Consider the following 144,179-nt stretch of genomic DNA (forward strand, 5'->3'; position numbering starts at 1 on the left):
GCGAAGTTGAATTTTATCCAAAGCCTTTTCTGCATCTATTGAGATAACCATGTGGTTTTTATCTTTAATTCTGTTTATATGATGAATCACATTTATAGATTTGCATATGTCGAATCAACCTTGCATCCTGGGGATGAAGCCTATTTGATTGTGGTGGATAAGCTTTTTGATGTGCTACTGGATTGGATTTGCTAGTATTTTACTGAGGACTTTTGCATCCATGTTCATCATGGATATTGGCCTGAAGTTTTCTTTTTTTGGTTCTATCTCTGCCAGGTTTTGGTCTCAGGATGATGCTGGCATCATAGAATGAGTTAGGAAGGAGTCCCCCTCCTCAATATTTTTTAGTAGAGATGGTACCAGCTCTTCTTTGTACATCTGGTAGAATTTGACTGTGAATCCTTCTGGTCCTGGGTCTTTTATTGTTTGTAGGCTATTTATTACTTACTCAGTTCTGAAACTCTTTATTGCTATGTTCAAGGATTCAGTTTCTTCCTGGCCCAGTCTTGGGAGGGCGTATGTGTCCAAGAGTTTATCTATTTCTTCTAGATTTTCTAGTTTATGTGCATAGAGGTGTTCATTATATTCTCTGATAGTTATTTGTATTTATGTTGGGTCAGTGATAATATCTCCTTTGTCATTTCTGATTGTATTTATTTTTATCTTCTTTTTTCTTCTTTATTATTCTAGCTAGTGGTGTATGTGCTTTTTTTTTTTTTTTAAACTATGGATTTGTTTTTTTTGAATTGGCTTTTGTGTTTCAGCACCCTTCAGCTCAGCTCTGATTTTGGTTATTTCTTGTCTTCTGCTAGCTTTGAGGTTGGTTTTCTTTGCTTCTCTCATTCTTTTAGTTGTGATGTTAGGTTATTAAATTGTGATCTGCTTAACTTTTTAATATGGTGCTATAAAATTCCCTCTTAACACTGCCTTAGCTCTGTCCCAGAGAGTCTGGTAAATGCCCCAGTTAAATGGCATTTTATCTTTGTTCTCATTTGTTCTAAAGAATTTCTTGATTTCTGCCTTAATTTCATTATTTACTCAAAAGTCAATCAGGTGAAGCTTATTTGATTTCCATGTAGTTGTGTGGTTTTGAGCAAATTTTCTAGTCTAAATGTGTAATTTGATTGTACAGTGGTTCAAGAGTGGATGTTTTCAGTTATTTTGCCTATGCTGAGGAGTGTTTTATTTCTGATTATGTAATCAATTTTAGATTATGTGCCATGCAGCAATGAGAAGAATGTATATTTTGTTGTTTGGGGGTGGAGAGTTCTGTAGATGTCTATCAGATCCATCTGATTCAGGGCTGAGTTCAGGTCCTGAATATCTTTGTTGATTTTCTGCCTTGGTGATCTGCCTAATACTGTCACTGGGGTGTTGAAGTCTCCCGCTATTATTGCATGGGAGTCTACATCTCTTTGAAGGTCTCTAAGAACTTGCTTTATAAATCTGGATATTCTTGTGTTGGGTGCATACATACTTACGCTAAGTCTTGACTTGAACCCTTTACAATTATGTAATGCCCTTGTCTTTTTTAATCTTTGTTGGCTTAAACTCTTTTTTCTGAAATTAGGATTACAAACCCTGCTTCTTTCTGTTTTCCTTTTGCTTCACAGATTTTTTTCCATCCCTTTATTTTGAACCTATGGGTGTCATTGCCTTTGAGATGGGTTCTTGAAGACACCATACCAATGGGTCTTGGTTGTTTTTCCAGGTTGCCACTCTTTGCCATTTAATTGGGGCATTTAGCCAATTTACATACAAGGTTAGTATTTATATGTGTGAATTTGATCCTGTCACAATGATATTAGCTGGCTACTATGCAGACTTGTTTATGTGGTTGCTTTACAGTCACTGGTCTCTGTACTTCAGTGTGTTTTTCTAGTGGCTGGTAATGGTTTTTCCTTTCCATATTTAGTGCTTCCTTCAGGAGCTCTTGCAAGGCAAGCCTGGTGGTGACATATTCCCTTAGCATTTTCTTGTCTGAAAAGGATCTGGTGTCTCCATTGCTTATGAAGCTTAGTTTGGCCAGATATGAAATTCTGGGTTAGAGATTCTTTTCTTTAGGAATGTGGAATGTGAAACATTGGCTCCCAATATTTTCTCGCTTGTAGGGTCTCTGCTGAGAGGTCCACTGTTAGTATGATGGGCTTTCATTTGTAGGAGACCTGGTCTTTATATCTGGCTGCTCTTAACATTTTTTCTTTCATTTTGACCTTGGAGAATTTGATTATGTGCTTTGGGGTTGATCTTCTCACTAAGTATCTTACTGGGATTCTCTGCATTTCCTGAATTTGAATGTTAGCCTGTCTTGCTAGGTTGGGGAAGTTCTCCTGGATCGCATCCTGAAGTATGTTTTCCATCTTGGTTCCATTCTCCCCATCTCTTTCAGGTAACTTAATCAGTTACAGGTTCAGTCTCTTTACATAAATCCCATATTTCTTGGAGGTACCTCAATCAGTCATAGGTTTAGTCTCTTTATATAAATCCCATATTTCTTGGAGGTTTTGCTCATTCCTTTTCATTCTTTTTTCTCTATTCTTATATGTTTTATTTCAGAAAAATAGTCTTCAAGCTCTGAGATTCTTTCCTCCACTTGGTCTATTCTGTACTGATACTTATAATCACATGGTGAATTTCTTGTGTTGCATTTTTCAGCTCCATCAGATCGGTTATGTTTCTCTCCTTTAGAAACATAACTGGCCATTCTGGTTATCATCTCCTATATTGTCTTATCATGATTCCTAGCTTCTTTGCATTGGGTTATAACATGCTGTTTTAGTTCTGTGAAGTTCATTATTACCCACCTTTTAAAGTCTACTCTATCAATTCAGCCATCTCAGCCTCAGCCCAGTTCTGTGCCCTTGCTGGATAGGTATTGTGGTCATTTGGAGTAGAACATGCATTCTGACTTTTTGAGTTTTCAGTGTTTTTGTGTTGATTTTTTTCTCATCTTTGTGGGGTTATCTACCTTCAATCTTTGAGGTTGCTGCCTTTTTTTTTTTTTTTTTTTGAGACAGAGTCTTGCTCTGTCACCCAGGCTGGAGTGCAGTGGCGTGATCTCAGCTCACTGCAAGCTCTGCCTCTTGGGTTCAAGCCATTCTCCTGCCTCAGCCTCCCAAGTAGCTGGACTATAGGTGCCCGCCATCATGCCCAGCTAATTTTTGTGTGTGTGTGTGTGTGTTTTTAGTAGAGATGGGGCTTCACCATGTTAGCCAGGATGGTCTTGATCTCCTGACCTCGTGATCTGTTTGCCTTGGCCTCCCAAAGTGCTGGGATTACAGGCGTGAGCCACCACGCCCAGCCAAGTTTGCTTTTATGAGATCTTTATGGATGTTGTTATTTTCTGTTTAACAGTTAGGCCACTCTTCAGTAAGGCTGTTTTGGTTTGCTGGGGGTCCACTCCAGACTCTTGTTGCCTCGGCTTTTCCCATACCTGGAGGTATCACCAGTGATTCGTGCAAAAGAGCCAAGAGGGAAGCCTGCTCCTTCCTCTGGAAGCTCCAACTCAGGGGCAACTGACCTGTTGCCAGCCTGAATGTGGCTACAGGAGGTGGCTGAAGACCCCTGCTAGGAGGTCTCACCCAGTGAGGAAGAACAGGATCAGGGACCTACCTAAAGAAGCAGTCTGAATGCCATTTGGTAGAGCAGGTAAGCTGAGTTGGGGAGGACCATTCCTCATCTGGACCATTTGTATTCTCCAAAGCCAGCAGGCTGGAACAGCTGAGTCTACCAAACTGCAGAGATGGTCCCTACCCCTCCCCCTGGAGTTTTGTCCCAGGGAGAGATCAGAGCTCTGTCTGTAGAACGCTTGCTGGAGTGGCTGAAGCCCCTGCAGGGAGATCTCACCCAGCAAGAAGAAATGGATCAGCGTCCTTCTTAAAAAAGCAGCCTGGCCACAATCTGGCAAGGCAGCTGTGCTGTCCTGTGGGGAACCCCTCCTTATTCAGACTGCCTGTATTTTTCAAAGCCGGCAGGCTGAAACAACTGAGTCTACCAAACCACAGAGATGGCAGCCATACCTATCACTGGGAACTTGGTCCCGACTCAGGCAGACTCCAGCCTACTGCTGCCGGCTGGCTGGAATTCCAAGCCACTGGGTCTCAACCTGTGAGATGTCATGGAAGTGGGGCCTGCAGAATGATGCCACTTGGCTCCCCAGACTCAGCCCCCTTCCTAGGGACATGCACAGATGAATCTCCTGCCTTGCCACAGATCCTGGGGCTGGAGTATGCAAAACTCCTGGGTCTCTGTGTGTGCCTAAGTGGCCACTCTGTCATGACTCCACACAGGCTCATATATTGAGCCCAAGGCCCTGGTGCTGTGGGCTCATGAGGGGATCTCTTGATCCATAGGTTGCAAAGATCCATGGGATGAGCGTGGTTTCTGAAGAAGGGTTACACATTCACTCACCACTTCCCTTGGCTGGGGGTGGGGGTTTCCATGGCTCTGTGCTGCTCCCAAGTGGGTCATCACCCTACCCTGCTTCTTTTCATTCTCTGTGGGTCAAGCTATTTGCTTAGTCAGTCCCAATGTGAGAACCCAAATATCTCAGTTGAAGGTGCTGAATTCACTTGCTCTTTTCATTCCTCTATGTGAGTGCCACAGACTGCGGCTGCTTCCTATCAGCCATCCTGGCCCTTCAACAACCAAATGTGATCAATTCTTAGTATACCATACATACAGGTGCTGAAATACCAAAAAGAATTTTTGAAAAGAAAGCAAAATATTACAGAAATAAGTGCAATTACTATTTTAGCACAAGATTTTTGATAAGAGAGGGAAAGATTAGATTTTGTTAATTTGGGCTCAAATCCAATGCATTTTCCCCTCTACCTAATGAAATATTACTGAATCATATGGTTTAGAGACTCCATATGTAGGGTTCACTTATACCCCCACATTTCAACACCTCTGAATCATGATGCATCTTATAATCAATGAAATACCATAGTCTGGGAAGTTTTTTAAATCTTTGTGGTACACAAAATAATGGCATATCTCACAATTCACTACAAGTTTGATTTGATAAAATATGGTACAAGACCCTCATAAATAGGTTTCCCTTCTAAATTGTTGGTTTAAAAAATAAAAGTAAGCTACTATGAGAGTAGGGACTCAGAATCATACCCTATCATATTCCTATTCCTTTCCAGTGTATTTGAATTTTTATTCTGCTACCTGAATTAATTTAAATTATGCAAAAAATTATAAACACTATACTGAAGAATCTTAAAGCTTGTAAGTTTTTCTTTTTAGTTTGGTATCTGATAATATCAATTTATTAGAATACATTTACATGCATTCCAAATTTTCCAAATTTATAGAATAATTCGGTATGTACTCAGGATGAATTTAGTGATCTACAAAGTTTCTTTTCCAGATGATTTTCCCAAACTGGCTTTTCACCTGTATGAGTTCTCACATGCTATTTATCCTTGTGCATGAGTTTTTACATGTTAAGTAATTCATGAACTCTTATACATACTGATGAATGTAATAAATTGACAATGTTTTCTCCAGTGTAAATTATTTTATCTCTAAATGAGGTCTTTACAGCTAAAGGCTCTGTGACATAATCATGAGGTTTCTCTTCAATGTGTATTCTCTGTGGTTAATGAGGTATCTAAAGAATTTAATACATTGACTATATTAATGAGATTTAGGAGTATCAGGAGTTTTTACATAAGTAAAAGAGAAGTTATTTTGAAAAGTTTTTCCACACTAATTACAGTTTGTACTGTATTCTCTCCAGTATGAATTCTCCAATACTAATGAAGGATGATTTATAGTTGAAGAACTGCCCACATTGCTAGCATTCAAAGGACTTCTTACTATTGTTATACAGAAACTGAGCTCCAGGTACAAGGTTTCTCACATTTACTACATTCATGGGGTTTGTAGTGGGTTGAATAGTGTCCACCTCCCCCTCAAAATTCACATCCACCCAGAATCTTGGAAGGTAACCTTATTTGGAAATAGGGTCTTTGCAGATGTAATTACTGAAGATAAGGTCATACTGAAATTAGGAAATGCCTAAACATGATGACTGGTTTCCTTACAAGAAGAGTAGAAGAGACAGAGACACACACAGAGAAGAAAGCCATGTGAGGATGAATACTGGCGTGATATAGCTATACATCAAGCAATGCCAAAAATTACTGGCAACCAGCAGAATCTAGGAGAAGGGCATAGAACAGTTTCTTCTTGAGAGCCTCCAGAAGGAACACATTTCCCAAATCTCTTTATTTCTGACTTCTGGCCTCCTAAGCTGTGAGAGAATAAAATTCTGTTGTTTTAAGCCACCCAATTTGTGGTAATCTGTTTTGGCAGCTAGAGGAATCTAATTTCCCCTCCTGTATGATTCTTCTGATATACAATAAAGTATGATCCACTGAAGAAAGCTTTGCCATATTTGTTATATTGATCAGGATTATCATCTCTACAAATTTTGGGAGGCTAAAGAATTTTAACTCCTGGTACTGTGGCTTTTCACTTTAATTAAAATCATAGAAATTCTCTCCAGTATGACTTCTCTATGCACAATGAAGTGGAATTTTCTAGTGAAGGCCTTCCTACATTTATTACACTTACAGGAGCCTCTACACTATGAACCTCTTGATGTCTTATGAAGTTTGTTATAACTGAAAGTTTTACCATGTGATTATATTTTTAAAAGTTTTACACATGCATAGGTTGAGCTAATAATTTCCCACATTTATTATGTTTATAATATTTCTTGCTAGCACAATTTCTCTCAACTGTATCAAAATTACATTTGACATGCCCTCAAATAACTATGAGATGCTTTCCTTAGAGGAATTAGCTTTGAGCTCAGATAAAAACTGGCTTCCAATTTTACTATATTCATTTCTTTTCTCCACAGTCAATGCTTTATTGAAGATGAATGTACCTGGCTTCAAGTCTCCCTCCCTTCCTTTTGAAATAAATTGTACAGAGAGCTTTTCCTTGTGAATATTCTTTCAATCAACTTAGGAATAACCTTGTTCAGAATTGTCCTATTGTATGTTTCATGTCTCACCTTCTAGAACTATTGAGAGCTCAATTGCAAATGTCCTCTTCCCTAGCTGAAAAAGTACTCCTTGTAAGGCAAGTGGTGCAGAAATAAACAATTCAGGGAAGATAACATTTGAATAATTTCAAATATGATCTTGCATTATGCAGAAAGCCAATAAAATAAACAGAAGGAAGATGAAAAGATGAAAGAGAAAGTATACAGAACAGAGAGTAAGCACAAAGAGGACTGGACAGGAAATGGAGTTACTAGAAATAACAGCTAGAGTGATGTCAGAAGGAAATGGCAGAATAAGGACCTCCAAAACTCCCCCACTCCATAAAAGCAATGGGAACACAGTCAACAATTACTGAAATCAAGTCTTTCAAAACTCTAGAAATTAGCCAAAATCTTATAACAATCCAGAGAGCATTTATTCAAGAAAATGGCTGAATATTGGTAAGGACAGCACTTCTTTTGGCATATAAATTGCTCTATTCTTACTCCCTTTACCCCACCTGCACAGTACATTTGAAAATCAAAAATCAGTAATCACAGTTAAAATCTGCAACCTAGCAGCTACTGGAAAGGAAGAACAGGTTGAAACACATCCAGCACCCCAATCCTAGAGAACTGTCATTATTTAATCTGTCTGGAGCTTCCTAAGAAGGCTCCACTCAAAGGTCTTCTCTTTATTTTACCTCACTCAGATTTCCTGCAGTGTGAAAGGCCTTTTTTCTCCAGAGGCATTCATCAAAAATCATCAATAGCAATTGTTTAATACTGCAGCTGCCTGAGGTAGTGGTAAGAGTGGATCAAATAACAAGTTAACCAAAAACCTTTTAAAAAGTAAAATCCCGGGAACAAAGTGTCCATGGGGGGCTTTAAACATGAATAGGAATAGCATGCATACTCAGGACTATAAATATGCTAGGAAAGACATGACAGGGCCCTTAGCTCTCACCTGAGGTTGTCCACGAAGCTCTGCATGAGCCAGAAGTAAAATCTAAGACAGCGTCATGAACTGCCTCTCCAAGTGTTGAGAGCATGCCTACACACACACACACACACACACACACACACACACACACACAGTGCCCCCAGCAGTCCAAGAGTCTTAGTTCTATACTTTAAAAAAATATATCTCCAATTCACAGCTGATTTGTATGGTAGCAGAACAGAGAGTTCAGTGGCCACAAATGAGAACAATATACAGACTTTCCTGAATGAGCCTGATCCCATATCTCAGAGCCACCAGTGTTAAAACCCTGGATGGGTATCCTTTCATCTCATTCTCTTTAGTTATAAAAAAAGTATCTATCTATGGTTGTTGCCTCCACTTCCTCAACTCCTATTCTCCCAGAACGTATCCAACTGGCTTCTGTTTCCTGCATCTGAAGGACAGGACACTGGTTCCACTGAGAGCCTCAAGTAACCTTCATGGTGCCAAATCTAATAGCTCCCTCTTAGTCACTCTCCTGCTCACTTTCTTAGTAGTCTTCAGTGCAAGGTGGCCCCACCTTTCTTCTTGAAATAATCTCTTCTCAGATATCCATGTCATTACATTTACCTCGTTTTCCATCTACCTAACTGGATGTTTTTTTCTGTCTCCTTCATAGACTTCTCCTCTGCTCCATCTCTAAATATTGATGTGCCCCAGGACTCACAGAAAGGCTCTCCATGCTTCTCTATCTGCACCCTCTTCCTGGCATTCAATATTGTCCACATGCCTATGCCTTCCAAATGTAGATCTACTTCCCCGTCTTCTCCTGTGGCTTACAGACCTCTCCACATGAATACCTACTAGGCAATTCAAACTTAACAATGGAAAAATAGAACTCCTCCCACCAAAACAAACAAACAAACAAACAAAAACAACAATACTTTTCCTGCTCCAAGTCTCTTTTCCTCTCTGTCAAGAATCCAGTGTTACAAACCCCCATGTTGCACGTGCCAAAACTCAGGAATCAGATTTAGTTTCTTTTGTCCCTTACCCCCCATGTCTATCCATCAGTAAGCCCTGCCTACTCTACAGCCAAAATAATGTATATCCAAAATTCAGCCACTTTGATTCTACTGCCTACTCATGCCATGATACGCATGACTATTGTGGCAAGATTGCTTGATGCTCACAAATTTTCCCCACAAAAGAATACTACATTTCCCAGTCTCCTTTGCAGTTACTTTAAGACCATGTTACTGAGTCCTGGCTGTTGGAATATGTAACATTTAGTATATGCTACCTGTAGCTGAGCCCCTAAAATGTCCCACTCAATCTTCCTGTCATAGGTTAGAAGGAAGGGATGAGCATTACTTTGAGCCTAGACCCTGAGACAACTTCTGGAACAGTTGCCCAGAGTCACCTCCCGACCACATCCCACTGTGTGTTGAGCAAGAAATAAACTTTTTTGTGTTAAGCAACTGAGATTTGGAAGTTTTTCTGGCACTGCAGCTAGCATGTAAACTAACAGACACATAAACCACATACAGAGATTGATCCACTTAGAACAGCAGATACCTCTGTGAGGGCTGAATTTCAGCCTAATCTGCAATATTTTTATTTTTCACAAGGATAAGGAATACATGTAGTTCAGGTGCAGATAACAAATTTAAAAGACAACTCCTGCATTCCCCTCCTCTTGCAGCTGGAATACCCTGTCTATACACCCCTAGAGTTCCTTCATCTCCATGGCTTTGGTTCAAGGCTAGGACAGGAAGGCAATTATGAGACACAGTCAGTAAATCAATCAACAGTTACTTACCGGCACCCAACAGTCAGGCCCTGGGCATGGTGCAAGCCAGGCACCAAGAAGTGAATGAATCATGCTGTCTGGCCTTGAGCAGCTCCACAGTCCGGCAATTTCTTCACAGAGTGACCGCTCTTTACAAGAAACTACTGTGTTAACAAGCTCACATGCTGAAGATGGACTTACCTGAGATCCAAGGTCATCCACTCTCTAGATTTGTTTCTTCACCTTTGTCCAAAACTAGCAGAAGCAGCAGAACAGAAAAGATAATTGCATTACGGCTAGGATAGGGGAGTGTACTCAGATGGAGGAAGAGGAGGGATATAAAAGGAGAAGTTATCAAATGAGATAGACTTGACGACTTACTTAAGTGGGGTCTTAATGACTGAGTAGGAGTTCACGAAGAGCACCCAGAGTAAGGGAAGGTGCATGCAAGCCAGAGGGACCCATATATGCAAGGGCACAGAGGGGTGAAATGATCTTTTGCTTTCAAAACAGTGATGGCTTCAGTTTGGTAGAAACACAGGGTGTGGGAATGGGAGAGGCAGTCAGGGTAGGCTCCTCTGTATGAACTTGGACTTGATCCACAGGGTTGTCACAACCCTGTGCAGACTGTGCCTTAGGGTGCCTGGTCAAACGGGCAAGTGGGACTGCAATCCAGTAAGGCTCAACTCACCAAGTCATGTACCCTGTCAGGGGTTTGGATCCACCAGGAGAAAGGGGTGCAATTTCCACAGTGCCCGAAGGTGCTGTGTGGTCTAACAGGAGCCCTGTTTATCCTGTCCCTGGCATTACAGCTTTCAAACCCTTTTTACACACAAGATCTCACTGTGTTCTCACAACTCCATGAAGAAGGGATTGTGAGCACCATTTTATAGACGAAGAAACTGAGGCTGAGATGTGAAAAGACAAAACCTACAGGAGACATTCCTAGAGAGGTCCCTTCAGGTTCCAGTGATTCCCCTTTGGCTAGAAGATCCTGGGAAAACCAGCAAAGCTCTTGGCCACTGTCCTCTAGCAATCTTTTTGTCATGTGGAAAAACACAGGTTTGATGTATGCAACTGACTCATGGTGTACACTACATTACATGGTCACAAATACAAATTTTAAAAGGTGAGGTGAAATACTAACTGCTTCTATCGTTCTAAGATTTTCCCCACCCCAATAGATTGTCTTTGTAGGAAACTCATCTATAAAGGACGCCAGCAGAGACCAGGTCACATCTCTGTTTTAATTTTGGATGAAATTCTATTTTGTGGCCCCTCCTCAGGTGGGAAGGTGCCTGCAATCTCACACATTTCAAATAAATTTTGCTGAAAAACCAGGGCAGGTAATATCTGATTTTTACCTAATACTAGCTTGGAGAGAAAATGGGACTTTGGGGAAAATTTCCCCAAATGTTTGGTTTACAAAAATCATTCTTGGCTTAAAAAATCAGAGCCCAACCAAGAGAAGGGAATTTCCCCTACCTTGGCCAAGTTCCCTAAAGCATCCCAGCAACAACACTGTAAGAAGAGATTGTGAGTGAATTAGGACCCTTGATGAGCTTCTGAGTAAAATGGGCTGGCTTGCTCTCTGAGATGATGGTACTGAAACCCTTGGGGCAGTTTCATAATACTACCCTTTTTATATCTAGAAAATTTATGCAATACATAAAATTCATTGAGAATTATACTAAAAAATATATGGGCTGTCTACAAAACAAATGCTAAGGGGCTTTCTAAAAGTTGCAATCATCAAGCCAGTTAACAGGCCTGTACTCGGTGGCCATTAGAGAAAGCCTTCAGTACAGTACTGGCGCCATCTCGTGTCTAACACTGAGCCCGGCACTTAGAAAACACACAGCATAGGAATGTACTGGGAGGAGTGAGTGGCCAGGTGTTCCTGAAAATTTACAGAAGGGATGGGGAGATGCAACTGGAAAAGTAGACTAGGGCCCGCTTCTGACGGTCTTTATTGCACAGGCACTGGCAACTAAGCCACATGATCAGGTCTGTGTCTTAGAGTAATTCAGCAGTAGGCACACAGGCACGGTGAGTGACAACGGATCACACACCTAAGGGCTCAATGCTTCATGAAGTCTTGTGCCAAACCACTGGATCAGCAGCTCCTACTAGAATGTATGCAGGTATTACTGGTTGATTTGTTCACGTCTATATCCCCGCTGCCTAGAACAGTGCCTGGTACCTAAATGTTTTTATTTTAAAATAAAATGACATTTTTTCCAAATACGACTACATGATAACACTGTCAAAATACAGAGCCCCCACCCCATCCAGCTTCACAGCAGCCTGAGAGGAAGGCATCGCTTTCCTCATCTTACAAACAGTGGGGCTCAGTGAGGTTGCCCTGGTAAGGGCAGAGGCGCAGCCCCCCGTGTATAATTCTTTCACTGCCAGGCTGCACGGACCCCCGGCCTGTTGCAGGTAAACGAGCTGGACTTCGGAATCCAGACCAGGCTTCCCCAGCGTCCGCTGTGTCACGCACTGACCCTCTCTGGACCTTAAGTTGCAGCATCTACCCAGGAGGCGCCAGGACCGTTCCCCAAAAGCAAAGTCTTTAAAGTGACATTCCCCAGAACCCCCACCCGCTCCCAGGTGAACTGGACCCGAGGGACTTCAGCGGAAGACATCACATCCGATCCTACCCGAATATACGAAAAGTGGACCCGAGCGGCAGGCCTAAGGCTCCCCACACCCGTCTTCGGCCGCCCTCCCACGCTCTCATTTTATAAATGCTGACGCTGAGGCCGCCGGTGAAAAAGATTCTCGTCGGTGGTTACAACTCGGGCCGGGGGAATCCAGGAACCCTAGTTTTCCGTTGGGAGGGAAACGGCGGAATCCAAAAGCGACAGTATGACAGGATTTCCAGACATGACAGACCTCAACAACTCCCACCGCTTCAAACCGGCCCGACCCGCTCGGCCTCCGGCTTCTCACCCGCTCGGCTCCGCTCGGCTCTACCCGGCCCCGCTCGGCTCCACTCATTTCCGCTTGGCTCCACCCGACCCTCGCCTCGTCTCTGTTCGGCTCCACTCGGCTACTTTCGGCTGCGCCCCACTCCCTCGGCTAGTCCACTCGGCCCCATCCGCTCCGCTTGGCCCAGACCCTCGCTCGGCTCCGATCGGCCCACGCGCTCGCCCTCTTTCGCAGGTGGAACAACGCGGGATCTCCTGTTCCACCTGCCGGGCTCGGGTGGAGTCCTTTGCTCTATCTGGCTTAGCCCCCATTTCGGCCCACAGCGGATTGCATCGGGTACAGGTCGGCTTCATCGGGCCTGCTTCACTCCCCTTCTTCGGTCACCGACGAGGTCCACTCGTGCACCTGTCTCCCCCTCACCTACCCGACAGCTCTGGGGCAGCTCGGTTCGAAATGACCCAGAAGGGGTCTTGCAAAGTCTTCCATCATCGTAGGCACCGCGCGGGCTGAGGAACGAACTGAGCTCCGGGATATTTTGACTTGGCGACGCTTCTGGGGACCCCCACATCACAACTAGATGCCCTGAGGCATCTCTCACATCTAAGACTCAGTCTCCCATCTGCAAAATGCAGTTGTTGCTAATTCTGCTCTCTCGGGCCCGGTGGGGGGATTAGGGGCCAGTGAGCACGTGTTGAGCGCCCTCTGTGTGTAAGGCGGAGTGTAGTGAGCCGACAGCGAGGTCAGGGCCCCGTGTATGGAGGCGCACACAGAGGATTAAACAAGCATGTTTGCAGAAACCCCTGGCCCTCTGCTTTTTCCGCTGGCTGTGTGGGGTTGAGCACGTGGTCTAGCCTCTCCAGCCGTTTCCCCTCCCTAAGATGGGCAGAGCTCCTTGGCAAGCAAGAATTGTCCATGTGTGCCTTGCCCTCCAGCCCCAGACATCTCACAGAGGCAGCACAGGTGTCTGTCTCCTGCCCCAGCCTTCAGAAGGTTGGGTCACAGGAAGGATGGCCTTTTATAATGACCCTCTGCATGACTACAATTCATCTCACAAACTTCTGAGGGCCTGGAACTCAATGTTGGGGAGACAGGGCAACAGTTGGGTACTTAAGTTGCAAGCTGCAGAAACTGACTTGGCCACTTTAAATAAAAACAATTTGTTGGAAGGATACTGGGGAGGTGGTGGAATAAGGGAAGCCTGAAGACAAAGTTCAATAAAGCAGGAGTTGGGCTTTGCCAGGTAGTCTTGGTGCCAAAGACCTCTGAACAGTCACCCCTGGACACTGCTGCTATGTGAATGCATGTTAACCCTTTCTGCCATCCTGGTTAAGTCTCCAGAGAAAGGGTCAGATTGGCTAGATGTAGGTGTCAGGAACTTCTTCGCGTTGAACTATGTCTTGAAGAATGAGTAGAAATTTGCTAAAGGGAGAAGGAAAGGACATTCCAGGTAGAAGGACCAGCATGTACAGGGCATGTACATCACTGGAAAGAAATCTCGGGGCCATCTTGGACTTGTGCTTGCCACAGTGTGCCAGATGCTTTCCTGGTCATGTCATTCAGTGCTCAAGAGAACCCTATAAAATGGATATGAATAATTTTTTGGAAAAAAATTATTGTATTGTCTTTATTAAAATGATAAGTGCTTTTATAAACCCTTTAAACTATATAGCAAAATGTTGCCAAAATGGAGAGAGGAGGGCAATCACTACAAACCCTACTGCCCCAAACCCCAGAATTAATATTAGGCAACATCATTCCAGATGTTTTTCTAGGCATATATTTGGAAGGAGGGGTGGGAGTGGAAGAAAGGAAGGGAGATGTAAGAGAGGGAGGATGGGTAGCAGGAAGGAAAGAAGAGAGGCAGGGTGCAAGGAAGGAAGGAAAGGAATTTTATTAAAATGAGATTATACTGTATATGCCAATTTAAAAAATAAAGTATATGAAGCGTATTTCCATATGAATTTAACAAAAGGAAATTTGAGCGAAATAAAAGCAGTTGTTTACATCTTTGATTTGTTACCAAAATGAATATTTTTTACAAGATCCCCCGAGGTTTGTGGAGAACATTAAGAGATTAGGGGCCATCTTCCCACTAAATTATATGTTTAAATCCTAGCATTTATTTTTCCCTGTTATGAAGAATGAGAAAATTAAGTCCTTCACACTTTCTATCACGCTCACACCTAACACACTGCTGCTGGGCTATTGATTTTATTTATTTATTTATTTATTTATTTATTGGAGACAGAGTCTCGCTCTGTCTCCCAGACTGGAATGCAGTGGCACGATCTCAGTTCACTGCAACCTTCGCCTCCCAGGTTCAAGTGATTCTCCTGCCTCAGCCTTCCGAGTAGCTGGGATTACAGGAGCCCACCACAATGCCCAGCTAATTTTTGTATATTTTTTCAGTACAGATGGGATTTCACCATGTTGGTCAGGCTGGTCTTGAACTCCTGACCTCAAGTGATCCTCCTGCCTCACCCTTCCAAAGTGCTGGGATTACAGGCATGAGCCACTGCTGCGCCCAGCAGCACTGTTGATTTTATAATGCCAAGGTCTGTAATATTCACAGACCTTGTAATATTCTGCCACCTCCCTGCCCTTGAATATTTAATCCTAGTTCTGGGTTGATTTGTTAGCATTGCTCACCTCTAGTCATACCTTGACTTTTCCCTTTCTTAGTTTCTTTTTTTTTTTTTTTTTTTTTTTTTTTGAGACAGACTCTCACCCAGGCTGGAGTGGAGTGCCAGTGGCATGATCTCAGCTCACTGCAACCTCTGCCTCCTGGATTCAAGTGATTCTCGTGCCACAGCTGCCTGAGTAACTGGGATTACAGGCATGCACCACCACACCTGGTTAATTTTTTTGTTTTTTGTTTTTGTAGAGATGGGATTTCACCATGTTGGCCAGGCTGGTCTTGAACTCCTGTCCTCAAGTGATCTGCCCTCCTTGGCCTTCCAGAGTGCTGGGATTATAGGCAAGAGCCACTGCATCCCTTTCTGACTGTCTTATTTAGATTTATCTCTTGATTGCCATAGACCCACCTTATGGATAGGAACATTAAAGCTTGTTCAAAGTCACATTGCCCATGGCAAATCAGTGCAGAGCCAAGATTCTGGCAAATATTTGCCTGATTCCAGAGGGAGAGCTCAGGAGACCCATGGCAGCTGTGAGATTTTGGACTTGGGTGTTGGCATCTAGGGAAGGAGGGAGTCACTCTCTCTTCTTGAACTTTCTGGGGCTGCCAGAGGAGGCTGGACAGGACTCAGGGCTAACTCTGCCTCAAGGGGTCAGATTAAGGGTTAGACAGGTTTCCTGTAGTGCCTGTAACCCAGCCCTAGAGCTTTAAGGAAGGAATTAGTGATTTAGGTGACTGGTTCTCTTGGCCTAGATTTTTCTGGACACTGAGGACTGAGAACAGAAGGTAGGACAATGAGGAGGCCTGATGCATCTGATTTTCTTCCACTAGAAACAAAAATCCCCCAACCCAGAGGCCTAAACATTTACAGATTTTTCTGTCACTTGAAAAAAAAAAAGCCCAGAGGCAGGCTGTGGGGATGCTATGGCAGCTCAACCATGCCATGGTTCCCAGGTTCCTTCTGGTTTTCCATTCGGCCATCCTCCTCAAGATGGCTGCCAGAGGAAGGGGAAACTCAAGGAACTGAAAGCCCGGGGGCTTCCACCCACATCTCTTTCAACAGAACAAAGTCATGGCTGCCCCTAGCTGCAAAGGATGCTGGGAGATGTAGTTTCTAAAGTCAGTTACAAGACAGAAAGAAGTTTATCCCCAGGATAACTGAGATTTTTCACTACTTTTTAGTCTAAGATAATGAAAACAACTACACTTAGTAATTTACAGATACTCATTTGAAGTGCCATCTAGGGACCAGGCACAGAGCCAGCTGACTTGTGTAAACTGGCGAATGAAGGGCTTGTCCTCTCCTCATCTGACTTACATAGGGAATAGTCACTGTGTGCAAAGTGCCTAATATCTATTACTTCATTTAATGTTCGTAACAGTACTAGGAAGTAATTACTATTAACCCCATCCTACACACAAGTAAACAGAAGCTCTGAGAGGCTAATAAATGTACTCAAGGCTCCATAATTATATAACAGAGCCAGAATTCAAATCCATGTTGGTCTAGTCCAGAGCTTCAGCCATTAACTATTCCATACTAGTGGGTTCTGTCCCTGGCTGTGTCTTAGAACCTCCCTGAAAGCTTTTTATATGTTCCACAGAGATTCTGATTTAAGTGGTTGGAGGTGGGATTCAAGCATCAGTGTGTTTGTAATTATCTTATTTAATCCACACAACAACTGGAGATGGAGGTATGTATCTTTCTGTTTAAAATCAGAGAAACTAAGACCCAGAGATGTGGACTCACTTGCCTAAAGTCACACAGCAATTCCATTGTGAAACTGGGATATATGTTCAGGTCTATCTTCTCCAAAGAGCCATCCTTAGCTCCACAAAAAAGCAGCCTCTGAAAAGCTGGGGGATATACTGGCCAACTCCTCTGCTCCAGCCCCAGAAGCCTCCCAGGGAATGTGTGTGCATGAAGGGCAGAGTGCCAGGTGGCAACTGAGTGATAAACAGGCCAGGACATGCCAGGATGTGTGCCGGAAGCCCAGCCCGCTGAAGGCAGAGGTGTGGCTGGGCTGGGGTGGGGGCCGGACGTGGGGATGCACTTTTTCCCCAGCACAACAAGCTGTGGGCTTCCTCCCTCCCAGCTGAGCCCTGCCTGATATGGCAGGCCCAGAATGGGTTGCTAGCTAGAGACTGGAGGGCTGGCAGGAGGGCAGGGGCCCAGGGCCAGTCCCCAGAGGAAGTCACATGGCTGGGGGCACAGGCATGACCCAGGAATGGTGAGGGGAGGGAGATATTTCAGGCCCGAGAGGAAGGGCCCAGCCCATGAGATGAATCACCCAGGCCAGAGATTATCCTGAGGAAGACCTTGGGGGTGGAATGGTGATAAGTGCTCTCCTCCCGAGGTGACCAGGAGCCCACGGGCAGCTAGCCAGTGGCCGGTGAGGCAAAGTGTGGCTGGGAGCACACAGATGAGTCTGAGAGTGCCCACCAGCTCCAGGTGCTTTCCAGAAGGGACTTCTCAGTGACCCTACAACACAAGGGGAAGCCCTGCAGACCAGTCTCTTGCACAAGGTCACAGGGCCAGAGATGGGACTTGGAGTGGGAGTGTGCCTTTCTGTTTCTGAAGCTTGTCTCCCCAAAGCAGGGAGCTAAGACTGCCACTGCCCTCTTGCTCCAGGGGCTTCCTGGGTGGACATGAAACTTCACAGATAAAACACCACGCTTTAGACTCCAAATGGCAAACCAAGTGTCAGAGCTTATGCTTGCTCCTGGATGAGGCACTAGACTTGTCCCAGCTTCTTACTGCAGAAATGGGAAGTAGGGAGTCCAGAGGCTTACCCAGAACAAGGGGCTTACCCAGGACTCCAGAGCAGGCTGGACAGAGGCCAGTGGACCTGAGTCCTGCCTCCCAGCCCACAGGTGATGATCTTCTGGATCTCTAAGCATGACCATCAGCATCACCTGGGAACTTGTTAGAAATGCACATTTTAGGGTGCATTAAATTCAGCCCCAGATGGACTGAATGTGAACCTGGGCAGTGGGCATCCCTCTGAGTGTTAACAAGCCCTCCTGTAGGGGATTCTGGTGCCAGCAAAACCCAAAGTCCAAACACACACACACACATTCACAGGCTGGTATGTGGTATAAAATGACCCCACAATGGTCTTTACCTCAAATTCAATTAAAACAATCCCATCCACCTGATGATCCATCCATGGGCTCACAAACCATGAGAGTGCAGAGGTCCTTCAAAATCAACAGGGATTTGTTTCTCAAGCTTGAGCGATATGTGGGTTCCTTGAAAGGGGAAGCTGCTTGTACACTACCCCCCGCCAGCCAGTAAACACACACAATGGTGGTTTAATTTTTATTATGCCATTGCTTAGATATGTACTATCATAAAACTAAGTGTAGGCTCTTATGCTATTAAAATCTGCAAGTTCCAGGTGAAATATAAACTAACACAAACACGACAAAACCTTACTTTTAAATGAATGATAATTGACGTATGCCAGAGAATGTTACTTTGCTGAAGCTGAGTGGCAGCTTGTAGGCTGACCATGGTGTCAACTGCCACCATGTGGGGCCCATTAAATTTGGCACCATGTATCACCCTCTGTCATGAGATGAATCAAACCTCCTAACCCCTTTCCTCTAGCCCACCTCCTCCTAACCCTTTCTTCACACAGGGCAGGGGCTTCAATGCATTACTGCGTACTTCTCCTGTGCTCCAAATCACAAAAGTGGCTTTCCTGGGAACATTATGAACATAAGCAAAAATGCAAACTTAAACAGGAAAGTTAATTAGAGGACAGTTCTCAGTTATAATGAGGTCATCCTAATAGTTTGAAATATGAGGATATTAGATTCATGTTAAAATGGGGGAAAAAAAAGACCATTTTGAAATTCTCACTCTTGGAGCCCTGAGTATGCCTAATAGTTTGAAATATGAGGATATTAGATTCATGTTAAAATGGGGGAAAAAAAAGACCATTTTGAAATTCTCACTCTTGGAGCCCTGAGTATGCCTCTCTGGAAACCTGGAAGTCCATAGACCCCTTTTGAAGAGACAGAGACTTAGAGCTGGCATGCCTTACTCCATTTCTGAGCTGGAGAAATCAAGGCCCACAGAACAGTGGGGACCCACTGTTCCCTTCTCTGATCCCTCTAACCTCTAACAGCTGATTTCTCACTGGCATAAGGAAGAAGTGTCCCAGTCACCATTGTACCCAAATGCAAGGGGCTCCCCTGGGATGAGTGAGCTGCTCTCCCTGAAAGAGGTTTGAGCACAGTTGGCCACAACTCAGTAGAGATGGGATAGACTTCCCTCTGCCTCTGCCAGGAAGTCCAACTTGGGAGGTCCTGAGGGGGACCTGGGCATCTGTTTCACACCCAACTAATTTGGATGCACATAGAAGTTTGAGAAACAGTGGCCCTGATGCTCTTTAAGATTCCTTCTGATCCTAGAGGGCTGGATTCCAATACACATCATTATTGCTGTAATCATCATCATCAAATAACTGTCATGTGTTGAGTGCATGCTGTGTGCCAGGTGCTCTGCTAAATGTGTTATATATACGATTGCTGTAACCTATAAGATGGCATTATTATTATTATCATCTCCACACAGATAAGGAAATAGGCTAAGGGAGGTTTATCATTTTCCTAAGGTCACACAGCAAGAGGCTGAGCCGAGACTCAAAGCTGGGCGTGTTACCCCAGTGCCCTAGCAGTATTTCATATCCAACTCTGCCCCTAGCTGGCCATGTGCCTTTGAAGCCTCTCGGGCCTGTAGTGGGGCTCAGTCTCCCCACCTGTGGGATGGATTGTCTCTTTGCAGCCTCTTCCACAATCTTGGCTCCCAGATTCACAAACGGGTTGATGGTTCAGCAGGGGAGTCAATAGGACTTTGGCAGCAGGAGGAGGGAGATGTCAATTTTCCAGCCCCGAGGCCCATGTTCCAGCTCCTCCCAGTCAGGATGCTCTGGCCCTAACCATTCTGCCCCCACCTCCCGCCCCCTTGATAAACGCTGAATCACTGGCCTGGGTGAGGCCCACCTCATGGATAGCAGTGGGCATTAGGAATGCTGGGGTGGAGATGAAATCTATGTAGGTGAAATCAGTGTAGAGGAGCCTATTCTTGGCAGGAGGAGATGTGGAAGAAGACAAAAAGGGAATGGCGATGTGTTAACATAAGAGCCAGACACTCAGCTAGACTCTCAGCTAGATGCTGGGTAAGCAACTTAACACCTCAACATCTCAATTTTCTCTTCTGGAAAATGAAGTTGTTATGAGGAGTGCATGAGAATCATCCAATTATTCATGTGTCTAACAATTATTCAACAAGGGCCGCCCATGTGCCAGGCATCGTTCTAGGAAATGCAGCTATTAAGTAACAAATATTCATGCTTGCGGGGCTGACAGTGCAATGAGGAAGACAGACAAACATAAGTCAACAAATAAACAATGTAAAGTTGGGGGGTGCTGATACATTCTAGGCATATAAATAAAGCCTGAGTAAGAGGTGGTCTAGAGAGTGCCATGAAAGGGCAGGGTACTCAGGGGTCACCCCTGTGGGGCAGCAATGTGGGAGGTGATATTCTGCTTGAATGAAGTAATGGGTAAACCATACAGCCATCTGAGAAAAGTGCTGCCAGCAGCAAAGAAATATAAGGCATCCATCAGATAGCCTGGCACATACTAGGCCCACAGTAAATCGTGCATGCTCTCACAGTGCAAAGACAGAGGCTGTTTCCTTATTTGAGCAGATGGATGGTCTCTGTGTTCCTGCTGCTCCCCAGCTGTAGGAATGTAGTCTTCAGGCCCCAGCTTTTTGCCATGCCTGCTCTAATCCTGGGAGAGAGGACCTGGGGACCAACAGCTCCAAGGCAGAAGGAGGAAGAAGAGATTCCATCAGAGGCAGCACAACCTCCTACCAGCCTGGCGCACAGAGGGGGGCTCCCCAAGCAGACACCATGGTGCCAGTCACAGGGGTTGAATGCTGGATAGCCACAAAATAATAAAGGCTGATCTCACTGGTGAAAACCCACATGGAACTGGATCATAGCCCACCCACAATGTGGGTGCCTTTCCATCTACAGGTTGAAGGCTACAGGCCTTTACAATTGACACCCTAATGGCTTCTGCCACCTGCTTCCCACCTCTCCTTCTTTCCAACTCCTCCACTCTCCCCGGGCTGATTACCTGGGCTCCGGTGACCATCAGTGGGTGCGCAGCTCTGGGTCCCCTCTGGAGGTGCCCATGTCAGGGGATGGGGGGCAGACAAACACACAGGTGAGGCTGAGCTGGCATAGTGGCTGCTTAGACAGGGGCCAGCACAGGGGCTGTGAAGGTCAATATCCTGTTGGGGGAGTTGGCCAGGGATGGCTTCTGGAGGAGGCAAAATGCAGCTTCAAGGGTGTTTTTCATTGTTCAGTTCTCAGCTCTTCAGAGAGCCTTCGCTGGTCACACTACCTGAGGTTCTCCACTGAGCTGCAGTGTGTCACAGCTCTGAATTTCATTTTCTTCTGAGCGCTATCCCACATGAGAGTATTTCTTTCCTTCATCTATTCATTCAACAGAAATGATGCTCCTAGTACAGGGCTCCCAGCAGGTCCAAACACTGTAGCACCAAATGTTTTGGCTCTGGTTTGTGCTGCTGAAGTTTTCTTCTAAGCACAAATGAAGAAAATGGAGGGACCAAACGCAGGTGGAAAGTCATTGGACACCCGCCATTCGAGACTGCCTTAAACACAAACACCCTTTCTTGATCCGTGGCAGCACCAATTTTATTTACAAGCATGTACACGGCACTGGCTATGTTCCTGGCAATGTGCTAAGCACTTTACGTCTAGTATCTCAAACCTCAAAACTACCCAAGGAGGTAGAAACCATTACTGCTTTCAGTTTACAGATAAACTGAGGCAAGGAGGGATTTAAGTAACTTTTCCAAGGTCACAGAGATAATAAACGGTGGAGCCAGGATGTGAACCCCTCTAGGGTCCTCATTGACAGCAGTGTCTGGTATACAGCAGGACTCCATACCTTAGTGATAGCTGCGGGTAAGAGCTAAGCTGATCTCCTTCTGTATCCAGCAGGGGGCGACAAAGCACCTGGCTGACTGTGCACCTGCCCCAGGTATGTATAGTTGATTTGGCTTAAAGACGAACAGTACCTGCTGAAGAGGTATCCTTCTCACTTCCTAATCCAGGCAGAGGGAGCTAAATGGGGAGAAAAATTCTGGGCTAGCACGACTCTGCCAAGGAAGAACTTTATGCAATGGGTCCCATTGAAACAGTCATGAAACCATTATTCACACTAGGTTCCAGGTTTTGGAATGAATCCTTGGAGAAGCTCCCAGTCAGGTGAAGGATTAAATGACCTGAACATTATCAGGCTCACAGAAATCTGTACAAGTGAAAAATAAGCTGTTCTGGATCACGAAGCTAGTAAGTAGCAGATTTGGGATTCAAACTCAGACTTATTTGACCCAAAAGTCTAAATTCTTTTTACCAAACTATAGTCCTCACGTTGATGAAAGCCCTGTCCTGGGTGCTGGAGACAGAGATGAAGGATACAGCATCTTTCCCACAAGGAGATTATGTTCTGATGAAGGAGGGAGGGGAGTGAGCCCATACAACATTTGGGGTGGGAAGGGCTCTGCCAAGATCAACACAAGAAGGGTGGGAGCACAGAGGAAGAGATGCATTAAAAGGTGGTCCCTTCGAAGATCATGTCTATTGTGTTCACTGCTGTACCCTAGCAGTGAACCCAGCCCAGGGACTGGCACAGTTTAATCCTCAACGAATGTTTGATGACTGACTGAATGAGGAAGAGACCAAGTGCCTAGGATAGGAGTAATGTAGATCAAGGAAGGCTTTTCAGATGAGTTGACATTTGGGTGGGATTTGGAGGATAAGTTAGGAGTTTACCAGGTAGAAAAGACAGCTAAAGGCATTCTAGACATATGCAAAGAAATGACAGGCTGCAGTAGTAGTCTCTCAACTTTTAAAAAAATCACAATCCACAAAGTATACACATACACATCCAATACACACACACACACACACACACACACACACACAGTTGGAACCTTATGCATAATGTCCTGTTATTTTCTGATCTATTTCTTTTCATAAATGCTAGTGGCAACCCACCAATTTGTTGTGATATGGGCACAAGTGTTTGGGGAAAGTGGAGGCTGTAAAGGTAATTTTGAGCTAGACCATAAAGATCTCTGGACGCTAGGCTGATAAGATGGAACCCTTTTTAGTTCTGCCTCTCCTTCCTTCCCTGTGAAGCCAGACACTATAAATTCCTTTTCCTTCTCTCACTCTCTGATGAACTCCCTGCCTCTCAGGCTTGTCTTTGTTACCTTTTGTCACTCCATTTCCCCAGCTGGTTCTTTAAATCATGCTGAATTCCTGGGCCTCTGCACTGGGCCTTCCCCACTCATCCTTCTTAGTCTCCCAGGGTGTCCTCTCCTTGCCTTGATTTGAATGTCTGCCCACTTCTAGCTGGGGATATCCAACCTAGAAGTAACAGCCCAAAGCCTCTCCCCAAGCACCAGTCACCCTTCAGTGACCTACAGATACTTCAGACTCAGTATGTCCAAAACCAAGGTTCAGCCCCTGAGACCTCCTGCTCTCTGGGTCACCATTCTGTATTTTTCTCACCAGCCACACACTCTCACAGGACAGGACACTGTCCTGGAGGCCTTCCCCATCTTGTCTATCCTGCCTTCAAACTCGCTCTCAAATCCACCCCCTTCTCTCCCCGCCGTCTGCCACCGTTTTGTCCAGGGTAAGCCTTCTCTCCCACAGGTAATATTGAGACCTCCTGACTTGCCCTCCTCTCTTGCCTCTTCCTTTGGCTCCCACAACAGCCACCATGAAACTTGTGGAACATAAACCTGATCATGTAACACCCCTGCCCCTCTTAATATGCCCTGTGTCCCTAAACTCCCTATGGGGCCTCTTCCCTGCATATCTTCTTCCACCCTTATTCCCTCTAACACCCCAATATCCAGGCACCTTGAACCTCTGTGGCCCTGTTTCCTCTGGTTTCAAAAACTCTACTTGCTTAATACCAGTTCATTCTTTTAGGATCCCACTTTAGGAACACTTCCTCCAGGAAGCCTTCCCTGATCCCCTGAGACTGGATGAGGAGCTCCTCTGTGTTCCAACAGCCCTCTGCGCACCACACATCTTGGTGCCTAACACCTTGTTTCCTACTGGAGTGTCCCAAGTCTTTCGCCCTCCTCCATTAGATACGCAGCCGAATGGGGCTGGGGGGTAGATTAAGAGCAGATGCTGAAATCAGTATTCTCTAGGTTTGAAGCCCAGCTCGGCCATGGACTGGCTGTGGGAATTTTGTACTTTATTCAATCCCTCCCTGATTCACTTTCCTCATACTATCAAATAATGATGGCTGTGATAATGATATCAACAAGTGGAGCACCTGCCTCTTGGCATTTTCAGGTGATTCAGTGAGTTGATACGCTGAGGCTGTAAATGACAGTGCCTGGCATGTAATAGTGCTACCTATATGTTTGATCATGAAATCGGTCCTCAGATGGGTTGCTCCAGGAGGGGCAGAGACTGGGTTTATTTGATCTACTGATCTGTCTTGGCCATATTCTTCCCTCCTGTATTCCTCCTCTTCTTCCTCCTCCTCCCTCACCTTCCAATGCACCCAGCACCTGTACTGAGCTGTTGGTATGTGCCTAGCACCTGGCCTGACATTGGGTCACAAGTACATCCCAGCATTCACGACATGAGTGAAACTTTGGTCTAGGAATGATGGTGAATGCGGAAAATAAAGGTCATATTTGAGACATTCTTTGGAGGTAGACTGCTCAGGGCTTGTGCTGACTGCATCTGTGGGTGGAAGAGGAGGAAGAGGAGGAGGAAGAATGCCAGAAGGAAGAACATGGCCAGGACAGACCTTGTGATTTACTTTACCAAACCCTTAGCTTCTCCAACCATCTCCAGATCATTACAAGGCACCTCCATTCACCCAAATGCTCCAGCCAACATCGGGGTCACCTATCATTCCTCTTTCTCTTTCTGTACCCCTCCACCCTCTCCCCTGAATCCTTTTAAGTCCTGTCTGTGCAAGACACAGGCCCCACCCCATATCCTGGGTCCTTTTCTCCTCTCTGCACCCCACTTCCACCCTTATTGTCCTAGTTACAACTGCTGTGTAATAAGCACCGCCTCCAAACTTAGTGGTGTAAAACAATCATATTCACAAGTTATAGGGCTCAGGAAGTTGGGCAGGGTACACTGGGTGTACTACACAGCCACCGTCCACCATGCCTTAGCTTGGCAGACACAAAGCCAGCATGACACGATGGTGGGGGTACCTTCACCCACATTTCTGGCACCTGAGCAAGGTGACTCCAGTGCTAAACTCACCTGGGACTATGGGCTGGAGCAAGCACAGGTGTCCTCTGCCTATGCCTGGGCTTCCTCACAGCCTGGTGGCCTCTAGGCCTCTACCATGGTGGCTCAGGGCCCCAGCACTGGTGCTCCAGCCAACAAAACAAAGACTGCATTGTCTTTTATCATGAAGACTTGTAATTTTGAGCATCACTTCTACTACATCTTATCGGTGGAAGCCGTCACAAGCTCACCCAGATTCACGCAGGGAGAGCACAGAGAACCCACTTCTTCATGGGAGGAGTGTCAAATAATTTTGTGGTCATGTTCTAAGAGCACCACCCTAACCCAAAACCACCAATGTCTCACCTGAATCCCCACTGTCATCTCCTCTCTGGTCTGCTTGACGGTGCACTTTACTCACCTGTTCCCATTCCCGCAGTGTGTTCCCACAGGACAGCTACAGGGAGCTTTTGAACACATAAATCAGATCAGTCACCCTCTTCTTCATCCTTCCAATGTCCCCAACTGAACACACCACTGAAATCCAAGCTCCTTGACGTGCCCACACAGCCTTGTGGATCTGCGTAGCCCATCTCCCTTCAAGCTCAGGCCTTCTCTCTCTCTCTATCATAGCCCACCATCTCCTCTCTGGGGCTTATGCCCACCCCTGAGCTTTTGCACCTGCTGGTACCCTTCTTGCAGTGCTGGACCCCTGATGCTGTGTCCTTCAGGCCTCAGCTCAAATGCCACCTCCTCAGATCTAAAATTAACCCTCCAACACCCAGTATTCCCTCTCCCATCACCCTGCTTAATGGTCTACTATCTGTAACTCCTGTTCTTGTTCACTTATGATCTGCCTCCTTCCTGGCCCCAAGAGGAAAGACTCTAGCCTTTCTTTTTCCTTATGTCCACGGTGCCCACCATCGTGGTTGGCACAGAATATGGAATGTGAATGAATGCCTGAATGGTGGCGCGTGTGTGTGTGTGTATGTGTAATTTAGAAAGGCAATCTTGAAGGATAGGCAAGCCTGGGTGCAGGAGATTACTACAGTTGGGCATACTTTGTTTCCCATATGGTTCTGCTACTCACTAGCTGTTGACTCTGGGCAAACACCTTCACCCTCTTGAGCCTCGGTGTCTTCAGCTGAAACCTGAGTTCAGATTTGCCAGACCCGGGCATAGGGACAGCAGGTCCAGCAGGAACACCAAGCCAGGATCACAGCCGCTCCCAGGGAGCTCAGTGCCTGGAGCCCGAGAGGAACTCTCTCAGGAGGCGCAGGCACAGCCGCTCCTAGAGACTGGACATCCCCCAGGTGGCAGGCGGGACCGGTCCGTGCAAACAGGGAACAGGTACCCGGGGGAAGGACATTCGCTGGCAAAAACATAAACTGCCGCTCGGAGTCTTGGCACCACCCAATTTCCAGGGACACTTAGACTCCCCCTGCTCACTGAATGGGGTGTACACCAAAGTAGGGGGTCAGCCCCCTGGGATAGGCCAGGGCACTTAAAGCTTTCTGTTCCCGGGAGGGAGGCCAAGGTGCACCACCCGCCGCGTCCGCCTGGTGTCGCCGCGAGCGTGCTCTGAGCGGCCAGCTGCGCCCCTCACACTCCTGCGGCTCAGGCGCCCCACTGCTGTTCCGCGCGGGGCTCCTGGGCCTCAGCCCGACTCCGTCTGTCGGCTAACAGCAGGATCCCAGAGAGGGCTGCCCAAGTATCTTCTGCCACCCCCTGCCACACCCTCGAATAGGTGGGGGCAGGGAAGAAATACGCTGAGCCAGTCCGCCCGTCGCTCCGCGAAAGGGGGCTCCCTCCCCTGAAGCTGGGGTTGGGGAACTGGGGTGTGCTCTGTCAGCCCCATTTCCTTGTTCCGGGCTTGAGCGAGCGGGGCAGCAGACCAAGGCACTAGGGCTCTCGGCCGAGTCTGGTCCACTCCACTCGAGGGCAGCCTCTCAACGCCCACTCGCCCTGCAACCTGCAAGTTAGTGACGGGTGAGAGACGAGCGGGTTCCTCCTGCCTCCAAACAGGCTGTGCTCGCTAGCCTCCCACCTGCACCCCAGAGCAGGGAGGGGGCCCCCGGGAGCGCGCATGGAAAGGCACGAGCGCGCGCCTGGTGCAGGCGGCCCTGTCCCGCGGGCGCAGGGGCGCGGGGCGGGCGCTCCGGGGAGGCGGGCGGGGGAGGGGGTGGGGGAGGGACGGGGGAAAGGAGGGAGGGGCGGGGGCGGGAGGCAGCAGCGCCCCCGCACTCCCCGCGTCTCGCACACTTGCACCGGTCGCTCGCGCGCAGCCCGGCGTCGCCCCACGCCGCGCTCGCTCCTCCCTCCCTCCTCCCGCTCCGTGGCTCCCGCGCTCCTGGCGAGGCTCAGGCGCCGAGCGCGCAGACGGGCGCACGGACAGACGGCCCCGGGGACGCCTCGGCCCGCGCCTCCCGGGCGGGCTATGTTGATTGCCCCGCCGGGGCCGGCCCGCGGGATCAGCACAGCCCGGCCCGCGGCCCCGGCGGCCAACCGGGACTATGAACCGGAAAGCGCGGCGCTGCCTGGGCCACCTCTTTCTCAGCCTGGGCATGGTCTACCTCCGGATCGGGTAAGGGCTGCCTGCGCCCTTTCCGCGCGTGTCTTGGCAAAGTTGGCACGGCCCGGGGAGGGAGGTGTGCCGCCTGAGAGCCTCTGCCGGCCACCAACTTCCACAGCTTCTCTGAGAGGCCGGGTGGGTGCGGTGTGGGAGCGGTGGACGCACAAAGGCCCCCCGCAGGCGGACGCCCCAGGAGATATAGGCAGGGGGACTGGCCATCCTGAGGACTTCTGAGTCTGGAATCTCCCAGGACCAGAGACAGCCGGTAGGGACGCTCCAGCCTGAGGGACTCTGGGGGAGGGCTAGCTGCTGCAAAGGTTCAGCCCATCCCGGGGACCCTTCGGACACCGGCATAGGGACAGCAGGTCTAGCAGGAACATCAAGCCAGGTCCACAGCCGCTCTCGGTGAGCTCAGTCCCCGGAGCCCGAGAGGAACTCTCTCAGGAGGCGCGGCACAGCCGCTCCTACAGACTGGGCAGTCCCCAGGTGGCTGGCGGGGCCGGTCCGTGCAAACAGGGAACAGGTACCCAGGGGGAAGGACTTTCGCTGGCAAAAACATAAACCGCCGCTCGGAACCTTGGCACCACTCGATTTCCAGGGACCCTTAGACTCCCAGAGCCCCTTCCCGGGCCAAGGGGACAGCACGTCCCGCCCCCAACAAACACACACAAAGGTGGGACTAGAGGCGGCCCGAGACACCAAGGGAGACAAGCGCTAGAGAGAGGCGGGACACCCCGCCCCCTTGAACTGGGCAGCAGAGGCTGCCGGGCGCGCGAGCAGCCCTCTGGCTTCACCCAACGTTTCTGAGGAGGTGGTGCTCGGGGGCGCTCTGGCTGGAAGGTGGGAGGGGGCAGCTTGGGACGCGTCCTGGAGCTGCTTGTGCAAAGCCGGTCACCCTTTGTACTTAAGACATAACGCGTGTGAAGCTCGGAGCAGTGGGCGGCGGGGGGGCGGGGGGAGTCTAGGCATGGATAGAGGTTCTGGCGCTGAAGGGCCCGCTTGGTAGGTCTCGAACACCCTGCCCCTCCACCCCCCATCAGTGAACCCCCTACCGCCCCTTTTGAGGAGCGGTGGACCGCAGGGGCTGCGGCTAGGGGGTGTGTGTGAGGATCCTTTGTGTTTTGTCACTGCTACCCCCCTACCCCGTCACTTCCCCAGTCCACGTCTCTGGAGCGGGGATTTCGCAAGTTGTCGGGCCGCTGCCGCGAGCAGGTGCGTGCAGAGCAGACCAGGGGCCGCCAGCCCGACCAGCGGCGGAGAGGCGGCTACGGGGCTCGCGCCAGTACCGCCAGCCTGCCGGTGTGTTTTAAGTGTTATTGATTCGCCCGCGTCTGGGTGGCTTTTCTTTTTTCCCCTGCTTTAATCTTCATCTTGGCCCGCGCCCCGCCGCCCCGCGCACATCCAGCATCCAGGAAGCCGGTCAGGCCGATTGGCTGGGACCGCGTGTGGCTTTATCTCCTTTTTAATTAGAAACGGGGAGGAGGGACCCGGGTGGCGGGGGAAAGAGAAAGGGAAAACAGCAGAAAATAACCTCTCCTGGACGCCCCGCCCGCCCGTGGGCCGCCCTCCCGCCAGCGCCGCGGCCTACCCGGATTGGCCCTGCGGGGGCCCAGCTGCCCGGGAGGGAGGGAGGGAGTCCTGCAGGGCGCTGCCCTTCCGCCCCAAGCTGCCCTCTGGGGTGGGGAGAGGTCCAGGTCGGGGAGGTGGGAGTTGCAGGTGACTTCAGGCCAGGCGCTGCTGCTCCCTGTGCCTCGGGCTACTCATCTATATAGTGGGCATGAGGGGTGAAGTCCCAACGTCCCTAGGTTTTTCCATTTCCCCACATGTGACTGGGCTCTACCCGCTTCTGGTTGATGGTGGGGCATCTGTGGTATTCTTATTTCACTCGGATAGTTCTATTACTCGCACTAGCCTATTGCCACAATCAGATCCAATAAGAATGGTGATAATTACAACACCGCCGCCACATTTACGGGCACTCACTATGTGCCTGGCACCTTCTAAGCACTTTCCATGTTCTAGCAAATGCGGTTTTCATAGCAGCCAATTAGGTGGAGACTAGTTATCAATACCCTAATTTAGCCATGGAGAAACTGAAGTGCAGAAGGAAGGAAACTTGCCTAAGATCGCACAACTAATAAGTGAGGAAAGCTGAGATGGGAACCTAGGCCAGACCCTTAGGGGCTAGTCTATTGTACCTATGAGTTTTTGGCCCCAGTATGCCAATCCATCCACTCTCTGCTGGTGTAGAAATTTCCTGGTGGCCAGCTAGGTGCTCAGAGGGTCCTCCTGGCAAATGATGCCAAAGCATCTCCACTTAATCTTCTCATGCTGCTGCTTCCTCAGACATTCCCAGCATCCTAGTGTGTGTTAGACTCTGGTTTAGGGCTGAGATGCAGATGCAAAGCCAGGCTGTCCCACCTCCAACACCTGCTAGCTGAGAACCTTCCTCTGGGTCCCAACCTCTGTGAGCCTCAATTTTCAGATATTTGAAATTTATATGATGATTCTTGCCCCACAGGGCTGTGTGGAAAGGTCACATGAGCTGCTGTTTGTGGCAGCACCCACCATACTGCCTTGGCACATAGTAGGGACACTGCCCAAGTTTACTGATGCATTTGATGCATATTTGGGGGCACCTGCCATGTAATAGGTACTCACCCGGAGCCACATCTTTGAAGTGCCACAATCCATTTATTTGGTAGACATTTAGTGAACCAGCAGACAGCCTCCCTGCCCGCAGGGAGCTCATCCTCTCAGGAAGAAGACAAGTGATCAAGTGAGCATGCAAATTAAAAACACATACATGAAAACATGTCAGTAGAACATGAGTAATCAAGAATATCCAGTAAACAAAACAGAGATTGTGATGGAAATTTATTAGGGGAAGGGAAGGGAGGGAGGCTCCCTTAGCTGGGCTGGTCAGGGAGGTGACCCTTGAGGTCATGTGAATAATGACAAGAAACCAAGCTTGTGAAGATCAGGGGTGAGAGCACTTCCAGGGAGAGAGGCCAGCAAGGACAGAGTGCCTGCTGCAGGGAGAAGGCTGGCACGTGGCAGGAGCCTAGGGAAGTGGCAGGAGTGATCAGTTGTGCTCTTGGAGGGCATGGGTCCACGTCACCTCCTCGAGTTATTGGTACAGGAGAACCTCGCTCTAACAAATCGCAACTCCAGAACAACTGCCCATAGCTGAGCCCCAGGATGAGGCACTTGCCCAGTGGCTCTACCTGCAGCCCTACCACTGCCACCAGCCAAGCCACCACCAACCCTAACTTGCCCGGTCCCTCTGCTCCTGCTCTGGCACCCCGCAGGTCTTTCCTCCATGGAGCGGGGACCACCAGGTCATGTCAAGGTCCTGCTTACACCCTTCAGTGCTTCCTGGTGCTGCCTAATGCACCTGAGAAAATGCCAGCCCTCAGCCATCTCCTCTCCCCAGGATCTTCCTGCATCTCAAGCCCTGGTTTTGTAGCAGTTTCCATGGGTTCTTTCTATTCCTTGAAGACCTCGAGCTTGTCTCCTAGAACTTTGCATTTTCTGTTCCCTCTGCACAGAATACCCTTCTCCAGATTTTCCCACAGATGCCTCCTGGCAATTCAGATCTCTGTTCTGTTCTGATGTCACCCCCTCAAGGAAGTCCTCCTTGATCACCTCAACTAAAGTGGCCCTCACTTTCCTCACCACCTGCACACCCTGGTTGCCATCCCAGCATCTTCCTTTACTTTCTTCATAGTACATATCATTGTCAGAGATGGCCTGTTTTATTCATTTGTGACACCTGTGTTGTCACCCTCCCTAGTTCCTTGAGGGCAGGGCCTTGCCTGTCAGGTGCACAGCTGTCTCCTAGCATGGTACCTGGCACATGATGGGTATCTGATACATGTCAGTGAATAGTTGAAGAAGATAGGAATTGCCCTCATAATAGTCACACACATCCTCTAAGCCAGTCATGCCCGGAGTGGGATACGTGTACTCCATTGACAGCAGGAAGAAAATGCCAGGACTTCTACTTAAAACTACTTTTTAAGGTTTTTTTCAATAATAAAACATATACATACATGAGAGTATATGTTACATATACATTAAAAAACAGATTTTTTTAAAGTGAATATCTGCACACCCATCACTCCTTCAGAGGCACCTGCTGCATGAGACTTTGAAGTCATCATTTCCTTGCTTGCCTTTACAATTTTACCAAAGAGATGATTCCCTAGCAACATAGGGTTTCTTTTGCATGCTTTTGAACTTCATCTCAATTGCATCCTACCATAAACTCAAAGGCAACTTGCCTTTTTCACTCAATGTCATATTTGTGACATACATCATCTTTTCTTGTTTCTAAAACAAAAATCAAGTGTGTGTGTTTCACTGATATTGAGTATACGCATTGATACAAGAGCCTATGTAGAAATTATAGGGTTTCTATTCGAATGGACATGAGTTAGGGGTGCAGGATCAAAAAAGTTGAGAGACCACTGCTGGGGGCAGTGGGGTGGCCAGTGCTGGACACCTAGGAAGGGTTCCTAGTCCATGCCCCCTTGCTGGCCTAATGCTCCATCTCTCTGTGTCTCTCCCTCCAGTGGCTTCTCCACAGTGGTAGCTCTGGGCGCAAGCATCATCTGTAACAAGATCCCAGGCCTAGCTCCTAGACAGCGGGCGATCTGCCAGAGCCGGCCCGATGCCATCATCGTCATAGGAGAAGGCTCGCAAATGGGCCTGGACGAGTGTCAGTTTCAGTTCCGCAATGGCCGCTGGAACTGCTCTGCACTGGGAGAGCGCACCGTCTTCGGGAAGGAGCTGAAAGTGGGTATGTGCTCACCCAAACACCCCAGCAGAGTCTTACAGGTTATAGAGACATCAGGCTATAGGGACACCAGAATACCCTCAGGTGCCCTGTGGAACTCCGTTGCCTGCCCCTACTAGAATGTCCCTCAGTGTGGGGTCCTGCATGTGCATTGACTTGCATTCAGGACTCCCATTGAGGGTCAGGTCTCTGGTTGAATCCATACCCCCTCAATCGTTTATTGACAGAGGTGCAAACCAGCAACCAGTGACCCAAATGCTAACCTCTGATACAGTGCTGATGCTGTGTTTTGAATTGAAGCCCAGATTTTAAAACTTGTTTCACCTAAAATATAGGAATTTCCGGTTTCTTTTGAAAAGTTGGCAGATCTACTCATAATTTACATGTGTGCCCACATGGTTGCAAAGACCTGAAACTGAGAACACAGCTCCCTTTAGTTGTAGCAGTGAATGGGCAACCCATTCACTGCCACAGTCCCCACCACTCCCTACTGCTGCCCAGCCTGTGCAATCCTGTGACATGATCCGCTTGATCCCTGTGGGCTTTTGACTTTGAAACTGTTTTATGGGAATGGTGCGTGCAGACACATACATACACGTAGAGTTTTGAGCCACACATTTAACTTCTGAAGCAATTATAACAAAAGTCTGGTGGAAAAGGGTCAGAGAGAGCAATGCTGGTCTCCAGGAGGCCCTGGTCAGTGGTAGGAGGCCATGCTGTGTGTCTTCTGGCTTGTGTGCATGTGCATTAGGGACCAGAAATTGCCACACGCTGGCTTCTGCACTGTGAACTTCCCTGAAAGTCAGGTCAGCCTCGGATATCTTTGGGCATCCCTGCCACCTCCTGCTTAGGTCACACTGCTGTCACATCTGGGTTCCCAGGTTGTCAATTGCTCCCCCATCGCATTTCCCTGTTGCTCCTGGCCATCCTGCAGTCCCTTCTGCACCCAGCAGGCAGGATCATCCTTTTACATGTAAATCAGATCATGTCACTGTGCTGCTTAAACCCCTCTGGAGGCTTTCTTGCATCAGAATGAAATCCCCACTGCTCATCTAGCTGCTGCTGACCTCTGCTTCCATCTTCCCTCTTCACCTGCTCACTCAGCCTTGTTCTTTTTCCCAAACATGCTGGACACCAGCTATTTCTTCTGCCTTAGCTCCTTTCCTCAGCCCCGTGCCCCTGACCCTGTCCAGGTCTTCTCGACCTTTGCAACCTTGTCAAAAGTCCCCTCTCACCTCAAAGTTCCATCCCATCAGCCAAGCACTTCACACTGTCTGAAACCATTCTGAACTGGTTTGCAATGTCAGCTTCATGAGGGCAGGGGCTTCACTCCCACGCTTGCCACTGAACACTTTCTTCCCATTGCCTTTTGGAAGGCCTTACCCATCCCTGCAGCAGGCCTGGTTTTGTCACCATATTCTGTGAGTGCCTTCTTATTTGCACCTTACAGAACTGCAGACAGGATCTCAGTATGGGGTCCTGCAGGTGCATCGACTTGCATTCAGGACTCCCAGTGAGGGCCAGGTCTCTGGTTGAATCCATACCACCCCAATAGTTTATTGACAGAGGTGCAAACCAGCAACCAGTTTTTTGGGCCACTGGTGAAGTTGGCAGAGACCTTTCCGGAGGTAAGCCTTTTCCAGGATCTTTGTTGTGTAGACTTTTGCCTTGCACCATCTGCCCTGCTTCTCCCTCTTCCCAATTCCAGGGCTCACTTTTTAGGTGGAAACAGAGGCCCAGAGAGAGAATGGGACTGTCCCAGGTCACATAGTGAGTGGCATCAACACTGAGACTCCAGTTAAGGTTGCCTAATCTGTCTTGTGAGCCTCCCCTTGCTTGTCACTTGTGGTTTTTGGTTTTTGTGCTTTCTTCTACTCAGATATCTCTCTCTCTCTCTCACACACACACACACACACACACACACACACACACACACACCATTCCTGGGACCCAGGCATGGGTTCCAGCATTGTTTTAAATTTGTGACTTCTGATATGTAAGATGTTATAGATGAGGAGACTGAGGCTCAAAAGGGACTTGCTCAAAGTCAACAAAAGTGAGTGGCAGGGCCTCTCAGGACTGGGTTCATTCCAGCATAACTTTCAGTCTCAGAACAGTCAGTATATCGGCTGGCATTGGAATAGTCCCCACAGAGGTCTGGGGCGCAGCAGGAGGGCTACAGTGCAGGGCAGTGCCTGGACAAGGATCCCCTCCTGTTGAGCAGCCCCCAGCTGGCCATGGTTGTAGAAGTGAGGCTGAGGAGGAATACTGCCAGTGCACACCAGGGAGGAGCAGAGGCCAGTGGCAAGAGGCATTCTAGTGGGCTTGGCAGGCAGAGGTGGCTGGTGGAATTCCAGCAAAGAGAGGTGCCCAAGAAAATCCTTGGGATAGCGATGCAGGGCAGTTGGTCCGGGGAGCCTGGAAGGAAGTAGGAGCTGGAGCCAGGAGGTATGTAGGGTCAATTTAACAAGTTTGAATTTCTGAGCGGGAGCCGTTGGAGGATTTTGAGTGTGGGAGTGACTGCCAGAGGATAGGTTAAACTTATGAAATTGCCACTGTGAAATGATTTTTGGCCCACAAAAGTGGCAACATAATATATGTTGATATGCATATATTATGCATTGACTTGCATTCAGGACTCCCAATGAGGGTCATGTCTCTGGTTGAATCCATACCCCCCAATAGGAATAGGAATCCATTCAACCTTATAGGAATTTTAGAAGATTCATGAAAGAGGGGGTATAAGGTCATTCATTCATTTTAATACTTGTTGATTTATTCATGCATTCACCAAGTTATTGGGTGTCCATTGTGGCTGGAGGCTCCTGTTCCAGTGTGTGTGGCCAGGGAAGGGCGCTGGATTTGTGAGGGAGGTGAGCTATGGGCATGTCTGGGGGAAGAGCATGTCAGGCAAAGGGAACAGTAGGTGCAAAGGCCCTGAGGTGGAACGTGCTTGGGGGTGGCTTGAGGAACAGCGAGGGGCCTGGGGTGGCTGGAGTAGAGTGAGGAAGGCTGAAGGGGAAGGCTCAGGGAGCCAGGAGCTGGATGGTGCAGTATCCCTCAGGCCAGGGCAGGGGATCTGGATTTCCCTTCATGGGAATAGAGACCTTCTGAAGGGGAGACAATAAGGGAGGGACAGCATCCGACTTCGGGTTTAGCATCATCACTCTGGCTGCTGGGAAAAGCATGAACTGCAGGGTAGGATGGCAGTGGGAGTCAGGAGTCTGGTTGAGTCTTCCAGGAAGGAGGTGATGGTGGCTCAGCCTCAGTGATGGCCATGGAGACCTGCTTTGAAAGCCACCAGCCAGGAAGGAGGGAGAGTGACAAACTAAGGGCCAGCTAGGAGGGAGGGAGGGTGACAACCTAAAGGCCTGCTAAGGAAGGAGGGAGTCACTCTGGTCTGGACTTCTAGGGTAGTCGCAGTGGGAAGAGGAAGATGAATCAAGATGAGAGCCCCGACAGTCTGAAACTGCCCTGAGCTTAGGTTTCCTCATATGTAGAAAGGTGTCCTGCTCCAGGACATCAGGAAGCAAGCATCACATTTAGGGTCACTGGGCTCCTCCTCAGTGCTCTCACCCCCATGGGGTTGCCACTTTCTGGGAATGACCAGCTAACAAGGGCTGTCTTGCAGGGGTGAGGATCTGGCCTTTGGAGCTGTGGTCATCAAGTCCTGACTTTGAACACCAGGACCCATTGTCTGCCTTTAAAGAGAAACTTCTCAAAGCTCCACCCCATACTTCTGCTTACATATCATTGGCCAGAACTTAGTCACATGGTCACATCTAGCTGCAAGAGAAGCTGGGAAGTGTAATCTTGTATTCAGAGTGGACATGAGACCAGCTGGAGCTCTGTGACTGAAGAGGAAGAGTTATTTATCCCATGCTTGGCTCCCTTCTGAGTGTTCAGGTTTCCTGCATAGAGCTGAGGGGCAGCAATGGGCATGTACCAGGTAAAGTCCCGTTGCATGTTAGAAATTGAACCCCAATTCAAGCCACCTCTGGTTAAAAGGGGACTTATGTATGCTTAAGGAACTGGAGAGCCAGGGCGTAGTGCTGACTTTCGAAATGGACAGGAGCAGAGGTAGCATTGGCATCCATCAACCCCAGGACCAGCAGGATGGCCTTTGCACCTACAGTGACACAACTTCCAGGTTCAAGTACCCCCAGAAAGAGCCTTGGCCTTTCTCTAGCAGCACTTGCAGAAGTTCTAAGATTCACTCAGATTGGACCAACTAATGGGGCTTTACTTTTGGTTGTGTGCCCATCCCAAACTAATCACAGTGGCCAAGGGCAACAGTGCTTTTTCTGGCCCAGCCAGGTAGCCCCACCCAGACCATCTCTCAGGGAAGAGGAACTGCTCACGAGTGTACTAGTCTACTAGGGCTGCCAGAACAAATCTCCACAGACCAGGTAGCTTAAACAGCAGAAATGTACTGTCCAGTTTCAGAAGCCGGACGTCTGCCATCCAGGTGTCAGCAGGGCTGCTTTCTCAGAGGCCTCTCTATTGGGCTTGTCACCTTCTCCCTGGGTTCTCACACGGCCTTTCCCCTTGTATATGTGCCCCAGGGATCTCCTGTGTCCTGGTCTCCTTTTTTATAAGGACACGAGTCATATAGGACTAGGGCCCACACTAACAGTCTCATTTTAACTTAATTATAATACTTCTTTAAATTTCCTGTCTCCAAATGCAGTCACACTCTGAGGTATTGACTCAGTCCACAGCAGTGAGTGACCGGAGTGCAGCATGGTTCAGGCTTTAGGGAGAGGCATAGGGGGTGTGGTGGGCTCTCAGAAGTGAGACCTCGGGATGGAAGGTGGGATCTGGACAGTGGAGATGGCCCTTCATCTGGGACTTGGAGGGTGGGGAGAAATTTACCGGTGAGTGGGATCCTAGGCAGAGGAAACAACAGAGCAAAGACATGGTCATGTGAGAGCTATGGAGGGAGTCAACAGGGGCCTGCAGCCTCAGGAGACAATGGCTCAGGGAGTCCCCTGTGAGATGGCAGGCTAGCTGTCAAGACCCTTGAATGCCAGGGATTATTTGAGTGGGATGTGTGGCCCCACATCGGTTTGACCAACTGCTACCAAGGCACAGTGTGACCCTTGCGGTGGGATATAAGAAGGCCTTCACTTCCCTCTAGACTCCTTTCTTTCTTTCTTTTCTTTCTTTCTTTCTTTCTTTCTTTCTTTCTTTCTTTCTTTCTTTCTTTCTTTCTTCCTTTCTTCCTTTCTTCCTTTCTTCCTTTCTTTCTTTCTTTCTTTCTTTTTCTTTCTTTCTTTCTTTTCTTTCTTTCTTTCCTTCCTTCCTTCCTTTTTTTCTTTCTTTCTCTCCTCTTTCTCTCTCTCTCTTCCTCCCTTCCTCCCTCCCTCCCCCTTCCCTCTCTTTTTCTTTCTCTTTCTTTCTTTCTTTCTTTCTTCTTTTCTTTCTGTCTCTTTCTTTCCTTTCTTTCTCTTTCTTTCTTTCTTTCTCTCTCTCTTTCTCCCCTCCTTCCTTCCTTTCTCTCCTTTCCTTCCTTCTTTTCTTTCTTTTTTCTTTCTTTCTCTCCTTCTCTCTCTCCCTTCCTCCCCCCTCCCTCCCTCCCCCTCCTTCCTTTCTTTCTTTCTTTCTTTTCTTTCTTCCTTTCTTTGTTTCTTTCTTTCCTTTCTTTCTCTTTCTTTCTTTCTCTCTCTTTCTCCCTTCCTTCCTTTCTCTCACTCTTTTCCTTCTTCCTTCCTTCCTTCCTCTCTCCCTCCCTCCCTCTCTCTCTTTCCCTCTTCCTCTCTCTCTTTCTTTCTTTTCTTTGTCCCTCTTTCTTTTCTTCCTCTTTCTTTCTCCCTTCCTTTCTTTATTCCTTCCCTTCTCTCTCTGTTTTCCTTCCTTCCTTCCTTCCTTTCTTCCTTCCTTCCTTCCTCCCCTTCTCTCTCTTTCCCTCTTTCTTTCTCTCTTTCTCTCTCACTTTCTCTCTCTCTCCCTTTCTCTCTCTCTCACGTTCTCTTTCTCACTTTCTCTCTCCCTCTTTGTCTCTTTCTTTCTTTTTCTTTCTTTCTTCCTTCCTTCCTTCTTTCCTCCCCCTCTCTCTTTCCCTCTTTCTCTTTCTCTCTTTCTCTCTCACTTTCTCTCTCTCTCCTTTTCTCTCTCTCTCACGTTCTCTCTCTCACTTTCTCTCTCCCTCTTTGTCCCTCCCTCCCTCCCTTCCTTCCTTCCTTCCTTCCTTCCTTCCTTCCTTCCTTCCTTCCTTCCTTCCTTTCCTTTCCTTTTCTGTCAGGGTCTCGCTCTGTCACCCAGGCTGTAGTGCAGTGGTGCAAATATAGCTCACTGCAGCCTCCACCTCCTGGGCTCAAGCAATCCTTCCACTGGGATTACAGGCACACGCCACCTCACCTGGCTAATTCTTTTCTGTTGTTTTGTAGAGACAGGGGCCTCACTGTGTTGCCCAGGTTGGTCTCAAATTCCCAGCTTCAAGCAATCCTGCCTTGGCCTCCCAAAGCAATGGGATTACAGGTGTGAGCCACTGCACCCGGCCATTTGCTTTTCTTAAATAATACTGTGACGTCCCTCGAATTCACCCCCAACACAACTTGTCATCCACCTCTGTGAGCCTCCCTCATGTCTCCCCTGCCTCTCCCTCCCTGGCTACGCTTTCCCTATCTTGAATCTTGAGTTTCCCATTCCCTAGTTTATTTATGTTTAATATATCATATGGAGATCTTCCCCCAAAGTAAATGACTTCATTTTGGTTGGATTGAATTGCTATTGTGCCAAGCTCCTCCCCTAGTGGCGGTGCAGCTCCAACCCTGGGACTGGCCAGCTGCATGTCTGCCCAGTGAGTGGGTGAGAAAGACAATCTCAACAGCATCCTGATCTGCACTTCCCTGAGAAGTGATGAGGTTGAAATCTCCTCCTGTATTTACTGGCTGTGCATGTTCGCTCTTCCATGAGTTACCTCTTCATGCTTTGTCCCCATTTTTCTGTTGGGTTGTGGGTTCTCCCATTGGATTTGGCCAGTGTGGTTGTAGTCACAGTGCAGGGAAACCAGGGTTAGACCAGGCAATGCCTCGGGGTGAGTGGGTTCCTCAGGATGAGTGGGCTGTGGGGGGCTTCACTCTATCTTGTGTCTTTTCACTGAGGATCAGTGTGGACCAGGAGCCAAGACTGCCCTTTCTCATCCGTCACTTCATTGGGTCCTTGGCACCCCTGAAAGAAAGTGTGTCCACCTCCATCTTGTTCCTGGGAGACAGGCTATGAGCCAGGCAGAGAGTGTCCAAGATCATGTGGCTGTTTCGTGGCAGAGCTGAAATCGGTCGTGAGTCCCCCCTCGCTGGAGGGATTCTTCTGTTTGTGCGATCCTGCCACGGGTGAGATTCTCAAGTCTGCTATGTATTTGAGAACCCCTTGTCTTGTTGCAGGTGTGGGGCTGCCAAGTGAGTACTGAAATCAGAGTCACATGGCCAGGTTTGCATCCCAGCCCCACCCTTACCTTGCAGATGACTTTAAGTGAGTACTTCACCTTTCTGACAGTCTGCAGAATGGGGGAGCCAAGCACCCACCTTACTGGGTGGTAGTGGCATTACATGATACGGGGTGTAAGAGCCTGGCACATTGTTATCCGTTGGTAACATCCCCTCCCCGCTTCCAGGAGGCCTGTGTGCCGTGTCATATGCACACAAGCTCGAGGAACCCGGGACCCACGCTCTAGATTTTCTTGGTGATTACTAGTCTAAGCTGACCGTTTTGACTCTACCTCCAAACTATATACCCCAATCTGTCCAGTTTTCACCACCTTCACCACCACCTCCCGATTCAAACCGCCATCTTCAGATACTTGCTGCCTGAACAATGACATCAACCTCCAAATGCACCCCACCTCCTCCCTTTCATCCTGCAACCTATGCAGCCATCCAGCATGACATCTTCTCCGTGTTGCTCTGAGTGTGGCATCCTGCCGTGTAAAACCCTCCCGCGGTTTCCTGTTGTTCTGAGAATAAAATGCACACCCATTCCCTGCTCCTTTATGGACCTATGCCAAAGTCCCTCCCACCTCAGGGCCTTTCCCTCACTGTTCCCTCTGCTTGGATGCTCTTTGCCAGCTTGACTCACTCCCTCTGTCTTTCTATCCTCTGCTCACCTGTCAGGCCTCGGAGAAGCTTCATTACCCCCTCTCCAGTGTACACCGCCTCTCCTTGTCCACTCTCACTGTGTAGCATTTTTCTTTATGTCACTTTTTTACTTCAGGATGTATTCTCTAACTTGCTCATCTGTGCAGCGATGTGTAGTGGTTCAGCCCTGACGCTTCCTGCTTGGTCATTTACCAACAGTGGGCCTTGACCAAACGGGAGTGATAATGGCACCATTCTTACAGGTGGTGGGAGGATGAGGTTGCTTACTGCACTCAGAACAGTGCCTGGCACACAGGAAGTGCCCATACATCGTAGCTGTGTTGTTATTATTGTCTGTCTCTCTGGCCAGAAGGCAGCTCTGTGAGGGATCAGGGGCCTCTGATCCAGTGCCTGGGACATGGAGGATACAGTCCCTGTTGGGGTGCTCAGTGGATCTAGGGACACCACGAGTACCAGAGCAGCCCCTTGTCCCAACTCTTCTCTGCAGCAGAAGATGGCACAGAGGGTACTTGGGAGAAGCCACTGAGTGATGGTGGGCAACCTGTCCTCTCCTGCATATGCAGGTCTCCACTCAAAGGCCACCTCCTCCAGGAGGTCTTCCTGGACCATCCTGCCCAAGACAGCATCCTCCACCCTTCCCCGACAGGGCACCCTGCACGGTTGTCTTTAAAGCACTCACCACTTTTGGAAGTGACTTTGTTTACTTTTGTAAGAACCCATCTGACATTAGTCTTCTCTGCCATCATGAGGCTCCATGGGGCCCAGATCTGCTGATCCTCTTCTCCCCATACCTCCAGCATCTGTCCTGGGGCCTGGCACACAGTAGGTCCTCATGGAACACGTGAAGAAGTGCATAGCCCCCAGGCAGGCCAGCTCCTTTCTACCTTGTGTGGCCCCAGTTGCTCTGAGTCCTTGAAGACAGGCCTTGCTTTGTTTATCTTCTGAATCCCGGGTCTGGGAGCGCCTCATGCACAGTAGGTGCTCCATTTTCTCTGTCGTGTGAGTGACTGCTGTTCATTTCTCACCCCAAATACAAAACTGCATGTTCATTTCTGCACATTTTCTTTGAGATCCATCCTAGCTGGGCAGTCTCACTCATCAAGATCTTTTTAATGTCAATTTGATCAACCATTCTGTTAGCTCTCCTGCCCATCTCTGCATTGGCTTAAAATGGGATAAAAATGTTGACTAGGTCTAGTGCCTAGGAAAGACCGTTATGGCATGATTCAAGAGGAGCTGTGCCCAGGGTCTGCTCAGCAGATCACCAGTTCCCAGGCTCCACCCACTGCCTACTGCCAGCTGCCCTGGGGAGAAAAGGACATTCCCATGGGTGTCTTTTTAAAATGGGGGAACTCAGCATGTTATACTGCCTGCTCCTGGAGAGTCAGGATGCCTGCCAGCATATTAAAGGTGCTGAAACGTCCTGCGGACAAGACAGCAGCTTGAGCTGACTCAATCTGGAGGGTCCACTCATTTCCATCCTTGGACTCACTGACTGTCTAGTGGAGCTGCTCTTCAGGGGCACACACACTGGGGAATATCACCCTGGAGACCCTCACAGATTGACCATACTCAGAATGTGGTTTATACATCAACTTGGAATCTACCAAAAAGTATATCCACCTATCACCAATTTCCATATCTTTCCCCAAGGGTACAGAAGAGGCACATCCTCACTTCTGACATTGCCATGGGCAGTGAAATCCATTCTAATCCACATTACCATTGAAAATCCCTTCAATCATGCATAAAATTCAGAATACCTGTGTTTCCATACAAGTACAGAAAAGCATGCACATACATGTAAAATGTATATATGGCAATGTGTGTATATATATGTGTGTGTATATATATATGCAGTGTATAGAATGAAGTGTATATATCCACAATATAAGTATATAATATTTTATTTTTTTCTGGTACATTTCGTTCAATTTATGCAAGTTAAACATTCATGGGATAAGACTCCTCCACTTGTATGTCCACTCATTTATTCACGTCTTCATCCTACAGATATTTACTAGAATCTCTGCAGTAAATGCTGGGGTGCAGGCTCTGTCCAGGGCACTTGCTGTCCGGCGGGGACACACTAGGAAGACGAGGCTGAAAAGTGCTCTGAGGATCTAGTGGAAGAGAAATAGGCACTGGGAGATGAGCACAGAAGCTGCCTGTACGGGTCACCTGAAGTAGGGGCCATCCACAACCCAGGAGGGGAAGGGGAGTGGCAGCAGGAAGGGCTTGGCTGGGTGACCCAAACAGGAGCTCTGGGATCCAGAGTGGCTTGGCACGAGGGACTGCAGGGCGTAGGGTAGGGAGGGTAAAGAAGCTGGGGGAAGAGGTGGGACCAGGCATCCTGCAGGGTTTTGGGATCAGCCTCAGGGGGTTTGCTTGGGAGGGAAGTTGTCAGAGGTATTTAATCAGAGGAGAGACAGGATGTAGGAAGATAATCAAATTCCTTGCACACACAGAAAGTTGCTATGTCTCCGGCATTATCATCGGCAAAGAAATGGTGATTTCCCGCCGTGTGCTGCTGGGGATGGGTGCATTCTTTTCCACATGCTCACGGCCTCCTGTTTGGTACCCCCCTGCCGGAATTTTTCCAGGGATGGGCACAATGACCTAGGAGTCAACCCCTGGAGTCCACCCTCCTCTGTCTACAATCTGGGAAACTCTGATGCATTTCTGGGCTTCTGCCTCTGTAGAATTTGTCGCCACTTCTCTTGGGCAGTCACTTGAGCAGCTCTCTCCTCTCCCCAAGGTGATGGCCTGGGCTGAGGGTCCCATGTCTGGGGATCCCTACGTCTAGGAGTCCCCACATCTTGCAAAAAGGACTCCATCATTTTACTCATCTAGGGCTGTGAGAGTGCAACACATGTCTGGTGAGCTGGTGAATGCTTAGAAGGATGGATTTGAAGACCTTTCCAGTGAGAGAGACAGAAGCAAGGGGCGGGCCAGCTCCATTTTCTCTCTGCCATTTCTTAACAATGCGCCATCTTGCCCAAGCAAAAGACCTATTCTTTCCTTATTCTTGCTTAGAATGCAGCTAACAAAGGACTTTTTGTCTCGTTTGCATTTTTTTTTTTTGCAAGCCTCAGTTCATCCTGGGTTTTAGCTCTCCTGACACTATTCTCTGAGATGAGTCTTTTGTTATAATGTTCTCTTCCCAGCTTTCATATGGTAGACAGGCAGGCAGGCAGGCGTGCATGCGCATGCAACATGCAGACACACACACACACACACACACACTTGCTTTCACATGCACATTCATTCATTCAACTGTTGAGGCTTCACAGATAAATAATCCAGGCCCCCACAGCCTAGCGGCGAGAGACTGATCATTCAATTCAATACAAAATAAGGATGGACAGGGTGCTGGGCCACAAGTGGAGGGAAGGGACATTTGGGAGGCACCTCAGAGTAGGGAACTTTGGAGCCGTGGCTTGATGGATATGGTGCTAACCAATAATGCATCTAGTAAGAGCTATTGTTTATTGGTGCCTTACCAAATGCAGGCTGAGCTTGTCATGTGCATTTGGTTATTTAATCCTCCCAACAACCCTGGGAGGTAGATATTTTGTTATTCCCACTTTACAAATGAGGAAACTAAGGCCTTGAGAGGTGAGTTAACTCACTCAAGGTCCCACTGCCAGGAAAAGGGAGCCAGGACATAAACCCAGATTTATCCACCTCCAGGGCTCTGCTTTAAAACCTCCTGCGCTACATTCCCTGCCCCTTAGCAGGCAGATGGAACAAGGAAGACAATTGCAGGCTGAGGGAACAGCATGTGCAAAGCCATGAAGCCAGGAAGGAGCAGATGCTGACCGTTGGCAAGTGGTCAGCAGCGTGCTCTGGCCTTGCTCAGTAGGGAGAGAGACCCTTGGATGGAGAAAGACAGAGGCTGGGGCTTGCACACACCCCTCCCCAGTTTCCCTAGCTGAGGGCCTGTTACCTTACCAAGCTCAGCCCAGACACAGCTCCCTGCACCCCCAAATCTTCCAGTTATTCATTGTGAGGCTCCCTGGTTCCTCTTGATGAGACAGCCCAATGTGGCATTCTGAGCCCAGAGGGGCTATGAACTGCCATGCCATGGGGCTGGCAAGTGCAACCTTTTTCCATCTGTATATTTTCCAAATCGTATATTTCAGCTTGTGTCACTGCAGATTGCTTGCTCTCTGACCCATTGGCTTTAAATAGCAAAAGAAAAAAAAAATACAATGCACTTTGTGGTTTCCAGTAAGATACCGTAAATACACCCAGATAATATTCCGGTGCAAACCATTTACAGTGGCTGCACAGGGCGGTGGAATGGAATCTTTTGGGCAGGCTTGGACATCAGTTTATTTCCTCTGTACCCGCCGGGATCATTATGGAGCTGGAACCACAGAGGGCGTCAGCTGGGCTCCCCATTTTCATCTCAGTGATAATACGTATCGTTCTTTATCAAGCACCTTCTGGGAGCTCCACAGAGGCTTCATTCCACAGAGGTCTCATTTAATTTTCAGGACTTGGCGATGTCCTCCTAAGGGTTCCCACTTCACAGATGGGGAAGCTGAGACTCAGAGAGGCAGAGTCCTTGCTTGGGGCTCCCCCAGTGAATGAGAAGTACACAGGAGGGACTGACAGGTTCCATCTTACCTGAGTTCTGAGCTGAAGTCACCTGGGATATCCCAGGAGGGAAGGTCTCTGGGCTTCTGGATGAAAACTTTACCTGGGAGATGTGGGTGGATTGAAAGGTAAGGAGGGCATGGGGGAGGTGAGGGAGCCCGGGGGATCTTCTGGTCTTGCTGAGTCACTGGTGACCTTGAGCAAGTCTCCCATCCTCCTTGAAGCTATCATTCCAGTAGGAGCCCCCTGGCTTTGTTTCTGTGGCTCTAGGAATCTTTTCTCTGATTCTGGGGAGAGGAAGGGCTGGCAGAATCCGTACCTGCCCTCAGCCTCACCTCCTCCGGTGCCAACCTGGCTCACCGGCTCCTGCCACTAGCTGACCACACCACGTCAGTGCCATCACTCAGGCTACCACTTGGCCTGATGCCTTCTCTGCCCCTAGAGAGCCCCCTGACCTCTCCGCTCAAGTCACCACCCCCGATGTCCCCCACTCTCATCACTGCCCTGTGTCACCTCCTTCAAAGTCCTCAACTGCCATGGAGTGGCATTATCCTGCTGCCTGTCCTTCTACGAAGGCAAAGCCATATCTAAACTCCTCATCTGACTTTCCTCATGTCCTAGAACAGTGCCTGGCACATAGTGGATGCTCAAGAAATATCTGATGAATGAAGGAATAGATGGCTTGGTCAAGGAGGTGGAGGGGAGGGCAGGATTTGAGGGAGGTTCTTTCTCCGCTCCTGGGCAGGACGGAGAGGCAGGCCTTTCACAGCAGGCTGTCCCCACTGCCGGGATGGAGGATCTGATCCTGGAGGGCACACAGGCCATGGTGGCCAAGCCCAGGGTTCACTCACAGGCTCCACATGGATGATCTGGGCAAGAATGTAGGCCTGGAGTCAGTAGGACTGGAATGGTTCTCAAGACCTTGAGGCATGGGAGTGGGTCAAACTCTGCGGCCAGCTGTCCAAGTTTGAATCCTTACAGGTTGTATCACATGGGCCTCAGTTTCTGCATCTGTAAAATGCAGATAATAGCAGCCCCCACCTCATGCGTTGTTGCCATATATTGTGGATCTATATTCAGTGCTTAGAATAGAGCCTGGTGAATAAGAAACATTTTGTATGTCTTTGCTCAGCTTTTTATGGACTATATGCCATTGGGCATATGATCTCATCCCCTTTCCACAGCAGTAGAACAGACCACCCTTGCAGGTATCTCCTAAGAGAAATGAGATGGCATTCGGGAAATTACCCACCTGAATGAAGGGGCTTCCCCAGACAGATGAGAAAAGGGCGGTTCTCGGAGCAGTGAGGGTGACCAGGGTCCAAGGGAGTTCCCTGGAGTGGTTAGGCACAGCAGGTGACCTCCAGGTTTGCATCCTAACTCTTCCTGGGCAAGTCACCTCATCTCCCCAAGCCTCAGTTTCCCCACCTTACCTGGGATGAGTAAAGGAGGCAGACATGGATGGAATCTGAGATTTATTTTAAGATTCCAGAAGCTTTTTCTGCTTTCTTTCTACCATCAAACCCTGTTCTCAGCTCAGCAAGCCATCCAATTTGAATGGTTTTGATAAATTATTTATTGATAAGTTTTAATCGATAACAACTGAATGCCATCTCGTTTTAGAAGTGCATTTTGACAAGAGTTGATTATGGTGGTAGGGCTGGTACAGGGAACACAAAATCAGCAGCTAAGTCTAAAATGGCAGGGAGCAATAAAGGCCATGGATAAAACAGAGGCAGGGCAAGTTCTTCTCTGTACCACCCAGTGGCACCTATAATTTCATCAATTATTATAATTATAATGCTCACTACTGTTTGTTTAAGTACCTGCTAGGTGCCAGGTGATGTCTACCTCTTCCTACAGGGTAGTTGCTAATAACAGATGAGGAAATGGAGGCTCAGAGAGGTTAAGTGACTTGCCCGAGGTCACACAGCTTTTGGCGGAGTTGAAATTGGGACTCAGGTCTGTCTCACCCCTCACACATTTTGGAGGGTGTTGGAGACAGTGGGAGTGACAGACATGGTCCTTGTCATCTTGTAAACCTGAAATTTGGCTGGGCAGACAGACACTGGATGAGCCTCTGTGTTTTTTTTTGTTTTTTTTTTTTTTTTGCCTCTCCGTTGTGACCTTCAGGACATTGTTTTTTGCCTCTCTGTTGTGACCTTCAGGACATTGTGAAATGGGACTCAGTTAGCAGGGACGCCATGGGTGGGCTGGCATGGCACGCCACGGCAAAGCCAGCCCTGGCATGGGGAAGCCATCCAGTTCAGCAGGTGGACAGGCTTTCTGCGGGGTGGGAGGGCAGCGATGGGGCAGCGGACAAGTTGTTTGTGTCTGTCTCCCTCCTGGGGAGGGAGGTTCCAAGGCGAATGGGAAGGTGGGTGGGGAAAGGACCTCCCCGAGCATGGGACAGAGTGACCTGAGGCTAGAAGCAACTTGGAGCAAATCATCCATCTCCTCACTCACTGCTTAAGCCATCTCCATCCTGGCTTTCTGAAACACCTTCTCTGGCCCCCCTTTGCCTGCTCCGGGCTCCGAGGCCTCTTCTTCCAGGTGCCTTTCCTGAAACCCACCCAGGCTACATGAGAGCGAACTTGCCCAGTGCTCCTCAGGACTTATCCCACACACAGGGCTTCCCGTAGGTTGCTTTGGTCAGTCTTCACCCTGTAAAGTAGACATAGCCCTTGAACCCATTTTGCAGGTGAGGAGACTGAGGTCCAGAGAGGCTAAGAGGCTAGGTGGCAGCACCATATTCACACCAGCTCTGAGTGACTGCCCGTCCCACGCTGTCTCCTGCACCCCAGCTGCTCAGGACCCTGCCCCTCCCCTGGAGATACTCACAGTCCAGTGAGGGGGACACAGAAGAAGAGAAGGGATGGACATCTGAAATAGCAGGTGACACACAGAAGGAGTAATAGTGGCCACGAAAACAAGAGGTAGGGTGCAGGCAGGTTCCATAAACGAAACATGGGGCCAAGAGCTTTCCATGGACAAACTCTTGTTCTCCCTCATTGCCATGAGAAAGTTACCAATGATATGTCTCCATTTTACAGCCAGAGAGACTGAGGCGCAGGGAGGGGTAGTCCTTGACCAATAGCCACAGAGCCAGGGATTGATGTTCCTGGGATTTAAACTCAGGCCTTCTGGCCCCAGAACCAGTGCCCTCCGTGGGTGTTGGGGAAACGCTGCTTCACGATGCTATGAGCTTTACGCACGTGTGCAGGTTACATGGTTAGGTCAAGGGTGCTTGGGAGTGGGGAGTGGGAACTGATGGGCTAGAGGGGTCCCCCCCCATCTGGCTTTCCAGATCCTGGGCAGCCAGCCCACATACATTCCTCCTTTATTGCCCAGTTGACTCCCCAGGTTCTGGGGTTGAATGGATGTGTGCGTAATGGCAGTTGCTCAGCTCATCACCCTAAGAGGGAGCTTTGTTGCAAGTTAGGAACGGGTACACAGTCGAGCTTTGGAGAGCCATTGCATTGAGCTTAGCCTCACTCCTTAGTCAGGCCCAGGCTCCTCTCAAGTGCCTGGGACCTGACCCCAACTTGTCTCCTCTCCTCCTCACAGGGAGCCGGGAGGCTGCGTTCACCTACGCCATCATTGCTGCCGGCGTGGCCCATGCCATCACAGCTGCCTGTACCCAGGGCAACCTAAGCGACTGTGGCTGCGACAAAGAGAAGCAAGGCCAGTACCACCGGGACGAGGGCTGGAAGTGGGGTGGCTGCTCTGCCGACATCCGCTACGGCATCGGCTTCGCCAAGGTCTTTGTGGATGCCCGGGAGATCAAGCAGAATGCCCGGACTCTCATGAACTTGCACAATAACGAGGCAGGCCGAAAGGTAGGCAGCCAGGGAGGGCAGCTGGGCGGCGCTCGCAGAGATACTGCGAAATGACTTGTTCGTAACGTCTGGTGCTGGGTGTCTGGTGAGGAGCCACAGGGCTCTGCCCTCAGCCTCACTCTGCTTGGTGTTGGCATCAGCTTATGGCTGGTTAGGATTTGTGTATGGCACAAAGCTTGTCAGCTATTAGAGAGGTTGGATAACTGAGTCTCCCTTAAGACGAATTGGATGTTACTCAGCAAGGTGGAAAGAGGGACAGATGTGGACTCTTATCCTCGGGAGGAGCCAAATTAGCCTTTCTCCCTTGCTCTCTTGCTCCCTTCCTGCCTCCCTCCCTGCTTTTTTCTCTCCCTCCTTCCCTTCCTCCCTCTTCTCAGGCTTCTGGCCACATCCTGTGTGTCAGAGCCTCCCAGGTGGCCTTGGTGAGTCACACAGGGGAATTGCTCACCTGGTCTACCCCAGGACAACGTCCTGGGGGAAATTACGAGGCCCTGCCTGTCTAGTCCCATGGCTGGGAGCTCCTGCCCAGGGTGGCACATCCCTCCAGGGGTCCCAGCTGCTCCCTCCTCCCTGATTTTGTGGTCAGATCACCCTGCAGGTCCCAGGTCCCAGGCTCTCTCCTGCCTTGAAGCCCTCACTTCCTCAAGACAGACAGGAGGAGGACACATGGCTTCCCTCTCCCAGCCTCGGTTTCCTCACCCACAGCTCCCTGACTGGGCCATGGTGAGAATTAAAGGAGAGAATAGCACGTGACCCGCAGCAAGTCAGGGTCAGGGTGGATCCCGCGGGAGTGTGTTCTGTGAGCCACACAGCTCCACTGGGTGTGAGGCTTGTGGCTGTTGCTCTGTCGTGCTGCCATGAGCCCATGGGCGACACAGACACTGGGAACTGTCAGAGGCTGTAAGACCAATCTCAGTGGGCTTCCTGGAGGAGACAGGCCCCAAGAAATGAGTGAGGTTTGGCTAGGCAGGGAAAGGAGGTGGAAGCAGCCAAGATCTGGTGAGCTGGGGAGGAATGGACGCAGGCCCAGAGGTAGGGGTAGGGGGCCAGTTAGGGACCACACTGACCAGTCTGTGAGCCCCTGACAAGGGAACCCCTGCAGGATGGGGCTAAAGCAGCCTTGTGTTCTGCACCTAGATCTGCTTATGGCTGCCATGTCCTCGTCCTTCAGGTTTCAGCCATGATGTCCTCTCTCCAGAGAGGCTTCCCTTCCCATTCCTTCTTAGCCTTTTCTCCAAGGTTGCCTTGTTCTGTGGCTTTCTCCCCTCTCTAGACTGTAAGCATACTGAGGACAGAGGCCTGGGGTGTCTCACAGCAGCACTCCAGAGCGTGGCACACAGTACGCACTCTACAAATATGTATGGAGTGAACGGATGAGTGCCTTGTAGTTGCTGGTGAGCCACTGATGGTTCTGGGGCAGGAGTGGGGCAGAAGTCATAGACCCTTGGGAGGCAGAGGGCTACCTTGAGTGGGGTCAGGAGCTGGGTCTAGGTGGAGTGCAGGCCAGGCCTGACCTGATGTTTCTGAGCAGGAACAGCCCTCCCAGCTCAGGAAAGCCCAGTGGAGGGCCATACATCCCCCTGCCTGCCCAGTGCTCTCTGGTTAGGGAGGACCCTTGGGGATGGCTTTCTAGAAAAGCACTTCTACAGACACTATGTATTTCCTGAGCCAAGAGGTGGGACTGCGGACTCCCTGGTGTGTGCAGAGAAAGGCCTGAGTCACCACCCGTCCTGCCCCTTTGTGCTATATAGGGGTGGAAATGGAGGCTCAGAGAGGGTGCCAGCTGACCCGTGGGACTTAGGTCAGTGACCACACACACTACTCAGCCAGAGCACAGCAAGGTGGTCTTCTGGCCTAGCCCCAAGTGGCCAAACACTCACTTGCTGCCTTGAGACACCCCAAGGGCCCCAACAAGGGCACGAACAAAGACAGCCACCAGCTGCTGTGGGTTCCAGCCCCTCTTGCGACCTCAGTTTCCACATCTGTCGATTGGGACTATGACCCTCTCCTTGTTCTGACCGGTGCCAGTCGGTTCCCCAGGATTTTGCAACACGCCATTTACTCGAAGGCATGGGACCCCACCCAGAAGCCCCCTCCCAGCAGGCTGCCGTGGGCCCCACGCATGGCAGGGCTTGGGAACCGGCGGGAGCAGAGGGGCCAGCCTGCCGCTGCTCCTGGCTGAGCGCCTCGGAAAGGCTCGCAGATGTGTTTATCACCCGCTCCCTCGCTCCTGCCGTGAGGAAACAAGACTCAACCTGACCACAGGCTCTGGGGCTTGTTGGCAGCTGGTGTGAGAGAAGGGGAAGCGGGGAGGCCAGGGTGGGGGCGGCTTCTGCAGACCTGATGAGGGGCTGCCCCAGAGCTGCAGGGGAGCCCTCGACTCCCCTGGCAGATGAGGAAGAATCAATGCCGCAGGGGCGTCCTGCCCTTGCAGGTCTCCAGTTCGAGTCTGAGCCCAGCAGGGTGTGGGCCATGGGGCAGGGGCAGCACCTCAAGGAGGCTGCGGGGCATCCCCCCCTTTCCCTCATTGTCTCGTCAGTTGTGTGGTCTGTAGGCCGAATCAGAATGGTTAGGTGCCAATATCTTTTGGCGAGGTGATTTTAGTATTATAGCTTCCCCTATTGGCAGTTCGGGGTCTTTGCACTTTGGATTGAAATCAGTGGTTGCTCAGGTTGGGGTCCTAAAATACGAAGTTCACATCCTAGCGTGTGATGTGTGGAATCATAGGCTCCCCAACTGGGAGGAAGGGAAGAGTCAGAAGCATTGTGTTGAAATCTTTGGATGGTGGAATCTTTGTGGCTTTGAATAATTTCTTTCCAGCCTTTTGGGCAGCAAGGAAATTACACCCAGTTTTTGCCCTCAAGACTAGATGCTCAGTCTAGTGAGAGAATCAGGTCCAAGAAGCAAAACTTGTGATTCAGAGCTACACACTGTAGGAGAAACGTGATGTAGAAAGTGAAGAAAAGAGGTCAGAGGAAGAGCGGTTTGTTTCCTCTTGAAGTCTGAAGAGTGCTAGGCAGAAGAAGAGAACTCTTAGCAGGGCTTTGAAGGCTTAGGAGTCCTCCAGGTTGACAAGGCATCAGGAAGGAAGAGGGCAGTTCAGGCAGCACAGGCATGTTTAAAAGCATGAAGTCCTAACAAAGCATGCTGTGGGGGCTCCACGTGGCCGAGGGTGGGGAGGACAAGTGATGAGGCTGCAGAGGGGGCTAGATCCTAACACACAGCCTTGAATGCCAGAACAAGGAGTGGGACTTTGTCTTAGGCCAGAGGTGCCCAGAAGAGGCTTTGGTGGGGCAGTGCTTGGGCAGGTTTCTGGCCTGTCTGGGATAGAGTGGAGAACAGACTGAAGGGGCTGTGGCCAAGGTTGGTGCCTAAACCCAGCAGGGGCCTCGGGGCGCATGGCTGGGGAGGCTGTTTAGGAAGCATAATAGGTAGGAGCTGCGTCAGGTGTGTTTGGGGTGGAGGAGCAGGGTGGTAATGGAAGCCCTGGTCTTTGTAAGATTGCCCGGTGGGAGGGTTAAAGGGGGAAAAGGAGGAGAGAGCCTGGGCCACAGCCTGGGCAAATGGGTACTGGGACAGGAGGGCTATGGGAAGGGAAGGACAGTCAGGGAGGTTGGAGGAGAACCAGGAGAACCTGGGCCTTCTGGGTGCATTTGTGAGTGCGTGTAGACATCCCCCTGCAGGAGTGCAGAGAAGCCTGGGCAGCTGCGAAACCCAGCCAAGGGCCAAGGATCTCCAAGCCTCCATGACAATATTGTACTTGGCAGGCCAGGCTTTCGAGGCCTCACTGTACAGAGAGAGAAGTGCACCAGGGAGCTCCGGGGGCCTGGGGGAGGGTGGGAGCCCTCAGCAACCCCTTCATGAGAGTGTGGTGACTGAGCCCAGGAGAGGCAGCCCTGGGGATGGGGGCCCAGCTGGGACGGGGCTGGCCCCTGCTGGAATGCGCCGCTTGCTCCAAGGGAGGTGAGCTCAGGGGGATGGAATTCCACCGAAGTGAAAAGTCACCTCCCAGTCCCTGCCCAGCCTCTTGCACACGGAGGGGTGTCGGTCTTGTCCCTTCCTGCCCTGCCCCGTCTGGTCCGGGTGCTCCTGGGAGCTGGATTCCCACCCCTGCCCTGGCCGCAGGCAGGCCTGTGAGTCAGGGGACACCAGGGACCAGCCCCTGGCAGCTGGGGCGGAGCCCAGATAAGGCCTGCTTAGCTATGCTCCTCTCTGCTGTCCCGAGGGCCACTTGCATATTTGACCAGATAGAGTGGCCAGTGGTGGCATGTCAAGGGCCTGAGGAGCCAGGCCCCACCCAGCCCGAAGCTGACTGGCCAGGCCAGGCTGGGAGGAGGCATCCTCAGTCTGCCATGCCCTCCATTCCTGCCCCACCCCTGGGCACAGTTGTGGGTTCTCGCCCTTGCAAATGGAAAGGCTTGCAGCCAGGACTCAGGGGACTTGGAGCAGGAATGGTCTTGGGCACATCTCAGCCCTTCAGGGCCTTGGTTTCTTCCATGGCAGGGGCTTCTTTTCTTTGCTCCCAGGAGGGTCTCCAGGTCTGACATGTGGGCTGGGGAATGACATGGGGTTCTTGGGATCATTGTACCCCAACCTTGTCTCCAACTTCTCTCCCACACACACCACCCTCCAACAACACACTCCTGCAGTCAACCAAGCTTGTTCCCACCTAAGGGCCTTTGCACAGGCCGCTTCTGCTGTCTGGAGAGCTCTTTCCTTGAATCTTTGCAGAACTAGCTCCTTGTATTCCTTCAATTCCCCGCTCAGATGTCACCTTACCAGGGAAGTCCTCCCTAACTTCCCTCCTCCGCTGTCTGTCTCATCTTCTCCATCACCCTGCTTTACTTGCATGTGAAACCACCACACAGAATGATCTCATTTGCACAGCTCTTTGTGTCTTTATTACTTGTTGCCTCCCACTGCAGTGTCAGCACCATAGGGTAGTGATGGCCTAAGTTCACCTCTAAACTTAGAACAGTGCCTGGCACATAATAAGTGCTCAAGAAATATTTGTTGAGTGAACAAATGATTTGGCAAGTGCTTGCTCTTTCTTGGGGGGATTTCCAGGAGCAGGATTGCAAGGTATAATACAGGACTCCCACTTAGAGTTGAATTTGATATAAACGAAAGTACGTCCCAACTATTGCACAAGACATATTAAAAAATGATTCACCATTTACCTCAAATTCAGACTTAATTGAATTTGTATTTTTGAATTGAGCTGATATTGAGATAATTGTAGATTCACATGCAATTGAAGAATATGGAGAGATCTTGTGTACCCTTTGCCCAGTTTCCCCCAATGATGACAGCTTGCAAAACTATAGGACGACGTCACTACTAGGATGCTAATGCTGGAACAGTCAAGATGCAGAGCACACAATGGTCCCCAGGTTGCTCTTGTGTAGCCACTTCTACTTCCCTTCCCCTTCCGAATCCCCAGCAATCACGAATTTCCTCTCCACTTTTATACTTTTTTTATTTTAACAAAGTTACATAGGTGGATCTGACAGTATAACCTTTCCAGACAAGCTTCTTTTCATTCAGCACAATTCCCTCAAGCCTCCTTCAAGTGTTGTGTATCAGTAGCTGGTTCCTTTACCTTGCTGAATAGTATTCCAGGGCACAAAGGCTCCACAGTGTGTTTTGCCATTCACCTGTTGAAGGATATCTGGGTTGTTTGCAGGTTTTGACTATTACAAATAAAGCTGCTGTGAACATGTATGTACAGGTTTTTTTTGTGTGTGTGAATGTAAGGTTCTATTTCTCTAGAATAAATGTCCAAGAGCACAAATGTATGGTGGCTGTATGTTTAACTTTATAAGAAAGTGCCAAACTGTTTCCTATTTTGTGGGAGAGTGGTTGTGCCATTTTATGTTCCCACTAGCAATGTGTGAGTGGTACAGTTTCTCCACATCCTCACCAGCATTTGGTGACATCACTGTTTTTAAAATTTTTTTGCCATTCCGATAGATGTATGTTATACCTCATTGTGGTTTTGACTGGCATTTCCTGAATGGCTAACGGTGTTGAATATCTTTTAATGTGCTTATTTGCCATCTGGATAGCCTCTTCAGTGTAGCATCTGTTAATGTCTTTTTGCCTATTTTCTAGGTAGGTAGTTTACTTTTTTACCTGGTGAGTTTGGATATTTCTTTATAGATTCTAGCAGCTAGCATTTGGTCAGACATGCGATTGGCAAATATATTTTCCCAGTCAGTAGCTTGTCTTTTTATCATCTTCATAGGGTCTGTCACAGAGCAAAAGTGTTTAACTTTGATAAGTTTTAATTGGTAAGGTCCAATGTATCTATTTTTCCTTGAATGGACTGTACCTTTGGTATTATCTAAAAACTCTTTGCTCAGCCCTAGATCCTAAAGGTTTTCCCATTTTTTTTTCCTAAAAGTTTTATGTTTCACATTCAACTCTGTGACCTGTTTTTTAAAAAATTCATTAATTTAAAAAAATCAATGAAAACTTATTTCTTTTTTAAGTTGGAGTTACATTTTTATTTATTTTCAATTGTGGCAAAATATACTTAGCATGAAACTTGCCATGTTAGGCATTCTTAGGTGTGTACCCCAGTGGCATTAAACACACTCACACTGTTGCGCTGCCATCCTCACCTTCCATCTCCAGAACTTTACCATCTTCTCAAACGAAGACTCTGTCCCTGTTAAACAACCACCTCCCATGTCCCCACACCCCACCCCAGCCCCTGGCACCCACCTTTCCACTTTCTGTCTCTTTGAATCTGACTGCTCTAGGCGCCCCACATAAGAGGCATCATATAGTTTTTGTCCTTTTCCGTCTGGTTTATTTCAGTTAGTGTAATGTCTGAAAGGTTCTGTGATTGCTTTGAATTAACTTTTCTATGAGGTGTATGTGTAGGTCAGGGTTCATTTTTCAGCCTATTTATGTGCTAAATCCAGGAACCCTCCCTAGCCTCCACTGTCAAGGACAGTGGCCTTGGCACAGTGCCAAGGAAAGCTGTAGGATTGTTTTAGAGCTGGAGATTCTCTCTTCTGTGGGCATTTGATCAATGAGAGACTGAGACCCTGACCTGGAGGGGCCCTGCCAAGGCCACACACCAAGGGAATGGAGAAGCAAGAGCTGCACCTAGGGCCTGGTTCCCAGCTCAGACCTCCCTTCCACTTCCTGGAGCTGGCCAGGGCCGGGGAGCTGAGCTGGATGAGAGGCTGAGGTAGGGGCCAGGAGGTCCGTGGTGGGCTTGAGAAAAGCTTAGTGGGATGACCAGGCCAGGGTGTGTGGGCCCAGAGGAAGAAGCCCAGACGAGACCAGAGAGGAAGCTACCAAGGACGGGTTGGAGGGGTACCAGCCCAGGCTGGGGCGGAGGGTGCCCACGAGGCCTGAGGTTTGGCCAGTTTTCTCCAATGACACAGCAAGGGCAGGGCCCAGCCAGGTCCTGTCAGTGATGCCACTGTGATAGCAGTGGACAGTACCCAGGCAGGAAGGGGATGAGATAAGAGAGGACGCATGGGTAGGGGCAGGAGCAGCCCTTCCCACAGAGACTGGAAATGTCTGTGGCCCCAGCTTCATGCGGCCTGGTCCCTGGCATCCCACTTTGCTCTGGGCTAGTAAGACCACCCCACCCCCAACCTGGATGGATGTGGGCAGCAGGGGCAGGCCCTGAGGAGGCGCTGAACACCCAGGCCTGGGAGGAGTCAGGTGGCTCAGCTGTGATTGGAGCAGCCTCAGGAAGGTGTCACCATCCTGCAGTCCCTGAGGACTGGGGGTGGTGTGGTTGGGAGGGTGGCAGGCAGGACCAGGACCCACAGAATGGAAGAATATGGGGAAAAGGCAGCTCAAGTGAGAAGGAACTTACTATCAGGAAGCGGGATGAGGTCCCTGTTAGAGCAGGTGGTACAGGTGGAGGGAAGGTTTTCAATTGCCTGGAGAATATGGACATGATTCTAATATCAGCACTTGAAATATGTGTACTAATTTAATCCCCACAGTGGTCTTACGAGATTAGCATTCTCTGTTCTCTCCATTTTACGAATAAGAAAACGGAAGCACAGAGAGGTTAAGAAAGTTGCTTAATGCCACACAGCTGGCAGGTGCAGCGCTGGGATGTAAACCCAAGCAGCCTAGCTCCAGATCCAGGTCTTAACCTCAAACTATGCTACCACACCTAGGAGTCTTGGACTCAGATGCTTTTATCCCCACAGTCTCCTGATCCTGAAATCCTGTGATTCCAAGATGTTACCCTAAGATTCACAGATCCTCTGATTTGAGGAACTTGGAGACTACAGTCCTCAGCCCCCAGAAGGCCCCGCTATGTGGTCATTTGGGTTGTGGGTTATCCAGGCACGCACACGTGCATCCTCTCCTACTCTGGTCACTGTGGCCTTGGGGGCAGTCCCTGAGCCACCACCTTCTTCCTGGGAGAGAACACATCAGGGCCAGGGAGGAACCCGCTTATGAGTGAGAAGAGGGGATTCTGTGTGCCATCTTGGCAGGGGAGGGGCCCCAGTCTGTCATGGGGGTTCAGGATGAGACTGGACAAGGAGATGGGCAGCCAGAGACCCATGCCTGGCGCTGGGACCAGGGCGCCCCCTGTTTTAGCAGAGTTTCTGGACTTGTTCAGCCTGATGAACATCAGTGGGGGAGACTTCTCTTCTCCCCCAATCCTTCCAGGCAGTCGTGAGACTCACCTCAGTGTCTCTCAGAGCCCAGCCTGGGCCGGGCATACTCTTGGTGACATAAAGTGGCACACATCCTAGGCCATGTCACAAACAGCCACCAGAGCACCAGAGGCACTAGACTGGGTGCGTCTGTCCCTGCCTTCTCATTCCCAGGCGTGCACAGGGGGCAGGCGGGAGGCGGGTGCTCCCTGTGCTGTCAGGTGGGCTCTGGAGTCCACTCCTGGCTTTGCTGCTTGCTAGCTGTGTGGCCTTGGCCATGTTACTCTGCCTCTCTGTGCCTCAGTCTCTCCAGGTCACTTAATAGCACCACAGAGTATTATGAAGATTACATGATTAAAAGAATTTAAACTGCTTAGAGCTGCCCCGTCCAATATGATCACAAGCCACATGGGGCTACTTACATTTAAATGAATTACAAATAAATAAGATTAAAAATTCTGTTTCACAGTCCATGTTTCAAGTGCTTGGTAGCCACCTGTGGCTCGTGGCTTCCTACTAGACCATTCCGTGGTGGCAGGAAGGTCTATTGGACATTACTGTCTTAGAGTGGCGGGCACGGAGTAAGGGCTGAGATGTTGGTACCACTACTAAGGGGCCTGAAAAGATCTCAGCTGCGGTGGAAGCTCATCCTGTCACCTCCCTGGCCTCCCGCCAGCCCAAGGGGGTCTCAGATGCTGGCCATCTGATTTATCTTGGAAGGAATTCCCAGTGTGGCTGCTGGCCCTGCAGCTGGGAACTCATTTGAAACCCACCTGAGGTAGGGAGGGGGCAGCATGGCGAGGCCCTGAGAGCCCCCTCAGTGAGGTAGAGTCACGGGCTCAGTTACACCACGGTGAGACCAAGTCAAAAGGCACCCACCGGGGACAATTGCCGCCTTTGTCCTCGGGAAGGGGACTGGGACTCCTGGGTGTTATCAAATCTGCCAGGAAGAGGGAGGGAGGGGAGCCAAGTGATGGGAGGAAGGTGGGTGAGGAGAGGGGCAGGAGTGATCCTAGAGGGAAGGAGAAACGACATGTTCTGGAGGGTCTGGAACCAGGACCTGGCAGCTGTCACTTTTCCTAATCCTCAACACTTGTGTCTTTTGAAGAGAAATCCAGTGCAACTGTGTCCCTAGGAAGGACTCCTTGCCTGACAAAGGCACTTCCTTAAATTACCTCCTTTCAGTGTGCATTGAGACACTGTCATGGCTGCTCACAGTGGCAAGCACTTGCTCTCGCTCTGTCCCGGGTGAGGTTCTAGGTGCTCTCCCGGGATTACTCCATTCAATTGACCGGACATCTTTGGGGACCCTTGGTAACTCCATTTCTCGGATGGGCAGCGGAGGTCCGGGCAGTGAACGTGAGCAGCATCCCAGGCTCCTGGGCAGGAGAGCTAGACGCAGAGTCTCAGGGCCTCCCTAGGCCGTGGCGGGAAGGGGACAGATTCCCTGCCAGCTGGGCATGGGCAGTGAGGCTAGCACTCAGCTGCTCACTGCAAGGCACTGTGTGCCCTTCACAAGGCCTGCCCTTCCATGTGCTGGTCCCATCCCAAGTGCTCTTTGTAAGTGATCTCACAGGGAAGGGCCTATTGCCATTCCTATTTAGCAGATGAAGAAAACTGAGGTGCAGAGCAGTTCAGTGGTGCGCTTGAGGTTGCTCAGGTAAAAAGCATCTGAGCCAGGGTTCCCTCCAGCCATCCCAACTCTGCAATCCAAGCTCTGTTCATCCTTGGTGCAGCCTCTTATTAGCTCTCAATTGTGTGTGTATGTGGGTGTGTGTGTATTTTTGGACTTGGATGGATTGGTAGTCTTTTGAAATAATAAAGATTCCAACAAGGCCAGGCACGGTGGCTCCCACCTATACTCCCAGCACTTTGGGAGGCCAAGGGCAGTGGGTCACCTGAATTCAGGAGTTTGAGACCAGCCTGGCCAACATGGAGAAACCCATCTCTACTAAAAATACAAAAATCAGCTGGACGAGGTGGTGGGCATCTGTAATCCCATCTACTTGGGAGGCTGAGGTGGAAGAATCACTTGAACCCAGGAGGCAGAGGTTTCAGTGAGCTGAGAATGCACCACTCCAGCCTGGGAGACAGAGTGAGACTCCATCTCAGGAAAAAAAAAAAAAAAAGATTCCCACATGACATTGGTAAAGCACTTTATGATTTGCAAGACCTTTTTTTTTTTTTTTTTTTTTTAACATCTTTTCTTGGCCAAGTCTCACAGCTGTCCTCTAGGTGAGCAGTGTTATTGTGCCTGTTTTGTAGGTGAGACAGCCGAGGCTCCGGTTGGGTACTGCTCAGTCCCCTGGAGGGGTTCTCTGCTGGGCTGAGGGTTTTGGACGGGAGGCAGGTCAGGAGCTCCTGGCCAGACCATGAGGGAGATGTGAATGACCTGGATGTGGAAAGAGCTCCGATCAGAGCCCTGACTGTGCCACTTGTTTGCTGTGTGCCCTTGGGCAGTCACCCTTCTCAAGCCTCAGTTTCCTCATTGAGAAAAAGGCAGGGAGGATTTAGTACTTGTCAGAGCTGTTGTGCAGGTTACATGAGATAATGCCCCTGGAGTGCCTCATCCTACGTTCTCAGTCACGATGAGTGCTTGGAAAGCAGTCATTGCTGTTATGAATATCGTTGTTAGTATCAGCAGTAGTAGTGATTTTAAAGCCACAGTCAAGTTTTAATTCTTACGTTTTATTCCTAAGGACTGTTCTAGCTCTAAAACTCTGTTTCGTCCATGCGCTGGCTGTAGAGTATGCTAGCGGACTCAAGAGAAGGAGCGGTCCAGGTCGCCATTGAGATTTTTTGCTGCACTGAGCAGGGAGGGCCACAGGACACCAAGCCATAGCAAGGTCATGCTGGTTCTCCTTTATCCAAAATAGGTGATATCCACCTAGGTCTTTCAGTCCTGGTGAGCAGCCACCTCCAGAGGGGGCCTCTGCCCTTGTGCTTTCAGCCCCATGCCACACGTACCCAAGTACCACATTCCAGAACATTGAAAGTTGTCCATAAAGTCCGGTCTCCAGCCCAGACCTGCCTCCCAAACACAAGCCCCGTGCATCCAGCTGCCCGCCCTGCCTCCCTGCTCTAGGATGTCAACTGGCCCCTGAGCACACATCTATCCCAACCTAACTCCTGATCTTTCTCCCACAAACTTGCTGGTGCCTTTGCCTCCATCCCCTGGTTCAGTAAACAGCATCTGCATCCTTCCAGTTGTGTAAGCCAAACACCGGCCCTTGCCTTGGCCATGACACCTTATTTTCTTTCACACCCCACATCCAACATGTCAGTTCTACCTACAACATCTGTCCAGAATCTGTCACCTAATAACTTATACCCCTGAGCTCATTGTCCGAGCTACCAGCATCTCTTCCTACAGTGACACAACAGTCCCCTACCCGAGAGTCCTGTTCACCAGCATCTCTTCCCTGACATTGCACAACAGTCCCCTTACCCCAGGGTCCTATCCACCAGCATCTCTTCCCTGCAGCAGCAAAACAATTCCCTCCCCCAGGGTCCTATCCACCAGCATCTCTTCCTTGCAGTGGCACAACAGTCCCCTTACCCCAGGCTCTTATCCACCAGCGTCTCTTCCCTGCAGGAACACACCAGCCTACTAACTTGGGCCCCGGCAGGCTTTTCAAATGTGGGTTAAACCTTGCCTCCCTCACTTACAATCTCACCATGGCTCCCATCTCACCCAGAGTAGAGGCAGAAGCCTTCTCGGTGGCTCACAGGCCCATCCCTCACCCCCGTCTCCTTCCCCTTTGCTCTCTCTGTCACCCCGCAGCAGTCTCCCTGCTGCTCCTCACACACACTGGGTATGTCCCTGCCCCCGGTCCCTCGCACTTGCTGTTCCCTCTGCCTGGAACGCTCTCCCTGCAGACACCCACCCTCTCACCTCCTCAAGTCTTTGCTCAAATATCACCTCTCAAGGAGGCCTTTCCTGACCACCATATTTGAACTTGCCCTCCCGTCTGTCTCACTGCTTCCTGTTCCCTTCCACGTTTTGTTTTTCTGCGTAGCACTCATGGCCACCTGACATAATATTGGTACTTGGCCAAGTGATCCCAGTGTGGCTGGGAAAAGTTAGAGTGCCTGCTGTAGAAGGCCTCCTATGGGAACAGCACAGGCCCAGACAGAAGTTTCCCTCCCACCGTTTTCCCTCTGTGCCTTCGATATTTGTTCCAGTGGGCCAGCAGCACATGAATATTTTATACCTGTACTGCTTTTGTCTTACTCCAGGCACTGTTCTAATTACTTCATATGCATGAATTCCTAAAATTCTCATAAGAACTCCGTGAGGTCAGCCTGGCATTGTCTCCCTTTTACAAATGAGGAAACTGAGGCACAGAGAGGTTCAGCAACTCGCCCAAGGTCGTACAGTTGATAAGCAAAGAGCCAGGATATGAACTCAGGCAGTCCAGCTCCAGGGGCTGCACTCTTGCTCTACTTCCTCCCTTTTGTGTATTCATCCACTTACTCATTCATTAAGAATTTATAGAGTGTCTTCTTTGCCTTAGGTGCAAGATTTTGGAGACCAACAGATGACTAAAAACTGGTTCCTGCCATCAGGAAGCTCAGTCTAGTTGGAAATGCTGAACAAGTAAATAAGGGAAAAGGAAAAACATATTCATTCAGCAACCATTCACCGATGCCTGAGATTATTTCCCAGCCTTTAAAAAGTTAGAGGGGGCCAGCCCCTGGTGTATTCCCTGATTGTGTTCATTTCTAAGCCAGAGAGCCAAATCCCTATATGCCAGCTCTGTTTTAGGCACTGAGGTCTGAGATAAATAATATACCATTTCTGAATTTGAGGGGGATTACATTCTAATGACAGAGAAATAAGAGTGAATTACTGCATGTAAATATGACAACATGAACTGGATTTGGTAGAAGAGTGTGTAGGGGACTATGGGACCACAGGATAGGAGCTCTAACCATTTGGGGATTGGTTTGGATGGGTGCATGGCTGAGTGATAGGATGAATGGATGGATATATGGATGGATGGATGGATGGATGGATGGATGGATGGATGGATGCACACACAAATGGATAGATGGATGGATGGATATTTGCTAGACAGATAGTAATGGGAGGGCTGGTTGAATGAATGGAATATGAATGAATAGATGGATGGATGGTTAAACGGATAGATCTTAGCAGATGGTTGGATGGATGTTTGGGTAGTTGGATAGATGGATGGCTGAATGGGTGGATGGATGGATGGATGAATGGGTGGATGAATAGCTATTTGGAAGGATGGTTGGGTGAATGGATGAGTAAAAAGCTGAGCTCACTGCTGGAAAGTTGGACATTTTCCCAGTGAGATCACTAGACCAGCTGAAAGAAAGGGATGGAAATCCATGCATTCATTCATTCATTCAACAAATATTTATTAAGCACCTATTTATGTGTCTGGTACTGTTTCAGGCTCTGGGATTAGACATGGTACTTGACTTTATGGAGCTGACATTCTAGGGGAAGGGAGACAACAAACAAATAATAGAATATATATACGGAATCTATTGTCAGAGTTATAAATGCTATGATGAACAAACAGAGCAGGATGAAAGGGCACAGATGTCAGGATCAGGGGCATTTTATTTTAGGCAATCAGGAGAGGCCTCCTGGAGAAGGTAAGTTCTGTACAGGAAGTGAGGAAATGAGCCATCTGGGGAATTGCATTTGAGTCAGAGGGAATTACAAGGTCAGAGCCCAGAGGCAAAGAGGCCAGTGTGGCTCTCAGGGAGGAGAGGAGGTCACAGAGAGGTGTGTTAGAGAGCGGGGAGTGCAGGGCCCTGCTTCCATGTGAGAGAAGGGTTTGCCTGTGTCTTGGAAACCCACGGACATTGGGCTGATCAGCCTTAGGAAGGGCATCGCCCTCCCTAAACCCCTGCTTGCTGGTTCCCAGCACTGCTCCCTCCTGGATGCTTGGCAGTTGGGAGGCTGTCAGCATTTTAATTACAGCTCCACGCTCTCAATGGTTTACAACTCAACCGTAAAACAGGCCCTGGGCAACATGTGGCACCTCTGAGTGATTTACTTGCTCACCATTTCTATATTTAGTGCCATTTAATGCTTGTTGGCCAAGTTTTCAGAGAGAAAAAGAAGGAGGAATTTGGTGATGGAGTGGGGAAGGGGTCGGTTAAGTTTTGTTTGTTTGTTTTTAAAACACACAGATGTATTTTTCAGTTGTTTTCTGAGATCATTTCCCAGGCTTTAAAAAGTCACGGGGGACCAGCTCCTGGTGTATTCCCTGATAGCATTCATTGCTAAGCCATAGAGCTGAATCCTTTGCAAAGTTGCCCTCTTCTCCTTAAAGTCCGTATACACTTCCTGGTGAGGGTTAGGTTTAAAGGACACCATGGGCTGAGGGTATAACTAGGGAAAGGCATCAGTGACTTAATATTTCACCTGATATGGGCTAGGCTTCGGGCCATGTGCTCCCACCCCCTATCTGGGCTCCCCTCTGAGACCCCCAGCCTCAGGCTCTTCAGAGCTTCTCAAAATTCACCTGGGGAGTATGTGGAAATGCAGCTCCCGATTCCATGTGTGGGTCTGGGGCGGGGCCTGAGATTCTGCATTTCCAACAAGTTTCCACGTGATGTGGATGGTGCTGGTCCAGGAACCGCACTTTGAGCAGCAAGGATTTCAACCAGCACCATCCAGTAGAAATATAATACCAACCACATGGGTCATATGACATTTGCTAGTTGCTACATCAAAAAAGTGAAAGGAGGTGACATTACATTTAATAAGATATTTTATTTCATCTAAGATATCCCAAATATCTGTCTGATATTGATTACATATCATTTCAATATGTAATCAATATACAAATACTTTTTAATTTTTCTATAATAAGCCTTTGAAGTCTGGCATTTGTTTTACACTTACAGCACATCTCAATTCAGACTAGCCACAGTTCAAGCACTCATATGGTTCGTGGCTCCCGTTTTGGAGGGTGCAGATCTAAATCCAGCTTGAATACCCTGGTGATAGGGAGCTTGCTACTTTCTGGAAAGTCCACTGCATATCTGTGGAATCCGAGCTGAGAGTTGCCCCTTGAGACTAGCTGGGGAGACCCAACTTTACTCCCTATGCCAGTTGGCTTATCATGCCCCCCACCCACTCTGCTCAGGGCAAGAGGCCCCTCTGCATCCTCGGCTGGGAACTGCAGAAGCATAGAGATAACCGGGGTGTATTTCCATTTGCCAGACTGGAAAACCTCTACCCCACCAGGGGTGGGAACAGAATATCTCAGAGCTGGTGTCTTTGCACACACATCCCGGGGCTGTTGCAGGGCAGTGTGGAACCTTGGTTCAGGCCAGTCCAGCCTCCTGGACACCAGCTCCTGCATGCTGGACACCAACACAAGTCAGGAGAGGCCAGAGCTGCTCCTCGTGTCTCAGGGAGCTCCTGTCTGGGATGGGAGGTTCATAGGGCTTCTCTGGCAGCTGGCCACCTGGGCAGGGCCTTGCTGAGGCCCAGGAAGCTCAGATGGAGGTGGTCAAGGGCACAGAGGATGTTCAGCCAGGTGTGACCCGGCTCCTGGGTCCTTCCTCCATGTTCTGGAGCATCACCACCTGTGTCCCTGCCCCAGAGACTCTCCGGGATGCTTCAGCCTTGATCTTGTGTGGACTAAGTCAGGGCCTCTTCTACAAGAACCCACCACGAAAGAATGGCTATCTAGACTCCTGAGCAAGGGTGAATTTATTCATTCACTCATTCATTCATTCACTCAGAAAATGCTTGCTGGGTGTCTCCCGAGAGGCAGACCTCCTCTAGATGTTCCTGAATACAGCAGATGGGGGTTCTGTGTTTCCGGAGCTGACATTCAGGAGGGGAGGGGGAGAGCAAGCAAGTCATCCCGAAGTACTCCGAGTGGCCGGTGGGATGTGAGCCAGGGGGATGTGAGAGGGGCTGACGTGGGGCATTGTGGAGAGGGGGCCATCCAGGGTGCCTTTATGTTGCTGAGCCAGAGCTGAGGAACTGGAGGAAGGGTGTCACAGGCAGAAGGATCAGCCGCTGCAGAGTCCTGGGGCAGGAATGGGCTTGGTGTGGTCCTGGAATACCTGACATTAAGTGTTCACGGAAGGGTTTTGACAGGGCTGAGAGGCAGTGGGTGCACTGGGGCCTCAGAGGACAGGGCAGAGTATGGCATTCTCATCAGAGGCTACCACTTGGCCTCTGGTAACTGCCCACACCCTCACAACCAGACACCCCCAGTAATGCCCTGCAGTGTGCTGGGCTCCAGCCAGGAGGAGCAAGGCCCCTGGCTCTCAGCACTCAGTCTCATGGCAGTTCCATCCAGGCCTCCCTTCAGGTCCCAACTTGCCTTCCTTTCCTACCTGGGGCTGTCACTGCTGCACCAAGCTTCTCTTCTGCACCCACACCCTCTCCCTTGGTTTTTCCAGCCCCAGGGCATTGCACTTCTGCTCAGGCGCGGGTGACACCCTGCCTTCGAATTTCCAGTGGTGAACTCCTCTTCATCCTTCAAACCCCACGGGTCACCTCCAACTGCTCATGGGCCCCATGGCAGTACATACAGGCCTTTATTTTGGACCAGTCTTTCTTCTACTGGTCTGGCTGTCTCCCTGACTACCTGGGATTTTCTTGAAGACAGAGACTTTGTCCAGCCACCCTCACTTTACTGGCACCCAGCACAGGCCCGGCAGTGGGAGGTTCCACTGGAGGGTTCAGGAAGGCCAGAGTGGATGGAGGACATGACCAGGGCTCTCCACCCCTGGCCACATGTGAGAATCCCGAGGAGCTTTTTAAAATAGCAGACACCTGGCCACACCTGAGACCAGTGAAATCCTAACCTCTGGGGGTGGGGTCCAGGCATCAGCAGATTCTGAAAGCCTGGGACTCTGTAGCGGAGCCTGGGGAGAGCGTGCGGATTCTGCTGTGCCCATCCGGAGGCCAGGGCTGAGCCCTGCATGCCCACACAAGGGCTGACGCCCCTGTCATTGCACAAGCAGCTGTGCTCCATGGCCCAAGATCCTAGGGACACTGGCCCAGTGGGATCTCTGGTCTTTTTTTTTTTTTTTTAAACGCAAACAAACAAACAAACAAACCCCTAGCTTTACTGAGATACAATTCTCATGCCGTACAATCCATCCTCTTAGAGTGTACAAGTCCATGGTTTTTAGGGTATTCATAGTTGTGCAACCATCACCACAATCAATTTTGAAACTTCTCAGCACCCGTCAAAGAAACCCTGTGCCCACTAGTAGTCACTCCTCATTCCCTCTCTCCCAGCCCCTGGCAGCCACTCCTCTGCTTTCTATCTCTATGGATTTCCTGTTCTGGACATTGCATACATCTGGAAGCATACACGCTGTGGTCTTTTGTGTCCAGCGTCTTTCACTCAGGATAATGTCTTCAAGGTTCATCCATGTTGCAGCATGTGTCAGTACTTCATTCCTTTTTATGGCTGAATAATATTCCATTGTATGGAAAGACAACTGTGTGTTTACCCATTCATCCATTGATGGACATTTGAGTTGTTTCACCTTTTGGTTATTATGAATAATGCTGTTATTGACATTCGTGGACAAGTTTGTGTGTGTGTGTTTCTGGTGTTACTGTTGCCCCAGCCTCGTGGGGAGGTCCCACCCTCTTTGAAGTCCACCATCTTTGGGGTTGTCCCTGACAGAGCCCAGGTCTCTGGCCAAGAGAGGAGGGTCTGGACTGATGGAGGGGCCTGTGCTCTGGGTCCTCTACCTCTGTGTCCCATTGCTCTGCATCCTCATGGGGCTAGCTCTGGCCAGGCCAATCAGCAGGAGCTGTGGATGCTGGCTCGGCCCTCATCAGTTGCACAGTTTGTAGCTGATTTACCACCAAACGGGTTCACAGGGGTCTTGCCCTGGGAGCTGGCCAGGCGGGCGGTCCTCTGGTTTCTGCGTGCTTCCCCATTCTCTCTCTGGTTCTGCCTGACTGAGCCTCCACCCTGCATCTTCCTGCATCTCAGGACCTTCCTGCTCAGGTCACTAGCCTGTCCTCTGCGTGGACGCCTGGGAGAGCTTCTCCAGTACCATTCCACATGTACTCCTCTGACCCCAGCGAGAACCATCAGGACAAAGACCCCGCCGGCCCTCCAGCCTGGCCCACTGCCCTCCTTCCTGTTTCCTGACTGCTCCCTGCTTCCTTCTGCCCTCAGCCTTTGCCTATGCTCTTCCCTCTGCCTGGCCTGCCCTTTCCTCCCTTTTTGTCTCATCGACTCCTCTTCAATGTCTGGTTCTCAGCTCAAGGTCACTTCCTCACCTCATCACTCCAGTCACTTTCTTACTGCTCTCATTCATTTGCAAGTATTTACTGAGCACCAGCTTTGCTCCTGGCACTGGTCTAGCTGCTGGGGACACCACAGGAGATGGACAGACCAGGCCCTTGCCCCTGGGCAGTTTACATTCTAGAGGGAGACATGATAAACACAACAACTAAAATGTGTGCTGTGTCACATTTGACGCAAGCTAAGGAGCAAAACAAGCCAGGGCAGGGGTAGGAAAGACCAGGGCAAAAGTCAGGGAGAGCCTCATGGGGAAGGTGAGATTTGAGCAAAGGCTAGAAGCACTGAGGAAGGGAGCCATGTGGAGCCTGGGGAAGAGTACCCCAAGGCAGAGGGGCAGCAGGTACAAAGGCCCTGAGGCAGGAGCATGCCTGGGGTGCTGGAGGAATAGCAAGGAACCCACTGTGATGAGCATGGAGTGAATGAGGGCATAGGAGATGAGGTCAAAGAGGCAGCAGGGGATGCCTGGAGGACAGATGGAGAGAGAACAGTAAAAGGAGCCCCATGCACCCGACTCCCAGCAAGCACCCAACCCACAGCATGCACCTGACCCACCGCGTGACCCTGACCTCCAGTGTGCACCCAACCCCCAGCATACACCCAACCCCTAGCATGCACCCGACCCCCAGCATCAGCAACCCCAGCTTGTGGTCCAAGTCCTCTACCTCGTTTTCTCTTCTCAGGTCCCCACAACTGGAAGGGTTTAAGGAAAACCCTAGACAACATGTTATTCCACACACACATGACTGTGTATCTCAAATCAATAGGGACTTCTAAAAAAACATAACCATGGTACCATTATCACCCTGAGCAAAATAAACAATTGCTCAATGCTGTCTAACACCCTGCCTGATTCTGATTTCTCAAATTGTTTTAAAAACATTTTCCAGCCAGGCTGTGGGGGAAGTTCTGGGAGCTGTGACCACAGGAGCGGGAGCCACCTTCAGAGCCACCATTGGTGGACGCTGGTATCAGCCTCATGCCCGTGCGACACTTGACAGCACAGCCACCTCCCTCTCCAGAGCCTAAGCTTCAAGGGAGTCGGGGGCTTGCCTCTTTCTGCCCACGTGGCCACCAACCTCAGCTCCTGGCCAGGGAAGGGATTAAGTTAGCATGTAGTGGAAAGATGAATGAGTGAATGAATGAATAAGTGAATGAATGACTGATTGCCAAGGCCATTTCATGGTGCTCCAGCAGTAGAGAGAAGCACATAGGTTCAGCAGCTCCACATCCCCACTGTCAGCCTTCCTGCCCCTCATGCTGTGGTTGGGGTCACCTGATTGCCTCACCCCAGGTCACAGGCCACAGTTCCCACTAACCTACACTCTGGGCCAGGCCTACCCAAGGCAACCCCTTCCCCACAGTCAACCTAGCAGCCTGCAGGGAGGTCGCTTATGAGAGAGAGGCATCCAGAATGCATCTAGGAGAGGCTGCACTGTGTGGGGCTCGACTTTTCCACCTCTAAATGGGTTTGCTACTTTAAATGCCCCAGTTTACAGGGGAGCAAAGCTGAGGCCTGGCCCCCGGTCCCCTGCGCCACTGTGCAGTGGGTCCATCTGCTAGCCACCACCGTATGGACTCCCTTCATGTTTGAGGGTGTGTGTGTGAGCTTGTGTGCCAGAAAGTATGTGGGCAGGACTGTGTGTGAAGGGCTATCTATACACATGTTGTGTAGGGATGGACAGCATGAGAAGCACCTGTGTGTGAGCATGTGGGTCATGCATACGTGTGAGAGTGTGTGAGTGTGTGCACAGGTGTGAGTGTGTGCTTTGAGTGTGCTGAGGAGTGTGAAGGTGTGAGCCTGTGGGGGGGGGGGTTGCATGGGGCCGTGCCTGGGGAGGTTGTGTGTGTGTAAGCACATAGTGAGGGGTGGCTATGTGCAGGCTGCACAGGTTACTTGGGGTGGGGGGTAGGAGCCTAGAAAGGGATGAGTCTGGGGTGAGGGGCTGTGTGTCCACCATTCTTGGGGTCCTACAATACTGCAAAGTTGGGCAGAGACCAGTTCGTGGAGGGCCTTGAAAGCCAGGCAGAGGAATCTGGGCTTTAACCACAGGAGCCGTAGGGAGCATTTGAGCAGTTGTAACCTGGCAAACACTGAGTTTCAGAAGGCCCCCTATGTAGACCAGGAAACTTCTCTCTGGTTTGAGTGGAAACCTCTCTTCCTGCACCTCCCAGGCTGCATTCCAGGGGGCCTGTCCTATGGGGTGCATCTTTTCCCTGCCATCCACTCCATGTCAGGCAGGAATATTTGCTTGAAATCAGTGCATCCAGAATGACTTAAAGAATGCACCAAAAAGAAAATACCTCAAATGTTTACGGAAAAAAAAAGCGTTTTTTTCTGCTCTTTCATCTGAGTTGCCCAGAGGTATACAGCTGCAGCTGGCTGAAATGCAGCTTTCTGCTAAGATGGATCGACATGGGGAGGGAGAGGAGGAGCAGGAGGAGACTGAGAAGGAGGAGGAGGAGCAGGAGAAAGAGTAGGAGGAGCCTGAGGAGGAGGAGGAGGAGGAAGAGCAGGAGAAGCTTGGGAAGAAGGAGGAGCTTGAGAAGGAGGAGGAGCCTGTGAAGGAGGAAGAGTTGGAGGAGTCCGTGGAGGATGAGGAGCAGAAGGAGGAAGAACAGGAGAATCTCGGGAAAAAGGAGAAGTCTGTGGAGGAGGAGGAGCCTGCAGAGGAAGAGGAGGAGCAGGAGGAGGGGAGCAAGAGAAGGAGGAGGGGGAGAAGGAGGAGCAGGAAGAGCTTGAGAAGGAGAAGGAGGAGCAGCAGGAAGAGCAGGAGGATCCTGAGGAGGAGGGGGAGCAAGAGGAGCCTGAGGAGGAGGAAGAGGAGGAGGAGGAGGAGGAACATCATCAGGAGCAGGAGAAGCAGGAGCAGGAACAGGAGGGGAGCAAGTAGCAGCAGCTCTGGATGGGAGCCTGTAACACCTATTCTGGTGTGGATATCCACACTCATTGTCTCCCGGGGTTGGGGATCCAAGGCTGCCTACCCACTGACCTCCACATTGTCTTCATTCGGTGCCTTGGAAAGGGTCCCTGGTTTGGACATTAGCCAGCAGGATGGGTCCTGGGCAGGACTCTGGGGAGATACACCTATAAGGCAGTGGGGAAGGCAGCCCTGGGCATTGAGAGAAGTTGGCCAGTGATGCAGCAGCCACAGGGACTTATGTTGGTCCCATGAGAAACCTGGAGCTGGGTTAGCCCCATGGAGGCAGGGAGATAGGCCTTTGTACCCAACACCAACCAGTCTTTGGCTGGAGGACTGCCCAGGGACGGGGAGTGGCCTTAGGTGAGACAGCTCCCATCAGGGGAGGGCAGTGCCTAGGAAGGAACTCAGCTGCTAGCCATCCACAGCAACACTCCCAGCAGCTGCAGAGGGAGTGTCTGGTCCTGAAGGACAGATCCCGGTGGCATGCGACAGTGTCTACTATACAATCCAGCCCAGGTGAGCATCGATGAGGGGGCAAGGCCATCCTAGCCCACCCACCTTCCTTCTGTTCTGCAGCATCACAGCTCTAGAGCCAGACTGCTGGATTCCAATACCAGTTCCACGCTTCCTGACTGTGTGATTGTGGCCAGCACTGCCACCCCTTGGCTCCCCAGTCTGCTTATCTGTGAAATGGGCTGATGATGGTCAACCTTCCTCATAAGGTTTCTGTGTGCATTCGTGTCAGGCACTGGACACCGCAGCTACCTCAGAAGCAGCGGCTTTTATTAGAGGTGGGCATGGATCCTGCCCTTGTGCCGCTTCCTATGTGTATGCTGAGAGGTTCAGGCATACACATAGGAAGAAATGACACTGAGAAGCTTGGGCTTGAGGCCAGCATTGAGCCCTATGCCGAGAAACTGTCCTCACTCTGATCCTCACACCAACACCAACATTGCCTACAGAGCCTTGAACAATAGCACAATCCTACATAATCACAGTGGTGATTATGAGTGTCTCTTTCCCTGGAACTCCACCTTCGGTCATTTAACCCAGATGCTGCACCACCAGACGTGTTGCATTGAGCCCATGTCATGAGGAGACAAAGCTGGGGCTCAAGGAGGGACTCACCCAGTGTGCCCGCCAGAGTCTGGGAGATGGCGTAGTCAGGGGTAACAGAGGAACGTTTAGGTAAAGGATGACTACAGGGATGTGGGCAGGATTTAGGGAATCCTGAAAAGGCCTTAGGGCTGGCAACAGTGGGGAGCTCTGACTGCCCTGGAGGGCAGTGTTAGTGGAGAAAGCATGGCTTGGGGAAAGGGGCCTCCTGGCAGGTGCTGTGGTTCTAAGTAGACAGTCACAGCCGCCATGTGGTCCATGGACAGGGAGTCCGGGGTGTAAAAGTCCAGCCTGTATTTTCTCCTGCCCTCCAGTCCCTATGGGATCCCCCATTGGGAAGCTGGAGGGCAAGGAGGGACACAGCTCAGCCTCCCGGGGCAGAGCAGGGGTGAGCAGCAGCCAGGGACACCTTCTACCACACACAGAGGATAATGGACCCGTGTTTCACTTGGTTGGTGCAGGGTGGGTGCTTGGAGACAAGAAACATGAACAGATGGGGCATGGGGCACAGGAGAGGAAGCCAGCGGAACTTGGTGACCATCTCCTGCCTCAAGTCTCTGGATCTGACATGGCTTTCTGTGAAAACTAAGCCATCAGTCCCCCAGCCTGAGAGCGAGGGGCCTCCACACCCAGTGAAGCTCCTACCTGCTTTCTGTGCATCTTTTTGACCAGGGCCCACCTTTACCACGTGATCCAGCTGGCATGGATCTTTTTGGAGAAGGTTCAGGAACGAACCTCCTGCTGGGGGGAGGGTGGCTGGGCTCTGAGCATGGGAGACAGCAGTACCAGCGGTGTGGATGGGAGAAGGCACTGCGGGGACCAGGAGCACATCATGTGACGGGAGAACAAAGGCAGCCATTGCAGGGGCTGCTTAAAGATGCCCTGGGGTTGCCATGCCAGGTGGCAGCAGCACAGACATGCTTCTGGTGCTGGGAGGGTGTTTGCAATAGGACAGGGGTTCTGGGGTGAGTTGACCTCGGTGTGGAAAAAGGCAGGAGAACGGACGAAGGGCTGGGGCTTCAACAGCAGGGCTCCCAGGAGCTCCAAATGACCTTTGGGGGAAATGGTCACTTCCTTGCATCTCTGCAGCTGCTGCACTGCACAGAAATGGATTTTCACGCCAGGGACATCTGGGAGAGTGTGGACAACCTCAGCCAACCTGCTTCTCTCCTCACCCTCCCCTCCTCGTCTCCCTGTGTCCTCATCTTTTCTCTCCGAGATCCCCCTGTGGTGCCTTCATTGGTAGGGAAAACTGAGACTCAGAGAAGGAAAGGGACTTGCCTGCAGACACACAGCAGTGTACAGACAGAAGCAGGACCTCCATCTGACGGCTGCTTCCGCCCCACAGCGCCGTTCTCCCTGCCCTGCCCTTCCAGCCCTGTGTGCGCTCATCCCAGCATCCGCTGCTCAAAATGAGAAAAGTTCCCACAGGCTGGGTGCCAGTTCTGTGAGATACATGGTGCCAGGTCTCAAAAAGCCTTCTCCTATTTAATCCCCACTGTTCCCTTTGAGAGGACTTGTTCCTACTTTACAACGAGGGACAAATCTCTTAGGATGCATTAGGGTGCAAGTAACAGACTGCCTTACTGTTACCAAAAGTGGTATTGATGGTAGGAGTTTGTTTTTTTCCTGCAAAATAAAAATCTGGATGTGGTTTCTTTCAGAGGCTCAACAGTCTTCTCTTGGGCCCCAGCTCTTTTCACCCTTCCATTCTGCCATTGTCAGTTTGTCAGCCTCTTAGGTCTTGCCTAATGGCCACAAGATGGCTGCCTAAGCTCCAGGAATCACACTTTTACATCACAGCATCCAAAGATAGAAAGGGAGAAGTTGCTCTTCCGGGTCTCTGTTTTTTTCAGGCAATGTGTCGTGTTTTCGGCCTCCGTGGTCAGAGGTAGGCCAGCAGCAATGAGCAGGCGATGTGCTGTGTTTTTGGCCTCTGTGGTGAGAGGTAGGCCAGCAGCAATGAGGAAATGGAGAGCCAGAGAGTGTGCCATGTTCTCTTGGGCCATTTCTGCCATCACCAGCATGTAGTGGCAGGGGTGGGATTTGAATTGAACTTCTTGGGTGACCTGACTCTGCCACAGTGGCAGCCCTTCTGCTTCAGGCTGCCTTTGGCCACATCATGCTTTCCTGAAGACTGGTTCTGATTGCCTAGGTCATCACTCATAACCTGAGGTATAAGTAGTCCATAACCGACCACTCCCTTCAGAGGAGCCAGGCTGGCCAACCTCAGAGGGGTTCCAGAGGGGAGGAAGCAGCAGATACCCAGCGAACCCAGAGTCTTGAGCTCCAGCCCTCGAGGTTCTGGCCTTCCAAAGACCTTTTTAGGCAAACCAGTCCTTGGCTCCCCAGACCTGCGCCATGCCATGTGTGACTTGAAACCCATCAACTAGGGGCTGGCTATCTGCTTTACAAAAGGCACCTCCACCACCCAGATGAAAGGATTTCTATTCCAGTTAGGGTACTTTGAGCTGTAATGGATAGAAACCCAACTAAAGCTTGCTTAAGAGCAAAGGGTATTCATTACTTCCTGGAACACAGTGGTCTTGGGTTAATGAATTCAGGTCTGGCTTGATCCAGGGTACAAATGATATTCCCAGGACCCAGCCACATGCACCCCTTCCTTGCCGCCTCTCTATTTCTCAGCTCTGCTTTCCTAGTTGATGCTATTCTCTGCCCCATGTGGTTGTACGATGCCTGTCCACAGCTCTGGCCCCTGCATTCCCTCCTGTTCATATCTGGTGGGAGATAACCAGTAGCTCTTGTCTTCTGTGCGTGCAGAATCCCCAGGACTCACTTCAGTTTGGCTCTGACTGGTCTGAGTCACCCATCCTTAGCAATGACCAGTGGGGTTACTTAGGTTTAGGGGTGAGGGAAGGCTTCACTGAAGAGTCACTGTTTGCAAAGCTCCAAGGCCCCACTGGTCTTGCTAGAAAATAAGGCACCAAGATAAAGACGTCAGGTGCTGGGGTCGGGTGGGGCTGGGACAGGCCGCTCTGTGGAGGAGGTGGCACTGTGGAGAGCTGTAGAGGGCTGGGTTGGGCTGGGCCTGCGGAGATGAATGGGGACACATTCCTGGAGTAGGGCAGTGGAGGATCGATCCTGGAGCGCCCAGTGCTTTAGGGTGCCTTCCATGGGTGCTGGGGGCAGGGATGACAGTGAGCAGTGTGTTCAAGGCTGGGAAGCCTTTGATTTTTAAAATTGGATGCCCCTCAGAATGCTATGGAGGGTGGCGGACGCTTCCAGTCATAGGAACACCATGTGGCATGGACCCTATGGGAGCCACAGGTTGCTGTCTGACCTCCCCTCCCAAGAATCCTTCCTTCTTCCAGGAAGTTCACCCCCAGGTCCCCTGGGCAGCCCGAGTGTCTGGGACAGGACCAGAAGCGCCAAATTTGATAGTATCTATTTGGCATTATGAATCAAGGAATTTTCTGGAGCCAAGTTTCTCCCCAGTCCCCTCCCAGGCCTGAGAACCCCACCCTGAGTAATTCCGGGCTCTGGGCAGCACCTGGTACATTGTTGGCACTTCCTGGGGGACCTGTCAAAAAGAGATTGATTTTTCTCCCTCCAGTGGTGCAGAAAATCCTTCCTGCTGCTCCAGACAGGTTTGGGGCATGGCTGGGAGGCAGAGAAGGCTCTGGTTTGCAGCCCCACCCAACCTGGTGCAGGAGTCCCCTTTACAGACCTCAGCTGCTGCTTACACACATTCCAGGACAGGGAGCTCACTATCTTACCGGCAATCCTCTTGAGCCCTGGTGAGCCTTGTTGGGGAGGTTGGCCTCTCACTGAGCAGGAATCTACTGCTCTGTGACTGCCGTCATCAACTGGGGTCCCAGCTCTGCCCTCTGGATACACAGTCCTTCCTGCTCACTCTGTCCTGGGTCAGGCCTGCAGACCCTGTGGAGTAGTGACTAGGGATCCCAGAAACTACCTTCTCCAGGCTGAGCAGCTCCAGCTCATTCACTGTGGGTCCTCCAGCCCTCTACTCTAGACATGCTCTGTTTCTTTCCATCTGCGGAGGCATAGTCCAGTTCTGAAAACTGTATACCAAGACCATCCCCTCATTTATTGTGGGCATTAGGCCTTAGTTAATATGGCCCCAGAGTGTTGGCTTTTCAGTAGCCTCTTAGCTTATATAGAACTTGTGGTCAATTTCAATCTTTCTCAGTCTCTCCCATATTGTGATTTTGCAATCAATTTTTTAGATATCAAAAATTGTAGATGTTCAGCCTTCTGGCTGGTTTCAGCCACTTATTTTATTCTGTGGAAGGGATTGAAGTCCGCCTGGCACTTCACTCACATTATCCTCTGTAGATGCCTGAGCTAACTGGAGTCAGATTTCAGTAGCACCAAAAGACCCTTCTACTCCCCAGATGCCCCTCTTTCTGGCCACTCACCGTGCCTGAAATGTCCTCATTATGTGCTCAACATGTGCTCTTCCTTAAGCCTGCTCCCTCTTCCAGTTCTCTGTCTCTGTTTCCCGATCTGAAATGCCTTTTCCCCATCTCCCTGAGTTTGGCCAATTCTAATTTATCCCTCCTGTTATCTGACTTCAGCTCAGCCCTGGCCTTCTTGGGGGACTTCCTTGAGATGCACACAGGAGCAGCTCCCATGGGTTCAAGTTTCCTTCTCTGTCACTTTCACTCCTTCATAGCACTTACCAGTGTATGATTAGACTCTGGGGAATTATTAATTCCACAGCTACTTCTGGTTTGGAATCACAAGCTCAGAGGTGGCAAGGATTGCAAACTCAGGGAAGGTGGGGACCAGAAGCTCAGAGAAAACCGGAGCAGCACCTGCTTGTGTCATAGTCTTCCTGGGAACTCCCCAGCAGGGGTGACGCCAAATAGCACAGAGTAGGTCCTCATTGTAAAACAGGTGCATGAGTGAATGCATACCTGGACAGACACGCCCTAGGTCCCGTTCCCCTTGCAAACACGAGGCAGCATCGTTTGCATGCGAGGCTCTTCATCAAAGGCTGGGGATTTCAAGGTGAATGACCTGGCCTGGGGCCTGAGGAGTGTGGCCAGTGGGGTTCTCTGGAAGCGGAGGCTGAGATGGAGTTTCAGGTCCCAGCTATTTATTGGGAATCTGCATAAAGGGGAAGAGGAGAAGCAGGGTTGGGCAGATGGAGGACTCACACTTGGATGCTGGCCCAGCAAAGCCTTGATGGGGAGTGCTGGACTTGGTCCTGCCCATTACGTTGGACTGCCTCTGGCTAAAATGGCCTCTCTTGGCCCCCAGATGCAGGGCCCCACACCCTGAAGGATCTGACAGCTGGAGGCTATGCGCTAATCACACTCCCAGGCCAGCGGTGTGTTGGAACCCACTCCTATGGGCTGGAAGACCCACTACTAAATATTCAGGGATTTGTCAGTGGTTAAACTGTTGGTAGCTTAAAGTCAGCCATGGTGGGAACATTTAATTTATTCCTCAGAAATTGGGAAATACCACATAACAGGGCTTTTTGTTGTTGTTGTTGTTGTTGTTTTGAGAGCCAGTTTGAGCAACATACCACTACTTGTAGCTATGAAGCAAGTCCTCCCTTGGAGGGCAATTGGCCTGGGGAATGCTGACATATAGGCAGATCATCACAGTGCTAAGGAGACAAGGACTCTAACAGCACAGGTCAGCCATGGAAACCATGAGGGAGACACTGTCTATCCTGACAATCAGGGAAGGCTTTGTGAGGAGGTGACTTTTTTCCTGACATGGCAGAATAATCAAACACTACAAAAGACAATCCCATGAAAAGTAAGACTCCCGTTTGTCCACCTGGTCCCCTGGCACTGGTGTCCTCCACAGAGACAGCTGCTCTTACCAATTCCCCTCATATAATTCCAGAAATACCCTGTGCTCTTACAAGCATACGTGTATGAGTCTTGTTTCTCATACAAACAAGCTCCCATGCTGCAAGCCTTTCTGTACCTTGCTTTGCCCTCTTAACCATGGACCTTGCAGTGTCCTTGGTTAGTGAGTAAGAGCTATCTCATTCTCTTTAGCAGCTATAGGGCTTTCCAGCTTATAGATGTGCCATAATTTAAATAACCAGTCCCCACTGGTGGATCTTCAGATTCTTTTGGCCTTTGGATATTTCAGATAAGGTCTCTGTGAGGCTCTTTGACATTTTGCACAAGCACAAGCCTCCCCGCAGGGTACATATTCAGTAGTGGAATTATTGGGCCATCGTCTGTAATGGTGATAAAGATTGGCCTTCCAGATAAGGAACAGCAGGTGCAGGGCCGAGAGGCATGGAAGGGGTGAGGTTGCTCAAGCGGAGGCGGCTGCTGTGGAGACAGCATGGACCTGGAGGCCAGGAGGGTGGGGCTCAGCTTGGCCCTGCCACAGAGGAGCCAGGTGTATCCACTGTGGTCACGGCTGGATGCCACAGGCACATTCAGACTGGGAAATTAAGGAGAGTTTAGAAAAAGACCACTGTCCAATGACCGATGGATGCGTGGACAAAATGTGGCATACCTGTACCATGGAATGTTATTCAGCCATGAAAAGGAAAAGAATTCTAACACATGCTACAACATGCACAGACCCTGAACACTTTATGCTCAGGGAAGGAAGCTGGAGACAGAAAATGCCACATACTCTGTGATTCCATTTATAGAATAGATCTGTCTAGAACAGACAGATCTACAAAGACAGCAGGTAGATTAGTGGCTGCCTGGGACTGGGAAAAGGGGAAATGGGGAATGACTGCAATGGGTATGGGATTTCTTTTGGGGGGTGACTAAAATGTTCCAGAATTAGATTGTAATGGTAATTGTACAACTCTGAATATACTAAAAACTGCCGAATTGAACACTTTTGATAGGTGAATTGTGTGGTATGTGAATTGTACTGCAGTAAAGCTGTTTTAAAAAAGAAAGAGTTTGCTAACAAAAGAGGACAAAAGTAAAGGAACCCAAAGAGTTGGTGCAGCACCCTGGGGCTGGCTACACTGGGGAGCGGTTACTCCTTAGGCCCAAAGACAGGGGAGGCTGGACTGCTAGAATCCTGGGGCTGTAGAGAGAGGACTTCCCAGCAAGAGCTGTGACCTGTGATAGGGGTGTGCAGACATCCTGAAGGGCCCAGCAGGGAGCAAGAAGGGGAAATAACTCCCAGAACTTTTCTCCTGCCCTCTGATTTCCTGCCAGTGCCTTCCACTGGTCAAACCACCTGGAAGGACCTACTGAGGACAGACACCAGATTCACAGATTTACTTCCTTATTTATTTTTCACATGTATTGTGAAATCTCAGCATCACAAGATGGCAAAATGGCAAACTCTAGCAGTTTCATGTAGCTGGTCTTTAACCTTTAACCCAATGGTGCAGCCACCAATATAAAATACTGACATTCTGCCAGCTGCTCCAAGCCCCTCGATTGTCCCCCACCTTTGCCATGGCTTTACCTTGAATCCTCTCGACTTCACCTATATCCAGCAATGGAGGGTTGATACCTGGCTAGCCTAGCAGAGCCTGTGGGACCCTGAACATTCAACTGACAATTGCTCAGGCCTGGGGCATACTGCTTGTGGAGTGATTTGAATGCACCCCCTTGGTGAATTACCTTCAGGCGTTTTCTGCACACCTGCTGTATGCCAGTCACTGGGAAGCTGCATGGAGCTGTGTCATCTTAGAGCCTGAGCCTGAAAGCCCTCAGACCTCCTGACACTGAAGCACAGAGCCCAGGCTCTTCAAGTGGGGAAGGGAGCTCAGAAGTCTCCTCAGGCAGCTCAGAAGCCTGGCCTCAAGCAGCAGGGTGCAAAGAGTGCAGCTTTGTCCCTCACACACTTCCTCTGCTGTTGTCCCTTGCCTCAGAGAGAGGGCTGGGTGCCTGTCTGGTGGCCAGCCCTGTCCAGGCAGCTGTGATTATGCCTGGCTTAATGTGGACATAATGCAGTCACTGCAGCTCTCAAAATGCAGAGTATGCAGGGCTAGCGGGCTGGATGCCACCTGATCAGGGCCCATTCAATGCCACCATGGCATCAGGCCATCAATGGCCTCAGAGGAACAGGGAGGCCACATTCAGGGGTCCAAGAGGGGCAGGAGGAGCAGCGACCCCCATCCAGGACACAGGAGCCGCTTTCTGCACTAGGGCCATTGCTTAGGGCCTACCATGGTAGTAGCCCCCAGTATCACAGATGTGGAAATACAGGAAAGCCTTGGTATTGCTTTCCCATGAAAACCTTCCAGGGTCTTCCCGTCGCCTTTTTAAAGAAAACCACTTTTCTGAGGTATAATTCACATGCCATACAGTATCACCACTTAAAGTAAGCAATTCAATGGTTTTTAATATATATTCGCAGATATGTGCAACCATCAACACAATCAATTTTACATTATTTTCATCACCTCATAAAGAAATCTGTACCCATTAGCTGCCACTCCCCATTTCCCTTCTTCTCTGCAACCACTAATCTCCCATGTGTCATTATGGATCTGCCTATTCTAGGCATTGCATGTAAATGGAATCACATGATATGTGGCCTTTTGCATCTGGCTACTTTCACTTAGCATATAATGTTTTCAAGGCTCATCCACATTGTAGCATGTGTCAGTACTTCATTCCTTTTTATGGCTGAATAACATTCCATTGTATACCTCATTTTGCTTATCTGTTAATAGTTAAGGGAGTTATTCCTCTCACTTTTTAGCTGTTACGAATACTACTGCTATGAGCAATCATGTACTCATTTTATTGTGGACATGTTTTCATTTCTCTTGGGCATACACCTAGGGGTGGAATTGTTGAGTCACACATTCTGTGTCTAACATTCTGAGGAGCTGCCAGACTGTTTTCCAGAGTGGCTGCCTCATTTCCGATGCCCGCCAGCAGTGCAGGAGGGTTCTGATGGCTCCACACCCTCGCCGACACTTGTTATTGTCTTAGCCTCCTAGTGAGTGTAAAGGAGCATGTCGTTGTGGTTTTGATTTGCCTTTTCTTGGGGACCAGTGCTACTAAACATCTTCTCATGTGCTTGTTGGCCATTGATTGTATCCATTGCATTTTTATAAATTGAGATATTGCTTATGTGAAAAAGGTACACAGAGCATCCCTGTTCACTTTAAAGAATAGTTACAAAACATGATCCATGTAACCATAACCCATATCAAGGAGCAGAATATTGCCAGGACCCCCAGAAGACCGCTGGGTGCCCCTGGCCAACCACAGCCCCTCCCCGCCCTGGGAATAACCTTGTCTTGATATTGGTGGATGGGCTTCTAAACAATACAATCCACTTTTGTCTGCCTTTGACCTTGATCCAAATGAAATCACTCTGTGGAAATCATTTCTGGCTTGCTTCTGTCCCTCCACACTGTGTTTCTGAGTTAGTCCCTGTCAGTGTGGCTTGCTAGAGCTGTTCATTGTCATTGCCTTATTGTGTTCCATTGAAATGCACATGCTGTGGCTTATCCACTCACTGTGGATGGTCATCTGGATGGTGCCCAGGTCAGAGCGATTATGAACATTGCTGTGTGGACATTCTTGAACCTGTTTCCTTTGCACACACAGTGATTCTCTAGGGTATGTGTCTTGGAAATTGAAGGTCTGAGTCATAGGCATGTGTATCCTCAGCCTTACTAGATACTGGAAAACAGGTTTCTAACATACATGTACCACCTTTGCATGCCTCCAGCAGTGCCTGAGTGCTCCAGGTGCTCCATATGCTCGCCAACACTCAGTATTGTCAGAATCCATTTTGAGCATCCCCTAGGTATCTCTATGTCAAAGCCTCCAGCTCAACTGGGCCTGAGTGCATCAGAAACACCTGCCTAACTCTGCCCCCAATTGTGTCATCACACCTCCAAGCCTTTGCTCTTTCTCCTACTTCTTAAGCCAAGGCAGAAAGGCAGGCTGGAGACCTAGGAACTATCCCCTCACTGACAATCAAAAGGGATATCTGTGTTATTTTGGGGACACAGATCTGTGGGACGTAGCCTGCATTTGAACAGGCTGCTCATCCAACATGGGCTGTGTGTGTGGGGGTCCTGGGAGAGTGCTGCCTACAGGAGGTACTCTGTGATGCCAGGTGTTCTAGAACTAGAGCCTTCAACCAGCCAGTCCTGTTCCTGAACACTCTGGATGGAGGGATCACTGGCTTATTTGATTGCAGATATTGAGGTTGAAATGTGATAGCACTCCCTCCCTGGTGGTTCTATTGACCAAACACTGGTCACCTCTCCTGGAAGCAGAGCTCTTAGGGCCAGGAAGACCCTGAACATGAGCCCAACCCTCAGAGACAGGAACTTAATCTTGTCACCTGGGTATCCCCAGCATCCTGAACAGGCTCAGGGCCAGAGGCAAGACTAGTGAGTGTTTTTTGCATGTCTGATTCCGTTCCAGCACCCTAATTTTCTCAGAAAAGATGGAATTGTCTTCACTATATGTTAGAGTTAAGGAAACTGAGACCCGGAGAAGAAGCGTCACATGGGAACTAAGTGGCCAGCAGACACTCAGTTCACCCCTCAGCTCCAAGCCCCTTGCCTCAGAATGTCTCACAGACCAGCTCTGAGACTTAGTTGAACCTCGAGGTTTTTTTCTGTAAAAAGTAGTCAATCATACTGGCTTCACAGAATTAATAAGATGCCATACATAAAAGCATGGGCCCAGTGTGTGTGCAGGGGGTTAATAAATGTCCACCCACTTACCCCTTCCTCCATTCATTCTTTCATGACATAACAGGCAAAAGCAATTTGACAATCTGAATGAAGGATAATAAAAATGCTCACACACGGTGACCCAGCAACTGTGCCCACCGGGAAATCTCCATCTCCATGCCTGGTACACAGCAGGAGCTCAATTCGTGTCTTAGGATGGAGGAGGAAGGAAGAGAAGCTTTAGTCCCAAGATATTTCTTTATAGGTGAAAAAGGAAGAAAGGGGTGGAGGGAGGAAGGAAGGAAGAAAAGTGAGAGAAAGAAATAAAAACAATTTTTTAAAGTACCCTGAAAATCATCTGAATATGCTGTACTCTGGGTGCTGGGTAAAATGTTGCCTTCTCTTGTTGCTGGGCTATTCTAAAACAAAGGTAAGCAAAATATGGCTCATGGCCCAACTCTAGTCCACTGTCTTTGTAGGTGAATACCGTTTAAATGAAAAGCATCCGCTATTCAATTCTTGAACTTCATATAAATGGAATCATAAAGTATGTCCTCTTTGGTGTCCAACTTCTTCCACTCAACATTACCTTTTTTTTTTTTTTTTTTTTTTTTTTTTTAGACGGAGTCTCGCTCTGTCGCCCAGGCTGGAGTGCAGTGGTGTGATCTCGACTCACTGCAAGCTCCGCCTCCCGGGTTCACACCATTCTCCTGCCTCAGCCTCCTGAGTAACTGGGACTACAGGCTCCCGCCACCATGCTTGGCTAATTTTTTGTATTTTTTTTTTTAGTAGAGACCGGGTTTCACTGTGTTAGCCAGGATGGTCTCGATCCCCTGACCTCATGATCCACCCGCCTCGGCCTCCCAAAGTGCTGGGATTACAGGCGTGAGCCACCGCGCCCGGCCAACATTACCTCTTAAAGATCCACTCTTTGTGCATGTGTGAGCAATTCATTCTTTCTCCTTGCTGTGTAGTATTTCATTGTATGGGTATAATTAGGCACTATCGTTATCCCCATTCTACACATGGGGAAACTACTGCACAGAGGGCTGAAGTGGCTTGCACAGCACAAAGGCTGGAGTGAGAGGGTCTGGAATCCAGGTCTGAGTTTCCTACACCAGAAAGAAAAAACTAAAGCCAGACCCAGATAGGTGGGGCAGGGGTAGGGGGATCTGCGGGCTGCATTTGGCCTTGGCGTGCAGTGACCTGTGCTGTGCTCTTCCCCGCCCTCCCCTGCAGATCCTGGAGGAGAACATGAAGCTGGAATGTAAGTGCCACGGCGTGTCAGGCTCGTGCACCACCAAGACGTGCTGGACCACGCTGCCACAGTTTCGGGAGCTGGGCTATGTGCTCAAGGACAAGTACAACGAGGCCGTTCACGTGGAGCCTGTGCGTGCCAGCCGCAACAAGAGGCCCACCTTCCTGAAGATCAAGAAGCCACTGTCATACCGCAAGCCCATGGACACGGACCTGGTGTACATCGAGAAGTCACCCAACTACTGCGAGGAGGACCCGGTGACCGGCAGTGTGGGCACCCAGGGCCGCGCCTGCAACAAGACGGCCCCCCAGGCCAGCGGCTGTGACCTCATGTGCTGTGGGCGTGGCTACAACACCCACCAGTACGCCCGCGTGTGGCAGTGCAACTGTAAGTTCCACTGGTGCTGCTATGTCAAGTGCAACACGTGCAGCGAGCGCACGGAGATGTACACGTGCAAGTGAGCCCTGTGTGCACACCACCCTCCCACTGCAAGTCAGATTGCTGGGAGGACCGGACCGTTTCCAAGCTGCGAGCTCCCTGGCAGGTCACTGCCTGGATCTTCACAGGGAACCGCAGGAATGCTGAGCTTGTCTTTTCTGCTGAGGAGGGTACTTTTCCTGGGTTTCCTGCAGGCATCTGTGGGGAAAAAAAAAATCTCTCAGAACCCTCAACTATTCTGTTCCACACCCAATGCTGCTCCACCCTCCCCCAGACACAGCACAGGTCCCTCCGCGGCTAGAGCGAAGCCTTTTGCAGCAGGAACTCTGGACCCCTGGGCCTCATCATAGCAATATTTAACAATTTATTCTGATAAAATAATATTAATTTATTTAATTAAAAAGAATTCTTCCACCTCGTCGGGATCCGTTTTCTGCAATCAAAGTGAACTGCTTGCTTTCCTAGCGGGATGATTTTGTTGCTAGGACAAGGAGCCATGTAGAAGTATACATAACTATTCTTAATGCAGATATTTCTACTAGTTGATTTTGCAAGTACCCCCCTTGCAGCACTAGATGTTTAAGCACAAGAGCAGATATCCTTTATACATATATAGATATATACACACACACATTTATATATATATATATATATATATTTTTTTTTTTTTTTTTTTTTGCTCTTTGCTGCTACTTATCCAGAAATTTAAGCTGGTCCAGATTTGGAGATGTTTTTTCCAGAGTATATTTCCCATCCTTTTGCCCTCCCTAGTTCAAACTTCACCATTAGAAAAATCCAGTTTGGAATATATAAAGAGAGGAAAAATAATAATAAATTCCCAGCAGTTTCCATCTTTCAGAAAGTGAGCCACCGGATAAGAGAGAATATTTTGTAAGAGACTATTTTTATATGAATATTTTATTTATATCGAGTCTGCTGTATCATTCCACAGCCTATGCTTCTTCTTAATTCTGGTACTCACTTTGGGGTAAGGAGGGGCGATGCCTGGTTGTGGGGTCAGGCCCCACGAGGCCCCTTACACAGCTGGATTCTTGAGTTCTATTTGCCAAGTGGGCACAAGATGCCCTGGATGCCTGGGATTGAGGCGTCATCTCATCCATGTTAGCTGGGAAAGAAAGCAAATCCCCAGCCTCAGCCTGTTAAGTTCAGGCCTTTCAAGCAGGGCCACTGGGTGGTAGCCTCGAAATGAGTTACTGTGGTGGGTAGTCATTGTGCCCCTCACAGGGACTTCACCATCATTATGCAGCAGAGGCCAGTTCAGGGAGCCCCGCACCTCACCAAGACACTAGCCATTGCCTGTGTGTCCTGGAAGGTGAGATGCAGTCCTCAGATGAGGGGACCCAGAGCAGGTGGGGTGAGGGGCCGATGAGCAGCCAGGCCCAGCGGAGCTTCCTGGATATCCTGCTCCCAAGGCCAAGCAGCAGGGAGAGGTTCGGGGGAGGCCACTTTGCTTTGGGTCCAGCTACACCCAGAGCCTCAGCCTAGAAAACTGTCCTCCAGCAGGCTGGGGGTGTTCTAAGATGTGTCCATTTGCATTTCCGGTATGTGTGTTTACTGTAGCTCCTTAGGGACTTGGGGGTAGTCACGTGACTTTGCATCTTGCAGTGCCTCCGCCGTACTCATGTGTGTATGTGTCTGTGTGTTTCCGTGCTACCCAAGTATCTGTTTCTCTCCATGTGCCTGGAAGATCAGGTCTCAGGTGTGGAGCTGCGTGCCTTTGCATCTGCTGCTCCCCAGGGTCTCTGCTTGCATGTGAGGGCTGGTGGTGTGAGGCAGACAGCAGAGATTGTGTGTGATTGTGTTGAACCACCAAGAGATGGCACCTCTGAACTCTGTACCCACACCCATGGGTGAAAACCAGAAACCTCTGAGACCACAGCATAGCCCCGTGGCCCCACCTACTGGGAGCCCCTCAGTATCGAGGCTGTGTCTGACTCCTCAGTGTCCACACTGAGCCTGGATCACAGCATGGGCAAATAAAAGTGACTGGTTGGTTGCATGGTTTCTTCTCTTGGACATTTTTTTTTCCATTTTTCTTTAACTTGGGTGTCTGGAGGAGTGGGCATGTGAAGGGTCCATGGAGTGAATGGATGGAGGCATGGATGAATGTGTGAGTAGGTAGGTGAACGGGTGGATGTGTGGATGGATAAGCAGGTGGGGTGGGTGGATGGATAAATGGATGGATGGGTAGATGGATAGATGAAGGGATAAACAGATGGGCGGATGGATAGATAAGTGAGTGGATGAATGGATGAATAGATGGGAAAGTGGGTGGGTGGATGAGGTAGGTACACCTATGGATAGGGAGCTGAGGAGTTTCTTGGGAGTCTGCAGGTCACATTTTATCTTTGCTTTGGAAAACCTACCAGATCTGCCATGAGCAGGATGGCTTCCCAACCCTGCAACCCTTCTGCTTCTGGCCTCCTTGGCACCTGGGAATGGGGAGATTCTGACCAGCTCCCCCACATGAGTGTTCAGTGATAGTCATGTAAACACAATCTCAGAAGAGTCATCCCTGTGTCCTCCCTCACCATGGGTTCCCAATTCGGGCCTGCCCTCTCTCTGGTGCCCTGCTCAGCTGTGCTCTGAGCCCCAGTTTCTCCACCTGTGAAATCAGAATAATAACACCTACCTCACAGGGCTGTTGTGAGGACCCTCCCAGTAATGACTGTATGGCACTTTGAGTTGCAAAGCAATGGATGAATGCTAAATATTATTATTAATTATTATCACTATTCTCTCTGCAACTACGGGATTCTTCAAACATGGCTTATGGTAATAAATATTTGGTTCTGCATTGGGCAGAGGTATCCACCAGCCCCTTTGGTCTATTCCTAAAGTGGCTTTTCAACTAAACTGACATTGCAAAGGCCAAAATCATTAGAGGCTGAACCAAAAACACCAGAAAGCCCGGGACTATAGTGATGAGAACCCAGACACTAGGGGTCTTAGCAGGAACCAAGTCTCAGAAAGTAAGCTGCTCAACACAAGGGCAATTTTGCCACATGGGAATGTGGGCCTCTTCATGGTCAGATCCTCTGATTTTTCAAGAAAGGACAAACATCCAGGTTTTTAAGTAAAATATCCCACTTTTTCAGTACATTGACAAACACCATGATGAACACCATGACAAAAACATGACTGTGGGCTGAACTTGGCCTTCATGCCACCAGCGTACAGTCTCTGACTTGGACCCATCTCTTGTTTTAGAACTGGAGAAACTGAGGCCCAGAGAGGGCCAGGGCTTTACTCAAGGCCACACAGCAAATTTGGCAGAAAGAAAACCAAGTTCAGGACGTGTGCCTCCCTGGGATGGCCTTGCACCAACATAGTGCACCAATGGAGGCAGCAAAATAATTTGAGGGAAGGGGTTAAGGGGGTAAAGTTCCTACACACACACACACACACACACACACACACGCAGCCTCTGGACTTGAGTTTAAAACTATCTCAGGGCTTCATGAAGCAGGAACTGGGCTTTCCCAAAGGCCCTGAGGAGATGAGCCAGTGCCTGAACCTCTCTGCAGAGAGTGCCCTGCCAACCGGCAAGGGAACCTGTCAGCAAGACCTGGGTCAGAACAGACCTGGGGAGGCTTTTCCCATCCAAGGTCAGAACAGTCCTGGGGAGGCTTTTCCCACCTGAAGTCAGGACAGTCCTGGGGAGTCCTTTCCACCCGAGGTCAGGACAGTCCTGAGGAGGCTTTTCCACTCAAGGGCAGGACATTCCTGAGGAGGCTTTTCCCACCCAAGGTCAGGACAGTACTGGGGAGGCTTTTCCACCTGAGGTCAGGACAGTCCTGGGGAAGCTTTTCCCACCTGAGGTCAGGACAGTCCTGGGGAGGCTTTTCCCACCTGAGGTGAGGCTGTCCCCTGCACACTTCAAGGCAAGTCTAAGACATGTTTCCTGAGACCCTAGGAAGCCTCTTGCTCCTGCTTCACAGATGACAACCAGTCTCAGGGAAGAGAAATTACCTCTTTAAGGCCCCACCACCCAGACTCAAGGGAAGGAAGGCTATAGCTTGGGCTGTCCCACATCATCTGAGCCATCATCACCTGAACCTTCTACCACTTCAAATAGAGGCTTGAGGAAGATAGAGATAAAAGGTTCAGGCTGTGGACCACACAGGCTGTCCATGCCAGATGCAGACTGCTATCGTCAACTTCCTCCCCATCACCAGGCACATTCAACAGGCTACCAAGCTCTGGCAGTTTCTCCCTGGGGCATCTCATGAGTTTTCTCACTGCCCATCACCTTCTTTGGCCACCATTGTCTCTTTCAGGTGAGAATCTGAAAGAATGTCAAGGCCTCCTCCAGGTCTCCCTGCTTCCACTCATACCCCATCAAGCCAGCCTCCAAGCTCTGGCCAGACCAACTCACACCACACCTGTCACCAGCCATGGCTCCCCATTGTCCTGTAGGTAAAGTCCAAGTTCCTTATCCCACAGTGACCTTGCACCTGCCATGCTGGCAGCCTTTTGCACAGCAGTAGCAATGGTGCCACTTAGGAGATAAGCACTCTGCCAGACGAGGTTCTAGCAGTTCTCATGCCCTCTCTTTCATCACCATACCCTATTTATCTCCAGCACAGAATTACTGTGGTCCCATTTCTCTGTACATGTTGTCCTTTGCTGTCTCCTCTGCCCAGAGCACTCACCTTTCTTTCCCCCACCTGACAAACTCCTCTGAAGACTCCTCTGAAGAGTCTGTTCATGCTGCTGCAGGGAGGATGAGACCCAGGGTCACCCACATGCAGCCCTTGCCCACATTCTCTTCCTGGCCTGCTAGAATCTGAACTACACTCCCTGACGGTGCTCCAGAGCCTGCTACACGACCCACCCACGTGAAAATTCACTGATAGGCACAGGACTGGAACCCATGTCCCAGGCTCGATGACCAGGCTCCTTTCCTGCTTGGGGAATTGTGTCAGTGAGCTATGGTTGAATAACAAACTACCCCCAAACTCCCTGCCTCCAAACAATATGGATTGATCTTTGCTCATGAGTCCATGGGTGCACTGGGAACTTCTGGTCTCAACTGGGCTCTCTCACACAGCTATGGTCAGCTGTGGGTCAAGTAGGTGGCGCTGCTGAGCTTAGCAGAATCTTCCACATATTTTAGGGTCAGCTGTCTATAGGCTGCTGTAGGGTGGCTTCTGCTAGGACAACCAGAGCCTCTTCCACATGGTCTCATCCTCTAACAGGCTGGCCCAAGCTGGTTTCCATCAGGGGGAAGCACTCCAAAAGTGGGAGCGGATGCTACAAGGCTTCTTGAGGCCCCAGCTCAGTACCATCACTACATTCATTCTCCATGTCCCGCTGGCAAAAGCAAGTCCAGGCCAGCCCAGATTCAAGGTGTAGGGAAGCAGATGCCACCTCTTACCAGCAGGACCTGCCCAGCTACATAGCAAAGGGTGTGGGGACAGGGAGGGGAATGATTTCCCAGAACTCAACCACGGGACAGAAGGAGAGCTCCTTAGCACTGATGCTGTGGTGGTGACACAGGTACTCTGCTGTGTGGACCCCTCGAGTCTCAGCTGCTCACCCTGCCAGTTGTGCAGTCCTGGAGACAGTCATGGGTCTTGTCTTCTTCTATTGCATCCATCAACAAGCCCCATTGATTCAACCTCAAACTATCCCCAAATCTGAGCTCTCTCTGTCTGCACAGCCAGCAGCCATCTATGGGGCTGAGTCTGGCTGGCTTTTTGCCACTCCCAGCTCCTCTTGTTCTGGGCCATGTGACTGGGTTCTGGTTGATGGAGTAGAGGCAATGCACTCCATTTCCTGGCCCATCAACACCCCCAACACTCCTTACCCATGTGGGCCATGGGGTACCAGCTGTGAAGCCACAGAAGGAAGGGCTCTGGGTCCCTGACTGGCCACCTGGAGGAAAGTCAATCTGCTAGTCAGGAAATCTACAGGCAAGAAATACATGGCCGTGGGATCTGGGAATTCATTTGGTACAGCACAGATCCCCTTTCTATCCAGGATCCAGCCTATCCCTCCTCCTTCTGTTCCTCTAACAAGCCAGCTTCCACCCTGCCTCTAGGCCTGTGCACATGCTGTTCCCTCTGGTCATCACATGGCTGGCTCTTTCTTGTGAATAGGGCTCTTGTCAAATGCCAACACTTCAGGATATACTCACAACCAACCTGGCTCCCAGCAACCCCTCACCTACTATTTTTGTTTCTTTGTGGCTCTTACCACTATCTGAAATGATACTTCTCCTTTGTTAGAGGCTTTACAGTATAGCGATGAAGAGCCTGGACCCTGGAGCCAGATGCCCTGGATTCACTCCTGGCTCTATTTACTGGCTGTGTGGTTTGGGACAAGTAACTTAACATCTCTGTGCCTGTTCTTCATCATTAGTAAAATGGGAAGAGTAATGGGATTATCACAGTGATTAAATGAGTTAATACATGTAAGTTGCTAAACATAGTGCCTGGCATGCCATGAGGGTGTGGAAGTGTGAGCTTTGCGTATTAATATGGTCATTAAGTTTCATGAGAGCAGGACTTTGTCTGTCTTTGTGGCTGCTGGGTTCCCAGTGCCAGCACACAGTTGGGGTTAATAAATATTTGTTGAATGAGAAAGAATGAGATCGGAGCCTGTTCCCAGACTCGCCAGGCCCCCTGCCTGGGCCCAGGCTCAGTGGCGGTGGGCTTGGGCGGGCGTCTGAGTGGAGAAGCTGGAGGACAAGCGGAGGTTCTGTCCTGAGGGCTGCCTGCTTGCCCAGGGGCCAGTGGGGGAGTGGACACAGATCAAGTCCCCTCAACGTGGTCACAGGCACATCTGCCCCATTGACAGGGCAGCCACCTGTTGCCACAACAACGCTTCTGGCCCCAGAAGAATGTGCTGGAGACAAAGGGAGAGCTCTGCAGCCACTCCCCAGCTTAGCCCCCGAGATGGCAAGCTGCCCTGACCCGAGAGAGTGTCACACCACGCATGTGCAACGCGCACGCACACACACACACACACACACACACACACACACAGAGTCACCGAGTAAGAGACCCAGAAGGAGCCACACAGCCCCAGGAGTGAGCAGACACTCACAAAAGGAGGGACAAAGCTCTGACAGACCCCGTAAGAGGCTTCAGAGACACACACGGGCCACCCCCAGGGGTACAAGTCACATGCACATAATGCACACCCGTCCAGACCAGGCCACAGACCAGGGCTCAGGGAGGCCCCGGGCAAAACTGTCTCACCCAGGGGCCCGTAGCTTGACCTTCATCATTCACCTGCAGTCCCCGCACCTCCCTGGCCACAGGCCCCAGTGTGTGGATTGCGGGAGCTGATAGGCAGACAGGTGAGGGTGTGTTGGGTGCAGGGTGATGGGGTGGACTTGGGGATGTGTAGGCTGGAGAGACACCCAATGCCACCTGCCCTAGGAGGCCATATCAGGTAAGAGGTACTTAAGCATGAAGACAGACAACCTCTGAGGCCCAAGACAGCACCCTCTGAGGCTCCTTCCTGCCTCACGCAGAGCAGCCCCCTGCACAGCCCCCACTCTTGGCCCTTCCACCCTCTGAGCCCGAGCATCCTCACTGTAAAGTGCAGGGAAGTCCCATGCATGCCTCCTCAGTGCTACTGGATCACAGAGCAGCTGTAAATGCACACCATCAACTAACCACGCCGCTACCACTAGAGTCTGCAAGCCTGGACTCAGCCCCGGGCCCAGCAGGTGCCAGGTGGGCATCAGGGGCTGGAGAGGCCCCTGCCTGAAATAGATCTTAGACAGTGATTCTCAAAGTGAGGTCCTAAGATGTCTCTCAGAGGATCAGGAGAGCAAAAGGCCAAAACTATTTTCATAGCAATAGGAAGATATTTGCCTTATCATACTCGTGCTCTCACAGGTGTGCAGTGGAGTTTCCCAGGGCTACACGTGCTGTGATATTGTAGCAGAACGAAGGCAACAGCGGATGTGAGAGTCCAGCTGACTTCTGTTAAGCCAGGTAGTGAAGAGATTTGCAAAAATGTAAAACGAGGTCACTTCTCACTTTCATGTTCTGTTATTGGTTTTAAACCATAGAGCTATTTTTCATTAAAAATGTATTATTTATGTAAACAAAATAGGTTCGTTAACATTTTCAAATGAACTAATACATAATTTTTTCACAACTTTAATTTCTACTATTGTAAATATGGATAGATACGACAGACCCACGCACAGCAGCTCAAGGCCCGCTCCAATTTTTCTAAATGTTAAAGGGTCCTGAGATCCAACAGCTTGAGAACTGCTGCCTTAGACACACTGCCAGCAAGTCATTATAGTTCCCCTGCTCATCCAGATTTAGTAAATGATAAAAATAAGGAGCACATCCTCAGGTCTTCACCGTGCATCAGGCCCTGTTCTGAGGGCGTCAGAAGAGCTACTGCATGGAATCCAGCCCTGCAAAGTAGGTGCTGTTAAGATACCGGCACACACGTGTGTATAGCAGCACAGTTCACAAGTGCAAAAATATGGAACCAGCCCAAATGCCCAGCAATCAATGAATGGATAAAGAAAATGTAATATACATATATATATGAGATATATGTAATATATATATACACATACACACACACACACACACACACACACACAGACACACCATGGAATACTACTCAGCCACAAAAAGGAATGAAATAATGGCATTTGCAGCAACCTGGATGGGATTGGAGAAACTCAGGAATGGAAAACCAAACATTGTATGTTCTCATTAATAAGTGGGAGTTAAGCTATGAGGACACGAAGGCATAAGAATGATGGAATCTGGGGGCTCAGGGGAAAAGGTGGGAGTGGGGTGAAGGATAAAAGACTGCACATTGGGTACAGTGTACACTGCTCGGGTGATGGGTGCACCAAAATCTCAGAAATCAGCACTAAAGAACGTATTCATGTAATCAAACACCATCTGGTCCCCAAAAACCTATTGAAAATAAATAAATAAATAAATAAATAAATAAATAAATAAATACCATTACATTTATTATTTTAAAACAAGATGGAGGAAGAAACCAAGACTGAGTTTTTGGCAACTTAATGAGGTCATGGACTTGGAAGTGGCAGAGTTAGGACTCAAACCGAGGCAGTCTGAAGTGAGGCAATCCCCGCCCATCCCACCCCAAACCCCACCACCTCTTGTCTCTCCCTGTACCTAGGAGTGCCCAGTTATATTAGAATTTCTGATAAGCAATGACAACAAAATAAAGTACAAATATGTTCCAAATATTACACAGGACATACCTATGCTAAAAATCGTTCACTTGGATTTCATCTGAACTTCCCATTTTCACTGGTGTCCTATATTTTCATTTGCTAAATCTGGCAACCTTAACTGTGCCAGGCTGCTCTGGATGCTGAATAAGATAGGCAGGCCCCTGCCTCCTAGACTTCTGGTCCAGGCAGGACTGCCCAGCTGTTTCTAGCTGTGCACCCTGCAGCCAGTGCCCCTACCTCTCTGAGCTACAGAGGGAAGCATTCTGGTCCCTCTCTCTAGGGCGGAAATGGGGGCAGGGTGGGCAGCTGAGATGCTGTGGTGATTATGGGCACTTTTCTTTCTGGTGACACATTCCCCCAAATTCAGCCCCCTGCCCCCCATAGCCAGTGAGGTCTGCTTTGAGAAGTTGTCCCTAGAGCTGTGGAATCTGTATACCCCACCTCCTTCCCCTCTGCCATCCCCCAGAAGTGACCTCTGTCTTCCTTCTGCCTCCCACCCTGGGCGACCAAGGAGAGCTGTGGGCTCTGCAACCCGGTTCTGACCCTCTCTGGGCACAAGTGCTCTCCAGGAGGACCGGGCTGCAGAGATTCCACTTGACAACAGGATCTGGAACATCTGTAGGTCCCAGGGTTTCCCCATCTGTAAAATAGTGACACTCATTTTACAGCTGAGGAAACTGAGGCTCAGCTGCCAGGCTGTGTCCTTTAGCATTTAATTAGGTGCCAGGTGGGCCTTTCTCTCCATAAGGACATCTTCTGCTGGTCCCCACCTGCAGGCTGGCATACCTGAACAGCGGTAGAGTTCACGTGGCAGACACTCTGACATAGTTATTGCCCTTGGAAGGCAGCCAGAGCCACACATCCATCAGGGATGCGGGTGGAGAATCAGTGAGCACTCGGGTGGACTTTTTCACTTAATATGTAATTACTTCGTTGCGTAACATCCTCTTCCCGCCAGCCTGGGCCTCTCTCTGCTATTTCATTTTTTCCTTTGATCTCTGAAAGGATGTTCAGTTAACATGGTTGAGCACCAACCAAGGGCACGGAGGGCACAGGTGGCAGGGATCCTGGCAGTGTCCTCAGCAGAGAGCGGGACTGGAGTCCAGACAGGGCAGCAGCGTGGCCAGGAGCACAGGGTCAGAGCTCACACACTGCCGCTCAGCCTCCCTGGACCTCAGCCCCTTCATCCTTGATTGCATGCTAAGGCATGCCAGGCCTTACCCCAACCATTTTGCACATATGCACTCCTGTAATCCTCACAGTAACACTGCGGGGTAGGTGCTACTGTCAGCCTTGCTGCATTTGTTTGCTGGGCTGCTGTAATGAAGTACTGCACACTGGGTGGCTTCAACAATGGAAATGTATTTCCTCACCATTTGAGAAGCAGGAGGTCCAAAATCAAAGTTGGACAGGGTTGGTTTTTCTGAGGGTTGTGAGGGAGAACCCTTGGCTTAAAGAAGGCGTCCTTCTCCCTCTGTCTTCATCTCTTCACATTGTTTTCCCTCTGTGTACATTTCTATATCCACATGTCCTCTTTTTATGAGGATATCAGTCATGTTGAACTATGACTGATATCCCTATAAATGACCTGATTTTAACTTCATTAACTCTAAAATTAATTTTAATTAGATTAACTCTAAATAACTTGATTAACTCTATCTCCAAATAAGGACACTTCCTGAAGTACCAGGAGTTAGGACCTCAACTTGGGAATTTTCTGTAGAGGGCACAACTCATCCGATAACACCTGGGTGTGCTGAGGAATCTGAGACAGAGAAGTCAAAGTGGTGGGTTCAAGGTCATCCACATCAGGGAGCTAGAGGCAGGATTCAAACTCAGGCCACTCTCAATCACTCTGCAGTGTTGCCCGCTCAAAACTGAGCCAGGCAGTCATACTTGGCAGGGCTGTGCTGGGCATTAAATGCCATAAGCCCTATGAAGTTTTTGGAACAGTACCTGTTAGCTGTTAATATGAGGGTCTGCCAGACCTGGGTTCAAATGCAGCCCTGATCTCTCATGGCTCTATGGCTGGGGGTTTGGGACTTCATTCCTCTCTCAGATTGGGTAATAATCCTTCCTCAGACGTCTGCTACCAGGTTCCAATGGGTTCCCAGATGTCCTCCTAAGCACATGCCTCTGCGCATTGGGACAGCATTGCCATATGAGTCATTCCTCTTTCTTTCCAGTTGCTGGGACCCTTGATGTCCAAGGCTCTCCAAACCTTGTGATCCCGCCTTCCTGTGGCCTTCCTTGAGGCTCAGTGGAGGGCCTGAACCAGGGCACCTGTCAGCCTCAGTTTGCAGAAGGGAAGAGGGAGGAGAGGAGAGTAACTGAATTTAATTCAGGTGAAGAAGGCACAGAATCACTAGGAAAGATGAAGTCACGGCAGCTAAAATTAGGCTCTTACGTGAAACAAACAAGCAAAGCAGACAAAAATCCCTGAGACAGTGATTTTCAAGGAACTGGATTTCAGGCAACAAAGAATGTAATGCTCACCCAGTTATGGCCTTGAGAGCTTCCAGGTGGTGGCCCGGGGAGGTGGGGCTACACAGAGCCCAGAGAACTCCTGGGAGTCCAGGAAGACAGGGACAGTCGTGGTTCAGAGGGCAAAGTGCCAGCGAGGAGAGAGGGAGCTCTGGAGACCTGCAAAGGTTCCCCCTGAGTATTTGGCAGAGCACTGGTCAGGGCATGTGTGTGAGGAAACTAGTTGAGGCCAGGGAAGAATCATCTGAAAGGATTAGAGAGAAGGTTGCCTGTAGTGTCCCAGGGCTGGGGATAGTAAATGTTCCCACCAGCCAGACTGAGATATCTCAGAATTGCCAGGGCAAGTGTAGACTGTTCAGGAAGGTCTTGCCTCAGTAGTGGGGAATGATCAGTCCTAGCCTGGGTACCTGAAGAGGTTTCAGACTTCTCTGAAAGAGAAGACCCCAAAGCTCAAGGAGATTCAGGTCTCCAGACCTCCCTCTCTCCTCGCTGGCACTTTGCCCTCTGAACCACGACTGTCCCATCTTCCTGGACTCCCAGGGGTTCTCTGGGCTCTGTGTAGCCCCACCTCCCCAGGCCACCACCTGGAAGCTCTCAAGGCCATAACTGGGTGAACTCAAAAATATCCAGCACCCAACAAGGAAAAATTCACAAGTCTGGCATTCAATCAAAGATTACCAGACATGCCCAGGAAAACAAAATGATAAGAAAAATGAAAACCAACCCAGGGCTGGGCTCAGTGGTTCATGCCTATAATCCCAACACTTAGGGAGGCCAAGGTGGGCAAACTGCTTGAACCCAGGAGCTTGAGGCCAACCTGGGCAACATGGCAAAACCCTGTCTTTACAAAATATACAAAAATTAGCCAAAGATGGTGGCTTGCAACTGTAGGCTCAGCTACTGGGAAGGTTGAAGTGGAAGGATCTCTTGAACCCAAGAGGTCAAGGCTGCAGTAAGCGATGATCATACCACTGCCCTCCACCCTGAATGACAGACAGAGACCTTATCTTCCCTCTCCCCTGACCGAAAAAACCCAAACAAGCCAGAACTGCCACAGACAGTAGACTTAGCAGTGAAGGACATTAACAATTGTCATTGTAACTGCATGCCATGTTCACAAAGTTAAGCTGAGACACATATAATATGGAGAAAGCTTTCTAGAGATGAAATTTCTAAAGATGAAAACTACAGGTTCTGAGATGAAGAAATGTACTAGACAGGGCTACCAGCAGATTAGATATTGTAGAAGAAAAGATTAGCAATTTGAAGACAGAGCAATAGAAACTATCCAACATGAAGCATACAGAGAAAATGTAACTTTTTAACAAGAAAGTGCATCAGCGATCTGTGGGACAACTTCAGGCAGCCTAACATGCAAGGAATTGGGGCCTGGGAAGGAGAAGGGGCTAGGGGAACAGAAAAAGTATTTGAAAATTCATGGCCAAAAATGTTTCAAATCTAAGGAAAACTATAAACCCACAGAGCCCAGAGCTCCACAAACCCCAAGCACAGGAACATGAAAGAAACCACACCAAGGCACATCATAATCAAATTGCTCAAAACCCAGTGAAAAAGAGAAAATCTTAAAAGCAGCCGGAGGAAAACAAGATGTTACTTCTGTACACACACAAAAGGTGAAAGAATTCATTATCAGCAGACCCACACTACCTACAAGAAATTCTAAAGAATGTCCTTTAGGCAAAAGGAAAATGACACCAGCTGGAAACCTGGATTTATGCAAAGGAACAAAGAGCACTGGAAATCGTAATTCCATGGGGAGACGTAAAAGATGATTTTTATATTATTTAAATATCTTTCAAGAATTGACTTTTTTTTTTCAACGTAGTTTTAGAGGTAGGGTCTCACTATTTTTCCCAGGCTGGTCTTGAACTCCTGAGCTCAAGGGATCCTCCTATCTCAGCCTCCCAAGTAGCTGGGATTACCGGCATGCCCCACCACATCTGACTGTTTAAACAAAAATACCAGCCTATTACAGAAGTTATCGTTTAAATGTGGAGAAGGAGGGACAGAAAGGGTAAATCACCTGCTGCACAGTGTGATGGATGTGAATCCAGGCTTTAAGAGTTTCGTTTCATTTTTGGTGGAAATGAAACTATAATAGTTATACGTACAGTTGATCTTGGAACAACGTGGGGGTTGGGAACACTGGCCCCTCTTGCAGTTGAAAATCTATGTATAACTTTTGACTCCCCAAAAACTTAACTACTAATAGCCTACTGTTAACCAGAAGCCTTATTGACAATATCAACAGTTAATGCATATTTTGTATGTTATGTATATTATGTACTGCATTCTTACAGTAAAGCAAGCTTGAAAACATAAAATGTTAATAAGAAAATCACAGGGAAGAGAAAACATATTTACTATTTGTTAAGCGCAAGTGGATCATGATAAAGGTCTCCGTCCTCATCAGTTAATGCATATTTTGTATGCTATATGTATTATATACTGTATTCTTACAGTAAAGTAAGCTTGAAAATATAAAATGATAGTAAGAAAATCATGAGGAAAAGAAAACATATTTACTATTTATTAAGTGCAAGTAGATCGTCATAAAGGTCTCCATCCTCATCTTCCCGTTGAGTAGGCTGAGGAGGAGGAAGAGGAGGGGTTAGTCTTGCTGTCTCAGGGGTAGCAAAGGCAGAAGAAACTCTGAGGATAATTGGCCCTAAGGAGTTCAAACCCATGTGCTCAAAGGTCAGCTGTGAGTGGATATACTTACATACACACACACACACACATGCATACATATATGTGTGTATATCCTATCTATTCCTGCCTCCCCCAACTAGACTGGGGGGCTCCTCAAGGACAGGGACCATATCTGATCTTGCAACAATGCCCCAACACCCCATATACATATGTGTGTGTGGTGTGTGTGTGTGTGTGTGTGTGTGTGTGTATGTACACCTAGTCTGGACTCAGCATTTTCTACCAGAATTGTTCTGCATTCCCTATTTGTGATCCCTGAGAATGGTCCTTCTCCAGATTTTCAGAACCTAAGGTGGGACCCCCCTCCCAAAGTCAATCTTGGTTTCCCCTTCTCCTTCCAGCATTTACATCCAATCAGTCACCAAGTCCTATTGATCCCATCTCCCAAATCTCCCCACTCCAACCCCACTGTCATCACCTACTCAGGTCTCCCCAGTCTTTCCCCAAAATGTGGCCAGGTATCCCAGCTCTCCAAGCCACAGTCCCTCTCCGGGCTCCTCTGACCGCTGTGCCCCTCTCTCTCTCCCATTGGCTAGTAGCTGCCTATCTATTCCTGCCTCCCCCAACTAGACTGGGGGATCCTCAAGGACAGGGACCATATCTGATCCTGCAACAAGGCCCCAACACCCCATACAGGGAGGGCACACTGTGAATACCAATAAATGCTTAGTGAATGAGTCAATGAATTCAGCGAACGAGGGAATTAATAAATGACAAATTCATTTAATGATCAGGTCTTTTTCTTCTTCCCCATTGGGCTCCAAGGATTCAAAGTGAAGGATTCTTTTATTCTGCTCTGTGTGCCAAGCTCTCAGCACTGGCCTTGCCTGAGCAGACCCTAATGAATGTTTGTTGATTGAATAACAGAATGGGCCTTCTGTTTGGAATGCTCTTCCCCCAGACATCCCCATGGCTCTCCCTTTTGCCTCCTGCAAGCCTTTCTTCACATGTCACCTTCTCAAGGAGGTCCGACCACCCTATTTGGAACTGAAAGCACGTGCTTCCTTCCGGGACTCCAACCTCCCCTCCCTGCCGCTCTGTTGTTCCCACCTTCCCACTTATGATCCCTTTCACTTGCTTATTATGTTTATCACTTATCATCTGTGTCCCACCTGCCACCAGAATAACAATTGCTTTAAACACAGATCTTTGTTTTGTGTAATTTCCCCAGTGCCTAAAACAGTGTCTGTCTAGCATGAGTGTCAATAAATACTTACTGAATGAGAAAATGGCTCTTGCTCTGGGCTGACTGCTCTGTGGTCTGGGGCCAACTCCTCAATCCCTCTGAGCTCCTGCATACTCATCCTTAGAACAACAATAGCAACAACAACATTGTAATAGAGGAGGTTGGGCAGTGTGGCAGTCATTGGAACTGCTCACAGATATTCTGTCTGTCCAACTTCCAGGCATGGAATTGGCCTGTGCCTCCTGCCCCACTGGGGTTCAGCACGTGACACACCTTGGCCAGTTTGAACAAAAGGGGAAGTGATGAGACACCATAATAGCTAGCGTGTGACTCACCATTCTCTTCTCCCCTCTGCCCAAAGATTGGCAGTGCTCCCAATGGTGGCTGCTCCATCAGCCTGCTCCCCGAGTGAGGATGGCACAAAGCAAAGCTGCTGCTAGCCCATTTGGACATGTGGCATGCATCAGAAATAAGCTTTTGTTTGTATTAAGCCACTGGGATTTGGGGCCTTTTGTCACTACAGCATAGCCTCGCCTCTCCTGACTGATGCCAACAGAATAAGCTCTTTGGTCCTGATAGATCTGAATCTGCAATTTTTGTCTATGTGTTACCCTGAGAGCTTGCTGCCCCCACCTGCCCACCCCGGCACTGAGGAGGGTGGCCTCGCAGGTGTCACAGTAACAGTGGCTTATCTGTGTTGTGTGCAGACTACCCCACAACTGCCCCCACTTCATCTTCAGCACAATCCAGTGAGCAGTTACTGCTATTGTCCCCTTGGAGCCATATAGGGAGCAAGAGGACTTGCCCAGGTGCATAGCTATGAGATGGCAGAGCCAGGACTTACCCCCGGCAGGCTAGCTCCAGGGCCTGGACTCTTTTAAGTGAGCCCCACATCGGGTGACTCTGTGTTTCTGCCTCTCTCAGGATTCAGGTTCTTGCCATCCCCATCCCAGCTTCCAGCTTACTAGCCAAGGAAGGCTTGCAGCTCAGTGCCAGGCTTCCCTGTTGGATATATTTGGGCCCAACAGGGAGGGCAGGGCATGTTAGGCTTCAGCTGGCCTTGCTAAGGGGGTTATGTGGGAGAAGGGCTCCTGGTCGGAGCAGGGCTGGAAATGTAGCAGGCACCACGATGCAGCCTCCGGCTGCTTGGAACCCTTCAACATGTCCCACATGAGTCAATGTGGAGATCATCCCAAGCTTCTGTGAGATTTCCCTCTTCCCCACTCTGGGCAATTTCTTCAAGAGCATCCGGTGCTCCTGGTCCCTAACCATTGGTTGGGTCATAGAGTATCTACTCACCTGGACCAGCTGGTCCAGCCCCTGCATTTAACAAAGGGTGGGCTGGAGGCCCCAAGATGGTTGGGCACTTAGCAGAGGCTGCACGGCAGGCATGAGAGCTCAGTTTGCCCAGATTTCACCTTTGCAAAACTGGTTTCCATGATTAGACACACCCCATCTGAGAAGTCTTCCTCATTTAAATGTGGGGCAGTGATGGCTGATTTCCCCCTGAACTTGGAAAGTGGGGAGAAGGGAAAGAAACATCTTTCTTATGCCAGGAGCTTGGCATAAGAAACCTCACCAAAGCCTCAGAGGCGGGTCTCATGAGGACCCACTTCACAGGTGGCAAGCCTGAGCCTGCCAAGCAGTGGCTGCTGAGTGGCAGAGCCAGGATTCACACTTCGGCTCCCAAAAATAGCCAGGGTGTGTGCTGCAAGACCACATTCCACTCGAACTTACGGCCTCCATCTCTGCAGGAGCAGCCCCCTTAATGGGGAGCAGAGTAAAACCACTGAGGACAGGACTCCTCTGGGACCTTGGCTGCCTTTGGTGAGGTGGAGTCACACACCTTACCCACTGACTGTCTGCATGACTTGCGCCAGGGCTTCCACCTGCCGAGGAGCCTGTCTCCTTAGCAGTCAAATGGGGATTAATAAGGAATTCTTTCTTCAATGAAGGAATGAGGTCACGTGCCTTGTGATGGTTGGTGAGAACAGGTCCATCTGCATCTGAGTGGTGGGCACCCAGGTGCCTGCAGAGCACATCCTCACACACTGCATGTGGCCTAAGGGACCTGAGAGAATGTCTCAGGATAAATATCAAGGAGCGGAATTGCTACTTCTCGGGTGGGTGTAACTTCATGTGCATAAGAACCGGGAGATTAGGAGATGGCTTTCTTGATTGGTTCCACCGGTGACCACTCCCACTCAGGACACCAGAGATTCTCTATGCCACGCCCATGCCAGCACTTGGCATAACCCAGCTTTCTAATTCCTGCCAGTCTAATCAATGTAAGGTGATAGCTCATTGTTATTTTAATTTGCATTTCTCTGGTTACTAATGAGTTTGCCCATCTCTTCCTGAGTTGTTTGGCCTTTTCTGTTTCCACTTCTATAAATTGCTGGTTTAATACATTTGGTGCATTTTTCCACTGGGTCCACTATCTGAAAAACCTCCTCTGAGCTCCCATCTGGCCAGCGTCCTTGGCTCCTTTGGAAGCCTGCACTGGCCCCTAGTGTCCTGGGCTGTCTGCACTCCCATAATTCCCTGGGTATCACCTCCCAAGCCAGGGGCAGGGACTGTGTTGCATCCTTACCCCTGCTCACCCATCTGCCTCACTCATTCACCCACTGGGTTCCCTTCACAACTGGGATAAAATTGAAACTCCTAACCATAGCCAGAGGGTCCACTCTGGCCCCAGCTGACCCTGAGCACTTTTGATGTCCCTGCTCACTTGCTTAAGCCACTTGGGCTTCCTGGCTGGGTCTGACCTGCCATGCTCCTCCCCACCCTCCCTTCCTCCAGGCAGGCCCTCGTTTAGAAGTCACCTCCTCCCAGCCACACGTGGTGGCTCATGCCTGTAATCCCAACACTTTAGAAGGGTGAGACGGGCAGATCACAAGGTCAGGAGTTCGAGACCAGCCTGGCCAATGTGGTGAAACCCCATCTCTACTAAAAATATAAAAATTAGCCAGGCATGGTAGTAGGTGCCTGTAGTCCCAGCTACTTGGGAGGCTGAGGCAGGAGAATCACTTGAACCTGGGAGGTGGAGGTTGCAATGAGCAGAGATTGCGTCACTGCACTCCAGCCTGGGCAACAGAGCAAAACTCCATGTCAAAAAAAAAAAAAAAGTCACAAGTCACCTCCTCCCTGAGGCCTTCCCTGACCTCCCTGCCTGAAGTACCAGTGCAAGGATACCTGCCTCCACTCCACTCCCTGAGCTAGCATTGTCTTTTCCTGGCCCTTACCAATCTATCTGATCATTAAGTCATGCATGTTCTGTGGGTTTTTGGAGGTGAGGCAGCTGATGAATGCCAAGTCCATAACAAAGAGTGTAGCCCCCATACGGGAGCCCAGGCCCCCGGGTGCCTTCCCCACTCTGCCCTGACGTAGTGCCCAGGGCTGTTTAAACTCTGGCATTTATGAGATTCCACCTAATACTTCTCCACTGGCTGCTCTTAAGGCATGGCAGCTTAATCAGCACCAGAGAAGATGTTGGCAGTGGAGGCGGACAGGCCAAGTGCATCTGTGCTTGCACCTCCTCAGAGTACAGCCACTTCCTGCAGGCCCCAGCATGGATCTCCCACCTACCCCCAGCCCCGTGCACCCAGACAATGGTTCTACAGGACGACTTCTTTTCAGGGAACTGTGAGCAGGAGTGGAGACACACCACAGCCAGACCTGGGTGGAGAGAAGCCGGTGAAGCTAGCCGGCTGGACAATCACTTTAATAGAGGAGCCACAGGTGGCAGGAGGCTGGGACCCACCTTGCCCATGGGGATCGCCTTCCTGCATGCCCTCCTGGACTACTAAAACACAAGAAACCAACCTCCATGGTGTTAGGCCACCAGGATGCCTTGGTTTAGCCACAACTAGAATAACCAACTAAAACATGGATTGAGGCATCGAGGCAGGTCTGTCACATTCACTGTAGGAGGAAACCAGAGTAGGCTAGTGCCTGATCGATCTCAGTGAGTGAACCCATGGATGGGATGAACTGAGCCAGCCCTTGCCTCTCTGTGCTCCCTCCAGTGCAAAGAAGTAATATCCATATATGTGTGTGGATATAGATATAGATATAGATATAGTTGTTGTTAGGGTCTCACTCTGTCACCCAGGCTGGAGTGCAATGACACAATTTCAGCTCACTGCAACTGCTGCCTCCTGGGTTCAAGTGATTCTCCTGCCTCAGTCTCCCGAGTAGCTGGGATTACAGGCAGGCACCACCACACCCAGCTATTTTTCATATTTTTAGTAGAGGCGGGATTTCACCATGTTGGCCAGGCTGGTCTCGAACTCCTGGTCTCAAGTGATCCACCTATCTCGGCCCCGCAAAGCGCTGGGATTACAGGGGTGAGCCACCGCGCCTGGCCATATCCTTTATATTTTTATTAACAAAAGTAATACATGTTTCGTAGTTTAAAAACATGCAGAAATATCTAAAGCAAACGGTTAAAGTATACCCATCTCCTCCAAAATCCTACTCCCCAGAAGTAACCACTATGACCAGTTTTGCCTATGTGAATTATAAACATATACATACATACTCCCATTATATGACTATTGCAAGTTGTTTTCTGAACGTCACAAGCAGCACAAGTAAACACACCTCATTCTCTTTAACAGTCAGAGTATTTCACAGCCTGAAGGTATCCAAATGTATTTCATCAATCTCCTATTTATGGACATTGAATAAGATTCCATGTATTTGCCACCATCACAAACGACGTCATAGCAAAGATCCTTGAACATTTCTCTTTTGCACAAGTGTTGCTGTAAGACTGGCTCCTAGAGTGGGGTTTTGGGGACAGACAATGGTGGTTTTTACATTTTCATTAGATTCCCTGTCAAAAGAGATGCCCCCACTGACTCTACTCCACAGAGGGAGTCAGCACCTGGGGGCTGGAGCATTGTGCACTCTATACCATGGCCCTGGATAAACGCCGGAGAGCCCGGGAGGTAGTGAGCTTTCCTTTGCTGGAGTGATGCAAGGGGCTTCAGACAACCACCATGAGGATGCTGCAGGTGGGGTTTCTCCATCAAACGCCGGGTGTCCGGGATGACCTGTCATTTGTTCCCACTAGCAGATTTTATTTTCATACAAACTTTTGGGGGCCGATCCTGGCTGAGAGCTGCGTGAGGTTCTGTCGCAGCTCAAGTTCCCTCTCCCAGAGCCTGCTTGGGGGGACTAGAGCAACCCTGAGCCAAACAAACAGCTTGAAGATGAAATTTCCCTATCCATCCCTCAGAGACAGCCCTGTGAAATACATACAAAAAATACACAGCCTTTTAGAATCAGTGCCACTGTTTGTCACCAGATGTTCAGAGGCTGGGGTGCTAATTTATGCAGGCAAGTAGGAAGAGGAGAGATGAGCAGAGGGGGCTGGAAGATGGAAGGGGGGCTGTGGAGGTGGCAGGAAGACAATTCTAACCACGGCGCTATAGGATGGGTGGGCTGGGGGCGTCCTGTGCTGGGGGTTGCAAGGAAATGCATTGGTGAAGGGGTGGAGAAGGAGGGGTGACCATACAACATATAGGGTATTTTTTGCCAATGAAATGTGATGAGCCAGAGAATCTAAGAATCTGATATCATTACAAGATCCTGTAATACTGTTGAGAATTTCCATAATCAGATTCCTGGATTCTGTGATTCTGTTTTTCAATGCTCTAATCTGGTGATTCTGAGCCTCTCATTCTATGTTAAAGCTCCAGGGAGGCCCCACAGGGCAAGAGCTTTCGGAGCGAGGCTACTGAAGACCAAGTCTAACTCTGAGTACTTTGCAGAACCTGGGCACATTGCCTGCCAGTTCCACGCCTCAGTTTCCTGGGTTGCAAATGGGGAGAGAATATCTGGGCTCGTGGTGTCGTGAGAGCATTCAGGGACCACTGAAGCGGGGTCCAGCACACAGTGGGTGTGAAGCTCATGCTGGCTTTGGCAGCTTTGTCCTGAGCTTCAACTGCGATGAGTCCAAGAGTCAATCCTGGGAGCAGAGGCCCAGGACAGAGCTGTTGTTCTGGGTGCTTCTCCAGGTCTGGAAGCATCCGGGGCTCCAGGGCCCAGGTCCACTGAGCAGCCAGCCTTCCACAGCAGGCAGCCGCAAGAAAGCAAAGCAAACACACAGAGGGAAGGAAGCTCTTAGGGTTGCGGGAAAGCAAACAAGGGCCGCTTCCTCCAACCACACGCTGCAGACAGCCAACCTTTCCCAGGGCCAATCCTTGGGAGTCCTCCTCGGGCGCCTGGCTGGTGTTTGGACAGCTTGAGGGGTGCGGGGGCAGAGAAAGTGAAGATGCCGAGAGCCAGGCCCAGCCAGGCCCAGCCAGGCCCAGCACAGCCCCCTCCTGCCCTGCTCCTCTTCAGGGCACTGCTGGGCAGCCCTCCTGGCCACATGCCCAACCCTGAACCTCAGGCCCTTCTGTCAAAGGGACAGGCCTATGCAGGGCTTCAGTATGGGGTACTGGAGCTGGGAATAAAATGACACTAGTGATAACCAGTGATGACAAAATGCCTACCAGAGGCCAGGCACTATTCTTAGTGCCACGTGCAGATTATTTCATTTGGTGATCATTATAGCCTCTGTTATTACCCTAATTTAAAGAAACTGAGGCAGGCTTGAGTAATTTTACAGCCAGATGGTCTGACTCTGGGCATTCCACGCTAAATAAACCACAAATTTCCTTCCAAGGGATAGTAATACTGAGGCCAGCAGGGAGCGTTTTCGGAATAATCCACGTGCTTATTTCCTTCAAGTCCCACAATGACCCTATTAGGTGGATATCAGTATGTTCCCCATTTCTTAGATAAGGTAAACTGAGGAGCAGAGAGATGAAGCCACTTGCTCATGATTATCCCGTTAGAAAAGGGAGTAGCTGGGATTCAAACCTGTTTCTATCCCTTGCCAAAACCCATGATTGTCACCTCTATGCTAGTGCATGACTTCCCTCTCGCTGCTGAAGCAAATGACCACACACTCAGTGGCTTTAAACAACACAAATGTATTCTCTTACAGTTCTGGAGGCCAGAAGTCTGTCATCAGTTTCACCAGGCTGAAGTCAAGTTGTGGGCAGGGCCGGCTCCTCTGAGGCTCCACGGGGAGAAGCTGTGTCCTTGCCTTGTTCAGCTCCTGGATGCCTTGGCTTGAGGTTCCTTCCCCACCTGCAGAGCACATGGCTCCACTCTGTGCTTGCATCATCACTGCCCGTTCTTTGACTCTGACCTCCCATGTCCCTCTTGTAATGACCCTCATGACTATGCCTGGTTCTATGCATGATCCAGGGTGATCTTTCCATCTGAAGACCTTTCATTCCTTCACATAATCAAAGACCCTTTTGCCATATAAGGTAACATAGTCCCAGGTCCCAGAGACTAGGCCATGGACGTATTTGGGGCCCATTATCCTGCCCACCACAGCTGAGCCAGGCTACGTTTTGCTGAAGGAGAGTTAATGATCTCCTCCTTGCTGGATGTCTATAAGCACATTTTGGGGCCACTGGAAACCCTGGTGGTAAATTAACTCAGAACTTGAAGACCTGGGAACTCATCCTCAGCCCATCTGGAAACACTGAAGCATCCCTGGCGCCACCTAGGGTGATTTCTCCTCCACGGGGTCCCCAGCACTTGGCCTGCACATGCAGGTTTGTATGACTGGGATGCTTGCCTGCCAGCTTGCTGAGGGCAGAGCTCGGCGCCCCTCCCTCTAGGGCCAGCCCACCCCACCGTCAGGTTTAATAAACAGGCATGGACATATATAGAAAGCTGAAACTGGATCCCTTCCTTACACCTTACACAAAAATTAATTCAAGATGGATTAAAGGCTTAAGTGTTAGACCTACAACCATAAAAACCCTAGAAGAAAACCTAGGCAATACCATTCAGGACATAGGCACGGGCAAGGACTTCATGACTAAAACACCAAAGGCAATGGCAACAAAAGCCAAAATTGACAAATGGGATCTAATTAAACTAAAGAACTTCTGCACAGCAAAAGAAACTACCATTAGAGTGAACAGGCAACCTACAGAATGGGAGAAAATTTTTACAATCTACCCATCTGACAAAGGGCTAATATCCAGAATCTACAAAGAACTTAAACAAATTTACAAGAAAAAAATCAACCAACCCCATGAAAAAGTGGGCAAAGGATATAAATAGACACTTCCCAAAGAAGACATTTATGCAGTCAACAGACACATGAAAAAATGCTCATCACCACTGGCCATCATAGAAGTGCAAATCAAAACCACAATGAGATACCATCTCACACCAGTTAGAATGGTGATCATTAAAAAGTCAGGAAACAACAGGTGCTGGAGAGGATGTGGAGAAACAGGAACGCTTTTACACTGTTAGTGGGACTGTAAACTAGTTCAACCATTGTGGAAGACAGTGTGGCGATTCCTCAAGGATCCAGAACTAGAAATACCATTTGACCCAGCCATCCCATTACTGGGTATATACCCAAAGGATTATAAATCATGCTGCTATAAAGACACATGCACACGTATGTTTATTGTGGCACTATTCACAATAGCAAAGACTTGGAACCCATGCAAATGTCCATCAATGATAGACTAGATTAAGAAAATGTGGCACAAATACACCATGGAATACTAAGCAGCCATAAAAAAGATTAGTTCATTTCCTTTGTAGGGATGTGGATGAAGCTAGTCATTCTCAGCAAACTATCACAAGGACAGAAAACCAAACACCGCATGTTCTCAGTCACAGGCAGGAACTGAACAATGAGAACACTTGGACACAGGGTGGGGAACATCACACACCGGGGCCTGTCGTGGGGTGGTGGGAGGGGGGAGGGATAGCATTAGGAGATATACCTAATGTAAATGAGGAGTTAACGGGTGCAGCACACCAACATGGCACATGTATACATATGTAACAAACCCACATGTTGTGCACATGTACCCTAGAACTTAAAGTATTAAAAAAAAAATGGGCATGGAAAGAGCAAGCCATGGAAGCTCAGAGGGCTCCTGTGACTGTCACATTCATGTGACATGTCATATTGGAGGTGCTCAGCAGTGTGTGTTGAATTAATCCCCCACAGCCTGCAGAGTGGTACAGTCCAAGTGAAATTATTATGATGATGAAAATATCGTATTCTGCACCACTAAGTGTGGCAGCCACTGGCTGTGCGTGGCTACTGAGTATTTGAAACATGGCTGATGCAACTGAGGATCTGGAGTTTGCATTTTTCTTTTTGTAAATTTAAATAGCCACCTGTGGCTCCCGGCTACAGCATCTCTAGCATCTAGAGCATGAGTATGAGATAGCTAGAGTAGCTCTAGCATCTTCCCAGGACCTGGGCTCTCTGCAGACTCACACTCGGTTCCAAGGGCAGGTCTTAGCTTCAAATGACCTCCCCAGAACCCCAGATCCCTGGGGCCTCTTCAAGTTACCTCCCCACAACACTCCACTGCCCCACCTCAGAGGTGTATTTGTAAAGGTCTCAATCCCAATTTTAGGACCTGGGCCCAGTCCTCCCCATCCTTGCATAGAAATCCTCATTCCTAACAGCCCCACTCTTTTCCTGTCTGTTGGGCCCACCACAGCCATGGCCAGCATTAATTGAGGGCCTGCAAGGATGGAGGTGTGCACAGGGAGAGGAATCATTATTATCCCATTTTGCCGAGCAAGAGGGGAAAGATTCAGCAGGGGCCAGAGGTTTCTCCAGGTCTCCCAGGAAAGCAGAGGCCACACGAAACGACAAACCCAGACCTCCCATGTGCTGCTGCAGAGAAACTTCTAGAGCCAAGGAGCCCAGCATCTTCCCGCAGAGACCAACCAGGGTTATCTGGGACAATAACAGCACCCCTGTCGCCCCGCCTACCACCCCCGACCTGATTCCCTGCCCAGAGCTGGTGTTCCACCAAGAGTGGGTCAGGGCAGATGGCTACATTGGCAGAGCCCCCTGCGGTGCCAGGTTCAGTTTCGTCCAGGGCCAAGGAACAAAGGGCTTTCATGGGGTGTAATCCAGGCCGAGGGGAGAAGAATGGTCAGGTGTATCGAGAGCAGGTTCACATGGAGGGAGAGAGCGAGCCCTGCGGGCCTGGCTGGCACAGGGGCCCGGGTTCCGGCTCACACTCCCAGGGCGGCAGACGGTCGCTGGCAGCGAGTAAAGGCCCTATTTGTGTGCTATGTCAGCAGGGAGGGCAGGCCTTTTAAGGGGCAAGATCATGTGGCCCGATAGCATGCCGGGGCCTCTCCCTGGGGGGGCCCGGGCCCCCTGTGAGGACTGTCGGCCATTGTTAACTGCGCCGTGTGTGAAGGAAAACGGGACACAGGTGGTCAGCTGATACCTGTGCGATCTGGCCACCGGGGGACTCAGTTCCAGTGCCTGCAGCTCCAGTTACACGGCCGGCCGGGCAAGGGGGGTGCGCCAGCTCTAGGAAGGGCCCACGGAGCTGCTGGCCCGGCTGACGTGCCCCCATCCATTGCATGCCCAGGGCAGGCAACAGGGAGCCAGCCAGCAGAGCGAGAAGGTGAGAAGCTGAGACAAACGAGGCCGGGAGGTGATGTAAGGTGTGAAGAGGGCACGGCCCTGTGAGCCTTTCCCCAGGTGTGAGCTCACCTTGGAAGGAGGGGCTGGGAGCACACTTTTGGGACTGCTTGGCTGTGTCCAACTTCCGAAAGGGAGGGGAAGTTGAGGAGAACATGGGGAAATAAAACTGTGAGTAGAGAGTGGAGATGAGCGGGCAGGAGGCTTCCAGCTGCATTGGGAACCAGCTCTCACATTTGCAATCCCTGCGGATCCCCATGGGGTAAATCTCAGCGGTACTGGCTGCAGCACGCTGCTGGGACTCCACTTCTAACCAGCACACGTGGGGACTGTGAGTCCGCCAGGTAACGGTGGTGGACTGAGTGCTTATTTAAGGTTTACTGAGTGCGTGCCAGTGCTTGCCGTTAATGTGTTTAGTGATGTTAAAGTGTTTAATCCTCACAACAACCCCGTGTGATGAGTGTTATGGTAACTCCCACGGGGGAGGCACACAGAGGTTGAGCAACTTGCCCACGGTCACACAGCCGGGATGTGGCAGAGCCGGGATTTGAACCCATCTGGCTCTAGAATCCATGGTTTTAACCTCTACCCTACCCTACCCTCCATGACACGGTTAGTAACAGCCATTTACTGAGCACTAGCAATGAGCCAGGTGGGCTGCTGGGTGAATTCTCTCACTTAACTTGCTAAGCCGCCCTATAAAGGTGGTTACTCCTGGTGAATCATGAAGGGCCCTGGCAGGAAACAGCACAAATGGGTGATGAGAAAAGAGACCTGTCACAGAGGCGCATGAAGGGTTAAGGGAAATGGTGAGGTGCCCTGGGGCTGGTGGCAGGAGGCAGCATTCCCTCCCAAGGCCTGAGACACAGGAATAGAGAGCCCTTCCTGGAACTTGCTCAGGGAGCTGAGGCTAGAAAAGCAGGCAGCCGCCCACAGCTGCAGCTTCAGTGGATGCAGCCCAGCCACCTGCAACCCTGCAGTGCGGGGGCTCTGCTCACCCTCCAGCCCCGTTTCGGGCCCACAGAAGCCAGCAGGCTGGGAGCCTGTGGACACAGCCCCAGGGTCAGCCCCCAGGGCATGGAGAAGGGTGAAGGACTAAGAAGGGATCTGGAGGGGTTGACAGGGAATAGGCAGCCAGCTGTCTCCACAAAGCCGGAGCCGGGCTCCTGCAGAGCACATGCACCCACCCGTTTGCAGGCTTCCTTCTGTCCACTAGCTCGCCTGGGACCAGCTCCAGTCCTCAGACTTGGCCTTGGTCACAGAGATGACGCCAAGTCACAAAGATAAAGTGCCTCCATCCAGGAAGCGCTTATCCTTCCCTTCACTAAACACTCTTCATGCTGAATAGGCTGGAGGCTTCGGGCTAGATGCTTTGCGGATACAGGGTGAACCAAACAGCTCTGAAGACTGCTGAAGGCATTCTATCCTCCATCCACTGCAACTGTACATTACCTGATCAGCACCTGCAGGATGTCCAGAGTGTCTAGATACTTACATGGCATTTTTAGATGGTTTTACAAACTACAGATGTCTTAGACAACATTAACTATATTCATATATGTATAATATGTGTAGTAGCCATGTACATCATAATATATGTACATATACACACGTGCACGCACACACACACACACATATCCATCTGTGTTTGCAGACTTTGTGGATGTCCTGGATTATTACTTCACTTAGTCATTGAACAAAATGCCCTGAGGTCAGCCGCATCCCAGGCCCCAGGACAGAGGAGGTGGAGAGAAGAACTGGGCACAGAACAATAGTCTCTGAGAAGCCCTTTGCACCAAAGACCCCAGCATCAAGCCATGGTGTTCCCAGAGCTGTACCAGAATCCCCTCTTTAGGCCTTCAAAGCCTGTGAGGAAGCCAAGACTCCTGGGAGCTGGCTGTGCTCAGAGGCAAGACGTGCTGTACACCAGACAGAAAGGTGGTTTCAGGGCCCAGGAGACTGGGAAGGGAAGCCACTGCTGACTCCACCAGGAGGGAGAACCGAGTTCCAGGCCACGAAGGGCAGCAGGTGGATTAAGAAGGGATCAGGCAGGCAGCACACGGCTCCTTCAGGAGGGGTAGCTGAAGAGCTCTGTGGGGAGTGCTATTTAGAGGGGTGTGGGCCAGGCTCAGGGAGCCCACACAGAAAGGAGCAGGGCCAGCACAGCGGGGAGTGAGGAGCAGTGGGGAGCCACCACCACCCTGGGCCTGAAGGGGCAGAGAAGGAAGGGTTCCAAAACCCAGCAAGAGCTGGGACCCTGGGAGGCTCAATCCAATGGGAAGCAGGAGGGCAGGAGGCCTGGATGGTCCGGGAGGTCTGCCTCCTGGGTGCAGGGCAGACAGTGTGCAGGGTGGGGCTAGAGGTGGGAAGGTAAAAAATAGCCAGCCCAGCTGACTCTGTGGAGCCATCTTGACTAGGTCGGGGTGACAGCTCCACACTAAGGTGGGCTGTAGCCCTGCTGCTTCCTCTTGGGGACTGTGGCCTCAGAGACTTTGAGCCAAGCATGCTTGGCAGGCCAGGGTGCTACCTAAACTGCAATGAAGTTGCAGAGGTGCAGGGCCCAGCCACCATCACTCCACCTGTGGGCAGAATGGCAGGTGGGACCTGAATGTTACATCCAAGCACAGGATGAAATTAAGCTGGAGTTTCAGGGTGCTGTGACCAGCTTGGTTCTCACCCTGCTGGGGCTTACCAACTTCTGACACCCCAGACTCCTGGAGAACACTGGCTGCCGCTACTATCCTGGGTGCCTGCAGCAGGAGCTGCGCCCACTGCCACCCCCAGCTTTGAAATTGCCAGGTCTCTTCCTTACACCACCGTGGCTGTCCAGTTTATTTTCTAGACTAGAGCACCTGCCACAATCCAGAGCTGTGTGCCTTCAGGCAAGCCACTCCCCTTCTCTGAGCCTCCTTTTTCTTACCTGTCAAATAAGAATACTCACAGAATGCACTTCTCAGGGTTTGCCAGGATGAAATGAGTCACCACACTCTGTCAACAGTAGCTGCTACTGTCCTTGCAACCCTGCATGCATTCGCAAATGTTAGTTTAATGCCATTGCCAATAGAAATAAAATACGAGCCACACAGGTAACTTAAAATTGTCTGCAAAGCAAAAAGACACAGGTGTCATTAATTTTAATAATATTAATATGTTATTTAATCCAACATGTCCCAAATAGTATTTCAATGCCCAGCAGCAGCCACATTTCAAGTGCTCGGTGGCCACACATGACTGGCAGCTACCATATGAGACAGCACAGGTTCATGAATGCATGCAACCATGAATGAATGATTGAGAGTTTGCTTCAGGCTGGGGAAATAAAGAGGCTTTCTAGAGGAGGAATTACTGGCATTGGATAGCCAAGGGTGAGCTGTATTTGAACATGTGGGGATAGACAAGGTCACCCAGGCTCATGCCCTTCTTGTTCTACAGATGGGGAAACTGAGGCCCAGAGAAGTGAGCAAGAAGCCTTGGCATGAGTTACAAGGAGAAAGTACAGGATTCGGAAGGTGAGTAGGAAATAGGTGTGATTCCTAATGCCAAGCACAGAGAGGGTGAGTAATCATGGGTGAATAAGGGAGTGAGTCAACAGTGTTAAGGAGGTAGGGAGGGGAAGGGGAAAGGGAGGATGAAGAAGCCTGAAGGGCTTTAAAAGATCCACTTGCATCCTGCTGCTGCTTAAGATGCTAGACCAGCTGTCACCATGGTAACAGGAGAAAATCACAGAGCAATTTGTAATCAGCCATGGTTCTTGCTGCTCCCTGGGAACATTGCTCCCCATCTGCATCTCTGAGCAGGAGGAGTCCTGCAGATCCCAGAGTCCAGCCCCCTCCGATGCTTGAGACCCTTCGCGTCCCCCTCCATGCAAAGCTGTTCATCCACAGCTCACACAGCTCCCTGAATAGGAAGCTACCTCCTTTTGGGCCAACCTGCCCCAGCCCTGTGGGGCCTGCGGGGAGCAAGCTTTCCCTCCCGACAACCTGGAGCCTACCTCTGTTGCTCTGGCCACTGGAGCCCAGCTTCACCCTCTCTACCCACAGCCCCACTTCCTCCCCTGCCCTAGAGCAGCCTTAAGTGACTGCCAGCAACCCCATTCTCCATCTGGAATACATTCTCCAAATGGAGAAGCCAAATGGTTGGCTTCTCTCAAACAGCCCCAAGGACAAGATCCAGGAAAAGTGTAAGCAGCGTAAAGCACAAAATTCACCTCCCTCATTTTTGGCACAGACCTTGATTAATTGGACCTGAGTTCAAGTTGGCCCAGCCATGGGCTTACCTCTGTGTTGTCTCCATTGTCCTGTCCACTGAGGGTCCCACATGCATGTGCAACATAATGAGGCTATAAGAAGCTCCTGATTATGCTCTGGGATCTTCCTGCATGTCCTGAATGTCCAAGGTAATTCTCACATTGTCCCCGACTACTTTGTGACCCATGGATCCCACAGAGGCCCTACCAGGGTGCCCGTCTCCATTTTATGGATGAGAAAACTGAGACTCAGTGAGAAGTTACCGGGCCAAAGCCACAACACATAAAGGTGGGAAGTAGCAGGACCAGCATCCTAGGGCAGGCAAAGCCAATCCAAGGCAGGGAAAGAACAGATTTGGGAGCCTCTGGCTGGACCCCTTAGCACTGGAATAGGTCGGGGGAGGGCCTGTGGCTTGGGCTGCTAGGATCTCCAGACCAGGGGGAGAAGGGCCTTGGACTCCAGATTCATTTATTATGTGACCTTGGACAAGCTCCTTTCCTCGTCCAGGCCTCAGTCTCCAAGTCTGGACAATGGAGCCATCAAGTTAACCTAGGAGGGCTGGAGAGAGGCTCAGCTGAGGTACAGGATGGGGTGCAGGGGAGGAGCTGGGGGCTGAGGGAGTGAGGACAGGTGGGGCACCACCCCTTAGCTGCACAGGGTCCCTGGGGCTGTGTCCTCTGTAACCCAGTCCCCATCACCTCTGAGGTCGCCTTGCACCGCTCCATAACTCACTCTGTGGTCCATTACCGCCTATCCCAACTCCGGCCCTGGAAGTTGTCCAGTCACAAATAGAAAGGCGCCAGGGGTTGGCAGAGCAGGCGAGTCTGTGGTTCTGAGGATGGGAGCCTCCTCCGATCAATGGGGTCTGGGGAGAATGCTGTAGGGGGAGAAGAAAGAGCCACATCTTGCCCCTGTCTTGGCCCCAACCCCTGACCTGGAACCCGCCCTCGGTGGCCTATAAATACTGACCAACCCCCGCTCCGCCCCCTGCTGCAGGGACCCTGGACCTGCCCACGCAAAACTAGGGTAGAGAGAGGAAACGATCTACTGGAAGCTGCTCAGCAGATAGACCAGCCGGAGCTGAGGTGGGGCAGCCTCAGTTCCCAGTGGAAAACTATTCCCTGGTTTTCATCCAGGGGAGGAGCATTTCTGTTTGTCAGTGGGAGAATTTCATGGAGCCCTGAGGAACCTAAGGACAGGGAGATGCTGTTAGCTCAAGTTTTGACAAGAGGCAGGAGAAAGTTCTGCTTAGCCACTCCCTCCCTATGTGTCTTTGAGTGAAGGGGACTTTGTTTCCACTGCTGCAGAATGGGTTCGTTGTGGGGAGGCTTAACATTGGGAAACAATCTTTTGGGGACCACCCTCCCTGACTCAGGACCTATCTAGGTCACCCCTGGCCCCCATCCCGGGACAAAGTGTACTGAAGATGCCTGGGCTCTGCTGGTGCCTGAATAGAGCAGAGACCACCCCAGCCACAGTCTGGGGGGGAAACCCTTGTGGGTAGAGGGTCTGAAGAATGACCCAGGGGCCTCAGAGAGCCCCTTTCAGGTACCTGTCCCCAAGCAGCCTGGACCCCAGGAATTACTTTGCTCTTCTTCATCAGCCAGAAAGGGATTCTCAGAGAGGCAGAGTGACCTGCCTGGCATCATGGAAAGAGTGAGTAGCCCAGGTTGGAAGTGAGCACATGTCCTGGTCCCCTTTAGAGCTGCTCTGCCGGGCCAGCAGCCACCAGCCGCGTGTGGCTCCTGAGCAATTGAAATGTGGTAAGTGCTGAATTGAGATGTTCTCTAAGTGTCAAATGCACACCAGGCTTCATGAAAAACAATGAAAAATGTCTCATTCGTAGCAGTTGAAATATAGCTTACATGTTGAAATAATATTTTGGGTAGATTGAGTTATATAAATTAGATAATTAAATTTGATTTCACCTGTTTCTTTTGATATATTCTTTAACGTAACTTCCAGGAAGTTGGAAATCTCACGTGAAGCTTGCACTGTGTTTCTACGGGACAGCCAGGCCCATCCCCTATGCCATACTCTGCCTCTCACATCTGGTCACTTAACGTACAGGGCCTTGATGACCTCCTCAATCAGCAGAAGGCAGTGAGAATGGTAGAGGGAACACATGTCAAGCGCTGTGGCCAACACTCAAATGCCCCTGTTACGTGGTGGTTGTTGTTGCTGCTGTTGTTATTACGAGCTTAGGCCCAGAGAGGGAAGCAGCTGTCCTGGGGACACACAGCAAGATGGTGGGACCAGCAGTGGGATCTGAAAGCCCCTCCACCCACACCCCAGATGCCCAGGCCTCAGTAGCAGGAGGTGGGAGGGAGGCAGGCAGCTGGAGAACCCTTTGAATTGCTCAGGTCCAAGCGCCTCACACAATGGAATCACTGACCAGGCCAAGGCCGGGGGCCCAAGGCAGGCCTGGCCTCTGTCTGCTTAGCATACTAGGCGGAGGCTCCCACCCCTTCCTGGAGAGGGTTCCAGGAGCAACCATAATGTCCCGATTGTCGTACAATGCCATGATGGAGGGCCCTGTCACATTTTTGTCCCCGTTACTGGGGTCCCCATTCACGGCCACTGTCACTGCACTCAGAACAAGCCAGGCCAGGCCAGGCAGCCTCCTTTGCATTAAAATAGGACGAGAAATAAGCCTTCTCGGCTGTTCAGCTGGGCAGAAAACGGGATTAGGCCAAGGACAGGGCTGAAGGCCCCTTGGAGGGGGGCACCCCAGGGAAGGCTGGTGTCAGCTGCTGCCCACCCAGACCGGGCAGGCCTCAGACCTGCAGCTGAGGTTTCCAGATGACCTGGGGGCACACAGCCCCCTCCTTGGGCCTCAGCTTCCCTAGCCCTGAAATGGAGAGACAGAGGGAGGCTCCCAGCTAAATGAGTGCCTTCAGACTTAGTTCTATAGCTGAGAAACTCCAAGTTGACAGTAAAAACATGCATGCAATACAGGACAAGGCACAACTGTCCCACTTGGGCGGAGGCAGGACAAGAGGGTGGCAGGGATGTGCCTGGCTGTCCATCCTTCAGGGTGTTTCCCAGCAAAACTCTGGAGATCCTGAACTACGGAGGGACCCATGGGATAAGGCTGTTTTTAAAGCGGTTTAGTAGCAGCACTCAGCAGCTGAAAGGTGTGCGAAATACAAAAGGACTGAAAGCAACTGGGAGGCCCAACAATAGAGGACAGGCCAGCTCACTCGGGGGACCTAACCCCTCTGAGTGTGTCACCAGCAGCAGATTACACATGGGAAGGTTCGTACCAAAACACTCACACAGTGAGGCTCGGGATAGCAAAACTCAGAAACAGCCCAAATGCCCATAAATAGGAGACCAACTAAATAAATCACAAACCGTCCATACTCTGGGACCCCACACAGCCACTAAAATAAATGGGGGAGGGCTGTGAAATTTGAAATGGAAGGAAGTCCAAGAAATATTAGCAAATGAACAAAGAAAGGTGCAGACAAACAAAGAAAGGTGCAGACGAATGTGTTTAGAGGGGAAATAGACAGTGTGGAGATGCATAGAGAATGTCTGCAATGAAGCACAAAAAACTGTTGACATTGGTAATCTCTAAAAACTTCAAAAGGCTGAAAAGGAAAATTTCACTTTGTGCCTTATGTACTTCTTTACTGTAATAGATTTTTTTACCCTATGAACATACATTTCCTTTTAAAGCAAATTAGTAGAAAGGCAACCGCCCTGGTACAGAAGTCCTCTAAGGTCCTCCTGACTCGCTATTTCAATAGGATCAGTTCAACCCGTATTGAGCAAGTTCTTCAGAGAGCCATATCCAGTGTGGTCATGATCCAGCCACCAAAACACCCCCACTCAGAGACAGAGACAAGCCAACGGCCTCCTCAGCTTGATGCCACAAAGGCAGCCAGTGCTCAACAGATACCGCCCCAGAGGAGGGAGGGTAGCAGCAAAGACTGGGCAAAGGGGGAGAAACCAGCTGGGTCTTGAAGGATGAATATGAGTTTTCAGGACAGATCAACAAGGAAGAGTTTTCAAAGAGAGGGAGAGGAAAAGAGAATGATGTGTGTATGTGAAGGTCTTTGTCTTGTCCTTCACGCTGTCCTCAATTCCCCAGCACACGGTAGGCACTCCGTGAGATGTACTTCAAGTGTCAGACACATCAGATGTCAAAAGTCAGCATTGCATATATCAGTGTTGGCTACCATTTGTGAAGTGCCAGCTGTATGCCAGGCGCTGTTCTAGCCCTTCATATTCATGAACTCTACATAACCCTCTGAGGTAGGTAGCACTCTTTATTAGTTTCCCTGTTCTACAAAAAAAGAAGCTGTGACTTTAAGAGCTGAAGCAGTTAATCCAAGTTCCAGAAGCTTGCTGGTGCCTGGGCTGGGATGGGAACCTGGGCGGTCTGCACCAGAACCCACACTGCACTGCATTACCCTTGCAGCTGGAGAACTTTTGACTGAACCCTTCAAGTGGGGCATTATACATGTGTGCACACTCTCTCTGGCACATGGAAAGGCACAGAGAGATCTCTTCCTTGCCCACAGCCCCTCAGCTGGCAAGGGACAGAGTGTGGGCTTTAATGTTGTGTGTCCAGCTCCAAAGCCTGTGTTCCCCTGAACACAGACACTATCTCTGGAAAGGTGCTGGCAACTCAATGCCAACAGGACCCAGGTGGTAAAGGTGAAAGTGGAAGAGAGTAGGCTACAGGCAAGATGATAGAGAATGGTGGGGAGTGTGGTTAAAAGGCAGCATGTGCCTCACCTGAGGTTTCCAGATGTATTATTTCAGAGCACATGAGGCCAGATGAAACACATCAGGGGCCACCAATTTCTAACCTCTGACTTGGCCCACCCCCTATCAAAGGTGCAGAGGAAGCCAGTTTAGCCACGTCCCTGTCTCTGAGCTCCTTATCCTGCCCCAAGCCAACCCGGCGAGGCAGACTTCCTCTTCCACCTTCCAAACAGTTCCAGGTTCAATCTGGGTTTGACCTCTTGCTGCAATCCTTCCTGGGCCACACTTCATGGGCAGGGGCGAGGGGTGAGTAAAAATGCATGGCAGCTGGTGTTTGCAGTCTGGCCTTATGCCATTCCCGTTGTCTTGGTATTATAAGCCGAAATACAGGCCATCCTCCACACCCTGGCCTTGCCTGAGTCCCAGAGACATGGGCTGAGGTTCTCCATGTCAGATTAAATGGCATTTATAACAGCTGTCAGCACGTTTGAGTTGATTGCCCTATAATTTGTATGCAGTTGCAGGTCATTACCAAAATTACAATTAAACACTGGCACCCCTTAATTAGATGCTTTTATGAATTAGGTCCTGAGGTATTAATGGCAAATTTGTAAGTTCTGCCCCTCCCCCAACTCTGATGCCCTTTCCCAGGCAGAAAGGGCCCAAGGTCCACTTCAGCTCTTCTATGGACCTCAACCGGCCTCAGCAGGGGCTTTGCCACCTCCTGGATGGTGGCCACCAGTGTGGGGTTTGTAGCTTGGGACAGCGACAATCAGAAACAGTCTGAGTATCCAACAGGGCTGGCTTACTTTAGCAGGCTGGCTAAACAAGTCATGAGCCATCCATCCGTGCCTTAGGATGCTGCGTGATCACTAAAACAAAATGGGGAGGGCTGTGAAATTTGAAACAGAGGATGTGCAAGAAATATTCGCAAATGAACAGACAGGCGTCAGCTCCTTGAAGAAGTGTCTGCTTCCCACACGTCTACTCCAGGCACACAGCCTGTGCTCACCCCATCAATGTTCACGGAGAACCTTCTGGGTGCCAGGCACCGGCTAGGGGCTGAGGTTACAGCCGAGAGTATACCACGCAACAATCCCCTCCCAGTTGAGCTGACAATCAAACAGCAACAACCACAAACGTGAGGAAGGTATTTGGTGTGGGGGAGCACAATAAAGGCTAACGAGAAACTGTGACACTGGGAAGGGAGACGGGATATGCTGCGTGGGCCAGGTGTGGAAATTTTAGACACAGTGATCACAGAAGATCTCCCTGAGAAATGAAAGGTCTTTGGAACTGAGGCAGTGAGCCAACCGGACATCTGGGGGAAGAGATTTCTGGGAGAGGAAACAGCTAGTGCAAATGCCTGGAGCAGGAGATGCCAGGCAAAGCTGAGAGCGTGCGGCCAGAGTGCAGTGACTGCAGGAGGGTGAAGGGGATGGAGTGAGACAGGTCACAGGACCCAGATCACAGGGACCTTGTAGGCCACTAGGGACTTCGGGCAGGTGCTTGAAAAATATTTGTCAAAGGAATGAATTGGGGGAGCTGGAGGGAACCTGAGAGACAGTCTGACTCCATTCAGGCATCAGAAAAGGCTTCTGAATACTCCTTCCTTTTCCTTTCATTATAAACGCTCATTCCCTGACCACTTGCTCTGTGTGGGGAGGGAGGTCAGCTGATGCACATTCACCCCTAAGCCCACGGGGAAGCCACCGTTCTCCCCAAATCACAGTGAGGAAAGAGCCTGAGAGGGGCCTGGTATGGTTGAGGAAGCCTCACAGCCTCGGGAGGCAGAACAGCACAGGAATGAAGAGTGTAGACCCAAACCTGCCCATCAGGTTCAAATCTCACACTGGTTGTGCACTCAAAGCAGCAGATGGGTGATTACACCGCACGGCACCTGTTTCCTCACCTACACAAAGGGAGTAGCACGGAGTCTACCTCAGTAGGTTGCTGTAAGACAGACCCCGCCCAATATCTAGCACACAGCAAAGCTAAAAAGTGGTCATTAGCGCTGTCATCAGGTCTGCTCCTCTCCGCTGTGTGACCTTGAGCAAGTCCTTCCATGTTTCCAAGCCTCGGTTTCCTGATGCTTGCAAGGTGTTCGTGAGATACCGGTGAGGGAAAGCAGGTTTGTGTGAAGTGGTGTGTGATGGGTGCTATTGGCATTGGTTATTGCCAGGATGAGGGCACTAGAGTCAGGCACTGCAAGGATGCCCCATGATTCCCTTGAGCATGATGGAGCTAAAAAGAGGCAAAAGTAAAATGCACAGAATGCAGATGTCATAGTAAAGCCAAGTGAAAAGCATTAACACTTTAAGGCCTACCTGAGAGAACTGATTGGCCTCAACAGTAGGATAGCTTCTCTAAAGAAGTGAGTAGTTCAGATCATATTAACCAAGACCTATACCCAGCATAAGGGAGATGATGTTCAGTTATATTCTGTACTATGCAGAGTCCTCTGGAAAGAACTGGGTCCTACCCTTGAGGAGAAGCAGGAATATCCTAGGTATATTCAGAAGAGAGGAGGAGATGGGCTGGAGACTCCAGCCTGGGAGGAGCCAGAACCATAAGGAAACTCACAGGGAGGCAGACCCTGCAAGAAAGAGCATCTTAACTGCCAGAGCTCTGTGGGACTGAATGGGCGGCCATGGTATTGGGGGGTGGGGTGCAAGCAGGACAGCCTGCACAGAGGTGCTGGGGAGCAGATTGCAGCCCAGGGTTGCGGTTTGAGCCCTTGATCCATGACATCCTTACCCAAAGATGTCCCTGCACTCACCTCCCCATGAGATCTGTGTTGTTGTGAGAATTCAGCAAGCAAGAGCAGCTAAGGTATTGAGAATAGCGCCTGCCACCGTTTTTTAGGATGGCGGAGTGTGGGGGCCTAGGCTGCAGGCTCCTGTGTTCTGGAGCCTCGAGAGGAAATAGAGATGTCACGCCACACAGGCATGAAGCTGTCTGCTGGGAACTGGCTTCTCTCCACCCCCAACTGCTGAGGGATTCCCCTGAGAGTCGCCACTGCCCTGGAGATGGTGAATGGGCCTTTGTGTCACCACCCGGCCTGTTGCTGCAGGCCCCCCTGCTCTCTCCCTGGCTCCTTCCCGACCCTGTGGCAGGAAGCTTGCCTGCTTCATCCCCAGATACAGGGCACCTGTGGCAACCCAGTCAGGCTGCCTGCCCCACACATCCAGCCCCACAAGTGGCCTGGCTTCCCAGGCAGCAGATGGGCAAGGATCAGGAGGGGGCAGGAACTCTGAGTCCCCAGAGACCCCATCCCACCTCCCCATCCCCCTGGCCAGGTTTAAGCCTGGGACAGGTGAGGTCTGCTGGGCTGCTGTCCAGCTCCCACCAGAGAATGCCCCATCCTCCGCTCCACACAGACCCCTTCCCAGTCGGGCTGGTCCCTACTACTGGGCTGATCTGGAGGGCAGCTTGGGACCCCTAGAGCAGAGATTTCAGAGGGACCTCTGGGGTGCTTACAACAGCCTCACAGATGGGGCATTCACAATGCAGATTTCCAGGCCCTATTCTAGACCTACCAATTCCAAATCTCTGGAGACAAAGTTCATGAATCTGCATTTTAAACAACGTGACCCTGTGCATCCTCCAGCTGAAGAGCATTGCCTTATTTTAACACTGTAGAATATTTGGCAATTTGAGAACTTTGCAATAATCTGATTCCCCAATCTTTAGAATTGGAGAATGTTCGATTTGGGAGGGAAGGGAGAATGTTGGGAATCCTTAGAACTTCCAAGTGTTTTGATTTTTAAAGAATCATTCAAACTTTCGAATGAGCAGACACTTCTGAGTGGATTTCTCCTGTGTCAGACACGCTTACACATCCTGCAGAACTCCTGCCCACTCCACATAGACCCTATTGTTTTCCTTTCATCTTTCAGTTCAGTCAGATACCATTTATCTTCCTTTTTAATTTACTGTTTTGGAATAATTTTAGACTCATAAAGTTTTCCTATATAGTCTTCACTCAGCTTCCCCCATGTTTGTATCTTGCACAATAAAGTACAATGATTGAAACCAGGAAATTGTCATGAATAAATAAATTAGTTAACCAATCTAAAAACCTTATTTGAATTTTGCCAATTTCCCCTAAATGTCCTTCTTCTGGTACCAAATCAGATCCCATATTGCCTTCAGTTGTCATGTCTCTGCCAACTTGGGACCATTCCTCAGTCGTGATTGGTCACTTATGTTTTACTTTATGTTTTTAAAGAACACAGCTCAGTTATTTTGTGGAGTTTGGATTAGGTTTGGATCTGTCTGATGTTTTCTCATGATCAGAACGAGGTTATGTATTTTTGGCAAGAATGTCACCAAAGTGACGTGGGGTGCTTCCCAAGGCCTTGCACGGGGGTGTACACAGTGGTGTGTCTTATTACTGCCCACCTCTCCTGTCACCTGTGTCTTTGCATAAACCGACCCTCTTCTTTTAAACTTGCTGCCTGATTTAACGTAACCATAAGCAAGAACATCCCTCAAACTGTGATAGGTTTGACATGCTACAGCTACTAAAATAGAAAATAGTTTTTCCCTGTGCCACCTAAAATCATCTCAATGACCTCCAAGGCTACAGATACCACTTTTGACAAACATTGCTTTATATTATTTAGCAAGCTCATCCAGCCCTCGGCCCACAGGTCGCATGCAGCCCAGGACAACTTTGAATGTAGCCCAACACAAATTCGTAAACTTTCTTAAAACATGATGAGATTTTTTTGTCTGTGATTTTTTTAAGTAAATTAGCTACTATCAGTCTTAACGTATTTTATGCGTGGCCCAAAACAATTCTTCTTCCAGTGTGGCCCCGCGAAGCCAAAAGATTGGACACCCTGTTATTCGGGATTTTTTTGAGTGCAAAGTGCTGCTTTGGTTTATTGATGATTATTACTACTGTTGTTTTCAAAGAGTCATCAGAACCATCAGAACTCTTTGCTGGCTGGCTCAATCTTTCTTTAATGCCGTCTGCTGAACATGATTAGGAGATAAGTTCTTAGTCTTCTATCTCAGTTTCCCAGCCTGTCTTCGCAGCCTCCACAATTGCCTGGAGGGATGTAGCCTGCTAAAAATGCAGATTTCTTGGCACCAAGAAATCCTGGCCTATTTAGTAGCTTTGGGGTGAGGACTTGGGCTCTACCGTCTTAGCAATTCTGCAAGGTTGGGGTCCCCACCCATGCGGAGATACTTATATCCCATATGCTTGTAGATGTGTCTTAGCCCACTCAGGTTGCCGTAACAAAATACCATAAGACCAGGCATGGTGGCAGACACCTGTAATCCCTGCACTTTGAGAGGCCAAGACAGGTGGACCACTTGAGCTCAGGGGTTAGGGGCCAGTCTAGGCAACATGGAGAAACACTGTCTCCACCAAAAAAGTACAAAACTCAGCCGGACGCAGTGGTGTGCACCTATAGTCCCAGCTACTCAGGAGGCTGAGCTGGTAGGATCGCTTGTACTCGGGAGATTGAGGCTGCAGTGAGCTGAGAGTGCATCACTGCACTCCAGCCTGGGTGACACAGTGAGACCCTGTGGGAAAAAAAAATACCATAGACTCAGTGGCTTATAAGTAACAGAAATTTATTTCTCATAGTTCTAGAGGCTGGAGGTCCAAGATGAAGGAGCCTGCAGATTGGGTGTCTGGTGAAGGCACACTTTGTGGTTCACAGATGGCTTCCTTCACTGTGTCCTCATATAGCATAGGTGGCCAGGGAGCTCTCTCAGGCCTCTTTCATAAGGCACTAATTCCATTCATAAGAACTCTGCCCCACGACCTAATCACTTCCCAAAGGTCCCACCTCCTAATGCCATCACCTTGGTGGATGAGGATTTCAACATATGAATTTCAAGGGGGGTCACAAATACTCAGGCCATAGCACTAGGCATTTATCATACATCAGCCGATCAATACATTTCCATGTAGGAAAAGTCAAGAAATCTGAGAACCTGTGGGGTCTGCCTCCCAAGAGGAGGCCATGAAATGAGAGCTCATGCAGAGGTTCATGGAAGCCACAACGTCTACCCAGACCACAGCATCTGACCCTGCCACATCCGAGCCACATCTCCTCTACCTCCCAACCTCACATAGATACCACTCATTGGAAAAACTCTTCCCTGGACCAAACGGGAAGGGATCCATGAAAACATTGCTCCCAGCCTTTGCAGTGTGCCAAGCTGAATGACAGATGATCCAACACGACCACACTTTGTCCAGTCGGCATCCTGCACACCTGTTTTAACTACATTTAACCTCTGAAGGAAGACCATAATACTGCGCTTGTGTCTAAGCCAATGCAACTAACCCCTCAACCAACTGGAAACAACTACCTTCTCCCCCAAGAGGAGACACAAGTTACACATGTCACTTCCCCTCTGCTAGTGGAGGCACATGCCCCCTTTGATGTCTATAACTTTAATGCAAAGATACAGGTTCATTACTATTCACCTACTTTGTATTTCAACAGTATAGAAATAGGAGAGGAAGGAAAGAGAAAGATGGTGGATGAATCTATATAGGTATATGCATAGAAAAGCAAGAAACACACTACACACACAAATTCTGCAGTCTCTTTTTCTGCAACTGGTCACATGGCTGTATTTGTAACTTCCATCTTCCCTTCCCTATTCTATATCTCCTTTGCCCTCATCTCAGCCTAGTTCCTAGCCTGATGGCTGCATTCCTGGAAGGATAATGTTATTCATGCTTCTGTCTATACCATGCTGCTATAGTTTTCTACTAATAACAGGATTCAGGAGTACCAAGAGGTGCCCCAGAGAACATTTATAGCAGCTATACTCCCCTCTGCCTGCCCTCTGTTTCTGATTATCAGTATCAATTGCCCCAGTCATTAAAAAAACACCTTTCTAAGCCCATTGGTTCAGTGGTATGAAGGGCTAGGTAGCAGTTTTGACTTTCAATCAATGGAACGATTTTTTTATGTCTCCTAGTGGGAGCATTTCTTCCTTGAGAATCAAAATCTCTAAACCAGCATAGCATAAAGTCATGGAGATAGGAAACAAACAATTGGCGAATGGGATGTTAGAGGTCATGGTGAGAAGATCCACTCCCAGTTCTAGCCCTTGATATTCAGATCTGTGAATCCTGGTTTTGGGAGAAACCACACAGATATATTGGTTACTGTGTTAGAGCACATGCCACATCCTGTAGGACATTCCCTCAGCCCCACAAATTGTTGTCATGCAGTTGGGAGACTTTAAGCAACCATTCCACAGTTCTATCAGGCCAGCTACTTCAGGGAGATGGGGAGATGTAAAGACCAGTTAATTCCACAAGCACAAGCCTGTTGCTGCACTTAATGTGCTGTAGAATGAGTTTTCCTGGCCATATGCAATGCTGTGTAGAACACTGTGGCCAATGGGTTGAGCATTCTGTAGACCACAGATGATGGCTTTGGAAGAAGCAGTGCAGATGGAAGGCAAATACATATCCAGAAAAAGTGACAATTCCAGTGATGACAAATCATTCCCCTTCCATGATGGAAGTGGTCCAATGTCAACCACCTGCCACTAGATGTCTGGCTGGTGTTATGCCAATAAGGGCATAGAGGAACTCAGTGCTGGTGTCTGCTGTTGGCGGGATAGAATATCAGCAGTACCTGCAGCTAGATCACCCTTAGTAAGTGGAAATCCATGTTTTGCTGAGCTCAAGCAGAACCTCAATTTCTGCCACCATGGCCACTTTGTTCATAAAGCCATTAATCAATGACAGATGTGACTGGGGAAAGAGGCTGACTGACCTCCTCAAAACAGGTCATCTTGCCACCAGATTGCTGGGAGGTTCCTCTGCTGAGCTTACCCTTTGGTGAGCACAGTGATGAGATACCAATGTCCTGACAGTGTGTGCTCATTTGCAAAGGTCTAGCCACATACTTCATCCCAGGCTTCCTTGTCACTCATTCTCCAGTAGTGTTCCTTTCATCCTGCTATGTTCCTGATCATCCAGCCAAATCATTAGCCATTGCCCATGAACCTATGTAGATCCATACCCTTGTCTCTCCCTGAAGGCAAAATGACCATCCAGATACACTGTTCAAGTTCTTTCCACAAAGAGGATTTCTCTTCACCACTGTCCTTCAGGGCCACCCCGAGTGGAGCTATAGTGCTGTCGCTGTTGGTGGAATGGTGTCAACACATCATGCAGTGTCATCTGTAAACTGGGGTGAATGTTTTCTTCCTCCACTAAGTAGTCATAGCAATCTCCCCATAGAACATAGGTATGAGGAGAGGAGAAGCAGGTGACACGGGAGTCTGAGCTGCTTGTTTATACGACTCACTTGTGCCTTTAGCACCTGTTCCAGCCCAGTGTTATATATGCCATTTCCACCTGCAGATGGGATGCTTCTGAGTTCACCCAGCCCTATGCCTGGTGAGCCAGACAGCACTCAAGCCATGACAGGCAGCTTGGCGGTATGGTAACTTTATGGCCCATGATCAAGCATTCAGTCTCTCCCAGCTCTACCAATAACAAACCAGAAACTCTTTCTCCAAACGAAAATAATTCTCTGCAGACGATCATACGGCTCTGCTCCAATACCCCAAGGGTCCTCCCTGCAACTCACCTATAGGAGCTGCCAAAGGTTCCATGTAGCTTCACTATCTGCCACTGCCACTCCAAACACCATTGGGTCTGCTGGGTCATATGGCCCAAGTGACAAGGCCTTTTGGACCTAGTGCAGAGCCTTTTCTTGTTTGGGGTCACTTTCAAAACTGGCAGCAATCTGGGTGAGAGCCACACACTCAACATTGTCCTCACAATCCAAAGCCCCACTAGGCATGGCTTCTTCTTTAGTGGCAAGAGGAGAGAGGTGCAGCCATCTAGCCATCTTCACCCAGGAGGGGATACCCTGACATGCCCCAACTTATGGGACCCCTAGAAGTTTCACCAAGGTGGCAGGTTCCTAAATTTTTCTAGGGCTTCTTTCCTGTCTCCTCACAGCATGGATCTGACCAAGGTGTCTAAGACGTTCATGGTTCTCATTTCCCAGGACCAAATGGCATGTCATCAATGAAGCGGACCAGCATGGTGGCCTGCAGGATGGTTGGGTGCTCTGGATTTCAAGGGAGGGCTGGTGAATTGATAGAACACTGAGGGAAAGAAGGGCAGGGGTGTTGCTGCCCCTCCAGATGGCAGCCAGCTGCTTCCAGGGCCCCTTGAATGAGGAGAGCAAAGAAAGCAGGTGCCACCAGCTGCAAGGGGCTGTACTGATTTGCTCTAGGTTAAAAACAAGCAAACAAGCATGGAGCAGCTGCCACGATTGAGCCACCATCTCATTAAGTTTATAACAATCCGGCCAAGCCCGGTGGCTCACGCCTGTAATCCCAACACTTTGGGAGGCCAAGACGGGTGGATCACTTCAGGCCAGGAGTTCCAGACAGCCTGGGCAACATGGCAAAAGCCCAACTCTACAAAAATACAAAAATTAGCCAGGCATGGTGGTGCATGCCCGTGGTACCAGCTATTTGGGAGGCTGAGGTAGAAGGATCACTTGAGCCTGGGAGGTATAGGTCACCGTGAGCCCAGATCACACCCTTGCTAAACACTTACAGGCACCTCACTGGTTGGGCCATCCCACACCCACTGGTGGTCAGCCCCAGCCAGGCAATCGCACAGACACTCAGCCACAGGTCCCTCAACCCAAGTAGGAACCATAAAACTGCCTAACTGTAAATACACCCACCCACTCATCTCACACACATATTCATCTCTCTCCTTCTCTCTTTCTTTCTCTCTCTCTCTCTCACACACACACACATACACCCTATCTGGGCTCAGACCAAACATACATACTCATCCCCACCCAGTCATACACAAATAGCCCTCACACCTTCACCCCGGCACACTCACAGCTCTCCCCCTCACTGCCACTGACTCAGCACCTCCCTATGGCGCTAAGCACCCACAGTGTACACATCCCACCCCACACACAACTTCCCCACCTCTCCCAGTACCTGCCCAGTTGAGCCACACACTCAGTCCAGCACTGCCACACACCCAAACCAAATGCACCGACAGCTCCACAGCACAGACACACACCATCACCCTGTGGTGCATGCACACCCACAGTCGCCCCCCACTAAAGATCAACCCCAGCCCTCCTCCAAGACACACTCAGATGCGCAGGCACACACTGCCCTGACACACACGCTTAGCACACTCAGAGGCACACCCACCTGCTCAGATATGTCCCATCTAAACTCACTCACACATCCAGTCCCACTCAGCCACTACAGTGTGCAGCCACTACATTGCACACACACACGCTCTCCCAGCCACAGCAGCACAGGGCCTCCATTGCCTTCGACGGGCTCTCACCTTTCGCAGATGGTCTGCAGGCCCCAGAACAGCTGGGCATCCTCTCCCGATGGAAGGCAAACTCCAGTGCCAGGTGCCTGGACAGGTGGCCATGAGGGGCAGTGACCGCCTGGTGCCCCAGCAACCCCTGCTGCTTGTGTCCCAGGCCCTGCTCAACCCTCTCCCAATTTTTGGAACCACATAAAATGTTAAGATCAAAATAATTCCCAGGAGGCAGATCCTTTGGTAATTATGTGCAGGTGTGAAATCACTCCTGGCTCCCTGGCTGCCCCCCACCCTACCTCCCATGTATGGGGGGTGATCATTCCAAAGCCAGACACCCATTAATCCCTGTAACGGGCCAGGCCTGCCCGCCTGCCCGCCCGCCCGCCTGGCAGCCCACACTCAGATCCCAGCTCTCCGAGAAAGCAAGGGAGCACGCCCAGCAATCCCATGGGGCCAGGCCTGGCTCCATTTGCAAGGGCCTCATGCTCACCCTGCAAGGGAAGCTCTGTGATTCATACCCACCTCCCGGAGCAGGAAACTGAGGTTGTGAGCAGGGCCATGACATGCCCAAAGTCACAGGTAATCTGGGGGCACCCACCCCCTGGTCCTGCAGAACGGGGCTTCCTCCCCCTCTGCATCTCCCAGCAGGAAGAGCAGAGGCAGGCAGGGAGTCACCAGAGGAGGAACCAGGCTGGAGATGGGCTTCAAGGAGCAGCTGGAGAATTCATCATGGTCCTCAATCTCTGCGGGGCTGTTTTACATCTCTGTCCCCAGGGACAGAGCCCTGGCCTGGGAAGGGGTGGGGTCACAGGAAGGCAAACTCAACTTGCCCTGTGGAGAACAGCTATCCTCATCCTGAGCCGCTGTGAAGAAGCAACTGCCTCGTGCTGGGAAGTGTGCAAGCTGGGGCTGGCCGGTCATCCTCCAGGGGGAGGCTATCTTAGCTGGATTGGTGGCTGGCTGCCTTTCCAGCACCCCTGCAGCAGGGATACCCAGGGTCCCTTGTTCTCCTCATCATCCCAGGTGGCCCCATTCTGAGTACACTGGGAGCAGCAACCACCATGCCCGCCATGACCACAGAGTCCATGGAAGGCCACATCCACTCGGGAGCAGCCAGGCCCCTGACGAGCCCTCCTGCCAGCTTCTACTACTACCCAGGGCCCCCAGCTCCCAGCCTCATCAGCCTCCTTGCTGCCCCAAACACCCCTACACCTTTGGCCGGCTCTTCTCCCCCTGGGCTGCCCTGCCCTGCAGACGCCCATGCAGCCTTCTCACCATTGGGAACGCCTCTGCCCCGGGAATCAGTCCTTCCTCCATCAACCCCAGCAGCGGCCACCCTTGCCCTGGAAGCCAGCAGCGCCCCTCTGACACCCTCCCATCATCCACCTCACTTCACTGGAGCTATCTGACATTCCTCTCAAGGACCTGGACCATGCCATGTCCACTTGTGTGTCCCCAAGTCCCTCTGGCCCCGCCCCCACCCTGAGGCATGGAGACTTCCTGCCCAAGCCAGTCTCAGCTCCTGCATTCCCACCACCTCCATAGGAATGGTGAAGACAGTGGGCTCACTCGGGGGGCGATTCCTTTCATCCGCTGTCCAGCTCTGGTGCAAGTCAGCAAAAGGGCAGGCCCCAGCTCCCCTGCCTTCTGGAGCTCCCAAGACAGCCTCATGGAGGACCCGCCATTTGATCCTCTAGGCAGAAAGCAAGACCCTCATAGGACAGACAGGGAAACTGAGGCACCTGCCGCCCACAGGCAGAGGCAGCGTCTGGACCCAGAACCAGGTCTCATCTCCCTGCAGTACTCTGGCCACCCACTGTGGGCTCGCCTCTCCCTTCCTCCCCGCCTTCCCTCAAGGTTAAGTGCTTGAGCACAATGCCGGACACAGGGCACCCCTTCATTCATTCATAATCTCTCTGTGTGCGGGGTACAGCAGCCACAAAACGGGCACAAATCCCTGCCCTCACGGAGTTGGTGTTTTCCTGGGGAGGGTGGATAATAAACAGATGAACAAATAAACCCACGATGCGGCAGACAGGTGAGGGGCAGGAAGAAAGACGGGTCAGGTGATGGTGCCCTGATGTGTGAGCCACCTGTGTAATTCTACACTTTCTCGTAGCTGCTTGGACAAAAGCAAAAAGAAACGAATGGAATTAATATTAACAGTATAGGTGATTTAACCTACTAGGTCCAAATATTATGTCCACATGCCATCAATGTAAAAAATGATTAATAAGTTATTTTGCTTTTTTCATGCCATGTCTGTGAAATCAGTGCATACTGGACATTATACACACCTGGATTGTCAGCAGGCACATTTCAAGACTACACATTGCTGTGGCTGCTGTATTGGACAGTGTGGGTCTAGGGGACTGGGGAGCAGCTAGGGGAGTTTCTCATACAAGGGTGGTCGGAGAAGGCCTCTGGGAGGAGGTGATTTTTGAGCAGGGCCCTGGAGACAAAAGAATAAACCAAGCAGCTGAATAGGGAAGACTTATCCCAGGCAGAAGAAGCAGCAGGGGCAAAGGCCCTGAGGCAGGCTCGGGCAGCAGCTCCAGCAGAGTGAGCAGGAGGGAGACTGGAGGAGACCTGGCTCAGTCAGGGCTGTGGCCTCTGTGAGAATTCCACTTTTCCTCTCAGCAGGTGGGAGCTACGCAGGGTGTTAGGCAGACAGCTTGGCCCCAGCCTGGCTCGGGTTTGAGGAAAGCGCAGGGCATCACTGCACAAGCTCTAGCCCCAGACGGCCAGGTGTGAAGTACAACGCACAGTGCCAGGCACATGGTGGGCATCCTCTAAAAGCAAAAGTTAACCCATGCTCCATGAGTCTGATTCTTCAGGTAACACACATCCCAGGTGTCAAGGCTCTAGGCTTCTCTACTTCTTGAAAAAAAGGGGTGGGGGGATCCCTTGGCCTCCCACCCTCCAAGCACTTCTGACTTTGGCCTATTTTCACATTCCTGGAATTGCTGCGGGTGATAAATGACTCTGCAGCCAGGCTGTCCTCAGGCATTCTGACATGCAGCCTCCACTTCCTCTGCCCTATGGTGGGCGGGGGCTGGGCAGGGCCTCTGACCCCACCAGGAAGCTGCAGCACCCTATCCCGGCCTCAGGGCTCCCCACCCCCACCCCACCGTGCGAGGACAACCCAGCCTCTGAATCCTGACTCCTGAGCATAGGGCCACGGGCAAGGCCTTCTCCCCTCTGGTGTGCTCTGCTCTGTACAGAACCGAGGGCCTCGTTCATTCAATAAACACTTAGTGAGTGCCTGTTCCTAGCCCACACTCCTGTAGCTATGGGGATTAAAGAATGGACGGGACAGACAGAGGCACCTGCCCTGTGGAATGGGACTTCCGGGTTGTAGAGGTCACTTAGCAACCCCCTAGTTCTTATTTCATGGGATACTCAGAACTCCTGGTCTCTGTGACCACATGTCAGGGAAGACTCTCTTCTTGCCCACCCCTGCAACCCAGAATGGTGTCTTCTCAGGGCTTCCCCACTCTGGAGGGGAAACCCCATACGAGGGTTTTAGGCTAGAAGCAAGAAGGACTCACTGATCACCTGAGGAACAAACCGTGAAATAGGAAAGGGAAAGGTAGACTTCCCAGTGCCTGCAGAAATTTAAATAAACACTTTAAAAAATATGCATTTCTAGAAAAACAGAAAAGAAAAGGTGCGCTGGCCAGATCCCATCTTTTAATAGCAGCTACCTCTTGGGGAGGGCTGCAGGATTCTGAGTCTTTGCTGGTCTTTTACTACCCTGTTTTCCAGGTTTTCTGCTATGCATACATATCTACTATATACTCAAGGGTTTAACCAAGAAAGACAACAAAACATGATGAAACAATCCCAGTTTTAAAAACTAGCACCTCTTGAACCTCCCGGCGTGAGTGTGTCTGGCTGGCAGGACCAGAAACTCACCAGATGGTGCCACTGCTCAGACTGACCCTAACACGGGGAGCTGGGAGATTGGGATCGGACGCCAGAGCTGGGCCTGCAGAAAGGGAGAAAAGGCAGGACAGCCCTGTGAGGGAGGCAAGGGTGCAGCCAGAGGTGAAGGGTGAGGCCAGTGGAGGGCATGGGGGTCAGGAGCCCCGGGCCCTGCACTGGTCCTGTAGGCACTGGGAAGTCACTGAAGGCATGTGAGCAGGAGAGGGTGGTGGTCTAGAAGGAACAGCGAGGCCCCTCCCAGGTTCCTCTTCCATTCTCCTTTATGGCATTGCAGCCACAATTCTTTAGTTTAGAAATCCTCAGCCTTCTCTGAAAGGGGCTCTCAGGCCCAACAGCCCGGGTTCAAATCCTAGGTCTGCCACTTCCTAACTGCGTGTTGTGTCCTCAGCCTGTGAAAATACCAACCTTGTGGTTGGCTGAGAGCCTTAGATGAGTTAAAACATGAAAATTGGAAACAGGGCCTGGTATACAGTAAGTGCTTAATAAATGCTGGTCACTGTTAATCCCTCCCCATAGCATCAGCATGTTTTAATCTCTTGTATCACTTTGAGAGTTTCTCTAAGGCAAAGACCAGCTCAGACTGGGTCTATCACCAGATAGGTGCCGAGCGTTATTTGTCAGACAAAGGAGTAAGCAGCCATATTGCCTTCCCTGGGGAGACAGAGCCTAAGGCCCCCTCCCCTCTTTATCTGAGGTGCCTTGCACAAGGCGAGCCCATGGCTGCTAGGAACCAACACCTGGGGGTCCTCTGAAGATAGGGCCACAACTCCACTCAGCTATTTCTCTCTCTCTCTGATCTCTCCAGGAACCCTGTGAGGGAGGCAACTCTTATCTCCACCTTACAGAAGAGAAAACTGAGGCTTGGAGGGGTGCAGGGCCTGCGCTAGATGAAGCCCACCAACCCGGTCCTTCTGTCAAGGGTCCCTTGCAGCGCCCTCTGCAGGCCTGGCACCTATCGGGCACTGGTAATGCATCTTCCAAGGCAAAGGGGACTCAGCTGGAGAGGGTGGGGCCTGGGTGGGGGTAGGGGTAGAGCAAAGAGAAGCCCTCTGGTTTTCCAGGTGATGGAGCCGACCAGGAACCCCAGGTGAGGAGCAGCGGAGATAGCGGGGTGCCTCTGGCCTTTCATCTGGAGCCCACGGCCCGGCCTTCCTCCCCCACTCCTCAGTGGGGGGCCCCATGAGCTCTCACCTGGAGCCATAAACAGGCTGGTTCTGAGGCCCACCTGTGCCTGGCAGGTTTGCCAAGACTAGAAAGCAGGAGGGTCCCAAGAAGGAAGCGTCGCTCACCTCCAGCTCCCCATGCCAAACTTTTGAAGCCCTAAATAGCTCCCAGACCTTCCCTCTGCCAAACCTTACCTGCCTGCCTGTCAGCCACCCCCTCCCCCAGCCCAGCTGGGTTGGGAAGCCCAGAAGCCTGGCTGGGTACCTGTTAACGAGAGGCCAGACCCCTCCGAGCCTCAGTTTCCACCTTGGGAAAGGGCAGGGGGAGCATTCCAGGGTATGTCAAAGAGACAACTCCAGTCTGGGGGTGTTAATGCCAAGGGTCCACCCTGCGGCCTGTCCTGGCCCAGCGTGGCCTGGCGAGGACTTCCCAGCTGTGGGGAGGAAGCTGGCATCCTCATGCCCAGGGCTGTCAGCTGCTCTGCGGTTCTGAGCTGGAGTTTGCCTTGCAGCAGGCAGGCTGGCTGGGTGGTCCCTAGGGAGGCAGCCGGGAAACCAGGCCCTGACAGCAGGCTCAGCCTTGACCTGGGGCTGTGTGGATGCTGTCAGCTCCATCCCAAGACAGTGACAGGAGGCTGGGAGCTCCGTTTATTGAGCACCTGTTGTATGCCAGAAGTGCTGAGGTCGTCATTTTGCTGAGACACCGAGGCTTAGAGAGGCCAGGCCCCAAGCAGGGGTCAGGAGGCTGGGAATTCTAACCCAGCTCTGAAGCTCCAGATCCCAGCAGCCACTGGGAATCAGTTTCCACGGGTGGGGCCCGCCCAGAGAGGACACCAATGCAGCTTTCCTTGTGCCTCCTTTCACCATGTACCAGAGAGCTGAGATTCAGAAGACGGATTTTCTAGAAAAACAGGTATGGAGTGGAATGATGGGTGCGTACCCTGCCCTAGCATAGGGGAGCAATGAGCCTCATGGTAATAGTCAGCCCATGCGAGGAGTATTTCCTTTCCTTTCCTTTCTTTTTTTTTTTTTGTCTTCAAAGTGACTTGCAGAACCTAGGCTAATTAATTTTCCCCAGAGCAACGAGGGCCATCACCCCCGCCCCCAAGTGCATCTGAGGGAAGGAGATGGGGAGAGGATAATTCAGCTGGCAGAAGCCTAGGGCAGGAATGAGGGTGGAACTGGCCCCCAGAAGGCAGCCCGAGGTACAGGGGGAGAAGCAGGATTAGAGGAGGCAGGAGGGCTGGGCGCAGGCAGGCCTCCACCTGCTCACCGGCAGCAGGTGCCTGGCCCACCTTTGCAGAGTCGCCTCCACCACTGGAACATCCATTGTGCCAACACCACCTCTGGACTGTGCCCTGCTCAGGGGAGAGACCATCCTGGCCTCTGCCCTAGGTCTGGCAGCTGAAAACATTCACTCATTCATTCGCTCACTTACCTTGCTCATTTAACTAACCAACAAAAATGGTTAGCCCCTGGTCTGAGCCCTCCAGGCCTTGCATGAGGAACAGGGAGTACAAACACCAATGAAACCCAGTCTCTAGCTCTGGGGAGGTCCCAGTCTATAGCAGGAGAGACCATCAGTCAATGGCAATGAGCAGTGGGGCAGAAGGAAGCACAGATGAGAGATGGAGCAGAGGCTCAGAGGCTTGGAGGCTCAGGGGAGTTTCACAGAAGAGGCAACACCTGGGCTTTGAGGGGTAAGTAGGAGTTTGCCAGGAAGATATGAGCAGATAGGGAGGGCATTTAGGCAGAGAAGACAGAAAGTGGGAAATCATGGAGTTAGATAGGGTCTGAAGTGTCTGGGGAGTAGGAGGAGTGGAGGGAGTGAAGATGGGGAGGGGTTGTCCATGGCGGCGCATGCAACTCTTGGGCCCTCAAGCAGTGCTTCCCAGTTTTCGCCTCGTCCTACAGTGGTGTGCAGAGAGATGATGGCATGCATTGGTTCTTCTCATTATTGGTGGGAAACCGAAGGCACTGAGGCCACTCGGCCCCCTCCAGCTACCTGGAGTCAACTCAGTACGGATGCTCCATGGCTTACAATAAACCCAGCACAAATCAAAAATATACCTCACCTACCAAACATGATAGCTTAGCGAGCCTCCCTTACATGCACTCAGAACACTTACGTTAGCTGCAGTTGGCACAAGTGTCTAACACAAAGCCTATTTCATCATAGAGTGTGGAATATCTCACGGGATGTACTGAATACTGTACTGAAAGTAAAAAGCAGAATGGTCGTATGGTTATTCAAAGTTTGGTTTCTACTGACTGCGTGTTCAGTAGCACCATTGGAAAGTTGAAAAGTCCTAAGTTCAACCATCATAAGTTGAGGACTGTACACTAGAAGCTATTTGTCACCCGCTGGTTGGGAAGTTTTGTCTAAAACATTACTGTTGACTGAATAAGAAGTTCCAAGATAAGGCCCCTGGGCTTGTCCAGGGGTTCAGTGTTGTCCCTGAGGACATAAGTCTTTCCAATTCCACACTCTGCTACTCGTATATGCCATGATATCACAAGACCTCATGGTCACAAGATAGCTGCTATAGCTCCAAACATCATTTCATAATAGCAGCTCAAAGCAAAAAGTAAGGAGAGAAAAAAGGGCTTTCTCCACACATGTCCCCTTCTAAGAAAATCATTCCCAGGAGCCCCTGGAGGTCTTTCCCTTAAGCCCTAATGGCCAAAGTGCAGTTTCATGACCATCCTTGGACCCATCCCTGGCAAAGGAGAGTGGGCCTGCCAAAATCAGCCAAATCCAATGAGAATGTATTCTCAGAATTAGCCACCAAACAGTCACAGCAACAAAATCTGGATTCTTTTTTTTTTTTTTTTTTGAGATGGAGTTTCATTCTTGTTGCCCATGCTGGAGTGCAATGGTATGATCTTGGTTCACTTCAACTTTCACCTCCCAGGTTCAAGCAATTCTCCTGACTCAGCCTCCCGAGTAGCTGGGATTACAGGCAGCTGCCACCACGCCCAGCTAATTTTGTGTTTTTAGTAGAGATGGGGTTTCACCACCATGTTGGCCAGGCTGGTCTTGAACTCCTGACCTCAGGTGATCTGCCTATCTCAGCCTCCCAAAGTGCGGGGATTACAGGCATGAGCCACTGCAACTGGCCAATCCGGATTCTTTTTTTTTTTTTTTTTTTTTGAGACGGAGTCTAGCTCTGTTGCCCAGGCTGGAGTGCCATGGCCGGATCTCAGCTCACTGCAAGCCCCGCCTCCTGGGTTCACGCCATTCTCCTGCCTCAGCCTCCCGAGTAGCTGGGAGTACAGGCGCCCGCCACCTCGCCCGGCTAATTTTTTTTTATTTTAGTAGAGACAGGGTTTCACCGTGTTAGCCAGGATGGTCTCGAACTCCTGAACTCGTGATCCGCCCGTCTCGGCCTCCCAAAGTGCTGGGATTACAGGCTTGAGCCACCGTGCCCGGCCCAATCCAGATTCTTTAAACCAGCAAAAACAAAATAGTTTCTGATCAACCCTTACATTTTAAAATATACATTTTTAAAACCTCTTTTCTCACATTCTGCTCCCTGATCCTGCTGTATTTTTCTTTTCTGCTCTTAACTCCACATCATCTTCTATTTTTCTGTTTGCTTTATCTTCTGTCTCCCAACTGGAGTATCAATTTCATGAGACAGGGAATCTCTCCGTTCGGACTCACTCTCTACCTGGCCTCTAGAGCAGGGTCTGGCACACAGTAGGTGCTCAGTAAATATTTGTTGAATGAAGAAATGAATAAACTAGCAGGTGAGGGCAGGAAGTAATGGGGTAGAATCTGGAACAATCAGTGAGTCCAAGTCACCAAGGACCTGAGTGTCCAACAAGAGATGGGAGCGACTAAGGGTTTGATTGAGCAGGGGCTAGACAAACAAGGTTAACCGTGAATTTGGGGACTATTTCCTCTTGGCAGAAGGTGTCAGGGCTGGACTGGAGGGGTACAGCTGGGGCCAGCAGGCCTTGTTGCAATAGTGCAGATCAGAGTGGTTATCACCTGAAACAGGCAGGTAGTAAGCAGAGTGATTTTCCATTCCCTCCCATGTTCCAGCCTCTCCAGATGTTGGCTCCAACACTTCTACCTAGAATGTCCTTCTCACAGCTCCACATCTAAGCCCTCTTCACCCTCAGGGCCCTGCTCAGTTCCTCATCCTCCAGGTATTCATAGGGCTTTTGGGATACACAGCAGGTGTCTGGGCAATGTTGGAGGGAGACAGCTAGAGACTGTTAGAGTTCACTTCAGGCTTCTGGATGATGGCACTGGCCTTCAGGGGATGAGGGAGCTTAGATGCAATGTGAGGCAACCCATGGAGGCTGCTAAAGCAGGCAGGGCTAGGAGGGCCTGATGCCCAGCATCCTGGAGTGCAAGGAAGAGCAGGGAATGGAGGGCCTGACTGAGGACCACAGAAGAGACGACAGAACTGTCTGCTGAGTGCCTGCCTCGTGTGAATGCACCATCTGACCTGACATTAAAATGTCCCACTTTACAGAGTAGAAAACCAAGGCTCAGGGAGCAGTTTGCCCATGGCTACACAGAGTCCACCCTGGTTCCTGCAGCTGGCAGACTCTTTTCTAGACTAGAGCTTTTCAAAGGCAGTTGTATCACCCCAGGGGCATGTGGACAATTATGGGGTGTTTATGTCAACCAGTGGTTGGCAGGTGGAGCTACTCCCGTTTTGCAGAGAGCATCCTGAGATGCTGGACATTGGACCTATAATGACCAGTGTCCAGAGTTTCACTCAATTTTCCATTTAAACAGAGTGGCTTTATTATTTGCAAGGTTTTTTAATGCACATGAACTTACCAGGTATGATACCAGGTATCCAAGGATAGCTATGCTTTCTATTCCTAGGACTTTTCCAAGAATGGTTCACTCTTTCAGAAAATCACCTGCAGCCCCCAGCAACCTATGAACCACCCCTGTGTCTGTCTGTGTTTGCAGTTTTGTATTCATAGTGAATTCTATGCATATGTATAAATGTATATTTTTAGCCCTTTATTTCAGAGTGTCACATTGTTCAGTTAGAGTGTCTTACTTCTCTTAAATCTACATGTATTCATTATTAAATAGGTGCAATCATTCGACAACTTTATCCTCCCTTTTGGGGTAGTCTTACTCAAGCGTTTATGTAATGAAATATATGTTATTTTCTCACAAGTTATTTTTCTTATTATTTCACTTTAATATGACAACTGGGGAATTATGTTGATTTGTTTAAATTATGGGTGCAAGTAGATAATATTATGCATGAATTTGATTTCTGGAGAGAAAAGGAACCGTTACAATATACTTGTTTGAAAGGGGAGACGGCAGTTTGAGCTCTAAGCCATGGGAGCCTAGCCCAGAAGATGGCTAAAAGTGACACTGTCTAGAGAACAAGTAGGGGCAAAGGTGGGGATGGGAAAAGATGAAGGGGGCTCCTAAAGCAAACCACAACTTACCAAATTGCCTGAATTGAGCTGAGATGACTATACATGTAAAAAGATCCACAAGGTTACAGATGATGATAGTTTCCTCCTGGGACACGGTGAAGAAAGGTGTGGGAAGGACATTGAGTCAGCCCTTGGCCACAGGGTAGCAGTGTTAGCACAAGACAGCTTGGTTGTGGCTCAGACCCTGTGGAGGATGTGGAGGGAAGCAGGCGACCGGGTTTCCAGGCAGGCACAGAGCGAGGCATTTGTATGTATAAGCCAGTCAAAGGCCAAGTATCTTGTGATCTCCACACTGACTGCACTGTATTTTAAATATGTGCATAAGTTCTTTTAAAAATTCAATTAGAAATGTATGTAAAGTTGTCTGTCATACAGACTTGGAATAACTATCGTGTAGGACCCTTTTAGTTGCATATGACAGAAAACCTAACCTAATCTAGAAGGGATTTTTAATAATTTTTAATTATTTTATTTTATTATTCTTTTGCTCACATAATTTAAAAGGTATAGATCTGCCTTCAGGGTCAAATTATGTCACTGGTAGTGATGTCTCTTACTCCCTCTATGGGGTCTACACCTTCCGCACTGGCTCCATTCTCAGCTAGGCTCCTCTTTTAGGGTGAAAGGAGGACTATCGAGGTGTCAACACTACATCTTCCCAGCTCAAAGTCCCTGGAGGCAAAGACAGCACAAAGACCTGGAATTGTTGTAATTTCTGAGTGGCTCGCCCTCAGTTATGTGATAATCCTTGAACCAATCGCTGTGTCTGAGGATGTGATGCACACATTGTATGGGGCCAGAGCCACTGAGCTAGGGTGGAACCCACCAGGACCTTGGGGGCTAGCCATTGTATGGAGAGGAGTGAATTCGCAAAAGAAGATGGGGCATGTGCCAGAGAAGGAGTAACGGGTGCTGCAGAGACAAACACCTGCTTCACACTATGAAGAAAGCCTAGATGATGATAGTGATGATGATGATGGCGATGATGACTGAAACCTCACATTTACTGAGAACTCACTTTGTAATGCCTGTACTCTTTGGGGCATTTTCCCATTATTAATCTCATTTAGTCCACTCAACTACAGATGAGGGTATGTACTATTATTATCATCCCCATTTTACAGATGAGAGAAACTGAGGCATGGATATTATGGGTAACTTTCCCAATATTACACAGCTGTATAAGTGGTTCAAAGTCAACCCGACTTCCACCAGATCATGCAGCCACTCGAAGGAGATGGGGTCTTTACTGAAGCTTATTATGTAGTCAAGGAGAGAAATTCAGACATGAATGGCTGGTACACTATGGCAGAGGAACAGACAAACCACCAACCAAGTGGCAAATGGCCTGGGGCACTGAAGGGTGTTTGGAAGAGGAAGGAGAGGCTTCCTAAAGGAGGTGATATTTGAGCCCATTTTCTCATCCATAAAACATTCAAGCTGGGCTAAACATATTTGATAAGACTTCCAAATGCTGGACATCTCATAGTCTCCTTTGTCTACTGCCAAAGGTGGAACTGGGTCTAGTTTCCAAGTTTCCTGCCACTACCTGTAGACCTCAAGTGTCAGGGAGCTGGGTGCTACCCAAGGCAGCCCTGCCTGGCCAGAGGTGGCAAACAGTGGCACCATGGTGGGAGCCAGACCCACTTAGGTTTGAATCTTGGATCCTCCATAAACTATCTGGTGAGGGTTGGACAAGATCTCTTAAGAGCCTCTCAGGTCTGCCTTTATATCGTTACCAACTGTTTTCTGTGCTGGAAAGCTATGACACTTTCAGAGTCTATCTCAGGCAAAGTAAGCATATTGACCCTACACAACCTGGCCCCAGACTTCTGTGATTTGAGTTCTTACATCTGTTTTGCAGTGTTTTCTGGAATCTTTCTACACCATCTCTGCCCTCAGCTACTGTGTGTCTAACTCAATTCATCTATTTGCCCCAAAACATTTCCGTGGGCCAGGCCCTGGGGGTACCAAGAGAAATGGGCTATATATATCACCTGCTCACAGGAGCTCACCATCTTCAGAGGGCTCATCAGGTAAACACATAGCCACAAGACAACAGAATGCCAGCCAGCACAGGCACCTCCTGGCAGCAGGCAGCATCTGACAGTGTATTTTGTTAATTCTGCCATGCACCTGGTTTTCTCTAACATCTCTGAGAAGGAACCGCAGCAGCTCACCATCCTCATCACCAGGTAGATGTGGAGTGTGGTTGTCGCTGCCTCTGGAAATAGAGTATAAAGGCAACATTAGTGAAGCAAATGTTTACCATAGGAGGAATCATCATATTTTCTTGAAGAGTGACCACCAAGTACTTTACCAGATCCCAACAGGGAAGATCTCCACAAGTAGACAAAAGCTCTGTCACCTTCTGTTACTGACCCATGTGAGTTGGTTGACCACCACATGCCAAGCAAGAAAACGCCAGCATGGGAACTTGCAGAATAGGTGTCAGAAGTTTTTAGAAATGCTGTAGCATCAATGACCTTGATGACACAGAGGACAATACTATATAGAAAACCAGACATCAACGACTGAGTCAAAAATTATTCAAAACACTCAGACTCTGAGTGTAAAAAAGCTTTACGACTAACCTAACCAATGTATTACGCTCTTTCTTTTTATGCACCAGAGGGATGAATGAAAAAATCTATGTCTAGAAGAACTCTTTAACGAAATAAAAATTCCAAGTGAATTTTTAAGATAAGCATTATGCCAATGCTTTCAAAAGAAATCATTGCATCAAAGTTTAAGTGGCAGAATGTTTTATCCTCAGATGTGTGTATAATAAAGGTGCATCTTACAATCAGTGATGTTTTAGACTCAATGGAATACACCAGACTTTTTTTAACTTTTATTTTAGGTTCAGGGATACATGTGCAGGTTTGTTATACAGGTATCATGTGTTGTGGGGGTTTTAGGTACAAATTATATCATCACTGAGGTAATAAGCATAGTACTCAATAGACAGGTTTTTTTTTATCCTCTCCCTCCTCCCGCCTTCCACCTTCATATAGGCCCCAGTATCTATTGTTCCCTTTTTTGTGTCTATCTGTACTTAACATTTAGCTCCCACTTATAAGTGAGAACAATTGGTATTTGGTTTTCTGTTCTTGTGTTAGTTTGTTTAGGATGATGGCCTCCAGCTCCATCCATATTGCTTCAAAGGACATAATCTCATTCCTTTTTATGACTGTGTACAATTCCGTGGTGTATATGAACCACATTTTCTTTATCTGTTGATGAGCATTTAGGCTGATTCCATGTCTTTACTCTTGTGAATAGTGCTGTGATGAACACACAAGTGCACGTGTCTTTATGGTAGAATGATTTCTATTCTTTTGCGTATATACCCAGTGAATGG

The 144,179-nt window shown here is 49.9% G+C and overlaps 1 protein-coding gene across 1 annotated transcript; it reads left to right on the forward strand.

The window, feature by feature from the left end:
• The first annotated feature begins 27,866 nt into the window (after positions 1 to 27,866).
• Positions 27,867 to 84,862, forward strand: WNT7A (Wnt family member 7A). Its single transcript, XM_025377159.1, has 4 exons — positions 27,867 to 28,240; positions 32,806 to 33,032; positions 49,298 to 49,569; positions 84,383 to 84,862. Exons 1-4 carry the CDS (start codon positions 28,170 to 28,172, stop codon positions 84,860 to 84,862), a joined length of 1,050 nt encoding a protein of 349 aa, XP_025232944.1. The 5' UTR covers positions 27,867 to 28,169.
• The last annotated feature ends 59,317 nt before the right edge of the window (positions 84,863 to 144,179 follow it).

This window comes from Theropithecus gelada, chromosome 2 (assembly GCF_003255815.1).
Source record: "Theropithecus gelada isolate Dixy chromosome 2, Tgel_1.0, whole genome shotgun sequence".
Taxonomy (NCBI): Eukaryota; Metazoa; Chordata; class Mammalia; order Primates; family Cercopithecidae; genus Theropithecus; species Theropithecus gelada.

What these genes read in the sequence shown, in the direction of transcription:
- WNT7A (XM_025377159.1), top strand. Translation starts at nt 28,170, where the DNA reads ATGAACCGGAAAGCGCGGCGCTGCCTGGGCCACCTCTTTCTCAGCCTG. An exon ending in ATGGTCTACCTCCGGATCGG is followed by an intron (nt 28,241 to 32,805) that starts GTAAGGGCTGCC and finishes CTCTCCCTCCAG; the next exon opens with TGGCTTCTCCACAGTGGTAG. An exon ending in CGGGAAGGAGCTGAAAGTGG is followed by an intron (nt 33,033 to 49,297) that starts GTATGTGCTCAC and finishes TCCTCCTCACAG; the next exon opens with GGAGCCGGGAGGCTGCGTTC.